The sequence below is a fragment of the Ovis aries genome, chromosome 1, assembly GCF_016772045.2.
Source record: "Ovis aries strain OAR_USU_Benz2616 breed Rambouillet chromosome 1, ARS-UI_Ramb_v3.0, whole genome shotgun sequence".
In the NCBI taxonomy this organism is placed as follows: Eukaryota; Metazoa; Chordata; class Mammalia; order Artiodactyla; family Bovidae; genus Ovis; species Ovis aries.
In genome coordinates this window covers 260,257,236-260,401,414 of record NC_056054.1, presented here as the reverse complement: position 1 = coordinate 260,401,414, position 144,179 = coordinate 260,257,236, and the positions used below count along the sequence as shown (strand labels likewise).

The 144,179-nt window shown below is 41.4% G+C and overlaps 1 protein-coding gene across 2 annotated transcripts; it reads right to left on the bottom strand.

The window, feature by feature from the left end:
- Nucleotides 1-62,885: 62,885 nt before the first annotated feature.
- On the bottom strand, nt 62,886-131,549 carry SH3BGR (SH3 domain binding glutamate rich protein). 2 transcript variants are annotated; one of them, XM_015092659.3, is made up of 8 exons: nt 131,418-131,549; nt 122,971-123,156; nt 111,310-111,390; nt 87,509-87,583; nt 86,776-86,868; nt 72,362-72,391; nt 67,023-67,169; nt 62,886-63,310 (listed from the first exon to the last, which is right to left on the bottom strand). In XM_015092659.3, exons 1-7 carry the CDS (start codon nt 131,460-131,462, stop codon nt 67,056-67,058), a joined length of 624 nt encoding a protein of 207 aa, XP_014948145.2. In that variant the 5' UTR covers nt 131,463-131,549; the 3' UTR covers nt 62,886-63,310; nt 67,023-67,055. The 2 variants fall into 2 exon arrangements, with proteins under 2 accessions (XP_014948145.2, XP_014948146.2); XM_015092660.3 differs by lacking the exon at nt 111,310-111,390.
- Nucleotides 131,550-144,179: the final 12,630 nt, after the last annotated feature.

Sequence of the window (144,179 nt, the reverse complement as noted above, 5' to 3'; positions counted from 1 at the left end):
ATTTTAATACTGTTTCCCCAAATTCAGGCCCCAAATTTAGAAACATGAAGCTATTAAGACATCCTTGACCCCTAAAATATCTTTTGAGTTTCCTGGACAGCCACTAAGTAAACATGAATGTTGACCCTTTCACCTTGTGAAACAAGAAATAACAAAAATAAATGAGTTTGTTTGGTGTCCTCCAGATTTTAATTCATTCCAAACTCTCATGAGAACTGTTTATTAAACCTGGTACATAAGAAAAACCTATAAAATTAAAAGAAATATTTGGCTTCCCAAGCTTGTTTTTTTGAATGCTGAGTTTTAAGCCAGCTTTTTCACTCTCCTCTTTCACTTTCATCAAGAGGCTCGTTAGTTCCTCTTCACTTTCTCTCATAAGGGTGGTGTCATCTGCATATTGAGGTTATTGATATTTCTCCCTGCAGTCTTGATTCCACTTTGTATTTCATCCAGCCTGCCATTTCACATGATGTACTCTGTATATAAGTTAAATAAGCAGGGTGACAATATACAGCCTTGACGTACTCCTTTCCCAATTTACAACCAGTCTGTTGTTCCATGTCTAGTTCTAACTGTTGTTTCTTGAGCTGCATACAGATTTCTCAGGAGACAGGGTCAGGTGGTCTGGTATTTCCATCTCTTTAAGAATTTTCCAGTTTATTGTGATCCATACAGTCAAAGGCTTTGGCGTAGTCAATAAAGCAGAAGTAGATGTTTTTCTGGAATTCTCTTGCTTTTTCGACAATCCAACAGATGTTGGCAATTTAATCTATGGTTCTTCTGAATTTTCTAAATCCAGCCTGAACATCTGGAAGTTCACGGTTCACATACTGTTGAGGCTTCACTTGGAGAGTTTTGAGTATTACTTTGCTAGCCTGTAAATGAGTGTAATGGGCAGCAGTTTAAACATTCTTTGGCATTGCCTTTCTTTGGGATTGAAATGAAAACTGACCTTTTCCAGCCCTGTGGACAAATTTGCTGGCATATTGAGTGCAGCACTTTCACAGCATCATCTTTTAGTATTTGAAATAGCTCAACTGGAATTCCATCACCTCTACTAGCTTTGTTTGTAGTGATGCTTCCTAAGGCCCACTTGACTTCACATTCCAGGATGTCTGGCTCTAGGTGAGTGATCACACCATCGTGGTTATCTTGGTCTTGAAGATCTTTTTTGTACAGTTCTTCTGTGTATTCTTGCCACCTCTTCTTAATATCTTCTGCTTCTGTTAGGTGCATACCATTTCTGTCCTTTTTGTGCCCATCTTTACATGAACATTCCCTTGGTATCTTTAATTTCTTGAAGAGATCTCTAGTCTTTCCCATTCCATTGTTTTCCTTTATTTCTTTTCATTGATCACTGAGGAGGGCTTCCTTATCTCACCTTGCTATTCTTTGGAACTCTGCATTCAAATGGGTATATCTTTCCTTTTCCCCTTTACCTTTCACTTTTCTTTTCTCAGCTATTTGTAAGGCTTCCTCAGACAAACATTTTGCATTTTTGCATTTCTTTTTCCTGGGGGTGGTCTTGATCACTGCCTCTTCAACCAATGTCACAAACCTCCATCCATGGTTCTTCAGGCACTCTATCCATCAGATCTAATCCCTTGAATCTATTTGTCACTTCCACTGTAGAATCATAAGGGATTTGATTTAGATCACACCTGAATAGTCCAGTGGTTTTCCCTAATTTCTTCAATTTAAGTCTGAATTTGGCAATAAGGAGTTCATGATCTGAGCCTCAGTTAGCTCCCAGTCTTGTTTTTGCCAACTGGAAAAACAGCCCTAATATTTATTGATTTATAAGGAAATCAACCCTAAATATTGGAAGGACTGATGCTGAAGCTAAATTTTCAGTACTTTGGCCACCTGATGCAAAGAGCTGACTCATTGGAAAAGAACATGATGCTGGCAAGGATTGAAGGCAGGAGGAGAAGGGGGCAACAGAAGGTGAAATGGTTGGATGGCATCACCAATTCAATGGACATGAGTGTGAGCAAGTTCCGGGAGACAGTGAAGGACAGAGAGGCCTGGCGTGCTGCAGTCCATGGGGTCACAAAGAGTTGGACACAATTGAGCAAGTGACCAACAGCAAAAGCTTGTTTTTATAGAAGTAATTTGTTGTTAATATGAGCCGTGTCTTAGTGATTACATATTTTTCAGATTGAGAAGTAGGATATTCATGTTTGTGTATAAAAACTGACATAACTGTCTACCAGTTGATTTATTTTAGAAAATATTTTGTTTCTACCTACATTTTAATAACCTTTTCAATTGTAGACAATCATAATATGTTTTCTGTTTTAGAATAAAGTGCTGGAAGTCTGTCAATACCCTCACTATCTATAATATGTTCCTACCCTAAGGTAATTATTGAAAATACTCTTATAAACTTATACAGATATATATTATGCCTTAAAGAATAGTATCTTCTTTTGCTCTGATATTATTATTATGAGGTGGTGAGGTGAGGTGAAGTCGCTCAGTCGTGTCTGACTCTTTGCGATCCCGTGGACTGTAGCCCACCAAGCTCCTCTGTCCATGGGATTCTCCAGGCAAGAGTACTGGAGTGGGTTGCCATTTCCTTCTCCAGGGGATTTCCCCAACCCAGGGATCGAACCCAGGTCTCCCACATTGCGGGCAGACACTTTAACCTCTGAGCCACCAGGGAAGCAAATAGACATGACTTACATTTAATTTGTTCACCTAGTTATGAAGTTTTCCTTTCTAACTTTTCTGACCACTCCCCCTCAATCTATGACAAACTGAAATCAAGATGGTAATGTAGATGAAAAAGTGTGGTAATTTGCCTTCCCTTATGTGGTCTTCCTATCATCTCAGAAAGAGCACCAGAAGGAGGGATTATGAAGGATCCATCCCATTTGTAGCCTCTCTTGTCTAGTAATTGTCAAAATCAGCTCTTGTTTCCTAACCTTCTTCTGACCCACTGGGTACACACTCATGGGCTCATCTCATCCTATCTAGAGGGTAACTTTCACACTTAACTATGAACTGAACTCCTTTTTAGTAGTTACAAATTTCTCACTTTCTCACCTGCAAAGAGTAGACTCTGTTTTGTAACATTTTACTGTGGTGGTTTATTTATTTATTATGGGTCAGGAAGATCCCTTGGAGAAGGGCATGGCAATGCACTCCAGTATTCTGGCCTGGAAAATCCCATGGACAGAGGAGCCAGGTGGGCCACAGTCCAGGGGGTCGCAAAGAGTCAGACATGACTGAGTGACTAACGCTTCACTTCTTCACTCTCTGATATGTATGTTTCCCATTTAGCTCACATAAAAACTGTGGACTAGAGAAAATATTACCCTCATGCAGACCTAACTCACGACATTGTCCCGGGGAGCCCTCCAGCTTGCGCATAAGGACCCCATTCATCCATTAACAGGTCTTATAGGGACCTTGGCCAACTGGCTAATACAGTAAGAGACCAGCAGGGGCAGTAGCATCAAACATCTCCTCTAGCACCTTCCAAGAGGTGGGTCCCAATCCCTAGGCCCACCTGCCCGTTTGCTTTCAAGCTGTCATTGAAAAGAAAGGTCAGAACGAAAGGCAGAGCTTATTGCTGATGGTGGTTTAGTCACTGAGTCATGTCCGACTCTTGTGACCCCATGGACTGTAGTCCACCAGGCTCCTTTGTCCATGGGATTTCATCCCCAGTGGCCCAGTCAGTAAAGAATCTGCCTGTAATGCAGGAGACTGCCTGCAATATTGGAGACAGGGCTTCAATCGCTGGGTCGGGAAGATCCACTGGAGAAGGAAATGGTAACCCACTCCAGTATTCTTGCCTAGGAAATCCCATGGACAGAGTTTATTGCTGGTCATCTTTCAAATTCTACTGTATTATAGAGCATGCAGATGCTCCATTAGACAGGACATTGAGACAACAGGCAAAAATCATAGCTGAATTAATAAAACTAGGACATTTGGACCCCACTTCCAGGCCTTGTCACCCAGTGGATGGCTGTCACGTCTGAAGCTAAAACTTCTATTCTGATTCAGGTTCCATTCAGCTGCCTCTCTCAGACTCAGCCTTCAGACTGCCCAGTGGCTGAGCCTAGTTATCTTTCCAGACCTGGCATGACCCTCTGTCCTCAAGGACTTCCTTACAGCTATGTCTTGCCAGGGCTAGAAGCCAGCCTGAGCTCACCATCCCCCCACATTGGTGGGGTCTGAGCACCCCACCTGCTGCCAGCCCTGACTGACTTAATCCACATAGTGCTCAGCCAGAAACAGAGCGGATCACGTTGCCTCTGGGGGAAAAAAGTTACAGAAAAGCAAATTATGCCACTCCTCTGATAAAGTACAGGAAACACTGGACAAGCAGCAGTTTAGATAAAGATTTGTCAAGTAAAGAAAGGAGATTAAATAGAAATATGTACAAATAAAATGAGACTGCCCTATATAATGAAGATAAAGGCAAGGTCCTTCCCTATAAAGTTCATAACTTTGGGTGAGTCACTTACACATTGTCAGACCTCAGGGCTTCTTTCTTCTTTAGAAAGAAGGGGGCCTGGAACCCAGTGACCCCCAGCAAGTGATGGATGAATAAGTGAGTAAGTGAATGAATGATTGAGTGTAGGACAGGCTGAGATTCAGAGCAAAAAGTGTTTTTAAAAATAGGTAAACTTTTATTTAATTGCTTCCCACGTGGTTCAGTGGTAAAAAATCCACCTGCCAATGCAGGAGATGCAGGTTTGATCTCTGGGTCAGGAAGATCCCCAGGAGAAGGAAATGGCAACCCACTCCAGTATTCTTGCCTGAGAAGTCCCATGGACAGAGGAGCCTGGCAGGCTACCATCTATGGGATCACAAAAGAGTCGGACACAGTTGAACAACTAAACACAACAAATTTTTGTTTAAATCTTTTATTGGTAACAAAAATCATGTGAAGTTTGGCCATGGTCTGTAGTTGTCATTGTTTAGTAACTCAATCATGTCTGACTCTCTGCAATCCCATGGACCGCAACTTGCCAGGCTTCCCTGTCCTTCAGTGTCTCCTGGAGTTTGCTCAAACTCATGTCCATTGAGTCGTTGATGCTATCCAACCATCTCAACCTCTGTCACCCCCTTAACCTCCTGCCCTCAATCTTTCCCAGCATCAGGGACTTTTCCAATGAGTCAGTTCTTTGTATCAGGTGGCCAAAGTATGGGAGTTTCAGCTTTAGCATCAATCCTTCCAGTGAATATTCAGGGTTCATTTCCTTTAGGATTGACTGGTTTGATCTTCTTGCAGTCCAAGGGACTCTCAAGAGTATTCTCCAGCCCCACAGTTTGAAAGCATAAATTCTTCAGTACTCAGCCTTCTTTATGGTCCAACTACAATCACAGAAAACTAACCAAAATGGCCTGCAGAGATAAACCAGAGGGAGAACATGTTTTTCTGGCAGGAAAGCAGTGAAGTCTCCACATCCCTGAGAGCAAGATCAACATGGATGTGAAATGCTCCCATTATGGTGCAGTGTGCTGAGGTCTTGGTATATCTTGCATAGAAAGCTGAGTTTAGAGATTCTCACATATTTAGTAAGAGAACTGTATGCTTCTCTTTTTTTTTTTTTCTTCTTCTGTTTTCTTTTCCTTCTTGACATAGAAAAAATGATATCCTGTGTTCCACCCGGACTTCTTCTATTGCAGAAGGTAAACACTGTTGAAAAAGCCTCATAAATTTTCAGACTTTGTTCCTTCTATTTCACAAGTGCCTCTACACATATTTGAACAACTGAGAACACACAGGAGCAAAACTCTTTATCCCAGCCATGCATGATGCTAAGGGTATACACACAGGCTGAACACTGCTTTACAAAGCTCTCTGTTCCTCAGGAGTTTGGAAACCCTAATAAGGGTAAAATATCCTGGCCTCTGCATCACAGTGATGTGTTTAAAGTTATATTGCTGTTATTTAGTAGCTCAGTTGCATCTGATTCTATGCAATGCCATAGACTGTAATCCATTAGGCTCCTCTGTCCATGGGATTTCTGGAATACTAGAGTGGGTTGCCATTTAATTCAAGGGAATCTTTCCAATCCAGGGATCAAACCTGAATCATCTGCATTGGCAGGCGGACTCTTTACCACTGAGCCACTTGGGAAGCCCTCTTTAAAATTATATCCTGCCTTAAAAAGCTGTGTGATCATGAGCATGTTACAAAAATGCTATGAGTATCTGGAAATGGGGGATAATACTCATCCCCTTGTAGGTATCCTTTTACAATGAACTCAAACAACGTAAGGCAAATAGCTAGCATACAGCAGGCACTCAACAATGGTCTGTGTCCTTTCTCTCAACAAGGGAGTCACCTTTAAACTCACATTCAATAACAAAACCCCAGGAGAAGAGGATCAACTTGCTTTTGGATATTTTGTATCAAAGTAGTTATTTGATGAATTTTTTGTGTATACACTTGGAAGTTATGCTTTCCCTTTCTATTCTTTGGGTGTATGGCTGTGTGTGTGCATCCTAAGTCACTTCAGTCATGTCCGACTCTGCAACCCCATGGACTGTAGCCAGGCTCCTCGGTCCATGGGATTCTCCAGGCAAGAATACTAGGGTGGGTTGCCATGCCCTCCTCCAGGGGATCTGCCTGGCCCATGGATTGAACCTACACCTCTTGCGTCTCCTGTATTTGGATTCTTTACCACTTTCCTGCTGCTGTTGAGAAGATGATGATGTCTCATTTTTGTTCTGTTTTTAGGCAGCTAGGACTTTGCTCCCTGTTTCCATACAGGATCTTTGTTTTAGGTATTTTGCAATTTTGTTCCCGTGTATCTAGCTGTTGATTATTTTTATTTATTTAGGCCTCACCGAACTTCCTGAATCTAAGAACTTGTTTTCTTCCTTGAGATTGGGAAATTCTCAGCCATTATTTCTTTGAATGTTGCCTCTATCTCTTACAAGTTCAGTCTTGCGCTTGGAAGGATCTTTTTTTATGTCATCCAGTTTCCTAGAGTTTTACTTATTAGTAGTGAATGCGGACCTCCCCACTGACAGAAATAAAAGTCCTAATCTGTGCATTTTTAAAGTTCTCTGAATTTAGCATTAAATTCGAATGTAATACCAAAGAACTCTTTAGAGCCCCAAATTACTTATTTAAATCACAAAATTTGAATATGCTGCATACAATGATATTATTCTTATAACACTGTTAAGCTGAACAATGAAAGCAGGGGAATGTTTGAACTTTAATTTCCTCACTGACACTAAGAGGATGCTCTAAAACCTTACTGAGTCAACATCCTTCCTCCCAAAACTTGCCTGCCTGCAGACACCCCTTGCCATGGCCAACAAGTGCAAGAAGCTACACCATGTGTTTCATTTTTAAAATCACCAAACTGCCCATCATTATTCTCTTGTCTGTGAGCTAATTAAGCATCATGATTTCATTCCATTAAATATATTAACACTAAATTTGCCATTGTCATTTAGTGGCTAGGTCATGTCTGACTCTTTGGGACCCCATGGACTGTAGCCCACCAGGCAGACTCCTCTGTCCATAGGTTTCCCAGGCAAGATTACTGGAGTGGGTTGCCAATTCCTTCTCAACACTAAGTTGTTTATATTTTTTCAGAATACTTGATAGCGTTTTACATACTTGCCAACTTTTTTTTTCCTTTTTGCCTAAATTCACCCTCAAAATCCAAAATCCCTCTTTCTTTTCTGTGTTCTTCAAACACAACAACTGTTTGCAGGGACCCTGCACTCTCACAGGCACATCTGCTAAGTTTTCACTTGTATGACTGACAACAAAGGCCACCCGAGGGCAGAGAACTCTAGACCATGTCCTCAGTCAACACTATTTGAACACAGTCGTTCATCAGGGCAGAATCCACCTCCTGGAACTTCCACCCACATTTCCTCATTTCTTCGCCGTGTCCAAGAACATTTCTATGAGAAACTTCATGAAGTATTTTTAATGAGATGAAAACATTCAGACAGTATTCCTAAGTCCACTAATTAAAAACAAGAAGAAATGCAGCTGATTGGTGATGGATTTGTTCGTCAGGAACCTCAGCTGGCACCCAGTGTTCGTTATTTCCTCTTGTAAATGTTCCGACACCATCTGTTTCATGGGGCATTCCCGAGGCTACCAGGAACTGACTTGAAGTTCATCAGTTCTGAGTCTTCATTTTTCCCCTTTTTCTGAAAGGAACTCACACAAGTCCAGTGTCTATTGTCCCTCCCCAGGATTCCTCAAAAGTGGCAGGCAGGAGCTCTGAGAAATACTCTGGAATGTGACTGATCTGGAGCTGAAGGGTCCACTTGCCAAATGCTTGACCAGTTTTCTGACTCTCCTTTCACCTCTCCTGAGTCTTTGTTGTTGTTCAATCACTAAGTTGTATCCGACTCTTTGTGACCCCATGGACTGCAGCACACCAGGCTCCTCTGTCCTCCGCTATCTCCTGGAGTTTGCTCAAATTCATGTCCATTGAGCAGGTGAAGCTGAAGGAGGAAACAGAATAGGCTCCATCTTAAAAGCAGGACTCCATCTTGGGCCAGACTGTGGACTTTGAGCTATATGCCCGGTATCTATGGAAATGATATACCAGCTGGAAAACCAGGCCCCCGAGAAGGAAGAGCCCCAGGGCTCATACCTAGACTCTCCATCGCCTAACAGGATACCCTAATTATCTGTGAAACCGAATAGAATCATAAATTCTACTATGCTTATTGGGGTATGACCACAGGCCTGTTAATAGCTGTCCACTGTTAACTACCTAGGCTTAAGGCATACGAATCACAGGTTAACTTTGATTGTATATTTCTTTTCCTTCGTTCAGACTAGTTTCAGAGAATTTGGGGAGGTGGGTTTGAGCACGTACACTTAGGGTATATAAGTTTTCACAAAAACTAGTCGGGTCCTTGGCTAAGAGGAGACTCTGCCTTGGGACAGCCAGTGTAATAAACTGTACTCCACTATCTGCATTGTCCTTCTGAGTGAGTTTGTTTCCTGGAACGCATGGCTACAACAATGCCATCTAATCTTCTCATCCTTTGTTGTCCCCTTCTCCTGCCTCCAATCTTTCCCAGCATCAGGGTCTTTTCCAATGAGCTGGCTCTTCACATCAGGCCTTCAGTCTACCCCTCTTTTTATATTATTTTAATTTTTCAAACCAGAAGACCCTCTTTGGAGGACCATAATGAGTCTGTTGGCTTCCTTCTATCTCAGGCACAAAAGCATCTTCCTCAGGGAAAGGTTCTTACATTTCTCAGTCACCTGATCCTCTTCTTACAGGTCACTATCAAAGAATTTTATTCTATTTACATAGAGCCCCTCCCTCTCTGTCTTTTTACATTATTTCATAAAGCTGAGCTCAAAGACCTTTTTATACAGCTTTCCGTCTTCTCTAGATGCCTTTTCCTTTAGTATTATTTGTGAATTCTAAGTCAACTTATTTTTCCAAAGCTTCTATTCTCATGGGTAAATATCCCTTTTAAGATTCTATATCAGATCATTGATGCAAAGATCACAGCATCCAGTCCCATCACTTCATGGTAAATAGATGGAGAAACGTGGAAGCAGTGACAGATTTTTATTTTCTTGGGCTCCAAAATCACTGTAGGCAGTGAGTGCAACCATGGGATTAAAAGATGCTTGCTTCTTGGAAGGAAAGCTGTGACAAATCTAGACAGCATATTAAAAATCTAAGACATCATTTTGCCAACAAAGATCTAAATAGTCAAAACTATGGCTTTTCCAGTAGTACAGATGTGAGAGTTGGATCATACAGAAGGCTGAGCACTGAAGAATTGGTGCTTTTCAATTGTGGTGCTGGAGGAGACTCTTGAGGTCCCTTGGACAGCATGGAGATCAAACCTGTCAAACCTAAAGGAAATCAACCCTTTAGGGGTTGAATATTCATTGGAAGGACTGATGCTGAAGTTGAAGCTCCAATACTTTGGCAACCTGATACATAAAATCGACTCATCTGAAAAGACCCTGATGCTGGGAAAGATTGAAGGCAAAAGGAGAAGAGGGTGGAAGAAGACGAGATGGTTAGATAGCTAACATCAATGACTCAATGGACATGAGTTTGAGCAAACCCCAGGAGATAGTGAAGGACAGGGAAGCCTGGCATGCCGCAGTCCATGGGGTTGCAAAAAGTTGAACATGACTTAGCCACTGAACAACATCAGACTGCTAAACTTAAACATCTTTTTAAAATAAAAAGAATAGAAAAATTCAGGAAATAGGGGAAGTTGTGTAGAAGCAAGAGATTAAGTACAGAAGATGCCAAGAAAATAATTAGAGAAGTTTGTAGCCAATGAAACGAGATTACTTTCAAATTTTCTAATACAGGAATGTCAAAAGTAGAAAGGCACTTCCATTATAGAAACATAAAGGGGATACTTGGGAATGGAAGCAAAGAAGCACGTGACTTTTCCCATACTTACACTACAAATGTCAAGAGTACACGCACTTGCCATGGAGGAATCCAAACATTCCAGAGCTTCCTCAAGTTCGACGAAGGCCATGACCACTGCCCAAAGACAAACCACAGTGAACAATGCTGTATGTCTCTTCCTAAAGTGTGGGGATTTCTTTGAGACAGGCTTTATTGAATCTGAAGATTCAAATGGAGTTTCATGGCACAGAGATCAGAAGCATCAGACTTGGTAATGTTGGCAAACAGGATGTTCTAAACCAAACTTGACAGAATCCTTTCTAAGTAAGTCATTCAGCCTTCAGGGCACCCACCCAAGGTGAAGTTCTAAAGCAGCCGCTCCTAACCTTGCCTTAGAACTCCCCCTCTCTGGAGGACAGAGGCTGGAGCTGAGCCCCCAGCCAAATACACCTACTGAGAGACTTGCATATTTTACCATTTAAAAGGATGCTCCATTCCTCATATATAAGTAAAATGAGACTATATATATGTCTGCATACCTATTGCTGTTGTTGTTTAGTTGCTTTACTCAGGCTCTTTGCCCGCCAGGCTCCTCTGTCCATGGGATTTCCCAGGCAAGAATACTGGAGTGGGTTGTCATTTCTTTCTCCAGGGGATCTTCCCAAACCAGGGATTGAACTCCTGTCTCCTGCATTGTCAGGCAGATTCTTTACGAGTGATAGATATGTATATATACATATACATATTTTATACATATAAATGGGCTTCCCAGGTGACTCTAGTGGTAAAGAACCTACCTGCTAATGCAGGAGCCACAGGAGATATGGGTTCAGTCCCCGGGTTGGGAAGATCCCCTGGAGGAGGGCATGACAACCCATTCCAGTATTCTTGCATGAAGAATCCCATGAACAGAGGAGCCTGGCAGGCTACAGTCCATAGGTCACAGAGTCAGACACGACTGAAGTGACTTAGCACAGCACATATACATACATAAATGAAAGTATGAAAGTGTTAGGCAAGAATACTGCAGTGGGTTGCCATTCCTTTCTCCCACGGATCTTCCTGACCCAGGGATCAAACTCAGGTTTCCTGCATTTCAAGTGAATTGTTTATGTCTGTTTATGTATACATACATACACATCTCTATTTCTTGCCACCATACTTGTTTTGACCATGAGGTTTCCTCACTAGTCTGGAACCTATCAGTCCCCCTGTTTCAATGTACTTGGGCTGCTGTAACAAGGTATCCCAGACTGGGTGGCTTATCCAACAGAAATGCGTTGTCACGTTCCTGGAGACAAGGGATATGAAATCAAGGTGTTTGCTGGCAAGGCTGTTTCCCTCTGAGAGCTGTGAGGAAAAAATCTGTTCCAGGCCCCCTCCTTGGCTTGTCCACAGATCTGTTCATGCTTTCATGGTCCTATCCCCATGTGCAAGTCTGTCTCCAAATTTCCCCCTTTTATAAGGATTCCAGTCATATTAGATTCAGTTCAGTTCAGTCGCTCAGTCGTGTCCGACTCTGCGACCCCATGAATCACAGCACACCAGGCCTCCCTGTCCATCACCAACTCCTGCAGTTCACTCAGACTCACGTCCATCGAGTCCGTGATGCCATCCAGCCATCTCATCCTCTGTCATCCCCTTCTCCTCCTGCCCCCAATCCCTCCCAGCATCAGAGTCTTTTCCAGTGAGTCAACTCTTCGCATGAGGTGGCCAAATAGGGGCCACCATAATAACCTCATTTTAACTTGGTAAAAACTCATCTCCAAAAACAGCCTCTCTGAGGGACTGGGGATCAGGATATCACCATATGACTTGGGGGATTACATAATTCACTCCATAATGCACCCCCACCTCCAGCCTCTGCCCCATAAGTCACATTATTCTGAAAGAAGCAGCTCTTTAGCATCAAACAACAAAATCAGCTGAGAAGAACCAAGGCTCCAAAGTCTATGTCCAGTTCTTGTAGAAATCTGTGTTCCAGCTAGTTGAGTATCTATGGAGAAACAGCCTTTTCCAGGAGAGTAAGAAACACAGGAAGGGACTTTCCTGGTGGTCCAGTATTTAAGAATCTGCCTTGCAATGCAGGGGACAATTCCTTGTCTGGGAACTAAGATCCTACAATGCATAACTACTGAGCCCCATACACCACAACTGGAGAGTCCCTGCACCACAATGAAAGATCCCACCTGATGCAAGGAGGATTTCCACATATGCCACAACTAAGATTCAATGCAGCCAAATAAATAAATATTTGAAAGAAAAAAAAAAAGAAACAAACAAACACAGGAGTTATAAGATGGAAAAAAATAATAAAAAGAAAGGAAAAGCACAGCAAAGTCCCCTAAGCCGGGTGAAAGTTGCAGAGGGAGCTGTTGAGTGTCTGTCTGTTTAGCCCATCCACACAGTTCCACTCTGGGAAACAAAGTCAGTCATGCCCATGCCCATGGTTGGAAGCCCAGGGCCCTTACAGCAGACAAGAGGGAGTCTGAACATGGGCCAACAAGATTTGTCCAGGCACCCAGGATGTTTAGACTCCACGTTTCACACCTGCAAGGTCACCAATGTAACTTACCTACTAGATTGCTGTGTAGGTCATTCACTGTCACTGAGATCCCTTCCACACTATAGGTGTGGGTGAGGGTGGTCCCAGGACATAGGAATGAGGCTACATGGAACCCAAGGTTTGCCCACTGTGTGCTACTATATATTTACTGAGCTCCTACTCTGGGCAGGGCACTGTGCTAAATATTGTACTTCAGTGTAGCTGAGAGTCTAAGTGGAGATCGAGTGCATGTGGGGTGTAGGACTGTGGTTCCTTCCATTCTACTCAGGCATCCATTTTCATAAGCTTATAGTGAAGAAGGAATTCATAGGGCCTGGACTCCATCTTAGGCCTGTTCATGTTGATCATGCTCGGCCACCTTTCCAATGGACTCTGAACTCTGTTTAGTGACTATGAAAACAACAACAGAAGGATAAGACCCCCTCAAGACAGGGGAACCTTGAAGATTGTATCTAGGTTACTCATCGCCTAAGAGAAAACATACACTAATCACCCCTTCCCCCAGACAGGCCATAAATGTTTCTGTATCTATCGGAGTATAACCTCGGGTTTATTGATTATTGGCTAATTGTTTGACTGTTTGAGCACATGAGCACATAGCACGTGAATGATGGGGTTATTGGGATTGTATTTTCCTTGGTTTATGTAAGTCTCAAGGAATTTGGGGTGGTGGGTTCAGACACGTACACATAGGATATAAAAGATTTTCACAAATGCTGGTCAGAGTCCTTGGCTAAGAGGAGACTCTGCCTTGGGCCCGCCAGTGTAATAAACTGCACTCCACTATCTACATTGTCCTTCTCAGTGAGTTTGTTTCCCGGAATGTGTGGCTACAACAATAGGGATGAGTGGGAAGTAGCATTGGAGTTAAAGGAGGAAATGGGAGATGGTAGTTGGGGACTGGGGAAGAGGGTTGGAGGGAATCAAGTAACTTTGTAGGAGGATGTGAGGGACCCAGTCCCTCCCCAGAGACTCCCTTGGTTGTAAGGCAAAGGCAAAGGGAATGTTTTGATTAAGACTTTCTGACTTTGGGCTCAGGAACAAGTTTTTCCTGGTTCCTGTGTGGACCCTGTAGCCTTGTCCAGTGGTGGCTTTAGAAGGTCAGCAGATCAGCCCTGCTCTTCCCTTCAGTTCAGTTCAGTTCAGTTCAGCCACACAGTCGTGTCCAACTCTTTGTGACCCCATGAATCACAGCACGCCAGGCCTCCCTGTCCATCACCAACTCCCGGAGTTTATCCAAACTCATGTCCATTGAGTCAGTGATGCCTCTCATCCTCTGTCGTCCCCTTCTCCTCCTGCCCCAATCCCTCCCAGCATCAGGGTCTTTTCCAATGAGTCAAATCTTCGCATGAGGAGGCCAAAGTATTGGAGTTTCAGCTTCAGCCTCAGTCCTTCCAATGTACACCCTGGACTGATCTCCTTCAGAATGGACTGGTTGGATCTCCTTGCAGTCAGGGAATCTCAAGAGTCTTCTCCAACACCACAGTTCAAAAGCATCAATTCTTTGGCTCTCAGCTTTCTTCACAGTCCAACTCTCATCCATACATGACCACTGGAAAAACCATAGCCTTGACTAGACGGACCTTAGTCAGCAAAGTAATGTCTCTGCTTTTCAATATGCTATCTAGGTTGGTCATAATTTTTCTTCCAAGGAGTAAGTGTCTGTTAATTTCATGGCTGCAGTCACCATCTGCAGTGATTTTGGAGCCCCAAAAATAAAGTCTGACACTGTTTCTACTGTTTCCCCATCTATTTCCCATGAAGTGATGGGACCAGATGCCATGATCTTCATTTTCTGAATGTTGAGCTTTAAGCCAACTTTTTCACTCTCCTCTTTCACTTTCATCAAGAAGCTTTTTTGTTCCTCTTCACTTTCTGCCATAAGGGTGGTATCATCTGCATATCGCTCTTCCCTTAGGATCTTCTAAAATTGCAAATGCTCCCAGACTTGAGTCAGTGATTTATTTTGCAGTGTTTTCTGAACTAGTTTTTCTTTTCTATCCCCAAAGTATTTTGTTTCTGAGAACAGAGTTCTGAGACTTGTAAATAACTGCACATGTTTTGATTTAACAAACCGTGAATTATTGAATCACATCATTCCTAAGTTACTGAGGTAGCCATTAACAAAAGAAGCACCTCCATGCTGAGTCAGGCCACTGGGAGAGTTTTTCAGCGACGCCATTAGAAAGTGTATAACAATGGCACCCTACTCCAGTACTCTTGCCTGGCAAATCCCGTGGACGGAGGAAGCTGGTAGGCTGCAGTCCATGGGATCGCTAAGAGTCGGACACAGCTGAGCAACTTCATTTTCACTTTTCACTTTTCACTTTCATGCATTGGAGAAGGACATGGCAACTCACTCCAGTGATCTTGCCTGGAGAATCCCAGGGACAGAGGAGCCTGGTAGGAGGCAGTCTATAGGGTTGCACAGAGTCGGACATGACTGAAGCGACTTAGCAGCAGCAGTAGCAGCAACCACATCTCTTTAGGAAAAAACCACTAAATTATAAAAGAAAGCATATTAAATGCTGTTTGGTATTAATATTCACAATAATGTTTTAGAGTTTGCCTCACCACATTTTAAAAATCCATTTCCATCCCACTTGAATAGTCATGATCGACTCTGAGCTTGCAATCTGCAAGGGTATTTCAGATTTAAAAACACCCTATTGTCTTCTGTGCATTATTCCAATAAGGTTACTAATTGTTTAATTTTGCTTTTTTCTCCAAGAAAAAGGCTATTTCACAAAGTATAATTTCTTAAACATATGGTTCTCTTTATTCTGCCAGCATATAAAAGCTTCTGTTGTGATTTGTATAAACTTGCCAAGTGAATTAAATCAATATACAAAATGCATATGTCACCATGCAAATGTAGAAACCTGTCTGAGTGTGAGGGAAACCCACCCACCCTCATGCCAACAAGAGCCAGGGAGCTGCCCAAATATAGAGAAGTTTGGCTCAGGGCATAAAACAGTCATTTTATAATTCACTTACTGGGTTCCAGAACTGTTCATAATTTAATTTCCTGTAGTTTCAACTCAGGGCTTTCTTTGTTAGCGGACTGATGCTCTGTGCAGATGGGCCAGCCACTCGCCCAAGGACTATTTCCATGTGCTTTCAGCTAAGAACCCTGGAGAGTTCTTCTGACCTTCCACCCAGAAATTAAAATAAACATGGCCATCAGTTGGTTTTAAAACCTGTGTAGCAGGACTTCCCTGGTGGTCCAGTGGTTTAAGAATCCACCTGTCAATGCAGGGACACCGGTTCAACCTCTAGTCCAGAAGATTCCACATGCTGTGGGGTAACTAAGCCCATGCACCAGAACTACTGAAGCCCAGGTGCCCTAGAGCCCATGCTCCACAACAAGAGAAGCCCACACCACAAATAGAGAGTAACCCCACTGCTTGTTGCAACTAGGGAAAACCCACTCATAGTTTAAAAGACCCAGCAGAGTCAAAAATAAATAAATATGTGTCATTGTTGTTGTTCAGTTGCCAAGTCATGTCTGACCCTTTGAGACTCCATGGGCTGCAGCACACCAGTCTTTCCTGTCCTTCACTATCTCCAGGAATTTGCTCAAACTCATGTCCATTGAGTCAGTGATGCCATCCAACCATCTAATCCTTTGCCACCCCTTTCTCCTCTTGCCCTCAATCTTTCCCAGCATCAGTCTTTTCCTTTTTTATATTTATAACTATATACAGGGCTTCACTGATAGCTCAGTTGGTAAAGAATCCACCTGCAATGCAGAAGACCCCTGTTTGATTCCTGGGTCAGGAAGATCCGCTGGAAAAGGGATAGGCTACCCACTCCAGTATTCTTGAGCTTCCCTTGTGACTCAGCTGGTAAAGAATCCGCCTGCAATGTGGGAGACCTGAGTTTTATCCCTGGGTTGGGAAAATCCCCTGGAGAAAGGAAAAGCTAGTATTCTGAAGTGAAGGGACAGTATTCTGGCCTGGATAATTCCAAGGACTGTATAGTCCATGGGGTCGCAAAGAGCCGGATGCAAATTTCACTCACTTTCACTCACTCATTCATAACTATATAAATAAATATAATTGTTTTTTAAGCCTGTACATATTTTTAGGGTATACTTAGAAACAGAAATATAAACCATACTTCAAACAATTGTAAATTTAGCCGAAGTCACCATTCCTTCATTTTTCACAATATTTAGGTTTCTTCTCCCCATCTGCTTCTCTCTCACTCCACCCTGCACCTCTCCATCCTCTCCACCTGGCCTGCAGCATTTCCAGGATAGAAATAGAGAGCAAAGAAGTGGTGCTAGAAGGAGAGGTAAGTTATCTGCTTTAGCTCCTCTCCCTACAGAGTGTGCACCTATGGTACCCAGCTTTGGAGGGGCTCTGAAAGAATGAAATTGATTGAAAGGAAATTGGAGCAATGCACTCAAAGAGCATTTTCCCCACTTATCTTCATCTTTTGTCAAATTCTGAGTGCACTCTTTTTCTCTGAATCCCTAATTAGAGCTGTCAGATGTTCTTTGTAAGGAGAACGCATTTGTTCTTTCTATGGCTTCCTTAGTGTTTTTTTTCTCTTCCAGCTTTATGGAGATATAACTTACATACAGCACTGTATAAATTTAAGGTGTATAACATAATGATTTGACATACATACATCATGAAATGATGATCACAGTAAGTTTAGTGAAGATTTATCCTCTCATATGGATGCAAAATTAAAGAAACAGAATTTTTCTCCTTGTGTGAGAACTCTTGGGATTTAATCTCTAAACAACTTTTGTTTGTAACGTGCAGCAGTGTTGGTCATATTTCTCATGTTGGAAATTACGCCTCTAGTTCCTGCTGCTGCTGCTAAGTCACTTCAGTCGTGTCCGACTCTGTGCAACCCCATAGATGGCAGCCCACCAGGCTCCCCTGTCCCTGCGATTCTCCCGGCAAGAACACTGGAGTGGGTTGCCATTTCCTTCTCCAATGCATGAAAGTAAAAAGTGAAAGTGAAGTCGCTCAGTCATGTCCGACTCTAAGCGACCCCATGGACTGCAGCCCACCAGGCTCCTCCGTCCATGGGATTTTCCAGGCAAGAGTATTGGAGTGGGGTGCCATTGCCTTCTCCGTCTCTTAACCATAAGTTATAAGAAAAACTTCAACAAGAGTATTTTAGGAAAAATCATTCCCAGGAACACATAAACTATGAGCTATTTATTTCTAATTATGAGATGAGAGACTAAGGAAAATTTAAGTGAAATGCAGATCAGGAGACCAGAAGGAGAAAATAGCAGGAGGTTCCCACTACCTTAAACTTTAACCATTCCTTTAAGTATACTTTAAATCTAGCTGGAAGATGAACACTGCTAAGCTGTCTTTATGGGATAACAGGGGACAAAAACAAGAAAAGAGGGACTGCTTTGGTGGTCCAGTGGTTGGGAGTCGACCTCCCAGTGCAGGGGACATGGGTTCAAGCCCTAATCAGGGAACTAGGTTCCTACATGCCACAGGGCAACTAAGTCTGCACACCACAACTACAGAGCCCAGGCACCACAACTAAGACCCAATTTCACCAAAAATAAAGAAATTAACTAAATTTTAAAAATAAGAAGAAAAGAAATTTTGTAATTTAATTTATACTACTCCCCTGATTTCTCAGAGAAGTAAGCCAAGGTCTATTGTTAGGCTGCCATCTGTCTACTCTAAGGAGGTACTGAAGAGAGAAGTGTTTATCAGGGATTCACCAAATTTGTTCAGCTGCAGGCCTGAGACCAGCTAAGCTTGTCTGTTCATAGGCTCATTCACTGAACTGGCAGCCACATCTCCCTTCTCTTCACAGATGGTCTATGCTTTGCTCCATGATTCACAAATGCCACATACTTAGGGTTATTTATACTGTTGCGTCTCTAGATATTTTAAATATTCAGCTACCTATTCCTAGCACTCAAGTTTCTAAACATCTAGTCAGACTACTTTAGGAGAATGTGGAGCCTGAGTACTCATTCTTCAAATGTAGAAACGAGTAAAGAGAACTTAAGCCACTGGGAAGTTCAATGGAAGACTTTCACTGAGTTTATACTCATGAACAAGAGAAAGAAAGAAAGAGAAAGCAAAGTAGATGACACAACTGTACCTGATACAAGGGAAATCTAAAGTAGACAATAAATACAGATTATGAAGAATTACAAAGGAAAAAGACTAAAACATCAAAACTAGCTTTACTGTATAAAATGAATGACAATCATAGTTTATTACCTGAAATGCTTGCAGTTATTTATATGTAGTTCATCAGTCAGTTCAGTCGCTCAGTCGTGTCCGACTCTGCGACCCCATGAATCACAGCACGCCAGGCCTCCCTGTCCATCACCAACTCCCAGAGTTCACTCAAACTCACGCCCATCGAGTCAGTGATGCCATCCAGCCATCTCATCCTCTGTCATCCCTTTCTCCTCATGCCCCCAAACCCTCTCAGCATCAAAGTCTTTTCCAATGAGTCAACTCTTCGCATCAGGTGGCCAAAGTCCTGGAGTTTCAGCTTTAGCATCATTCCTTCCAAAGAACACCCAGGGCTGATCTCCTTCAGAATGGACTGGTTGGATCTCCTTGCAGTACAAGGGATTCTCAAGAGTCTTCTCCAACATCAGAGTTCAAAAGCATCAATTCTTCAGTTCTCAGCCTTCTTCACAGTCCAACTCTCACATCCATGCATGACTACTGGAAAAACCATAACCTTGACTAGACAGACCTTAGTCGGCAAAGTAATGTCTCTGTTTTTCAATATGCTATCTAGGTTGGTCATAACTTTTCTTCCAAGGAATAAGGGTCTTTTAATTTCATGGCTGCAGTCACCATCTGCAATGATTTGGGAACCCCCCAAAAAAAGTCTGACACTGTTTCCACTGTTTCCCCATCTATTTCCCATGAAGTGATGGGACTGGATGCCATGATCTTCGTTTTCTGAATGTTGAGCTTTAAGTCAACTTTTTCACTCTCCTCTTTCACTTTCATCAAGAGGCTCTTTAGTTCCTCTTCACTTTCTGCCATAGGGTGGTGTCATCTGCATATCTGAGGTTATTGATATCTCTCCCGGCAATCCTGATTCCAGCTTGTGTTTCTTCCAGCCCAGCGTTTCCCATGATGTACTCTGCATAGAAGTTAAATAAGTAGGGTGACAATATACAGCCTTGACGTACTCCTTTTCCTATTTGGAACCAGTCTGTTGTTCCATGTCCAGTTCTAACTGTTGCTTCCTGACCTGCATACAGATTTCTCAAGAGGCAGGTCAGGTGGTCTGTATTCCCATCTCTCTCAGAATTGTCCACAGTTTCTTGTGATCCACACAGTCGAAGGCTTTGGCATAGTCAATAAAGCAGAAATAAATGTTTTTTTGGAATTCTCTTGCTTTTCCCATGATCCAGCAGATGTTGGCAATTTGATTTCTGGTTCCTCTGCCTTTTCTAAAACCAGCTTGAACATCAGGAAATTCACAGTTCACATATTGCTGAAGCCTGATCTCTGTTCGTCTCCACGGCAAACCATTCAATATCACAGTTATCCAAGTCTATGCCCCAACCAGTAACGCTGAAGAAACTGAAGTTGAATGGTTCTAGGAAGACCTACAAGACCTTTTAGAACTAACACCCAAAAAAGATGTCCTTTTCATTTATAGGGGACTAGAATGCAAAAGTAGGAAGTCAAGAAACACCTGGAGTAACAGGCAAATTTGGCCTTGGAATGCAGAATGAAGCAGGGCAAAGACTATTAGAGTTTTGCCAAGAAAATGCACTGGTCATAGCAAACACCCTCTTCCAACAACACAAGAGAAGACTCTACACATGGACAACACCAGATGGTCAACACCAAAATCAGATTGATTATATTCTTTGCAGCCAAAGATGGAGAAGCTCTATACAGTCAACAAAAACAAGACCAGGAGCTGACTGTGGCTCAGATCATGAACTCCTTATTACCAAATTCAGACTCAAATTGAAGAAAGTGGGGAAAACCGTTAATCCATTCAGGTATGACCTAAATCAAATCCCTTATGATTATACAGTGGAAGTGAGGAATAGATTTAAGGGCCTAGATCTGATAGATAGAGTGCCTGATGAACTATGGAATGAGGTTCGTGACATTGTACAGGAGACAGGGATCAAGACCATCCCCATGGAAAAGAAATGCAAAAAAGCAAAATGGCTGTCTGGGGAGGCCTTACAAATAGCTGTGAAAAGAAGAGAGGTGAAAAGCAAAGGAGAAAAGGAAACATATAAGCATCTGAATGTAGAGTTCCAAAGAATAGCAAGAAGAGATAAGAAAGCCTTCTTCAGGGATCAATGCCAAGAAATAGAGGAAAACAACAGAATGGGCATGACAAGGGTGTCTCAGGTCAAACCTCTCTGCTGGCAGACTAGCTTGTGTGATAGGATTATCCACACTCCTGCCACTACGCACATGGTTGTTTACTACCTCTCAACCATAAACAGCACAGAGAGTTTGCAGTATTTTGAAAATCTTAATTAGCATAGGGCTTTTCTCATTGTTGAGTCAATGATTGCCGCCAGGCCTCCATATCCTTAGGCACCTGGGAATATATTAATGTATTTGGAATACAGAAAAGGAAATATAGTAGTTTTTGATGTTATTGATACTAGACTTTTTGAGTTAATGAATTTTCTCTTTTGTTATAGATCACTGTACTTTGTTATAAATCACTGTGTCCTTGCTGTATAAAGATGTAACTTTATCACTATCTTAAGACTAAATAGATCTTAAGGGGAACATTGGTGAAGGGTTTTCATTTGTTGGGCTGATGTTTATGCTAAATCTCCATATTCCCTGTCCTTATAATGAATATAACTAGCATATAGGAGAAATAAGTATTAACCTTTAAGATTAATCATGTTAACCTTAGGTTAAATAAATTCCTTTCTTAGTTGTAACCCACTACACCCTCACCCTATAGGAATGCAACTTTATCTGGTACCTTCAGAGGGTGGCGCCTAGTTTAAGAAAAAACACCCTTGGAAAAAATAAGTTTTCTGGTTAACTGACCATTATCAGAAAGAAAGGGTCATAAAATGTCAGCAGGCCTCATGGCCAGAAGATGATGTAAAACCCCTAAGACCTTTTTTTATGCATTTATGTGAAGCACTTGGTTTTGATAAAGGTCAGGACTGCTGACCCCCGTGTGACTTTAAAATTTCCATTTGTCTCTATGTGTAACAAAAGGCATATAAGCAAACCTAAAAAACAAAGAAATCAGATCAGTTTCTGGAAAGACTGATTCCCCCATGTTGTTCTTTCTTGTTCCCCGTTTTTCTGGCGGAATTCCCATCTGGAGCATGGGTGCTCGCCAAGCCTGCTAATTTTGCCCTGGCATTTAAGTTCCACACGACAGGGAGCCCAAGGTGGGGCACCCTCCGATATTCAAGTGGGCGCCAGTGGCCTACGTAGGTGGTACAAGCTTCTTGTCTCGAAGCTTTATTGGTATCCCACGTAAACCAAGTTATTCAGCCTCTTTTTCTCCACTAATATTTCCTACTACACTATCCGTTTCTAATCTCTCTCTATATCTGTAATTAAATAAGTTTTTTCCTAGGACGCCAATTCCGTCTCCCCTTCAAATAACCCTGGATCCACCGGGGCTGGACCCCAGCAAGGAACTAAAGCAAACCAGGTGTAAAAATTTAAAGGAAATTATGACAATGAATCAACAAGTGGATATTTTCAATAAGAAGTAGAAATTATAAATAAAAATCAACAAAGAAGTTCTGGAGGTGAAAAATCCGATAACCGAAATGAAACTTTCACCGAGAGAACTCAATAACAGATTTTAAAAGAAAGAAAATGTTTCTGTGGACTTGAAGATAGAGGAATAGAAATTTCCAATCTGAAGAATAGAGAGAAAAAAGATTAAGTAAAAATTAACAGAGCCCATCAAGCATAACATCTACACTCAATGAGAATCGCAGAAAGGGTTAAAAAAAGGGTTGGGGGAGAAGCAGAAAAAAATTGAAGGAACAATGACCAAAATTTTCCAGAATTTATGAGAAAAGCATTAATCTACCATCTTAATTCAGTGTGCTGAAGCAATTACTGAACTGGGCAACTTATTATCATGTATTTATTTTTCACAATTCTGGAACATGGCATCCAAATCAGGGTGCCAGCACCACTGGGTTCTGATGAGATAAAACTTCCTGTTGTATCCCCAGGTGGCAGAAAAAGGGAAAGCTAGTGCTCTGGCCTCTTCTAATGAAGGCACCAATCACCTAATTACCTCCCAAAAGCCCCACCTCCAAATACCATCACATAGGAAATTAAATTTCAATATATGAATTCCGTCAATATTCAACAAATATTCAGTCAATAACATCTACATATCCAAGAAGTCTGATGAATACTAAGTAGGATAAATTCAAATACTGCATAGTCGAATTGTAGAAAGGCAAAGAGAAAATCTTGAAAGTATCAAGAGAGGACATCTATGGTAGTGCAGTGGGTAGAAATCCACCTGCCAATGCAGGGGACATGGATTCGATCCCAGGTCTGGGAAGAATCTACATGCCACAGAGCAATTAAGTCCGTGTGCCACAACCACTGAGCCTGTATGCCACGACTACTGAAGCCCATATATCCTAGAGCCGCACAGCAAAACTACTGAGTTCCTAGGCTGCAATTTCTGAAGCCAGAGCACCTAGGAGCTGTACTCAGTAACAAGAGAAGCCCATGCACCACAGCGAAGAGTGACTCCTGCATGCTGCAACTAGAGAAAGCCCCAGCATGGCAAGGAAGACCCAGTGCAAGAATAAATTTAAAAAAGAAAATAATTTTTAAAAGAGAAAAATAATTCGTGAACAGAAGAGCATCAACATGATTGATGGGCATCTTCATCTAACAAGAGAAAGCCAGAAAGCTGGAGAATGACATATGCAATGTGCTTAAAACCGAAAAAAAAAAAAAACTATCAATCAAGAATTCTAACTATTGGGGTAACCATTTTGTAATATATATATATATATATACATCAAATCAGCATGCCCACCTAAAACTAATACAACTGTTAGATGTGAACTGTATCTCAGTAAAACTGGTGGGAAGGAAAAGAATTCTATATCCAACAAATCCCTTCTTTGAAAATGAAAGTAAAATAAAGATATTTCCAGATGAACAAAGAATAAAAGAATCCATTGATAGCAGACTACATTACAGGAAATACTAAAGGAAGTTCTTCAGGCTGAAAGAAAATGGCACCAGCTGGTAAACAATCCAGGGAAAGAAATTAATAGCTCACAAAATGGTAAATATGGAGCTTAAAGTCTATAAACATATTTTTTCTCATTTAGCCTCTTAACTTCTTCAATAGACACAGATTCTACAAAATCATCACTCTAACATTGTATTGTTGGATTTCTAACATCTATAAATTTAGTATATAAGACAACAACAGTACAATTGGAAGTGAAAGTAGTCACTCAGTTGTGTCCAACTCTTTGTGACCCCATGGACCGTAGCCCTCCAGGCTCCTCTGTGCGTGGGATTTCCCAGACAAGAATACTGGAGTGGGTTGCCATTTTCTTCTCCAGGGTATCTTCCCAACCAAGGAATTAAACCCACATCTCCTGCAGCACCTGCATTGGCAGGCAGATTCTTTACCACTGAGCCACCTAGGAAGCTGCTACAAAGATCAAAGTCCCACTTGCTACAATTAAGGCCCAGTACAGACAGAAAAAAAATTTTTTTAAGGAGAAGGGGACAAATTTCTACATGTTACCAGAATTAAGTTAATATTAGTCTGAAGTGGCTTATGATAAATTAAGTCATATTATGATCCCTAATTCAACCAAAGAAAAAACTCAAAAGCAATACATCTTTTTAAATCAGCAGGAATGTATGTTTAAAAATACTTACCATAAAAGAAGTCAGCTTTTAAAAGGAATAGAACATTTACATTCATTATATGATTCTAAGCATTGTAAACAGCATTTACTGTTTTCAGAGTTTGTTTTTTTTGTTTGTTTTTTGGTTTTGTTTTGTTTTTTTCTCATATCGGGCAGGACCGGTTTGGTTGGAAGGAACATCAGATCCAGTGAAAAAATGGATTGGGAACGTGACTGGGCATCCCAAGAGCTGAGGAGTTGTCAGGAGCCACTCCCTTTCTGCGGCCCCAGGGATTCTGGCCTATGCTCCTTTCCTCACTTCGCTCCCCAGCCTCAGTGTTGGTTTACCACCACACACTGAGCTCCCAACAGTTACCAGCCCTGGGGCTACTCGACCTTACAGATATGGCCTCACCTCTGTCTGACCAGGTACATTCTTTTTCTTCAGTCTCAAGAGTGGATGCTGGTAGCCTGGCAGGCACCTGTCATCTCTCCTGATCACCTTTCCCTTCTGGTGTTGGGAGAGGCTGAGCAGAAGAACCTCAGCAAGGGCTGGGAAGGGGCAAGCAAAGTGACTCAGGTGACTGCGCTACTTTCTTTACTGGAAAAGGAACATCACTTTGCTTTTTTCCCTATACACTGGCATGTCTGGTGGACACGTTTAGTACTGTACATTCATTTTTAGTCAGAACTCTTGACAAGCGCCCTGAAACTAAAGAGAGTTTTTTAGTCTCAGCAGTGGTCAGGGACCAGAACAGGGGCCTTCTCTGGGAGCAGTGGTTGAAGGAACTGGGAACTGGGAGGAGGGGAGACTCTGGCCTGAGTTGCACAGCAGAAGCACCACGGGAGGTGTTAGTACCAGGAGATGCCGGGGCTGCAGCCAAGAAGGACTGACTGGAAATCTCTGTGGCCGGGGCCGGGGGGGGGGGGGGGGGTCCCAGGGGACTGAAATGTGGTCCTGACACTGAGAATCACTTATATAAAGGAAAATTTTGGCAAAAGAGTGACATCCAGAAATTTTAAATAATCTCAGAAAAACAGGTGTTATGGGGAGGAGTGTGTGAAAATAAAGCCAAGGAAATAAACTCCAAAGGATTGTGTGTCAGGACTTCCCTAGTGGTCCAGTGGTTGAGAGTGTACCTTGCAGACAGACATGAGTTCAGTCCTCAGTTAGAGAACTAATAGTGCATCTAAGCCCATGCACCAGAGCTATTGAACCCAAGCACCTCAACTAGAGAGTCTATGAGCTGCAATGAAAGATCCTGCATGATGCAAGGAGGACCAGGCTTGCCTCAATTAAGACCTGATGCAGCCGAATAAATAAATAGTAAAAACAAACAAAGGACTGTGTATGATATCCTGGACATTGTTAGCCTTGTATTTTAGAGACTGAGTCCTCTGATGGATGTGGATGGCTGTCTGTGGAGTAGGTAATTCATGTCTTTGGACTGCACTCTGTCTCCAGCAAGTGCTGGTTTCCTCAGCTGATGTCTTTTCCCTTAGCTGGGCTCTATCCCTCTCTGCTCGGTTCAGGGATCAGGCAGGATGGTGAAGCTTCCGCTGAGAACTCTGATCCCTTCCTTCCCAAGATCACCCATCACTCTCCAGTGCCTGTGGTTTCACCTGCTTCTGTCCTCTGATGATTCAGGAAAGAAAGAATCAAGGTTTTGACAGGAGTTTTGTCTTTTCCATGGTGCCAGGCTCAAGGCCACGGAAACAGCTAACTCTTTCCAGGCTATTCTCATTTCTCAAGGGTCATTGCTGAATCACCTGCTTTTCCTCATTCTCCTGTGTTGTTTGTGTGTTTTTTGGTCCAGAGTTTTCCTTGTCTTCTGTAGGGTGCTTGGAATGAGGGAGACAGGAATGACTTGGGGTTCCAAGGCACCGGGAAGTGCCTGACATCAATGAACTGAGAGACACATGGAGATGAGTCTCAGGGAACACAAGCCGGTGTGTGCTGAGGCTGAGGGTGTTGGAGGTGAAAGAGAAACAGGATCCAAGTCCCCTCCACCTGAAACCAAGCAGGGTCCTGTGCGGCTCCCAGGCACGTAGGTCTCTTTTTTGTTCTTCATTTCCTTTGGCAAGACTCAAGCCTCCATGACCTTCCCTGAGTTCCAAAGGGCAGATTTAAACAGTTGAGGCTCCAATACTTTGGCTACCTGATGTGAAGAGCTGACTCACTGGAAAAGCCCCTGAGGCTGGGAAAGATTAAGGGCAGGAGGAGAAAGGGGCAACAGAAGATGAGATGGTTGGATAGCGTCACTGACTCATTGGACATGAATGTGAGCAAACTCCAGGAGGTAGTGAAGGACAGGGGAGCATGGCTTGCTGCAGTCCATGGAGTTTCAGAGTTGGACATGACATAGTGACTGAACAGCAACAACAATCAAGGGAGAAGCAGCCAAGAAACCATCTGAGATGAGATTAAAGGAACCACAGAACTCATCAAGATTAGGAGACCAGTCACCTGAGACCCTGTTCATACTCTAATCTTAGTGACCCCACATTTGAATCTTTGTTATAAAACCCTTCATCAGATACTCCCAGGTTGGGACACATAGTTATTTGAGGCAGAAGCCCACTGTTTCTCTCTTGGTCTGCCAAAGTAATCAGTTCAGTTCAGTTCAGTTGCTCAGTGGTGTCCAAGCATTAGGGTCTTTTCTAATGAGTCATCTTTTCATATCAGATGGCCAAAGTATTGGAGCTTCAGCTTCAGCATTAGTCCTTCCAGTGAATATTCAGGACTGATCTCCTTCAGGATTGACTGAGTCCAAGGGACTCTCAAGAGTCTTCTCCAATACCACAGTTCAAAAGCATTAATTCATTGGCGCTCAGTTTTCTTTATGATCCAACACTCACATCTACACACAACTACTGGAAAAACTGTAGCTTTGACTAGACAGAACTTGGTCAGCGCAGTAATGTCTCTGTTTTTTAATATGCTATCTAGAAACTCCTTTTCTACTACACCCAAAAGTCTGTCTCCAAGAATTTGATTTAACACTAATGTACAGAGAAGCCAAGCTTTCTGTAACATACCTCCAACCCCCACCTCCCTCAGATAGAGGCAGGGATCCTGGGAGAAAACAGCATCCAAATTTCCCTTTGGGCCTCTGGAAACCCATTCTGATGGGTTATTCAGACCAAGAGGGCCATGCTCCCTTCTGGGGCAGCAATGCCCTCGGGCTTCACTCTCTACCTTATCACTGGGTGTGAAGGGGTCAAGAAGCCATGAAAGATAACTCAGACAGGAAAACACTGGGGCGGGGGGCAGGGGGAGGGGGAGGATGTCTTTCTCCTTGCCTTAACCTGTAAATGCCGTGCAAAGTGAATGAAAAACTCCAGTCAGGTGGAATCTCAACAACCGTTTGAAGATTTATATGGAGGAAGAAAGGCTTGTAAATGCTAAGTCAACTTTGAAAAAGCCAGTAAAATAGTGGGCTTGGCCAAGTAGATACAAAGACATACCTCAAAGTTAGAACAACAAAAAAGTGTGCCATAGGCACCCAAGATGGACAGGTCATGGTGGAGAGTTCTGACAAAATGTGGTCGGTCCACTGGAGAAGGGAATGGCAAACCTCTTCAGTATTCTTGCCTTGAGAATCCCATGAACAATATGAAAACGCAAAAAGATAAGACACTGAAAGATGAACTCCTCAGGTCAGTAGGTGCCCAATAAGCTACTGGAGATCAGTGGAGAAATAACTCCAGAAAGAATGAAGAGGTGGAGTCAAAGCAAAAGCAACACCCAGTTGTGGATATGACTGGTGATAGAAGTAAAGTCTGATGCTGTAAAGAATAATATTGCATAGGAACCTGGAATGTTAGCTCCATGAATCAAGGTAAATTGGAAATGGTCAAACAGGAGAGGACAAGAGTGAAATCCACATTCTAGGAATCAGTGAACTAAAATGGACTGGAGTGGGTAAATTTAACTCAGATGACCATTATATCTACTAGTGTGGGCAAGAATCCTTTAGAAGCAATGGAGTAGCCATCATAGTCAATGAAAGAGTCTGAAATTCAGTACTTGGGTGCAGTCTCAAAAATGACAGAATGATCTCTGTTTGTTTCCAAGGCAAGCCATTTGATATCACAGTAATCCAAGTTTATGCCCCAGCCACAAATGCCAAAGAAGCTGAAGTTGAATGGTTCTATGATGACCTACAAGAACTTCTAGAACTAACACCATCATAGGGGACCAGAATGCAAAAGCAGGAAGTCAAGAGATACCTGGAGTAACAGGCAAGTTTGGTCTTGGAGTACAAAGTAGTTTTACCAAGAGAACACACTGGTCATAGCAAACACCCTCTCCCAACAACACAAGAGACAACTCTACGCATGGATGTCACCAGATAGGCAATACCAAAAGCAGATTGATTACGTTCTTTGCAGCCAAAGATGGAGAAGATCCATACAGTCAGCAAAAACAAGACCAGGAGCTAACTGTGGCTCAGATAATGAACTCCTTATTGCCAAATTCAGACTTAAATTGAAAAAATTAGGGGAAACCACTATACCATTCAGGTATGACCTAAATCAAATCCCTTACATCATAAAGAGGAAGTGACAAAAAGATTCAAAGGGTTAGATCTGATACAGTGCCTTAAGAACTATGGCTTAAGGTTCATGACTTTGAACAGGAGGCAGTGATCTCCAAGAAAAAGAAATGCAAAAAGGCAAAATGGTTGTCTCAGGAGGCCTTACAAATAGCTGAGAAAAGAAGAGAAATGAAAGGCAAAGGAGAAAAGGAAAGATATACCCATCTGAATGCAGAGTGCCAAAGAATAGCAAGGAGAGATTTCATGCAAAGATGAGCACAATAATAGACAGAAATAATATAGACCTAACAGAAGCAGAAGATATTAAGAAGAGGTGGCAAGAATACACAGAAGAACTGTACAAAAAAGATCTTAATGACCCAAATAACCACAATGGTGTGACCACTCACCTAGAGCCAGACATCCTGGAATGGGAAGTCAACTGGGCCTTAGGAAGCATCATTATGAACAAAGCTAGTGGAGGTGATAGAATTCCAGTTGCAATTTTTTAAATCTTAAAAGATGATGCTTTGAAAGCGCTGCACCCAATATGCCAGCAAATTTGGAAAACTCAGTAGTGGCCACAGGACTGGAAAAGGTCAGTTTTCATTCCAATCCCAAAGAAAGACAATGCAAAGAATGTTCAGACTACTACAAATTGCATTCATCTCACACACTAGCAAACTAATGCTTAAAATTCTTCAAGTAAGGCTTCAACAGTACATGAATCAAGAAATTCCAGATGTTCAAGCTGGATTTAGAAAAGGCAGAGGAACAAGAGATCAAATTGCCAACATCTGCTGGATCATAGAAAAAGCAAGAGAGTTCCAGAAAAACATTGACTTCTGCTTTATTGACCATGCCAAAGCTGTTTGGATCACAACAAACTGTGGAAAATTCTTCAAGAGATGAGAATACCAGACCACCTGACCTGCCTCTTGAGAAATCTGTATGCAGGTCAAGAACGAACAGTTAGAACTGGACATGGATCAACAGACTGGTTCCAAATTGGGAAGGGAGTATGTCAAGGCTGTGTATTGTCACCCTGCTTATTTAACTTATATGCAGAGTATATCATAAGAAACTCTGGGCTGGAAGAAGCACAAGCTGGAATCAAGATTGCCGGGAGAAATATCAATAACCTCAGATATGCAGATGACACCACCCTTATGGCAGAAAGCAAAGAGGAACTAAAGAGCCTCTTAATGAAAGTGAAAGAGGAGAGTGAAAAAGTTGGCTTAAAACTCAATATTCAAAAAAACTGAGATCATGGCATCTGGTCCCATCACTTCGTGGCAAATAAATGGGGAAACAATGGAAACAGTGGCAGACTTTATTTTCCTGGTCTCCAAAATCACTGCAGTTGGTGACTGCAGCCATGAAGTTAAAGGACGCTTATCTCTTTAGAAAAGCTATGACCAAAAAGCAAAGATACCACTTTGCTGATGTCAAAGCTAATGTTTTTCCAGTAGTCATGTATGGATGTGAGTGTTGGAACCTAAAGAAAATTGAGTGCCAAAGAACTGATGCTTTTGAACTATGGTGCTGGAGAAGACTCTTGAGAGTCCCTTGGATTGCAAGGAAATCAAATCAGTCAATCCTAAAGGAAATCAGTCCTGAATATATTCATTGGAAGAACTGATGCTGAAGCTGAAGCTCCAATACTTTGGCCACCTGATGTGAAGAGCTGACATCCTTTTCTAGGAAATACTGAGGGCAGGAGGAGAAGGGAACGGCAGAGGATGGGATGGTTGGATGGCATCACCAACTTGATGGACATGAGTTTAAACAAGCTCCAGGAGTTGGTGATGGACAGGCAAGCCTGTGGCAGTCCATGGGGTTGCAAAGAGTTAGACACAACTGAGTGACTGAACTGAACTGAACTGAAGCACAAAAATAGAAAATGACTCAAAACGGACAGAATAGAAAGCCCCGAGTAAAACCTGAGGTCTATATGGGAATCCTTTTTTATTTCCTTTCGCTGTGTGTGCTCAGTCCCAGTGGTAGAGAAAACCAATTAGGAAAGAGCAGATTGTTTAGTTGATAGTACTATGGAAATTGTTAAGTGTATCAAGCGAAATAAAATTGAATTTCTATCTAATATACAAATAATGGTGAGGTCTAGATTGATTTAACACTGACATGAGAAAGGTAAAACTATAAAGTTAGTAGAGAAAGATAAGAGAATATCTTAATGACTGACCCATAAGGTAGGACTTGAGCAGAACCTCAGGTGTACAGAAAAGCTGGTAAGTTTGATGACATAAAAATGAAGGACTTTGGGGACTTCCCTGTTGGTCTAGTGGTTAGGACTTTGTATTTCCACTGCAGGGGGCATGAATTTGATCCCTGGTCAGAGAGTTAAGATCCCATAACCCAAATGTCATGGCCAAAAATGAATAAAGAAAATGAAGGACTTTTGCTCAAGAAAGATCATCACAGACTAAGATAATAGGTAACAAAGTGAGAGAAGATTTTGAAAGAAATAAATCAACAATCAAAAATGTGGAACAAGAAATGTCTGCAAGCAAAAGAAAAATCTTAACAACCCTGATAGAAAAAGGGTTAAAAACAACTTACAGACAGGAAGCTGTGGAAGTCCCCTGCACTTACAGGCAGGAAGCTGTGGAAGTCCCCTGTGGAAGAAGGGGTGCTCAAAACACTTACTAGACAGAGAAATGCAAATTAATAACCACTGAAAATCACTTTACACCTCTCAGCCTGGAATTAGTTCAAAGGCTGACTGATCCCAAGAACTGGCAAGGGTGTGGGGCTCCCTGGACCTTGCGCTGGCTTTGCTGGTGGGAGTAATGGCAGGGGCACTTTCTGGGGCACAGGCTGTTCCTGGTTTAGGCAAATTAAGCCAAATCACTCCATTGTTGTTATTTAGATCCTAAGCTGTGTCAGACTCTGCCACCCCATGGACTAGTCCGCCAGGCTCCTCTGTCTGTGGGATTCTCCAGGCAAGAATAGTGGAGTAGGTTGCCATTTCCTCCTCCAGAGGATCTTCCTGACCCAGGGATCAAACCCAGGCCTCCTGTGTCTTATGCACTGCAGGTGAATTCTTGAATCACCCCAATGACCCAGCGATTCTGACCCCAGGTGTGGGAATTCTTACCCAGTCCATGGTGGAGAGGTGTTTTAAAATGTTTACTGCAATAAGCAGCTCACAAAAGGATAAATACTGCTTGATCCCACTTCTATATGGTACCTATTGCTGCTGCTAAGTCGCTTCAGTCGTGTCCGACTCTGTGCGACCCCATGGACTGTAGCCCACCAGGCTCCTCCATCCATGGGATTTTCCAGGCAAGAGAACTGGAGTGGGGTGCCATTGCCCTCTCCGATATGGTACCTAGAGCAGGCAAATTCATCTAGACAGGAAGTAGAAGGGCAGTTGCCAGAGGCTGGGTAGGGGAAATGGAGAGTTAGTATTTAATGCGGACAGAGTTTCACCTGGGGAAGTTCTGGAGACAGATGATGGTGAACAAGTGGGTATGGTTGTGTGCACCTGAGCAGGTATGCTTGTGATGGAGGATTGTCACTTGAATATCCAGGCTCAAGGAGAAAGTCTGTGTTGGTCCAGAGTGAGAGATAAATCAGGGGCACAGGTTGGGACTAGATTGAGAGCTTGAACTTGATCTCTGAAGCCAGGTCAGTAAGGTTTTAGAACAATACAGGACAGGGTTGCTAGAAGTGTGCAGAGGGGGATGGAGGGAGCCAGATGTGATCAAGGTAGAGGGCCCCTAACACTGTGGACCAGATCAAGGGAGCAGATGAACACCAAGCTCACAACCTGCACCCCTTCCCTTCTCCTTGTAGCTCCACCCATTTTCAGTCCCCAGGTTCTAGCATCGCAGGTGAATTTGAGGTTCTTCTTCATTGAAAAAGAATTTGGAGACGAAGCAAAGAGGTTGAGAAAGTAAAGTGAAAGCTTATTTGAGCAAAGATACACTCTCAGGGCTTCTTTAGATGGCTCAGTGGGAAAGAACCCGCCTGCCAATGCAGGAGACTCAGGAGACATGGGTTTGATCCCTGGGTTGGGAAGATCCCCTGGAGAAGGGAATGGAAACCCACTCCTGTATTCTCACCTGGAGAATTCCATGGACAGAGAAGCCTGGCAGGCTACAGTCCATGGCGCTGCAAAGAGTCAGACATGACTTAGAGACTGAGCATGCAAATCTTACTATAATGAGAGCACAGTGAGCAACAGGTTACATTTAGACACAGAAGATTCCTGCCCTTCCCCTGCCTTTCCTTTTTTGCCACTTGGACCCTTATCACCCAAAATATGCAGCTTCCTGTCAGTCTGAAGGTTCCTGCTTTCCTCTCTCTGCCCATGGACCCTCACTGTTTACAAATTGTGTGATTTCCTGCTGCCTGGCCCCAGTCCCCTTTTCTCTGCTCAGACCTACCTGCCTGCCTGCAGTAACACCAGCAGCCTTCCAGCCCCTTAGGGTCTAAGGTGGACACACTGGAGGTGCAGTCTACCTTCAAAGGAATGGACCCATGGAACTGCCCTGGTGGTCCAGCGGTTAAGACTCCATACTTCCACTTCAGGGGGCATGGGTTCAATCCCTGGTCAGGGAACTAAGATTCAGTGTGTCCCATGCTGCAACACCCCCACCCCATAAAAAGAGAGCACTGGGAAAAAGAATCTAGAAAGGAGTGTGTGTGTGTGTGTGTTTTAGTCGCTCAGTCATGACCAACTCTTTGCTACCCATGGACTGTAGCCCACCAGGCTCCTCTGCCCATGGGATTCTCAGGCAAGAATACTGGAGTGGGGTTGCCATTCCCTTCTCCAGGGGATCTTCCTGACCCAGGGATTGAACCTGGATATCCTGTATTGCAGGAAGATTCTTTAGCATCTGAGTCACCCAGGAAGCCCTAGAAAGGGGTGGATATATCTATATGTGTAACTGATTCACTTTTCTGTGCAGCACAAGCTAACACAACATTGTAAATCATCTGTACTCCAATAAAAATATTTTCAAAAAGAGGATGAATCAAGGAGGAGTTCACACTGAAGCTAGAAGTGGCCTGGATCACTTCCAGGGGTTGAGGAGCACTCAGTGGTGACATCCCAAACTTCCACAACTCAAGATGTTGAACTTGAATCACTCACCAGCTACCCTGCTTTGCAGAGAGTTCTTGCTGAGCCACCACACCTTCTGAAACACTTGAATAAAGAAATGGGTGGGAATATTGACACTAAACTTACACAGAAAAGAATCAGTCAGTCAGTCAGTTCGGTCGCTCAGTCGTATATGACTCTCTGCGACCCCATGAATAGCAGCACACCAGGCCTCCCTGTCCATCACCAAATCCTAGAGTTCACTCAAACTCACGTCCCTTGAGTCGGTGATGCCATCCAGCCATCTCATCCTCTGTCATCCCCTTCTCCTCCTGCCTCCAGTGCCTCCCAGCATCAGGGTCTTTTCCAGTGAGTCAACTCTTCGCATGAGGTGGCCAAAGTACTGGAGTTTCAGCTTTAGCATCAGTCCTTCCATGAACACCCAAGACTGATCTCCTTCAGAATGGACTGGTTGGATCTCCTTGCAGTCCAAGGGACTCTCAAGAGTCTTCTCCAACACCACACTTCAAAAGCATCAATTCTTCAGTGCTCAGCTTTCTTCACAATCCAACTCTTGCATCCATACATGACCACCGGAAAAACCAGAGCCTTGACTAGACGGACCTTTGTTGGCAAAGTAATGTTTCTGCTTTTCAATATGCTATCTAGGTTGGTCATAACTTTTCTTCCAAGGAGTAAGCGTCTTTTAATTTCATGGCTGAAGTCACCATCTACAGTGATTTTGGAGCCCCCCAAAATAAAGTCTGACACTGTTTCCACTGTTTCCCCATCTATTTCCCATGAAGTGATGGGACTGGATGCCATGATCTTCATTTTCTGAATGTTGGGCTTTAAGCCAACTTTTTCACTTTCCTCTTTCACTTTCATTAAGAGGCTCTTTAGTTCTTCACTTTCTGCCATAAGGGTGGTGTCATCTGAGATTACTGATATTTTCCCCAGCAAACTTGATTCCAATTTGTGTTCATCCAGTCCAGTGTTTCTCATGATGTACTCTGCATATATGTTAAATAAGCAGGATAACAATAAACAGCCTTGATTTACTCCTCTTCCTATTTGGAACCAGTCTGTTGTTCCATGTCCAGTTCTAACTGTTGTTTCCTGACCTGCATATAGGTTTCTCAAGAGGCAGGTCAGGTCATCTGGTATTCCCATCTCTTTCAGAATTTTCCACAGTTTATTGTGATCCACACAGTCAAAGGCTTTGGCATAGTCAATAAAGCAGAAATAGATGTTTTTCTGAAACTCTTGCTTTTTCGATGATCCAGCAGATGTTGGCAATTTGATCTCTGGTTCCTCTGCCTTTTCTAAAACCAGTTTGAATGTCAGGGAGTTCATGGTTCACGTATTGCTGAAGCCTGGCTTTTAGAATTTTGAGCATTACTTTACTAGTATGTGAGATGAGCGCAATTGTGCAGTAGTTTGAGCATTCTTTGGCATTGCCTTTCTTTGGGATTGGAATGAAAACTGACATTTACCAGTCCTGTGGCCACTGCTGAGTTTTCCAAATTTGCTGGCATATTGAGTGCAGCACTTTCACAGCATCATCTTTCAGGATTTGAAACAGCTCAACCAGAATGCCATCACCTCCACTAGCTTTGTTTGTAGTGATGCTTTATAAGGCCCACTTGACTTCACATTCCAAGATGTCTGGTCCTAGATTAGTGATCACATCATCATGACTATCTGGGTCCTGAAGATCTTTTTGTACAGTTCTTCCATGTATTCTTGCCACCTCTTCTTAATATCTTCTGCTTCTGTTAGGTCCATACCATTTCTGTCCTTTATCGAGCACATCTTTGCATGAAATGTTCCCTTGGTATCTCTAATTTTCTTGAAGAGACCTCTAGTCTTTCCCAATCTGTTGTTTTCCTCTATTTCTTTGCATTGATTTGCTGAAGACGGCTTTCTTATCTCTTCTTGCTATTCTTTGGAACTCTGCATTTAGATGCCTATATCTTTCCTTTTCTCCTTTGCTTTTCACCTCTCTTCTCTTCACAGCTATTTGTAAGGCCTCCCCAGACAGCCATTTTGCTTTTTTACATTTCTTTTCCATGGGGATGGTCTTGATCCCTGTCTCCTGCACAATGTCACAAACTTTTCTGGGAAATATTGAAGGTAGGTGGAGAAGAGGGCAACAGGATGAGATGGTTGGATGGTATCACCAACTCAATAAACATGAGTTTGAGCAAACTTCAGGAGATGGTGAAGGTCAGAAAAGCCTGGAATGCTGCAATCCATGAGGTCACAAAGAGTAGGATCCGACTGAGCAACTGAACAACAACAGAAATACTTCATAAACAAACAATCTGAATGAATCATACAAAATAATACAAGATTGGAAAACTTTGGAGATTATGGTTGGTTAGCCCATCATTTCATATCTGGCAAGAGAGAGTCTGAGTCACTAATTGGGACAATGTTTCTGGATTTGTCTCCATTGGCATCCTTTGGGTTGTCCCCAGAGCTTACAGGGGAAAAGGAAGACATTTTCAGTGCCACACCCTCTACACCTATTCTTTGCGATTTTCACCCAAGCAGCTATCTCAGCAGAAAACTCAGAAGCTGGGTCAAGCAGAGCTTGCCCTGTTAATTGGGACCAAAGGCCCATATCCCATGACATTCAGTAAGTCAAGCAGAGCAAGATGTCGTTCCCAAAAGAGATACCTACATGGGTGTGCTCCTGCAGTGAGCTGACAACCACAGACCCAGAAGCATTTCTAGGGGGGGGAAAAAAATGGTGGAGATATTTTGGTTAGACTTCCTAAAATTTCCCTAGAGTCATAAGGTAAGGAAAGAAGTCATTCTTCTATAATAACTCAGCCACAAGACTCTGTACCCCCACCACCAAAGCACAAGGTCAACCTCAAGAAAGGGTCCTCCCTGACTGAGCCCAGCAGCCATAAAACATCCTGGTAATTTAACTCTGTGACCCTTTCCAACTTCTGTGTGAGGAAAAAGAAAAAAAATTTCCTAACTAAAGTCAGATGATAAATGACAAATGATTAAGTTATTCTCCATAAGCATGCTGTATGTACCATTCTAATGGCAGGAAATGAAGAGGAACTAAACAGCCTCTTGATGAGAGTGAAAGAGGACAGTGAAAAGGCTGGCTTAGAACTCACCATTCAAACAAGTAAGACCATGGCATCCAGTCCCATCACTTCATGGCAAATACATGGGGGATAAAGTAGAAACAGTGGCAGGTTTTGTTTTCCTGGGCTCCAAAATCACTGCGGATGGTGACTGCAGCCATGAAATTAAAAGATACTTGCTCCTTGGAAGAAAAGCTATGGCACACCTAGACACAATATTAAAAAGCAAAGATATCACTTTGCTGATGTCAAAGCTATGGTTTTTCCAGTAGTCATGTTTGGATGTGAGACTATAAAGAAGGCTGAGCACCAAAGAATTGATGGTTTCCAATTGTTGTGCTGGAGAAGACTCTTGAGAGTTCCTTGGACAGAAAGATCAAACTATTCAATCCTAAAGAAAATCTACCCTGAATATGCATTGGAAGGATGGATGCTGAAGATGAAGCTCCAATGAAGCTTTGGCCACCTGATGGGAAGAGCCAACTCATTGGAAAAGACCCTGATGCTGAGAAAGATTGAAGGCCAAAGGAGAAAGGGGCAGCAGAGGATGAGATGGTTGGATGGCATCACCAACTCAATGGACATGAGTTTGAGCAAACTCTGAGATATGGTGAAGGACAAGGAAGCCTGGCGTGCTACAGTTCATGGGGTCACAAAGTCAAACATGACTTGGCGACTGAACAACAATGTACACAAGAGCTTATACTTCACTATGAAAAGAGCTCTTAAAAATCAGTAAGGAGCCACCCAATAGTTGGGGGAAAAAACAGGATTTAAATAGGTAGTTGACATGAAAGCATAGGAAAACAGTCTCAAGCTGGCTCATAATTACAGAAACTAAGATAAAAATAATAAAAATGCTTTCTTTTCAATGTTGGCAAAAATTTAAAGTTTAGGTATAAGAAACAAGCATTCTCATACAGTGTGGGCTGCAGTGTAAGTACAATATCTGTGGGGAAATTTGGCAACATATATTTAAAATGTACAAACTAGCACAGTTTAAATTCTTAACAAATTCCTTGAGAATTTATTCTATGCAAAGAAGACATACAGATGGCCAATGGGCACATAAAAAGATGCTCAACATTACTAGTCATTAGGGAAATGTAAATCAAAACTTCAATGAGGTACCGTCTCACACCAATCAGAATGGCCACCACCAAAAAGTCTACAAATATATTGCTGGAGGGGGTGTGGAGAAAAGGGAACCCTCCTACACTATTGGTGGGAATGTAAGCAGGTACAGTCATTGTGAAAAGCAGTATGGAGTTTCCTTAAAAGGCTAAAAATGGAGGACTCCCTGGAAGTCCAGTGATTAAGACTCCTTGCTTCCAATTCAGAGAGCACAGGTTTGATCCCTGGTTGGGAAATTAAGATCTCACACACCAGGCAGTGCAGCCAAAAATTAAAAATAAAAAAAAGTTAAAAGTAGAGTTACCATGTGATCCAGCAGCCCAACTCCTGGGCGTATATATGGAGAAAAACATGCTACATGAACTCTGATGTTCATTTCAGCACTATTTACAATAGCCAAGACATGGAAGCAATCTAAATGTCCATTGACAGATAAATGGATAAACATACAACAGAATATTATTCAACCATAAAAGAATAAAATAATGCCATTTGCAGCAACCATGGATGGACCTAGAGACCATCATACTAAATGAAGTAAGTCAGACAGAAAGATAAGTATCATATCACTTACATGTGGAATCTTAAAAAACAACAACAACCAAAAAAACAAGTATAAATGAACTCATTTACAAAACAGAAATAAAGTCACAGATGTAGAAAACAAGTGTATGATTACCAGGGGGAAAGAGAAGGAAAGGAGGGATAAATTGGGAAATAGGGATTGACATATACACAACTAGACAACTAGTAAAGACCGACTGTATAGTAGGGAACTCTACTCAATATTCTGCATTGATCTATATGGAAAAATAATATTTAAACAAAAAAGAGTGGATATATGAATACATATGGACTTCCTTGGTGGCTCAGTGGTAAAGAAACTGCCTGACAATGTAGGAGACACAGGTTTGATCTCTAGGTCTGGAAGATCCTTTGGAGAAGGAAATGATAACCCACTCCAGTATGCTTGCTTGGGAAATCCTATGGACAAAGGAGCCTGGTGGGCTACAATCCATGGTGTCCCAAAAGAGTGGGACATGACTTAGCATCTAAACAACAACAATGTATATATATAACTGATTCACTTTGCTGTACACCTGAAACTAACAAAACATTGTAAACCAAATATATTCCAATCAAAATTAAAACATAGTATAAAATACATAAACAATAAGGTCCTTCTGTATAGCAGAGGGAACTATATTTAATATCCCATAATAAACCATAATAGAAAAGAATATGTGTGTGTGTATATGTATATATATATATATATAACTGAATCATGGTGCTGTTCACTAGAAACTAGCAGAACATTGTAAATCAACTATACATCAATCAAAAGTTTTTAATGTAAAAAAATTTTTAATTTAGCATATAGATATTTGCATAAATATATAAAATGCTCAAAAATGTTTATAGTAGCAATATTTATTATAGCAAATAAGTAGAAACTGCCTCCAAAGTCTACAGATTAAGCCTGGTTAAGTCAACATAGTAATGATACAATACTATTTTTTTCCCCAAAAATCCGAAAGATTTATATGTGCTGATAAGGAAAGATTGCTTGGATATTTTAAGTAGAAAGAAAAAAGAGTAGAAAATAAAGTCCACATTATACTATATTTACTGCACTATACATAGTCTTCTTAAACATTTTACAATTTGATTTTTCATTTATACACTATATATGTGAATTCCAGAAGAATATACAAAAACTATTTTAATAGTTTTTATTAATTATGAATAAATTACTAATATTAGCCATTATTAAATGATTACTTCTAAAGACTTGGGAAAGAATTGGCAAGAGAAAGTGAAATTTGACTCATCTGTTTGAATCTTTTGTTTTACCATGAACATGTATTATATTGATCATTTCTTTAGAGTGGCTCTAATGTTGAAGCAGAGACATTACTTTGCCAACTAAGGTCCATCTAGTCAAGGCTATGGTTTTTCCTGTGGTCATGTATGGATGTGAGAGTTGGACTATGAAGAAGGCTGAGTGCCGAAGAATTGATGCTTTTGAACAGCGGTCTTGGAGAAGACTCTTGAGAGCCCCTTGGACGGCAAGGAGATCCAACCAGTCCATTTTGAAGGAGATCAGCCCTAGGTGTTCTTTGGAAGGAATGATGCTAAACCTGAAGCTCCAGTACTTTGGCCACCTCATGCGAAGAGTTGACTCATTGGAAAGGACTCTGATGCTGGGAGGGACTGGGGGCAGGAAGAGAAGGGGACGACAGATGATGAGATGGCTGGATGGCATCGCTGACTCAATGGATCTGAGTCTGAGTGAACTCCAGGAGATGGTGATGGACAGAGAGGCCTGGCGTGCTGTGATTCATGGGGTCACAAAGAGTCGGACACGACTGAGCGACTGAACTGAACTGAATGTTGAAGGGACTCCAGTGGTGGAGGGCCCACGTAATAGCTCAAGGGCACTTGGTGCAAACTTACAGGCTTTGTTCATGTGAGTCCTTGTTTATTGATATTCCAACATAATTTACACCCACACTTTACGGGGACTTTAACCCTTCAAGAAAGTTCTTGACTTTCCATGGATTGATATTATGCATGTGCACACTTAATTGGGTTTTCTGCAGGGTGGTACGGTTTGCCACTGCCCCCTGGCTTCTATTGCTGCATTACTAAGAGAGGCAGAAACAGATGGAGACAGAGACAACTAAAAGCATCTCTTTATTCCCAGGTAACATTCGTTGATCATGGAGAAAGCAAAGGAATTCCAGAAAAACATTTACTGCTGCTTTTTTGACTATGCTAAAGCCTTTGGCTGTGTGAAACACAACAAACTGGAAAATTCTAAGCGAGATGGAAGTATCAGACAACCTTACCTATCTGCTAAGAAACCTATGTGCAGGTCAAGAAGCAACAGTTAGAACTGAACATGGAACAATGGACTGTTTCAAAATTGGGAAAGAGTATGACAAGGCTGTATATTGTTACCCTGTTTATTTAACTTATGTGCAGAGTACATCATGCAAAATGCTGGGCTGAAGGAATCACAAGCTGGAATCAAGATCAAAACCTCAGATATGCAGATGATACCACTCTAATGGCAGACACTGAAGAGGAACTAAAGAGCCTCTTGATGACGGTGTAAGAGGAGAGTGAAAAGGCTGTCTTAAAATGCAACATCTAAAATACTAAGATCATGCCATCTGGTCCCATCACTTCATGACAAATAGAATGGGGAAAAGTGAAAGCAGTGACACATTTTATTTTCTTTGGCTCCAAAATCACTGTGGACAGTGACTGCAGCTATGAAATTAAAAGACACTTGCTCCTTGGAAGGAAAGCTATGACAAACCTAGACAGCATATTCAAAAGCAGAGGCATCACTTTACCAACAAAGGTCTGTATAGTCAAAACTGCGGTTGTTCCAGTAGTCATGTACAGATGTGAAAATTGGACTATAAAAAAGGCCGAGAACTGAAGAATTGATGACTTCAAACTGTGGAGCTGGAAAAGACTCTTGAGAGACCCTTGGACAGCAAGGAGATTAAACCAGTCAGTCCTAAAGGAAATCAACCCTGAATATTCATTGGAAGGACTGACGCTGAAGCTCCAATACTTTGGTCACCTGATGAAAAGAGCTGACTCATTGGAAAAGACCCTGATGCTGGGAAAGATTGAAGGCCAAAGAAGAAGGGAGCAGCAGAGAATGAGATGGTTGGAAGGCATCACCAATTCCATGGACATGAATCTGAGCAAATTCCAGGAGATAATGGAGGACAACAGAGGAGCCACACAACCACAAAGCAGAAGAGCCAGGAAGCCTGCCCTTTCTATCCCAGAGCCAGTCATGACCTCACACAGGGGCCCCTAGCAGATCCTAATGATCTCATGACTTGAGGAACCGAAACTCAAGCCATCTCCTGGAAGACACAGTCAGACTTCTGTTTTCATGCTTGAATTTAAAAGCCACAGGGTACTCTGCCATCAGGGATTTGTACTTGCAACTCAAGACTCCAGAGGTGCAGATGGGCCTGGACCCTGGTCTGTGATCCCCTGTCCTTGGAATTCTTCTTTGTGTTGCAGGTAAGAGCCAACTCTGACTCCATGATGGAGCTGTTTCTTTGACTTTAACCTTTGTTTTTCATTGCTTTTGTTACTCCTTTTGCCTTCAGTCTTTCCCACCATCAGGGTCTTTTCCAATGAGTTGACACTATGCATCAGGTGGCCAAAATATTGGAACTTTTAACTTCAGCATCAGTCCTTCCAGTGAATATTCAGGGTTGATTTCCTTGAGGATTGACTAGTTGGATCTCCTTGCTGTCCAAGGGACTCGCAAGAGTCCTTCCAGCACTACAATTCAAAAGCATCAGTTCTTCAGCATTCAGTCTTCTTTATGGTCCAACTCTCATATCCATACATGACTACTGGAAAAACCATAGCTTTGACTATATGGACCTTTGTCAGCAAAATGATGTCTCTGCTTTTTAATATGTTGTCTAGGTTTGTCACAGCTTTTCTTCCAAGGAGCAAGCATCTTTTAATTTCATGGCTGCAGTCCCATGACTGCAGTGATTCTGGAACCCAAGAAAATAAAGTCTGTTACTGTTTCCACTTTTCCCCCTTCTATTTGCCATAAAGTGATGGGATTGGATGCCATGATCTTAGTTCTCTGAATGTTGAGTTTCAAGTCAGCTTTTTCACTCTCCTCTTTCACCTTCATCAAGAGATTCTTTAGTTCCTCTTCACTTTCTGCCATTAAAGAGGTATCATCTGCATATCTGAGATTGTTGATATTTCTCCTGGCAATCTTGATTCCAGCTTGTGAGTCATCAAGCCAGGCATTTCACATGATGTACTTTTTATAAGTTATATAAACAGGGTGAAAATATACAGCCTTGTCATACTCCTTTCCCAATTTTGAACCAGTCAGTTTTCCCATGTAAGGTTCTAACTGTTGCTTCTTGACCCTGCCTCTCTACCTGAAGATATTAACACAATCCCTCCCTTAGGTTGGCCATGCCAGGAGATATTTGTAAGGTAATGATCTTTACTTCCTCATCTCTGTCCTATAAAAGAACCTGGCATCCAAACCCTGCCAAGATGGTTATTTTGAGACATTAGTCTGCCATCTTCTCAGTCAGCTGGCTTTCCAAAGAAAGTCATATTCCTTGCCTCAACACTTCATCTCTCTGTTAACTGGCCTGTTATTTGGTAAGCAGACCAAGCTTAGACTCAGTAACATTTGTGTCCCCTTTTCCTTGCTCTAGACTCCAGGTAGGCAGTTGCCCAAGGAGCACCATGTGTTGCTGATTCTCCTCTGTTGGAAAAAGAGCTTCCTTCCCATTGCCAGGGCAGGATGCTCTGTAAGGAACAGAAATGGTTTTCCAATTCCATAGTGAATCCAATGGTAAGCTGTCAAGTCCAGAAGTGGAAGCTAACATCTTGACTAACTTCTGACCCAAACCACCATGCGTGCATGCTCAGTCACTCAGTCGTGTCTGACTCTTTGCATGAGGCTCCATGGACTGTATCCAGCCCCAATTCTCTGTCCATAGAATCTTCCAGGCAAGAATGCTGGAGTGGGTTGCCATTTCCTTTCTGCAGGCGATCTTCCCAACCCAGGGATTGAGCCTGCATCTCCAGCTTCTTTTGCATTGGCAGGCAGATTCTTTACCACTGCATTACCTGGGAACACAAGCCAAGAGATAGGCTAACTTTTACCCTTCCACCACCACATTCTCTACTACATAATAGTTTCAAAGAAATGTACATATGATCTGGTGAATGTAGCCACAACTGATCCATTAAGCATGTACCAATTTTATAAAGCAGTATTGAACCCTTACTGTCACAGAGCTAAACACATCACATAGACTATTTAATGCAATTTAAATTTGACCTCACTTAATGCTCACAATATGCTGAAGAGTGGTATCCCCCATTGTTTTTATCCCCAGTTAAGAACTCAAGAGTCTAAGGTATATCAAGAACTCATACAATCCAAAAACCATAAAACCAAACAACACAATTTAGAAATGGCCAAAGGATCTGAATAGACATTTTTCCAAAGAAGACATACAAATGGTCAATAGGCACATGAAAAGGTACCCAACACCACCGATGATTAGACAAATGCATATCAGAACCAAAACGTAGTGTCACCTCACATCCAGTCACAGTAATTATCATCAAAAAGACAACAAATAACAAGTGTTGGTGAAGATGTGGATAAAAGGGAACCCTGCGCTGTTGCTTGGAATGTAAATCAGTGCAGCCACTATGGAAGCCATTAGGAAGATTACTCAAAAAATTAGGAATTGAAGTGTCTGTTCCTCTTCTGGCAGTATACTCAAAGAAAACAAAAACAGTAATTTGAAAAAAACATATGCACCCCTATGTTCATTGTAGCATTATTTACAGTAACCAAGATCTGGAAGCAATCTAAGGGTTGACTGATGGATGAATGGGTAAAGAGGATGTGGTATGTATAACAAAAAACTATACAGCCATAAAAAGGAATTAAATCTTGCCATCTGTCACAACATAGATGGACCTTGAGGGTATTACACTAAGTGAAATATGTGAGCTGGAGAAAGACACCATATAATTTTACTCATACATACCATCTTAAGAAAAAAATGAGTCTCTAATGAAACCTGTTTAGAGAAGGACATGCACTCCCCTACTCTTGTGAGAGCACCAAAATCACAACTATCTGTTGAACAACCAGAGGACACAGGAATCCACTAAAAAAAGATACCCAACATCCAAAGACAAACGAAAAGCAGAAACAAGATGGCAGGAGGGGCACAATCACAATAAAATCAAATCCCATACCTGCTGGTGGGCGACCCACAAGCTGGAGAACAATAATGCCTAAGTTCTCCCCACTGTTGTGAAGGTTCTGAGCCCCATGTCAGGCTTCCAGCCTGGGGCTCCAGCAACGGGACTGGGAATCTCCAGGGAATTTTACTTTGAAGGCCAGCAGGATTTGATTAAGGACTTCCACAGGACAAGGGGAAACCGAGACTCCACTCTTGAAGGGCATGCACAAAATTTTGTGCACACCAAGACCCAAGGGAAAGGAGAAGTGACCACACAGAAGACAACCTCTTTCTTTAAAATCCAAATTTGAACCTCTTTTCAGGTTTAATACTTCCCATCCCAATCATTTTACTGGGGTCTACTTTCTCTTGAATTTGATTGATTATCTGTAAGTTGACAATAAACTCCCTAAACAATGGGGCTGAAATAGAAAATTCTGGAAATTAGACTTCATGAAAAAGGCGATACTTTTAATCCTATTACACTTTTGAGTGAGGAACTGGTGGCAACACCACTGAAGCAGCATCTAATGGAAGCATAATATTCTAATAGCGGGGGTTCTTCTAAAACAAACTCTGTAGAGAAGGTGGCTTTTCCAATCCCTTCTAAACATTTGAGATGGCTTTGGCTACTGTGAAATTTGGACATAAAATGAGAAATCCTTAAAGACCATGTCCAGACTCTGTGGACCATCCAGTGCACTCATGTGGTAACATTTCGAACAAAGCAAAGACACTTTTTAGGAGAGAAGCCCAAATCGTATGGGGACCTTCATCGGGTTTGCTGGCATTTTCATTCATCTTTTCATGAAATAGTTAACAGTGAACAATTAAAACTCATATATTTCACTCAGGGGTCCTTGGGTTTGTGGCCACTGTTCCAGCCCACAGCTTCCCTGGGTCCACTTGAACACAGAAAAGACTTTGTTGCAGGAATTAGCCTAGCAGCCGGAGGACCATGAGCTCTGAGTGCCAGCTGTTGCCATAGTTACCAGACCCTTCCAGGGTGCTTTCCAGATTACAGATATTGTTTGAAAACAAACCAGCTCTTTGGCTTCCATTCACACTGTTTCCACTGTTTTATTCTTGAGTTAAAAATCAACATGAGCCTCTGATACTGAAGAATACTTCTCAATTCTGGTATTCAAGAGCCCTGTGAGCATGGCATGGTCTTTCCAACCATATTGCACACCAGTTGGCTTGACAAACGGATTTTATACCATTACATCAATGTCTTTGCATTATGTCTAATTTCAGGTCTGGGTGGGACTTCCTGTCAGGGAATCCTGTGATGAATTGCTTCAATAAGCAAAAATATAAGAGAAAAATACTCCTCTTGAAATATATGTTACTGATATAATAAAGTAAAAATTGCAGTGACCAACTAAAAACCACAGCTGATGTCTTGCCAATGATGAATTCTTTCCCAGTGATCAGAATTACTCAAGGTGAAGCACAGATCGGTCATCAGGGCCCTAGAGGAAATCAAAGATCTCAGGGGGGTTGTCAGCATCACTTCAGCAGCCCCAGCTTCAGGAGAGGTCTCTCAGAGAACCTGCCAGAAGGCAGCGCCCCACATCAACCAAGGTGAGGGTAGCACACATCTATGTGGGTACCCAACCCCCACTGTCATCATGAAGTTAAGTCAATGCAAAATACAAGTATAAAACAACAACACCAGGGGTGTCACTACTGACCAAGGAATTTTACAAAACCTACAAGAAGGCCTGAGCACTGTTGAACCCATGCCAAAAGAGAAAGCTATATGGTTTTTGAGGGGGTATTTTGCACAGTTAAGATTTACAGATAAGTAGATATCAAGGCTCCATGCTCCATGATAGTTCAGAGAACCAGCTTTGAAATCAAGCCAGTCTGAGGTCAAAGCCCAACCCCTTGCTAGCCCTGAAAACTTAGGTGAGCCACACAATGATTCTGGGTGTCAATTTCCTCGTGGCAGAATGAGAATGATGACACCAGTTGTACAAAATAACGATGAAATACTGTAAGTTTTCCCCTGTGGCTCAGACGGTAAAGAATCTGCCTGTAATGCAGGAGCCATAGGAGATGTGGGTCAGGAAGATCCCCTAGAGGAGGGCATGGCAACCCACTCCAATATTCTTGCTTGAAAAATCCCATGGGCAGAAGAGCCTGGCAGGCTACAGTTCATGGGGCCACAAAGAATCTGACTTGACTGAAGTGACTTAGAATCCATGCACAATGCTTGACACAACACTCAAGACACAGCATAGTCAATATCTGATAAGTGGTGGCTATAATAATAATCATGAGAAGAAAGTGGAGGAGATGTGGAAAGGGAGCAGGAGGGGACAGTGGCAGGAGGAGCCCTGAGCAGGAAGAAGAGAGAAAGAGGAAGAAGATTCAGAAAAGGAGTATTTACAATATTTACAAGATGTCATGTATAATGTCAAACCATCCAGTCTTCTTGCCTGGAGATTCCCACGGACAGAGGAGCCTGGCGGGCTACAGTTCATAGGGTCCCAAAGAGTCGGGCACAACGGAACCGACTTAGCACCCACACATGCATGTATAAACTGGGATGGAAATGGTAAGGCATGGCCTTGAACTACAGAGAGACCTGGGTTCAAATTTTGACTCTGACATGTAGGTATTCATGACCTTTGAACATCATTATTTTCACTTTCCCTTCAGACCATGTAAGTTCACTTTTCTGCTTATAGTTTAACTAAAGGAAAAAATCCACCCAACCACTCCCACCTTAAATAGGAATATTATTTAGAAGATAAAACAAGGATTTGGTTTTAAGAAACTCTCAGTTTCACCCACTTTCTCTGCAGACCATTCGCTCTGTCCCAGTGTCCATTCTCCAGAGCATGGCTAAGGAGGAGGCCTCAGAGACTTAGTCGTGACTCAGAATTCACTAGGGCCACTTCAGAACCACCATCATAAAACTGGCCCCTCGAAGAGCCACCACGCAACAAGAGGCAGTAAAATCAAGTATTGGCTGGACTTCAAGGAGCAGGAAACATGAGGTCATCTGCTGCTCTCTGCAACATTTATTGGCTTCAGAACTGGGCCTGGGAGGGAAGGAGTAAAGATTACTAAAGAAACAAGGCTTAGGGGAAAAATGCTGACCTGATTTTCATCCTTTCCTATGAAATTTCCCCTGCATATTTCCCCCTAATATTCTTCTGGTTCCAAGAGCAGGGTAGCTGAGCCATTTTAGGAATCTGGAGTAGCAGATACAATAGGTTGGTCATAACTTTTCTTCCAAGGAGTAAGTATCTTTTAATTTCATGGCTGCAGTCACCATCTTCAGTGATTTTGGAGCCCCCAAAAATAAAGTCTGTCACTGTTTCTACTGTTTCCCCATCTATTTCCCATGAAGTGATGGGAGCAGATGCCATGATCTTCGTTTTCTGAATGTTGAGCTTTAAGCCAACATTTTCCACTCTTCTCTTTCACTTTCATCAAGAGGCTTTTTAGCTCCTCTTCACTTTCTGCCATAAGGGTGGTGTCATCGGCATATCTGAGGTTATTAAGTCATAAGTCCGTACTGACATTTTCAACCCAAACCCAGTAACCTAACAGAAAAGTGTCTCCATATTCATTCTCTTTTCCTTTTCTGAGCAACTATCTTTTATTTATTTTTTTTTTTTTTGAGAAGATATCCTTGTGCCAGCTTCAGTGTATAGACAGTGGACCCTCAAATAACACAGGTTGAAACTGCGGGGTCCACTTATACTTGGGTTTCTTGCTCCCTTTTTTTTGGTTGCACCACACAAGTTGTGGGATCTTAGTTCCCCAACAGGGGATCAAACCCATGCCCCCTGCAGTGGAAGCACAGAGTCCTAACCGCTGGACCACCAGGGAAGTCCCACGTGAATATTTTTTCAACAGTAAATACTACAGTATTACTCGACCTGGGGTGGTTGAATCTGCAGATATGGAACCCCAGATACAGAGGACAACTATAAGTTACAGTCAGATTCTCAACTGCGTGGAGGTCATCATCCCAACCTCCACATTGTTCAAGGGTCTACTGTATGGTCACATTTATTCAATCAATTAGATAACACAGATTTACTGGGCATGTAGTATGCACTGTTTGGGCTCACAGGACATAACTGTGAACAATACAGCAAAAAACCTCTAATTACATGGAGCTTATAACCTAGTGAAGTAAGACAGACTGTACACAGAATAAATGGCAGATAGTAGAATGGGACTAGGGTTTCCCAGGTGCCTCAGTGGGTATAAAAAAATCTGTCTGCAATGCAGGAGACATGGGTTTCATTCCTGGGTTGGGAAGATCCCCTGGAGGAGGGCGTGGCAACCCACTTCAGTATTCTTGCCTGGAGAATCCCACGGACAAGAGGAGCCTGGTGGGCTACAGTCCATGGGCTCACAAAGAGTCAAACTCAACTGAAGCAACTGGGCATGCCCGCACGCAGGTTGGAATCAGTAGGAAAATAAAGCAGGAAAGGGAGATAATGAGTACTAGCCACACAGGGAGTTCACATTATTTTATAACAGTTTTATTGGGGTATCAGTTCAATTCAGTTCAGTCTCTCAGCCATGTCTGACTCTTTGCAACCTCATGGACAGCAGCATATCAGGCTTCCCTGTCCATCACCAACTCCCAGAGCTTGCTCAAACTCATGTCCATTGAGTCAGTGATGCCATCCAACTATCTCATCCCCTGTTGTCCCTTTCTCTTCCTGTCCTCAATCTTTACCAGCATCAGAGTCTTTTCCAATGAGTCAGTTCATCTCATCAGGTGGCCAAATGATTGGAGTTTCAGCTTCAGCATCAGTCCTTCCAAAGCCTATTCAGTACTGATTGCCACTAGGAGTGACCGGTTTGATCTCCTTGCAGTCCAAGGGACTCTCAAGAGTCTTCTCCAACACCACAGTTCAAAAGCATCAGTTCTTTGGCACTCAGCTTTCTTTATAGTCCAACTCTCACATCCATACATGACTACCAGAAAAAACATAGCTTTGACTAGATGGACCTTTGTTGTCAGAGTAATAATACCTCTGCTTTTTAATATGCTGTCTAGGTTGGTCATAGCTTTTCTCCAAAGGAGCAAGCGTCTTTTAATTTCAAGGCCGCAGTCACCGTGTGCAGTGATTTTGGAGCCCCTAAAAATAAAGTCTCTCATGGTTTCCATTGTTTCCTATTCTATTTGTCATGAACTGATGGGACCGGATGCCATGATCTTAGTTTTTTGAACATTAGGTTTTAAGCCAACTTTTTCACCCTCCTCTTTCACTTTCATCAAGAGGCTCTTTTGTTCTTCTTCACTTCCAGGAGGCATAGGTGTGAAGATGAACGTGGGCCTGTACTGGTAGTTACACCAGTGCGCAGGGGAAGTGAGAGAACATGCAGGTCCTGGTGGGGCCGGTAGGGAAAACCTAGCGAACCAGATGGGAGGTGGTAGATGTCTGCACTCGAGGCAGAAATGCCTGCCAGGGTGGACTACCCAACTAACATGATATTTCACTTGCCTGACCACAGCTCTCAATCCTACTGGAGTGAGGCAAGATTTACCCAGAAGCCCTCTGTCTCCCACTCCTTACTCAGGCACACACACACACAGCTCCCTGTTCCACACACCCCTCACCTGATTATGACATCTAATAGCTTCCCATTCTCGCCAAACTGTCTGTCTTCATCAAGAGGTTCTTCAGTTCCTCTTCACTTTCTGCTGTAAGGGTGGTGTCATCTGCATATCTGAGGTTATTGATATTTCTCCCGGCAACCTTGATTCCAGCTTGTGTTTCATCCAGCCTGGCACTTCACATGATGTACTCTGCATGTAAGTTAAATAAACAGTGTGACAATATATAGCCTTGATGTACTCCTTTCCCAATTTGGAACTAGTCCGTTGTTCCATGTCTGGTTCTAACTGTTGCTTTTTGACCTGCATACAGATTTCTCAGGAAGCAAGTTAAGAGGTCTGATATTGTCATCTCTTGAAGAATTTTCGACAGTTTGTTATGATGCACACAGTCAAAGGTGTTAGCATAGTCAATGAAACAGGAGTCAATGTTTTTCTGGAATTCTCTTGCTTTTTCTATGATCCAACATAGAAATTTGATCTCTGGTTCCTCTGCTTTTCCTAAATCCAGCTTGAACATCTGGAAGTTCTCATTTCATATACTGTTGGAGCCTAGCTTGTAGAATTTTGAGCATTACTTTGCTAGCATGTGAAATGAGTGCAACTGTGCAGTTTGAACATTCTTTGGCATTGCCTTTCTTCAGGATTGGAATGAAGAGTGACATTTTCTAGTTCTGTGGCCACTGCTGAGTTTTCCAAAGTTGCTGGCATATTGAGTGCAGCATAGCATCATCTTTTAGGATTTGAAATAGCTCACTGGAATTCCATAACCTTCACTAGCTTTGTTCCTAGTGATGCTTCCTAAGGCCCACTTGACTTCAGGTCCACAGGACTCCAGGATGTCTGGCACTAGGTGGCAATCACACCATCATGGTTATCTGGGTCATTAAGATCTTTTTTGTATAGTTCTTCTGTGTATTCTTGCCACCTCTTCTTAATATCTTCTGCTTCTTTTAAGTCCATACTGTTTCTGTCCTTTATTGTACCCATCTTTGTATGAAATGTTCCCTTGGTTATTGGGATATAGGTCACCCTTTAAAACTGCCCAGTTCTATGATTTCTAGTGTATTCACAGCTATGCAACCAAATCCACTACCTACTTTCAGGACATTTTCATCACCCAGCACTGACCCCCTGCCAAAAAAAACATACCCAGTAGCAGCCATTCCCCATTGCTTCCTCTCCTCAGCCCATGGTAATCACAGATCTCCTTCCTGTATACACACTTGCCTGTTCTGGACAATTCATATAAATGGAGTCCTACAATATGTGTCCTTCTCTGTCTGACTTCTTTCTTTTTTTTTTAATTAAATTTTTATTTTTAGTTTATTTTACTTTACAATACTGTATTGGTTTTGCCATACATTGACATGAATTCACCACGAGTGTACATGCATTCCCAAACATGAACCCCCCTCCCACCTCCCTCCCCATAACATCTCTCTGGGTCATCCCCATGCACCAGCCCCAAGCATCCTGCACCCTGCATCAGACATAGACTGGCAATTCGATTCTTACATGATAGTATATATGTTTCAATGCCATTCTCCCAAATCATCCCACCCTCTCCCTCTCCCTCTCCCTCTCCCTCTGAGTCCAAAAGTCTGCTATACACATCTGTGTCTTTTTTGCTGTCTTGCATACAGGGTCATCACTGCCATCTTTCTAAATTGCATATATATGTGTTAGTATACTGTATTGGTGTTTTTCTTTCTGGCTTACTTCACTCTGTATAATCGGCTCCAGTTTCATCCATCCCATCAGAACTGATTCAAATGTATTCTTTTTAATGGCTGAGTAATACTCCATTGTGTATATGTACCACAGCTTTCTTATCCATTCATCTGCTGATGGACATCTAGGTTGTTTCCATATCCTGGCTATTATAAACAGTACTGCGATTCCTCGGTGTGTATGCCCAGCAGTGGGATTGCTGGGTCACAACAAGTGGTGCTGGGAAAACTGGTCAACCACTTGTAAAAGAATGAAACTAGATCACTTTCTAACACTGCACACAAAAATAAACTCAAAATGGGTTAAAGATCTAAATGTAAGACCGGAAACTATACAACTCCTAGAGGAGAACATAGGCAAAACACTCTCGACATAAATCACAGCAGGATCCTCTATGATCCACCTCCCAGAATTCTGGAAATAAAAGCAAAAATAAACAAATGGGATCTAATTAAATTAAAAGCTTCTGCACAACAAAGGAAAATATAAGCAAGGTGAAAAGACAGCCTTCTGAATGGGAGAAAATAATAGCAAATGAAGCAACTGACAAACAACTAATCTCAAAAATATACAAGCAACTTATGCAGCTCAATTCCAGAAAAATAAATGACCCAATCAAAAAATGGGCCAAAGAACTAAATAGACATTTCTCCAAAGAAGACATACGGACAGCTAACAAACACATGAAAAGATGCTCAACATCACTCATTATTAGAGAAATGCAAATCAAAACCACAATGAGGTACCACTTCACACAAGTCAGAATGTCTGAGATCCAAAAATCTGCAATCAATAAATGCTGGAGAGGGTGTGGAAAAAAGGGAACCCTCCTACACTGTTGGTGGGAATGCAAACTAGTACAGCCACTATGGAGAACAGTGTGGAGATTCCTTAAAAAATTGCAAATAGAACTGCCTCTGTTTGACTTCTTTCAATCACATAATGTCTTTAAGATTCATCCATGTTGCTGTCTGTGTCAGCATTCCGTTCCTTGTTGTGGATGAGTAACATTCCACTGTATGGAGAGACCACTGTCTGCTTATTTATTCACCAGTTTATTGAACATCTGGGCTGTTTCCACTTTGTGGTTATTGTGGATAATGTTGCTATGAATATTCATGTACATGTTCTTGAGTGGACATATGTTTTCCTGTCTCTTGGGTATAGACCTATGAGTGGAATTGCTGGGTCATACTTTGAATTGTGGTGTTGAAGAAGATTCTTGAGAGTCCCTTTGACAGCAAGGAGATCAAACCAGTCAATTCTAAAAGAAATCAATCCTGAATATTCATTGGAAGGACTAATGCTGAAGCTGAAGTTCCAGTACTTTGGCTATGTGATGTGAAGAGCTGACTCATTAGAAAAGACCCTGATGCTGGGAAAGACTGAACGCAGGATGAGAAGGGGATAGCAGAAGATGAGATGGTTGGATGGCATCACCAATTCAGTGGACATGAGTTTGAGCAAGTTCCCAGAGATCGTGAAGGACAGGGAATCCTGGTGTGCTGCAGTCCATGGGGTTGAAAAGAGTCAGACACAACTGAGTGACTGAACGACAACAATGGTAACTCTATGTTTAATTTAGGGGGAGAGAGTTTCATTTTCAGTGGAGTGGCCACAGGAGGCCTTGTTGATAAGAACACTGAGCAGACAGCTGAAGACATCAAACCTGGTACATTTTTTTAAAAAAACTTAAAAATTAAAAGAAAAATTAGGTTCCCCAAGCTTGTTTGTTGAATGTTGAGTTTTAAGCCAGCTTTCTCACTCTCATCTTTCACTTTCATCAAGAGGCTCTTTAGTTCCTCTTTGCTTTCTGCCATAAGGATGGTGTCATCTGCATATGTGAGGTTATTGATATCTCTCCCTGCAATCTTGATTCCAGCTTGTGTTTCATCCAGCCCAGCATTTCTCATGATGTACTCTGCATATATGTTAAATAAGCAGGGTGATAATACACAGCCTTGACGTACTCCTTTCCCAATTTGGAACCAGTCTGTTGTTCCATGTTTAGTTTTAAGTGTTGCTTCTTGACCTGTATACAGATTTCACAGGAAGCAAGTAAGGTGGTCTGGTATTCCAATCTCTTGAAGAATTTTCCAGTTTGTTGTGATGCACAGAGTCAAAGGCTTTAGCATAGCCAATGAAGCAGAAGTAGATGTTTATGGGGAAACAATGGAAATAGTGACAGATTTTATTTTCTTGGGCTCCAAAATCACTGCAGAACAGTTCTGCACTGAAAAACAACCTAACCTCAATGAGGTTAACTTTTAAAATCTACAACCAAGCAAAGAGTCTCCAAACTGTACTCTGAATTGAGTACCCATGGGGGTCAAAGTCCCTGTAGCTATACTCAGAGCAGCTCTTCATCCATCTGGTTTTTATATGGAGATCCATTTAAACAAAGAGTTCTATGGCTTAAAACAAAGTATTTGAAAACAACTGGATCCTTTGGAAAATTCCATCAGTAGTGATCAACTTTATTGTCCCATACAGGTGTGTACATGCGTGCTAAGTAGATTCAGTCATTCCCGATTCTTTGTGACCCTACGGACTATAACCCACCAGACTCCTCTGTCCATGGGATTCTCCAGGCAAGAACACTAGAGCGGGTTGCCATTCTCTCCTCTAGGGGATCTTCCTGACCCAGGGATTGAATCTGCATCTCTTGTATCTCCTGCATTGGCAGGTAGATTCTTTACCACTAGTGCCACCTGGGAAACTCCCCTTTAGGGAGAACAAATTGGATGTTTTCCAGGGTCTAAATTCCTCCTGGCCAGCAATTCTTTTTTTAATTGAAGGATAATTACAATATTGTGTTGATTTCTGCCATACAACAACATGAATCCGCCACATGTGTCTCCTCCCTCCTGAAACTCCCTCCCACCCCATCCCACCCCTGTGAATGGTCACAGAGCACTGGATTGAGCTTCCTGTGTCGCATAGGGTTTCTTAAACCTAGTTTCACAGCTCAATTATCTGAGGAGCTTCTGAAAATACTTTGGCTTATGAGCCATCAAGAAGTTCATAGTGAGTCAAAGGTGACATCATGGTTGTAAAACTATTCCAGAAATTCAAGCCAGGAGAAGAACCATCAACAGGTGTATTCAGGAACCATGCAAAACTCCCATTCTCTACCTAGATATTTTGCCATCTCGACATATCAAGCAAATCCCCTGTAGCCACTCTGAAACACCATCAAGGTGCACTTTTTTTAGTGAATTTGACCTACCAACATTTCCGTTTAAAATCTATGAACCTAGTCAAAGGCTGGAGGAAGTTATCTATTATTGTTGTTGTTCAGCTGTTAAGCAGTGTCCAGCTCTTTGCAACCTCATGGACTGTAACCTGCCAGGCTCCTCTGTCCATGGAACTCTCCAAGCGAAAATACTGGAGTGCATAGCCATTCCCTTTTCTAGGGGAATTTTCCCGACCCAGGAATCAAACCTGCATCTCTTATGTCTCCTGGAATGGCAGGCAGGTTCTTTACTGTCTGACCCACCAGGGAAGTCCAAAGTTATTTATAGGGAAATCTGTTAATATCTAGACAGTGGTCTCTAGAGAAAAATCAAGCCAGGCTGCATTTCTCTGCTTTATTTGACACTGATTAGTCTATGAGTGCGATGTTTTCTTGTGGGAGTTTTATTTGCATCCCTATTAACTTCTGTTTCTTTCAAGGGATGGACAAAACAAACAAACATTATATGAAACAGACCACAGAGAAAAGTGACCTGGTACAAAACAAGCAAATTAAAATTCTTGTCCTGGGACTAAGGCATAGTTTACCTCGGTTTCACAACTTATTTTTTTTTCCTACTTACCTGAAAGTCTTTCCAAAACAAATCATCAAAACACTGAGCAGCTCAGGCACCTGTGAAAAGAAGGCTTCTGCGAGGACAATGAGTCTGTTTCCAAACATTTGGAAAACACGTCATACTAGGCTAAAAGGCTTGAAACAAGGGCAATCAGCCACTTGGCCCATGGGAGTTCTGTTTACACTTCCATGAGGTGCTATTTACAAGGTAAAAGAAGATTCTGTATCTTGATCAAAATTGTAGTAGGCTATCCGTTGCTGACAACTTTAGACTCCTATCAACCCCATAGACTATACAGTCCATGGAATTCTCCAGGACAAAATACTGGAGTTAGTAGTCTTTCCCTTCTTCAGTGGATCTTCCCAGCCCAGGGATTGAACCCATATTACAGGCGGATTCTGTACCAGCTGAGCCACCACAGAAGCCCAAGAATATTGGAGTGGGTAGCCTATCCCTTCTCCAGAAGATCTTCTGCCTGAAAGGAATCAAACCAGGGTCTCCTGCATTGCACATGAATTCTTTACCAGCTGAGCTACCAGGGAAACCCCGCTATATAACCCAGCATTTGAAATTCAGTCAATGACTGGTTTTCACGTCTTTTAAGAATGCACCACATTTTACCCAAAATTAATTGTCCTGGATAAAAGCATTGATATAAAATTACAAAAATCCAAGATGGCGGAGTAGAAGGATGCGCACCTATCTTCTACAAGAACTCCAAAATTACAAATTGCTGCTGAGCAACCAGCAACAGCAGAATGTTGGATCCCACGAAAAAAAGATACCCCACAACCAAGGGCAAAGGAGAAGCCCCAGCAAGATGGTAGGAGGAGCAAAGTCACATTTAGAACCGAACACCCTACCTGTCAGAGATACTCGGAGAGCTCAAACGTTGCACACACCAGGACCCAGAGACCCCCACAGAGACTGAGCCAGAACTGTGTTCAGTGTTTCCTGTGGAGGTACAGGTTAGCAGTGGCCTGCCACAGAGGCAGGGGTTCTGGGTGCAACAGTCCTGGGATAGCATAAGCCCCCTTAAAGGAGGTCACCATTAACCCCACCATAGAGCTACCAGAACTTACACAGGAGTGGGGAAGCAGACTCTTGGAGGGCCCAAATAAAACCTTGTGCACACCAGGACCCAGGAGAAAGGAGCAGTGACCCCACAAAAGACTGACCAACTTCCCCGTGAGTGTCCAGGAGTCTCCAGCAGAGGCATGGGTCGGCAGTGGCCTGCTGCAGAGCCACGGGCACTGAGTGCAGCAGTGCACCACACTTTTTGAAGAGGTCAGGGTTATCTTCATTACCTCCACCAGAGTCTGGACTCAGGTCAAACAACAGGGATGGAACACAGCCCAGCCCATCAACAGAAAATTGGATTAAAGATTTTCTGAGCATGGCCTCACCCATCAGAACAAGACCCAGTTTCCCCCTCAGTCAGCCTCTCCATCAGGAAGCTTCCATAAGCCTCTTATCTTTATCCATCAGAGGGCAGACAGACTGAAAAAACACAGTTGTAGAAAACTAACCACACTGATCACATTGACCACAGCTTTGTCTAACTCAATGAAACTATGAGCCATGACATGTAGGGCCACCCAAGACAGATGGGTCATGGTGGAGAGTTCTGACAAAATGTGGTCCCCTGGAGAACGGAACAGCAAACCACCTCAGTATTCTTGCCTTGAGAACCCCATGAACCGTATGAAAAAGGGAAAAGATATGACACTGAAAGATGAACTCCCCAGGTCAGTAGGTGCCCAGTAAGCTACTGGACATCAGTGGAGAAACAACTCCAGAAAGAATGAGGAGGTGGAGCCAAAGAAAAAACAACACCCAGTTGTGGATATGACTGGTGATAGAAGTAAAGTCTGATGCTGTAAAAAGCAATATTGCATAGGAACCTGGAATGTTAGGTCCATGAATTAAGGCAAATTAGGACATGGCAAGAGTGAACATTGACATTTTAGGAATCAGTGAACTAAAATGGACTGGAATGGGTGGGTTTAACTCAGATGACCATTATATCCACTACTGTGAGCAAGAATCCCTTAGAAGAAATGGAGTAGCCCTCATAGTCAACAAAAGATTCTGAAATGCAGTATCTGGATACAATCTCAAAAATGACAGAATGATCTCTGTTCATTTCCAAGGGTAACTATTCATTATCATAGTAATCCCAGGGTATGCGCCAACAAATAATGCTGAAGAAACTGAAGTTGAACGGTTCATGAAGACCTACAAGACCTTCTAGAACTAAGACCTAAAACAGATTTCCTTTTCATATAGGGGACTAGAATGTAAAAAAGTAGAAAGTCAAGACATACTTTGAGTAACAGGCAAATTTGGCCTTGAAGTACAAAATGAAGCAGGTCAAAAGCTAACAGAGTTTTGCCAAGAGAACACACTGCTCATAGCAAACACCCTCTTCCAACAACACAAGAGAAGACTCTGCACATGGGCATCACCAGACGGTCAATAGCAAAAGCAGATTGATTACATTCTTTGCAGCCAAAGATGGAAAAGCTCTATACAGTCAGCAAAAATAAGACTGGGAGATGACTATGGCACAGATCATGAACTCCTTACTGCCAAATTCAGACTTAAATTGAAGAAAGTGGGAAAACCACTAGACCATTCAGGCATGCCCTAAATCAAATCCCTTATGATTATACAGTGGAAGTGACAAATAGGTTCAAGGGATTAGATCTGATAGGCAGAGTGCCTGAAGAACTATGGACAGAGATCATGACATTGTACAGGAGACAGTGATCAATACCATCCCCAAGAAAAAGAAATGCTAAAAGGCAAAATGGTTGTCTGAGGAGGCCTTACAAATAGCTGAGAAGAGAAGCTAAAGGCAAAGGAGAAAAGGAAAGCTATACTCATTTGAATGCAGAGTTCCAAAGACTAGCAAGATGAGATAAGAAAGCCTTCCTCAGGGATCAATGCAAAGAAATAGAGGAAAACAATGGAATAGGAAAGACTAGAGATCTCTTCAAGAAAATTAGAGATACCAAGGGAACATTTCATGCAAAGATAGACACAATAAAGGACAGTAATGGTATGAACCTAACAGAAGCAGAAGATATTCACAAGAGGTGGCAAGGATACACAGAAAAACTATATTAAAAAGATCTTAATGACCAGATAACCATCATGGTGTGATCACTCACCTAGAGCCAGACATCCTGGAATGCAAAGTCAAGTAGGCCTTAGGAAGCATCACTACGAACAAAGCTGGTGGAGGTGATGGAATTCCAGCTGAGCTATTTCAAATCCTAAAAGATGATGCTGTGAAAGTGCTGTACTCAATATGCCAGCAAATTTAGAAAACTCAGCAGTGGCCACAGGACTGGTAAATGTCAGTCTCCATTCCAATCCCAAAGAAGGGGACGACAGAGGGTGAGATGGTTGGATGGAATCACCAACTCAATGGACATGAGTTTGAGTAAGCTCTGGCAGTTGGTGATGGACAGGGAGGCTGGCGAGCTGCAGTCCATGGGGTCGCAGAGAGTCGGACACCACTTAGCGACTGAACTTAACTGAACTGACAAGCATTATAAACAATATACTAATTAATTGACCACTGGATGTAGAAGAGGGGTTGTTTGTTTTTCCTCTGTTTGGTGGACAAATGCTTTATGCTCACCTTCTGAACTCCACAGTACCCGCACACATAGCCAGGAGGGCTCCGGGGACAGCGATGCTGTTATCAACAAGCTTGTGTTTTATCGCCATCTAGTGGCTCTTCTCTATTACTACACCTCACCGGCTCTCAATGGCCCAGCGGTAACGAATCCACCAGCAATGTAGGAGATCTTGGTTCCATCCCTGGGTAGGGAAGATCCCCCGGAGAAGGAAATGGCAACCCGCTCCAGTATTCTTGCCTGGAGAATCCCAATCCACAGGGTGTCAAAAGAGTCGGACAGGACAGCAAAACGGTCACCCTACACTCACTACCTTTGCACAGGTTTGACACTGTTTTTTAAAGCAGCATTTCTAAAATCCCTCAAGGAACTTTGTAGGCAATACAGTCCATTCCCTTTCTACACGTCTTGCATTTAATCTAGAAAACTTGATGACAAAAATAAACCCTCTTTATCTCTTATCTTGGATCCTTGCACCAGAGGAAGATTTCAAACCAAAGAAATGCAAAAAAAAACCCAAAAGTAAAAAGTGCAAGAAAAAGCATTTACTATTCTGTGGTTAGAAAAATGCACTTGAATTTTTGTGTACCTGCTTTTCAAGTTAAAAAATATAAGAGGAGGACTTCCCTGGCAGTCCAGTGGTTAAGAACCTGCCTGCCAACCTGCAGGGGACACAGGTTCGATCCCTGGTCCAGGAAGATTCCGCATGCTGCAGGGTAACTAAGCCCATGCACCACAACTACTGAGCCTGTGCCCTAGGGCCTGTGCTCCACAAGACAGCCCACTGCAGTGAGAAGCCTGCCCACCACCACTAGAGGGTAGCCCTGACTCCCTGCAACTTAGAAAGAGACTGCAGCAACAAAGACCCAGTGTAGCCTAAAACTCAACTTAAAAAAAAAAAAAATTAAAAGGAACATTTATTTTGAATGTTCAGGCTCTGTATGAACTAATCAAAATCAACTATTTGAACCTCTGTTAGTTGAGATCATCATAGAATTATTCCATGTCTCTGGTCTCTTCTCTCTCTCTCTCTCTCTCTTTTTTTTTTTTTTTTTGCAGGATTTTGCTTATTAACCTGGGCGTTTCTTTTGAGTTTCTTTTTTTTACGTATTTGTAATGCTGTCTAGTTTCTAGAAACTTCATATAGTGACAAAGCATGTGGATTTTTAAACTATATTTTGATATCTTATAATCTACATTTGTCATTGCACCCCTGGAGCCACTAACCATTGGGGGTTAGACTGATGGGTGAAGTCAAATCTGGATGAGAACTTATACTAGTTACATGGTATTATTGATCAAAATGATTTTTGCATTTTAATAATACCTTGTGCAAAGTGAAATGTGAGTGAATTAACAATATATATTAAAATATTAATTTCTTGACTACAAAAGACAACATAATAAAAAATAATTAAATTAAGTGATTTATTAATTAATTTAAATAAGTTATTTACTCTGCTTATTATTAGCACAAATATTTATTCCCATTCAAAAATACAAAAAAAAAATAGGAGGAAAATTGGCATTTAGACGAATAAATCTGTCTCCAGCCTGCTCTACCACAAGAGCTATAAGTCAACCCCAGCAACAGCAAATGCTTAAGGCCTATTTGGGTGTGGAGCAGCTATAAAATTGTGACGCTTTTTACATAGGACATAATCTAATGAAAGAGAGTACAAAGTAGAAACTAAATTTTAAGCATACGGATTTCCATCCCACTGCAGTCTCTCACCTTATTTTTAACAAGGAGAGAAATTTCCCCAGAGGAGTCTACTTCAACATTTTGGAACAAAATAATGTTCATTCTCTTCAAAATGCCTCTTTTTGTTACCAGGGTAACCAGAAAAGAGCTGTCTGCCAGAGTTCCCATGAGCCACCAGAGACTGCATTCCCCAGTGACACCAACAGGCTTAGCCGCGAAATCAATAGGCAGACTTAGGCGGAGGAAAAGTTAAGGCTACTCCAAGCTGACAGCCAGCATTGTCCTTAATTAAGAAAACAGCACAGAGAAGGGCCCTTCTGGTGGCACAGGAGCAATACTGGCTGCAAGGAAAGCACACAGAGAAGCACACACACACAGAGGGGCGAGACGCCAGCCAAACCTTACGAGGAAGGGAAAAAAATTGCTATCAGACACTGAGATGGGGCAGGTGAGCAGAGAAACACTTCAGACCTACCTGGTGAACACGTCAAGGGGCTGGACCAGCTCTTGGAGAACAGACACTCAGCATCAGGAGGCAAGATTACAGTCACAGGCTTTGCACGTAGCAGTCATGGCTGCGAATCAATCAGTACAGGAGAAGCAGAGGCAGCCACTCCCTCCAGCGTGGAAATGTGCAGAGGGCACTGGGGTGGCGAATTTATTTGTCTGCCTCGAGATCCCTACACACGTGGACAGCAGTGACATTTAAACAAGGCTTGGGAGACAAGGTACACACAGTGGTGCGAATAATACAAAATAGGACATAACGAGGCAGTCAGTGTCACTGGAAAACATGGACCAAAACAATCGATGTAACAAAAAGCATCCATCCCGGCGGACACAGAAAAGTTCTGCGGAGGCTCCAGGACTACACCCCGCCCCCGCTACAGACAGACTGAGCCAGCCTATACATGGAGAGACTAGAAACGAAGAAATCCACTCCTTGGGACAAGATATTTCTTATTCAGCTTTATTTGTATGGTTGTTCTCTGGAAAGTTCTTCATCTTCAAAGCGAATTCTGAGAAAAGTAGTGTAAGGCATTTTTGTCTTATCACAAAGAGAAGTTCTAGGTTTTGTAATTTTTTTTTTCAGGGTATTGGTGAGAAGGACTATTCATGCAAAGCAAAAAAAAAAAAAAAATTAAGCAAAGGCCACAAATGTCAGGCCCGTGAAGGTATGTGAGTGCTGTCTTCACATTTGATTTCATGTCGATATGATTAAGTAAATACATGTGTGGAGATCTAATCGCATCATGTCATACAATTCCCCAGTGAACCCTGGACATCCTGACAGAGGTGTGCTAGCTTCAGGCCAAAGCATTTCATTGAATTCAGTTTGTGGGGAGACAGATGAAATGGTGCTTCGTGGTTTGGGTTTCCTAAAAGAAAGGGAAGATATTAGGGAGATGAAAATGAAAGAGAGACAGAGAATGTTTACCACAAACTTAATTATTTATCAAGAGAAGTGAAGTGAAAGTCGCTCAGTCATGTCTAACTCTTTGCAACCCCATGGACTGCAGCCTGCCAGGCTCCTCTCTGTCCATGGAATTCTCCAGGCCAGAATACTGGAATGAGTTGCCATTTCCTTCTCCAGTCAAGAGTTGAACTGCCTTTTATTCTAGAAACTACTACTCATCAAGGGCAAAGAAAGGAAATTAAATTTTTCTTGTGGAAAACTGGCCGAGGTTTATATCCTTTCTCTGTACTAACCTATCAAACATCAGAAGGAAGCTGGCATCTGCCATTACAGTTTCCCCATTGCATTTTCATGAAAAACGGAGAGACTGAATTTACAGCTTAGTCCTGGGGGTGGGGGAAAAGCAGGGGAAGAGCAAGCAGGGGTCATTGAAATGATCCACAGCTAGACTAGAGACAGTATGAAGCAGCACCCCGTTAGGAGACAGAACTCAGTCTCAGACTACAGACTGTTTCTCCTGGGCCTCAATTTAGCATCAATTTCAAATATAAGAAATGAGAAATCTTTCGTAGTTCCATTCACGGCCATATTCTCCCTAGGACCATTTCTTCAAGCAAAATGCCTGGCATATCCATGAGCTATGAGATGGTGTGCTTTTAGACGCCGAATGGTTTGCCCATTTCATGTTGCATTTTCAAGGACATAGGATCTCTCTGGGGGTCAGGGATGCAATTTAGGAAAGCGATTCATGCCTTCGCTGCCAGGCATTTTGACCTCACGACAAACTTCCATGAATTAAATTCCAAACTAGAAGTTATCGGTTGCTGTTGTTCAGTCACTAAGTCATGTCCAGCTGTTTGCAACTCCATGGACTGCAGCACGCCAGGCTTCCCTGTCCTTCACCAACTCCCAAAGCTTGCTCAGACTCATGTGCATTGAGTCGGTGATGCCATCCAACCATCTCATCATCAGAGAAACAGGTAAAATGGCCTTGCCATAGGTTTTCTTTTTTAAATCAGTCTATAGAGCCATCTGGCTACTGAAGGATTCTCTCTCAGCTGTGTCATTTCATATTCAATATTTTTTATAATTATCACATTAAATTGCATAATTTTAAAAGACTTTACAATCAGAGTGAATAGAAATGAACTTAACTGTATTTATGAGTCTTTTACTGTTGGGGGGAAGGTTGCTATAAATATCAGCATATTTTCCTTTCCTATCATTCTTCAGATAGAATTCTAAAAGTAAACTTGTCAGTCTTCATTTTTTTCAAAATTGAGTCCCAATCCATTCCTAAGGGAATTAGGACATGGGATTGGGGACATTAATCAGACTGACAACAGACTTCTCAATTGTAAATTTTTTCTTCTATTTAGAAGAAAATTAAAAATAAAGAAATGAGATCGCTTCCTAATTGATCATCATTTGGCCCTAAAGTAGAGGTCTGTGTGGTCAAAAATGAAAGAAAGCCCCTGGGAAAGCATCAGATGATGGGCTAGATTGGCTTCCCTGAGGCTCAGACAGTAAAGAATCTGTCTGCAATGTGGGAAACCTGGATTCAATCCCTGGGTCAGGAATATCCCCTGGAGAAGGGAATGGCAACCCACTCCATATTCTTGTCTGGATAATCCCATGGACAGAGGAGCCTGGAGGGCTACAGTCTATGGGGTTGCAAAGAGTTGGACAATACTTTGGCTACCTGATGCGAAGAGCTGACTCATTGGAAAAGACCCTGATGCTGGTAAAGATTGAGGGCAGGAGGAGAAGGGGACGACAGAGGATGAGATGGTTGGATGGCATCACCAACTCAATGGACATGGCTTTGGGTAGACTCCGTGAGTTGGTGATGGACAGGGAGGCCTGGTGTGCTGCGGTTCATGGGGTCACAAAGAGTCGGACACAACTGAGCGACTGAACTGAACTGAACTGAACTGAGTGACTAACACTTTCATTTTCAGATTTGCTTTCTAATTTGAATAAAGGAGTAATGAAACTTCCATAGTCCCAATAATACAGTGTGATGGCTGCTCCCACCAGCTCCAAGATTTCTTAAAAATACATCCATTTTTTTAAAATCGGCATTTTATGTTTAAGTGTAAGTATATTAAAAGGGGAGATATATACTATTCAAATCGGTCTTTGGTGCACAGAGCGGAGCCTCCTGTTAGCTGCTATTTATAAGCACTGGATTTTCTTTTCCTGTCTACAGTGTCTTTTGTCTGCCCTTCACTAGACAGGCTCCAAGAGTGACTGCAGACCTTAACTGAAGACTTGTTGTGTGTCCAGCGCTCACTCTCTCATCCTCTATTTCTTCCTGCTCCCCTGATATCAGTTCAGTTCAGTTCAGTCGCTCAGTCGTGTCCGACTCTTTGCGATCCCATGAATTGCAGCACGCCCTGATATCAATAGCCACCAAATTGGTCTTACTTGCTTCAGTGGAGACATGGTACAGAAAGGAGACTACAATTTTTTTTTTAATGAACAAGAACCCTTAGGGTACCAGAGCAAATTGTGAGCCTCACTGCCCTAGAGAATAAATAGTTACCCTCAAATCTGCTGGCAAGGTCAAATCATGTCAATAGAAACATAATGTTCATATAGGTATTTGCTAAAAGTCTGGTATACCAGATACTTTTATAGCTCTTAATGACCTTATCATCTTTTCTGTATAGCCCACAACATTTGAGTATTTTTTCTGTGTCCTCAATACCCACTTTCAGTATCTTACTAATATAATACGTTTAGGGTTATCTGCTGAAGCCAAAGCTCCAATACTTTAACCACCTGATACCAAGAGTCAACTCATTGGAAAAGACCCTGATGCTGGGAAAGATTGAGGGCAGGAGGAGAAGGGGACGACAGAGGATGAGATGGTTGGATGGCATCACTGACTTGATGGAGATGAGTTTGAGCAAGCTCTGGGCGTTGGTGATGGACACGGAGGCCTGGCGTGCTGCAGTCCATGGTGTCGCAAACAGTCAGACACAACTGAGCGACTGAACAACAACAAAAGGGTTAACTTACCGAACTATTAAGAACCACATAACTCTTTTTCATTGTCAATAGAAGTTTAAAATTACAAGGGAGTAAGCATACTTGTCAAAGATACCTAAAGTGACTTCACCATATTCCAAACTTTCTACATGAGTGCTCTGGCTAATATTGTATTAATGGATGTTTTGATATAAATCAATGAATAGTAATATCAAGTACTTATCATTGAATCTGGCAATTTTTTTTTCATGAGCAGCCAGCTTTGGGGGTTTTTTAGGCTGTATTGATAATTTATCATCATTGTTATGAACATCAATTGTAAATTCCCCCACAGATGTGTAAAGGAGTTCATGTGATAGATGCTGAGAACAGAATACTCCCTGTGCTTTCACTTAAATACAGAGGAAGAAGGAGCAACAGGTGCAACACAAACTTCCTCACCTGAAAGTCACACTTTTTACTAGAAATCGTATCAACCACAGCCTTCCTTGCCCTGGTGCCCAAGAAATGGGTCCAGGAGAATTAACCAGCCTGGCAGCTCCAAGAAGGGGCAGCCCAGGGCCTTGAGAAGACAGACACACCGATCGAATTGGAATCCACCTCCATCACTAGGTGAAATGTGGTCTAGATGGCAGACAGTAATAAACAGGCCTTCAACCCCAGAATGATGTGGCTACCTGGACAAGTGGAAAAGCAGAGCATGAACAGGCTTAAGACTCTTCTTCCTCGTCTCCTTCTCCTTCTTCTTCTCCTGGTTCCTCTTCTTCTTCAGCTTCATCTCCCTCTGCTTCCCCTTCTGCTCCCTCTGCAGCTGCTTCTTTTGTCTTTAACAAAAATCACACCGTTATGGAGAAGTGTAAGGGTCAACAGATACAGTGAGGAAGAGTGTAAAACATCAGACTAGAGGTCAGGGCCTCCCCAACCCCATCCAACACACACACACACAACACACCCACACCACACACACAACACACACACCTGCCACACATACACACCCCACATATACACCCACCACACACAACACACACAAACACCCGCCACACATACACACCCCACATACACACCCACCACACACAACACACACAAACACCCGCCACACATACACACCCCACATACACACCCTCCACACACGCAACACAGACACCCACCACACATACACACCCCACATACACACCCTCCACACACACAACACAGACACCCGCCACACACACACACCACATATACACCCACCACACACATATACAAGCCCAACACATACACACACCACATACATACCCCACACACACCACATACATATTCTCCCACACACTCCCTGCACATACACCTACCCCACACGCATACACACCCAACACACACACAGAACACACATACCCCACACATACACACCTCACACACACACTCACCACACACATACACCCACCACACACACACCCAACATACACAAACCACCACACACTCAACACACAACACACACACCTTCCCAACACACCCTACACATACACCCAACACACACACACACCCCACACATACATCCACCACATACATACACACAAGACATCATCTTCCTCAACAGAGACCCTTCACCCTGGGATGGTTCTGCTGGCAATACATTAATTCTAATGAGTTTCATGATTCCTCTTAAGCATATAGTCTTTACTTGTATTAACAGATTGTTCTAAGACAATTACCTTTAAAAATTCAGAAAGCAGTTGGAAGAATAAAATACAAAAAGAATCTCAGCAAATAGAATTTTGTCAGAATTTTTTTTTAATTTTTATTTTTACTTTATTTTGCTTTACAATACTGTTTTGGTTTTGCCATACATTGACATGAATCCGCCATGGGTGTACATGAGTTCCCAATCCTGAACCCCCCTCCCACCTCCCATCCCATATCATCTCTCTGGATCTTCCCCGTGCACCAGCCCCAAGCATCCTGTATCCTGTATCGAACATAGACTGGCGATTCGTTTCTTACATGATAGTATACATGTCAGAATTTTGATGAAGGTTTTAAACATGGAAGCTGGCTATATTTTGTTATACTAAGTAATTTATTGAATCCAAAGTTATCAGCAACTTACATATATAATCTGAAACTATTTGGAAATTAATAATCTTTTTGTCTTTTTTTCCTACATAAAAATGGGATTTTTTTAAATGGAAGCTTGCCTAGCAAGACAGAAATGAAAATTTATTATTGGAAAGATATAATATACGGGTAATAAAAAGTCACTGTATAGAATAGGCTAAAAATAACTTTTAGGTCTAATAATAGGGATGAGTTTGATAAAATAATATTAACATAATGAAACAGATCTATATTTACCATCCCCATAAAATATATAGCTTAATTACATGAATAAAAGTAGATTACAAAAAAAAAACCATCCCCATAAAATATATAGCTTAATTACATGAATAAAAGTAGATTACAAAAAATATATATATAGCTTAATTACATGAATAAAAGTAGATTACAAAAAAATATAGCTTAATTACATGAATAAAAGTAGATTACAAAAAAAAAACCATCCCCATAAAATATATAGCTTAATTACATGAATAAAAGTAGATTACAAAAAATATATATAGCTTAATTACATGAATAAAAGTAGATTACAAAAAAAAGTAGATTACAGAAGAGTGTCCATGAAGGTTTAATAAAAAAAAAAAAAACCATCCCCATAAAATATATAGCTTAATTACATGAATAAAAGTAGATTACAAAAAAAAAAAGTAGATTACAGAAGAGTATCCACGAAGGTTTGATAAATATGTGTGTGCATGTGTATGAGTGTGTAACTAGTGGGTCTCTTGGGGTAATGGGTTTATAAACTTATTAGTTTCTGTTTTTCTCTGTATTATCTAAACTTTCTATAAATGTCATGAATTATTTGCAATTTTAAATATCAGCAAAAGTTTTAAGGAGGAGTTTCTTATGACAGGGGACCTTCTTTAATGTGAATGACCTTCCACTGAAATACCTAGACAATACATGTGACTTTTGGTAAATATTCTATCTTTCCTTGAGTTTTCCATTTTAATTTAGCTCTCTGATTAGCATTTGTACTTGTTAATTAATTTTTATTGGAATATAGCTGCTATTTCTTTTCCTTTCCCGTGGTTGGTATTTTCCTTCACGGGTACAGGAAGGATGGCAGAGAGAAAGGCTCTGCCGCAAACAGTTGGAGGCTCTGATCAGCTGTTTTTACCTCTGTGTGATCCCTCATTCCTTTCAATCCTGAAGCCCCACAATGCAGATGCATTATCAACTCAATAGACATGAGTCTGAGCAAACTCTGGGAGATAATGAAGGACAGGAAAGCCTGGCTTGCTACAGTCCCTGGGGTTGAAAACAGCTGGACACAACAAAGCAACTGAGCAACAAAAGCAATTACGAGCACCAAAACAGTAGGAGTTGTTGCCCTTGACCTCCACTTGGCAACCCTTGGGTCACTTAGAACCTATGTTCTCACCCTTGACAGAGCATCAGAATCACCTGAAGAGCATCTCAAAACAATCTACTGGGCTCCAACTCAAGGCTTCTGAGCTTATAGATCTGGGGCCAGGCCTGAAAACGTGTATTTGTAGTGGTTCCCAGGTGAGGCAGCTGCTTCTGCTCTGGAAACCCTCTTTGAGAACCTCTGCTGAAGCCTGGACTTCCCTGGTGGCTCAGACGGTAAAGAGTCTGCCTGCAACGCAGAAGCCTGTGTTCTCTCTCAAATAACACTGGCTGATGAAGGCATGGTGAGTGCTTACAAGTAGGTTTGGTATCACCACCCGCCAAAGTCTTCATTTACCAGACTGGGTTATGTTTGTTCCCATGCTGGTATATCCAAGTCAGTCTTATTGTAATTATACAACTTGAATAAATATCATAGGGACTTCCCTGGGGTGCAGTGGTTAAGACTTTGCCTTCCAGTTCTGGGGGTACAGGTTCAATTCCTAGTCGAGAAGCTAAGATCACACGTGCCTTGAGGCCAAAAAAACAGAACATAAGACAAAAGCAATGTTGTAAAAAATTCAATAAAGACTTTAAAAATGGTACACATCAAAAAAATCTTTAAAAAAAAAAATAAGCACCATGGAATCCAATGAAATATGAACATGAAAAGAACTTTTTTCCCATGTAAAGTTAATGGAATACTTTGAAAAGACCAACATATGTCTGTCATCAAATGAAGTGTCGAAAAGCTTGGGTGGTAAGGAGGACTCATGAAACCCAAAGGGAAAGAAACAAAAGCTGGAATTTCTAGACAGACTACTGATTATGTTAGAAAGACAGTGGGTAAATCTAGTCATTGGACTATTTTTTAAAGAAGCAATTTTTGTCCTGCATCCAAAAGCTTGGCACATTTGTATATTTGTATGTGTATATAAATACACATGTTCAAGTTAAAATAAATGTTTAAGGTCTCTACATTTTTGTGATTTAACATTTTAATTAAATTCTTCATTTGTTCAAATAACTCCCAGCTCCAAAAGTGAGATATGAGGTCTCCCTAGGAATGTTGGTTATTATTTGAGCATAGATCCTGTAAACAAACATGTTGGCCAGCCCAATAATAGTTTAAATTATATGTTACAGAGGATATATTTTATTCCTTTAAATTTTATCCTTAATATCACTAATATTGTTTTATAACTTCTTTCATTGTTTTAAATGTACTTGTATCCTCAGTACTCAATTATTTTCTTAATTTGTGCAACTCTTTTTTATTATTATTATTATTTTATTTGCCTGGCTCTTAGTTGTGGTGCCCCTGGTCAGTAATTATTGCATAGCATAGGGAATTCTACTCAATATATTATAACAACATGTAAGGGAAAAGAATCACATATGAATCACTTTGTTACACATCTGAAACTAACATAACACCGTAAATCAATTACATTCCCCCCCAAAAAAAAACACATACACACAAATAGTAATGCTCCCCCTGGATAGATTCACACTAGGAATCCTGGAACCACGTGGTTACTTACCTATGTCACAGGTCTTCCAGACACTAAATGATGAGTTGCATGTTTAAACCTCCTGGTATCTAAGGTACATACCATGGTGCAAGACTACAATTAAGACTCAGTATTATCCACTGCCTTAACATTGGTAAAATTGGGAAGACTTACAATGGCCTGACCACTGGCTCCCCTCCCCCTCTGCTCCCACAAATTAGGTCTCTCACCCAAGCAGCCCTCAGTATCAAGGGACCAGATGCAGTGCCTGCTTTCACCCCAGAATTACTCAATCAGGCCAACCTTGCCCCCCATGTGGACTTGGGGACACCCACCCTCTTGATTCTACACAACCTGCCCCCCAGAGCCCTGGTTGTTCACACTGTTCCCAAGTGACCCTACCCCGTGTGGCCCTGCACTGTGTGAATGACCTCATCCCCTGGGCTTGGAGAACATGCGAATAATAAACCCTGTCCATACCTGTGGCTATTTCATGTCAATGTATGGCAAACATCACCACAATATTGTAAAGTCATTATCCTCCAGTTAAAATTAATTAATTAATTAAGAAAATAAAATAAGCCCTGTCCATCTCATTTGTCCAGTGAGTGTGTCCAGTTGTGTGTCTGCCATTCCCATAACCAGAAGGAGGGAATTCCTCACTGACCAACAAGGTAAATAGGAGGCAGTAACACCAGTAAGAACCACACAAGCGGCATAAATGGTGCGCTATTTAATGGGGTGGGAAGGAAGAAGGGAGAAGACATCACCACTGAAGGATTAGGTCCAGCCTGGCCTGACTTCATTGATGACACCTTCACCACAAGAGGAGAAGGGTTCAGAGCCCCTATTTCTTCATTCACCTCCATATCTATCTCCAACTTATTTTATTTCTTTTCTTGGCAGGCTAAAGGAGACCTACATTCACTTTCTGGGAATGCGGGTCGAGTCAGCTTCTCTGTATCATGAACATGGTGAAATATTGGGAAAGCTGCAATTCTCTCACCTAAAAGCTGCTTCTGTTAAGCACAACACAACTGTGAAATATGCTACTGTACCTCTTCCGCTGCTGTCTCTCCCTCTTCTTCCTTAAATCCACAAACAGAAATTAAATAAAAACATAAATTCACATCAGTTTTAAGTTGAATCTAAAAATTAAGCAAACTATATAGCCAATACTTGGTAATAACTGTAAATGGGAAGCAACTTGTAAAATTGCATAAAAATTTAAAACTATAAAAAATTTTAGTTAAAAAAATAAATAGAAATTAAGCAAGCTATAATAAATGCATGTTTACCAAAATGAAGAATATCAATTTATTGAGAAACATCAATAGCAAAGATATGATAACTGAGCAATGCCTACTTATTTCATGCATTTTATTTTGAGTCCTTGGAATATTATAAAATCAAAGACATATTTTCATCATTCTTACTCCTAAGAAAATACAACTAATTAGGAATACTGCTTAATTATAAGTTTAATACTATTCTATATCCAAAGCATATTGCAGACCTATAGAGCTATCAAGGAAAATTCAGACTATATATGTAAGCAACTAGAAAATTTGAACAAAATTATGTCTTTTCTGCTTTTATGGCCTATTAAGTATGCCTTACTTCAGTTCTGAACCAATTAATAAAAGTAGACCAAAAATTTATCCTCCATCAGAACAAATAACATTTCTAAACCATTTAAACACTGAATCCTGGCTAAAGAAAGAAACTTAAAGTTAAGAAATGATAAAGCCATTTCCAGGCTCAAACAGGTCTCCACTCTACCAATGCATGGAAGTTTCTATTTCCCTGGGATCAAAGTAGGAAAACCAGGCAATACTTCCTAAAATTGCAAAGAAATAAGAACCTTGACATCCTTTCCCAGAATGGCCCTCTGATGAGCCTTTCTGGGGCCAGAGTATTACAATGGCTTTAATTGGGCAGGAAGATCTGGTTCTAAAGAGTAATCCCTAAACATTCCTGCTGCTGCTGCTGCTGCTGCTAAGTCACTTCAGTCATGTCCTACTCTGTGTGACCCCATAGACGGCAGCCCGCCAGGCTCCCCCATCCTTGGGATTCTCTAGGCAAGAACACTGGAGTGGGTTGCCATTTCCTTCTCCAATGCATGAAAGTGAAAAGTGAAAGTGAAGTCGCTCAGTTGTGTCTGACTCTTAGCGACCCCATGGAATGCAGCCTACCAGGCTCCTCCATCCACAGTATTTTCCAGACAAGAGTACTGGAGTGGGTGCCATTGCCTTCTCTGCTAAACATTCCCAATGCCTTTCAAAGCAGACAGTGAGCTCATGGAATTCTGGACCAAAGGAGTTGAAAGCAACCTCATAATTACCTAAATCCTCTTACTCATTCTCTTCTTTGGACAAATGAGGACACAAAGACCACAGAGTTAAGTAATTAGACAAAAATCAGAAGCCAAGTAACACAATCAGGACTTACTCTGAGACTCTTGGTTGTTGTTGTTGTTCAGTCACTAAGCGTGTCCAACTCTCTGTGGCCCAGTGGACTGCAGCACACCAGGCTTCCCTGTCCTTCGCTATCTCCCAGAGTTTGCTCAAACTCATGTCCATTGAGTTGGTGATGCCTTCCAACCATCTCATCCTTTGTCGCCCCCTTCTCCTGTTTCCTAACTTAATGTTCTTCCTACTCCACCAGGCTACCTCTCAAGATTATCACAGAAGATAAGGCATGGAGGGCCTTCCATATGGCCACCTCCTCTGGCCCAACCTCAAGTTCTTGGCCAGCTCCAGAACAATATTCTCAGATTTCTGATGCTGGCAAAGAAAATACAGAAAGCCTGATCCAGCTGGCTTAAGCTGAGTCAACCCAAGAGTTGTCCCAGTATGGGGAATCTCTAAACTGAAGCTGGCAACACAGCAAGTCTTATAAAGTTCAGGAAAAGAGAGTCCTGCACTTGTTGCAGAATCCGAGTGTTGGTTTTTCAGCAATGTGTTGAATATTAAATATCTTTGATATTGTCTACCTCTTCCAATGCCTTGTCTTTCCTTCACCATGACTGCCATCTTCTCTCACCAAGATTACATCACCTCTAGGCTTCCTTATCTCCAAGTAACTCTCTACACTATAGCCAGAGATATCTTTCTAAAAGACATCCCAGGGACTTCCCTGGTGGTCCAATTGTTGGGAATATGCCTGCTAAAGCAGGGGACACAGCTTCCATCCCTGGTTCTGGAAGCTCCCACATGCTTCAGGGCAACTAAACCTGTGCACCACAATTGCTGAGCCTGAGCTCTAGAGCCTGTGCTGACCAACAAGAGAAGTCACTATGATGAGAACCCTGTGCACTGCAATTAGAGAGTAGCCCCTGCTAACTAGAACTAGAGAGAGCCCACACCCAGCAAGAAGACGTAGTGCAGTCAAAAAATGATTAATTAATTTTAAAAAGACAATCCACCTCGTGTCTAAAACCCTCGATCTTCTCATGATAAATCCATAATCTTTAGAATGGTTGAGAGGCCGTCATGATCTGGCTTCTGCTCACCTTTCTAGTCACATCATGTTTTACTTCAGCTAATGATCAGCTACACTGATCATTCCAGGACACTGCGTACAATGATACTTTCAAGGAAGACATTCCTGACCCCTAGGGGCTTCCAGGAGAAATATCAATAACCTCAGATATGCAGATGACACCACCCTTATGGCAGAAAGTCAAGAGGAACTAAAAGCCTCTTGATGAAAGTGAAAGAGGAGAGTGAAAAAGTTGGCTTAAAGCTTAACATTCAGAAAACGAAGATCATGGCATCCAGCCCCATCATTTCATGGGAAATAGATGAGGAAACAGTGTCAGACTTTATCTTTTTGGGCTCCAAAATCACTGCAGATAGTGACTGCAGCCATGAAATTAAAAGACACTTACTCCTTGGAAGAAAAGTTATGACCAACCTAGACAGCATACTCAAAAGCAGATTCATTACTTTGCCAACAAAAGTCTGTTTAGTCAAGGCTATGGTTTTCCAGTGGTCATGTATGGACGCAAGAGTTGGACTGTGAAGAAAGATGAGCACCAAAGAATTGATGCTTTTGAAGTGTGGTGTTGGAGAAGACTCTTGAGAGTCCCTTGGACCACAAGGAGATCCAACCAGTCCATTCTAAAGGAGATCAGTCCTGGGTGTTCATGGAAGGACTGATGCTAAAGCTGAAACTCCAGTACTTTGGCCACCTCATGCGAAGAGTTGACTCATTGGAAAAGACTTTGATGCTGGGAGGGATTGGGGGCAGTAGGAGAAGGGGATGACAGAGGATGAGATGGCTGGATGGCATCACCAACTCAATGGATGTGAGTTTGAGTGAACTCTGGGAGATGGTGATGGACAGGGAGGCCTGGTGTGCTGTGATTCATGGGGTCACAAAGAGTCGGACACGACTGAGCGACTGAACTGAACTGAACTGAAGGGGCTTCCCTGGTGGCTCCGTAGTGAAGAATTTGCCTGCCAAGGCAGCAGAATCAAGTTTGATCCCTAGGTGGGGAAGATCCCCTGGAGAAGGAAATGGCAGCCCATTCCAGTTTTCTTGCCTGGGAAATCCCATGGACAGAGGAGCCTGGCAGGTTACAGTTCATGGGGTGGCAGAGTCAAGCTCAACTTAGCGACTAACCAACAACAACAAGGGCTGAGTTAAAGAATCTCCTTATTTGCTCCCACAATCATCATTTATTGGCCTCCCTGACTAGTCTGTGTGCTCTTGGGAGCACAACATGTATCCTTGTTCATTTTTAGATTTCCAGGACCCAGCTACTGTCTGGAATAAATTCAATAAATGTGTTAAGTGACTAAATAAATGAACCTGTAACTCTTTTAGATCTATTAACTCTTTAGATCTCAAAGAACATTCATTTTCTTCTTATCTACATACAATCAAATTAGAATTCACTATGGGAGACAGAACTATCAGCTATGTAGAGCTTTATACTTTTCTAAATCCAATTATTTTCATTAATTGTGTACAGTTGAAGCAAATGAATTTTAAAAAACACACTATTAAAAATGGACTTATCCTTAGAGCTAGGCTGGAGGACACTGAGTTCTTATAGGAATTAGTGGTCATCTCAACTTTTAGAGGTTAGCTAGCAGCAACTACCGGGAGAAGGCAATGGCACCCCACTCCAGTACTCTTGTCTGGAAAATACCATGGATGGAGGAGCCTGGTGGGCTGCAGTCCATGGGGTCGCTAAGAGTCAGACACGACTGACCGACTTCACTTTCACTTTTCACTTTCATGCATTGGAGAAGGAAATGGCAACCCACTCCAGTGTTCTTGCCTGGAGAATCCCAGGGACAGGGGAGCCTGGTGGGCTGCAGTCCATGGGGTAGCTAAGAGACGGACACGACTGAAGTGACTTAGCAGCAGCAGCAATTACCAAGGAACCTAGGGCTTTTATCAATATCTGAATTGACCTTGATTTCTTGAAAGAAACATTAAATAGAAAAAAGTGATTGCTCAGAGAATTTCTAGAGATTCTTAGCCTCAAAAGGTCAAGTAAAGAAAAACAAATACTGTATATTAACACATATATGTGGGATGTAGACAAATGGTACAGGTGAATCTATCTGCAAAGTAGAGACATTGACATAGAGAACAAACGTATGGAGACCAAGAGAGAAAGGAGCGGTTGGGTGAATTGGGAGACAGGAATTGACGTATATACACTTCTGTGTATAAAATAGGTGACTAATTAAAACCTATTGTATAGTACAAGGAACTCTACTCCGTGCTCTGTGGTGACCTGCATGGGAAGGAAGTCCAGAAGGGAGGGGATATATGTACACAAATAGCTGATTTACTTTGCTGTAATGTAGCAACTAACACATATTGTAAAGTAACTATACTCAAATTAAAAAAAGTTTTAAAGGTCACATAAGCTTTGAAGAAACTTGGCTAAGACCATCATCAGCTCTACCAGAACAGAAGCTCATTTTCATAGCTCCATCCCCAGTCCCTGGACTGCCTGGCATGAGGCAGCATTCAATCTGTCAATAAAATGTTGAATTAAGGTATTTATGTATGCCATTCCTGCCTCAAATCTTTCTTAGGAGGAGATGGGATAGTTATTAAATAAAAACTTCAATACCCATCCTACAGTTCAGTTGCCCTTTCATGTCCAACTCTTTGCAACCCCAAGGAGTGCAGCATGCCAGGCTTCCCTGTCCATCACCAACTCCCAGAGCATACTCAAACTCATGTCCATCGTGTCAGTGATGCCATCCAACCATTTCATCCACTGTCATCCTCTTCTCCTCCCGCCTTCAGTCTTTTCCAGGATCAGGGTGTTTCCCAATGAGTCTGTTCTTTGTATCAGGTGGCCAAGAATTGAAGTTTCAGCTTCAGCATCAGTCCTTTCAATGAATATTCAGGACTGATTTCCTTTAGGTTTGACTAGGTTGATCTCCTTGCAGTCCAAGGGACTCTCAAGAGTCTTCTCCAACACCATAGTTCAAAAGCATCAATTCTTCAACACTCAGCTTTCTTTATGATCCAACTCTCACATCCACACATGAATACTGGAAAAACCATAGCTTTCATTAGACGGACCTTTGTTGGAAGAGTAATGTCTCTGTTTTTAATATGCTCTCTAGGTTGGTCGTAGCTTTTCTTCCAAGGAGCAAGCGTCTTTTCATTTCATGGCTGCAGTCACCATCTGCAGTGATTTTGGAGCCCCCCAAAATAAAGTCTGTCACTGTTTCCATTGTTTCCCCATCTATTTGCCTTGAAGTGATGGGACTGGATGCCATGATATTGGTTTTTTTGAATGTTGAGTTTTAAGCCAGATTTTTCACTCTCGTCTTTCACTTTCATCAAGAAGCTCTTCAGTTCCTCTTCGCTTTCTACCATAAGGATGGTGTCATCTGCATGTCTTCGATGACATTGATATTTCTCACAGCAATCTTGATTCCAGCGTGTGCTTCATCCAGCCCGGCATTTCACATAATGTACTCTGTATATAAGTTAAATAAGCAGGGTGACAGTATATAGCCTGACAAACTCCTTTTCCTATTTAGAACCAGTCTGTTGTTCCATGTCCAGTTCTAACTGTTGCTTCTTGACCTGCATACAGATTTCTCAGGAGGTATCCTCATCTCTTTAAGAATTTTCCACAGTTTATTGTGATCCACATAGTTGAAGGCTTTGGCAGTCAATAAAGTAGAAGTTGATGTTTTTGTGGAACTCTCTTGCTCTTTCTATGATCCAACAGATGTTGGCCATTTGATCTCTGGTTCCTCTGCCTTTTCTAAATCCAGCTTGAACATCTGGACGTTCTTGGTTCATATACTTTTGAAGCCTCATTTGGAGAATTTTGAGCATTACTTTGTTAGCATGTGAGATTAGTGCAATTGTGTAGTAGTTTGAACATTCTTTGGCATTGTCCTTCTTTGGGATTGGAATGAAAACTGACCTTTTCCAGTCCTGTGGCCACTGCTGAATTTTCCAAACTTGCTGACATATTGAGTGCAGCACTTTCACAGCATTATCTTTTAGGACTTGAAATAGCTCAGCTGAATTCCATTACCTCCACTAGCTTTGTTCATAGTGATGCTTCCTGAGGTCCACTTGACCTCTCATTCCCGGATGTCTGGCTCTAGGTGAGTAATCACACCATTGTGGTTATCTGGGTCATGAAGATCTTTTTTGTATAGTTCTTCTGTGTATTTTCGCCACCTCTTCTGAATATCTTCTGATTCTGTTAAGTCCATACCATTTCTGTCCTTTATTGTGCCCATCTTTGCAAGAAATGTTCCCTTGGTATTTCTAATTTTCTTGAAGAGATCTCTAGTCTTTCCCATTCCATTGTTTTCCTCTGTTTCTTTGCATCAATCACTAAGAAAGGCTTTCTAATCTCACCTTGCTATTCTTTGGAACTCTGCATTCAGATGGGTATCTTTCCTTTTCTCCTTTGCCTTTTGCTTCTCTTCTTTTCTCAGCTATATGTAAAGCCTCCTCAGACAACCATTTTACCTTTGTGCATTTCTTTTTCTTGGGGATGGTCTTGATCACTGCCTCCTGAACAATGTCATGAACCTCCATCCATAGTTCTTCAGGCACTCTGTCTATTAGATCTAATCCCTTGAGTCTATTTGTCACTTCTACTGTATAATCGTAAGAGATTTGATTTAGGTCATACCTAGTGGTTTAGTGGTTTTCCCTACTTTCTTCAATTTGTCTGAATTTTGCAATAAAGAGTTCATTATCTGAGCCACAGTCAGCACCTGGTCTTTTTTTTTTTTTTTGCTGACTGTATAGAGCTTCTCCATTTTCTTCTGTGAAGAATATAACCAATCTGATTTCGGTATTGACCATCTGGTGATGTCCACATGTAGAGTCTTCTCTTGTGTTGTTGGAAGAAGGTGTTTGCTAAGACCAATGTGTAATCTTGGCAAAACTCTGTTAGCCTTTGTCCTGTTTCATTTTGTACTCCAAGGCCAAACTTGCCTGTTACTCTAGGTATCTCTTGATTTCCTACTTTTGCATTCTAGTCCCCTATAATGAAAAGGACATCTTTTTTGGGTGTTAGTTCTAGAAAGTCTTGTAGGTCTTCACAGAACCGTTCAATTTCAGCTTCTTCTGCATTACTGGTCGGGGCATAGACTTGGATTATTGTGATACTGAATGGTTTGCCTTGGAAACGAACAGAGATCATTCTGTCATTTTTGAGATTGCATCCAAGTACTGCATTTTGGACTCTTTTGTTGACTATGAGGGTACTCCATTTCTTCTAAGGGATTCTTGCCCACAGTATTAGATACAACGGTCATTTGCTACTGCTACTGCTAAGTCACTTCAGTCGTGTCCGACTCTGTGCGACCCCATAGATGGCAGCCCATCAGGCTCCCTGTCCCTGGGATTCTCCAGCAAGAACACTGGAGTGGGTTGCCATTTCCTTCTCCAGTGCATGAAAGTGAAAAGTGAAAGTGAAGTCGCTCAGTCATGTCCGACTCTTTTTTTTTTTAATTTTTATTTTACTTTATTTTACTTTACAATACTGTATTGGTTTTGCCATACATTGACATGAATCCACCACGGGTGTACATGCATTCCCAAACATGAACCCCCCTCCCACCACCCTCATGTCCAACTCTTGGCGACCCCATGGACTGCAGCCTACCAGGCTCCTCTGCCCATGGGATTTTCCAGGCAAGAGTACTGGAGTGGGGTGCCATTGCCTTCTCCAAATGGTCACTTAGCTCATGAAATTTTAAAGCATCAGAATTATGCAGATCCTTAAATATCCTCTGGAGGCTCAGATGGTAAAGAATCTGCCTGCAATGCAGGAAACATGGGTTCAATCCCTGAGTCAGGAACATCCCCTGGAGGAGGAAATGGCTACATCTCCAGTATTCTTGCCTAGGAAATCCCATGGATAGAAGAGCCTGGTGGACTACAGTCCATGGAGTCACAAAGAGTCAGACACGACTGAGCAAGTAAACAACAACAACAGGATAGGTTTGAATCCTGCACTGGACTAAGCTACAACTTAAAATTGTTTTACCTTCTTGTTCTTCTAAGAAAGCTAGTCCATCAGTGGAGACACAGACATAGAGAATACACTTAAGAAAAGATGGGTGGGGAAGAAGGAGAGGGTGGAATGCATGAAGAAGGTAACATAGAAACATACACTACCATATGTAAAATAGATAGCCAATAGGAATTTGCTGTGTGACTTAGGGTACTCAAACCAGGGCTCTGTAACAACCTAGCAGGATGGGATGGGGAGGGAGGAGGGAGGGAGGTTCAAGAGGGAGGGGACATGGGCAAACATATGGTGATTCATGTCGATATTTAGCAGAAACCAACAAAATATTGTAGAGCAGTTATCCTTCAATTAAAAATAAGTAAATAAACTTTTTAAAAAAGAAATCTAGTCAGAGGAAGCCTCCAAAGTGAGAAGCCTTAGAATTTCATAGCAGCTGTTTCTCTTGGGAAGTTGGCCAGGGAGGCAGGCTGCTGACATGGCATGTGGCCAGGACTAAGGACAGGTGTCAGCCATGGTGAGTGTCAGGCAGTGGCTGGTTAAGACAAGTGGTCAGTATGGAAGGAAGGCAGGGGCCAGCCCAGAGGGATCTGAAAAGAGTGACCAGGCTGGAGGTCAGGAATAAGAGCAGGGTTCTCTCCATCATCAGACAGTATGGGGGCTCAGCCTTAGACTCACCAGTTCATGGTGGACCTAAACCAACACCTGCCCCTTGATGTAGAAACTATCCTCAAGACTAATTTTAGAGGAAGCAGAGTGGGGAATATGTATAGACCATAATCATGTAGTCAGTCAAGCCAAGGTGTCAGAAGGTTCTGGAGAGGATCACTGAAATGGCAAAGAACACAATGTAAAATATTTTGGCCTCAATGAAAACCAAACACAAAGATGAACAAATTGCACCTTTTACTTCCAAGGTTTCGTAAAGTTCTCATGACACCCCCAGTCTGCAGTTCCCTTCTCAGCATTCCCAGAAGCTGAGGTGACCTGCTTGCCTTCTTTCCCCCTCTGGTAGTATTCACAAACCTCCCCTCTCCTCCTTAGCCCCTCATCCCTCCCTGGTCATCAGGGAAGGGAACCATGAAGTTCCCTCTCTGTAGATCTGAAGCTGCAGGTGATTTCATCTTAGACAGGAATGAAAGCCCTTTTCATGGTGCACCATTTTGCCTCCCAAACACTGCCCCGACCTGTCAGCAAGTAGGTAACATACGCTTCAGCATCTTATGTGTAAGAACCCCCAAGGTTTGGATTGGTGGTCAGGAAAAGTCCACATCATTAGAGGAAATAATTATGATTTTTTAAATCAATCTGATATTCTTCGATAAATATCTTCCCCATGAAACTGGCATCATCTGAGCACTTAGAAGTGTGTACTGAATAAGCATGTGCAGTAGTTGAAATCAGGTGAGCTTAGACACTCAGCTGGTCTATCACTGGTTTTAACACTCCCAGCCACTGGAGGGAGCTATTACCACTGCCCACTTGGAAATGGTTCTGAACACACAGTTCTGTTCAGTTGCTCAGTCATGTCTGACTCTTTGTGATTCCATGGACTGCAGCACACCAGGCCTCCCTGTTCTTCACCATCTCCTGGAGTTTGGTCAAACTCATGTCCATTGAGTCAGTGATGCCATCCAACCATCTCATCCCCTGTTGTCCCCTTCACCTTCTGCCTTCAATCTTTCCCAGCATCAGGGTCTTTTCCAATGAGTCAGTTATTCGAATCAGGTGGCCAAAGTATTAGAGTTTCAGCTTCAACATCAGCCCTTTCAGTGAATAGTCAGGACTGATTTCCTTTAGTCCTGAATGGACTGGTTGGATCTCCTTTCAGTCCAAGGGACTCTCAAGAGTCTTCTCCAACACCACAGTTCAAAAGCATCAATTCTTCTGCACTCAGCTTTCTTTATAGTCCAACTCTCACATCCATACATGACTACTGGACACACAAGAATGGTGTTTAACACACAAATGAAAGCTTTTGGGAAAATGGTCAACCCTGAATATGGTCTATAAGTCTACTTAACAGAGATGCACCAGGGTCATACTCTTGGTTTCTACCTCCTACTGCAGCCAGCTGAGATGTCATCACTAGGGGAAGCCAGGAGAAGAGCACACAGGACTCAGTACTAGATCCCTGTGAGTCTGTAATTCTTTCAGAATAACAGGTTAAACTATGTTTGTATGCCTTGTCATGAACATGCGGCTGTATACATGTGCTCAGTCGCTCAGTCATGTCCAACTCTTTCCAACACCATGGACTGTAGCCCGCGAGGCTCCTCTGTCTATGGAGTTTTCCATGCAAGAATACTGGAGTGGGTCGCCATTTCCTTCTCCAGGGATCTTCCCCACCCCAGGCTCAAATCCTCGTCTCCTGGATTACAGGTGGATTCTTTACCACTGCGCTACCTGGGAAGCAATGGTATATACCAGGATACAAATTCTCATTTTGTTCTCCCTGCTACCCAAAATAAGAGTTACTGTCTTCCCCACACACAAACTCCAAGGAGACAGCCACATACTTGTTCCGGTCCCCCGCCTGCTGGGAAGAAGTTACTGACTGTGCTTTTCAAAACCCTGGGCTGAGAGAGGTGAGGAGGCTAGATGATCAATGCAAAAAAAGTCCTTGGAGTTTAGGGCTTGGAGCTGAGAAGATAGAAGCAGCCAGATTCAAAAGAGAGAAGGAGGTGGATGTTCCAGGTGGTGCCTGATGCAAAAGCTGAGCCAGGGACCCCTGGGGCATCAGGGCAGCACCTGGACACGATGCTCAGGGAAGCATCAACTGCGGTCAGAGGGCTGGTCACTGTGAGAGGCATGGCCACATCCAGCCAGGGCAGAGGGCCTAACCCATGCTGAGGGACCAGCATTAAGAGTTTCCAATGGGCATCAGGAAACCCACATCACAGAGGACCACCATAAAGAACCAGGGCCCTCTGGCCTCCCGTCACCCCTGAAGACCCCAAGATGACTCTTAAGTCCCTGGAGAGGAGTGGGTCTCTGAAATGCTTCACCTAGATTGAATTTCCTGCCTGCCAGAAGTGGAGACATGAAGCAGATAAACGATGTCTAGAGAAATCAGTGAAGCTGATGGTCCACAACCACAAGTTTTGAAAACTAAACCTAGATTTAGCAGCAGCAGCCCACAAATCCAATGTTATTTAAATCCCTCATGGAGTGTTGGTTAGAAAAGGAAGTGCAGGGAGCCACTGTTTAGTTACAACAGACTGGAGCAGCGAAAGCTAAGAATCCATGAGATTGCCCCAAGATGGTTTCGACAGAGCCAGGGTTTGTAGCTAAAAGCCTTGGATTTATCTGAATTGTGATATCTAGAAGAACCTACTACATGTGACTGGTACTTTAAAAATCCATGTTACAAAGGTAGAACACAGTGATCTAATTGGCCTTTCTGCTCATCACAGATAAGCCTGTGTAAGCCTGGGTGCACAGCTGGCAGAGACGTGATGACAAAGAGCTGAGACAGCCATCTCAACCTTGAAAAACAACCCCAAACCAGAAAAGCAGACAGAAGGTTCTTGAAGCACAAAATGCAATCATTCTAAATATCAGATGGCTTTTGTCTCTGTTTAAAATTTTAATCAAGTTTTCTATGTATTCAATCCCAAAGCTAATCATGTTATTATGTCATTTTTAATGTTCTCTGACAGATCATGGTTTTCTCCCTTATTTAACTGAATTACAGTAAGTCATAGGGCATGCATCGCTTGTTAAATGAGAAAAAGTCAAAATCTTTCTTTATGTAGAATGAAAAATTGTTAGTCACTCAATCACATCCAACTCTTTGTGACCCCATGGACTGAAGCCCACCAGGCTCCTCCATCCATGGGATTTTCCAGGCAAGAGTACTGGAGTGGGGTGCCATTGCCTTCTCCAATCTGAGCCACTAGGGTAGAATAAATATTATTAAAGAATTGATAATTAACATTGATGTTAATTAATTATTAACATTAATTCATCTAAAATAAAAATGTCTTCTAAACTTAGTCATTCCTTCACCACAGCCCATGCAAAAATACCAAAACAATGTTTTTAATTCCTATGAGGATCCACAGGATTGTAATTTATCTTGCAAAGTGCTCACAATTTTAGAAAATATTAACAAGAGAATCCCCAGGCTGAATGGCTTATCACTTCACTGAACTAACCAGCCCAGCAACTGAGAAGCTGGGAAGCTGAAGCCAGCAGGCTCTGGCCTCAAGATGCTGTCTTCCTCTCAAGTCTCATGAGAGAAAGGGGGTGGGGCGTAACGTTTCTTTCCTTTGTTTCTCTGCCTTAAAAAGAGCAAACTGAATTTCAATGTATAAATCAATAATTCTGTACCAGTGTTTTAGGCAATCCATGCAAAGTCAGATTATAAAATACTTTTAAAGATTTTTATAATCTCCAAGATAATTAAATGGTCACTCCATTTCATGTTAAGTTGATTATTTCTGAATTATACAGGCAGCCATGAAACCCCACCTAACTTCTAAGCAAAGACTGAAGAAGATTTGGTCTTTCTTCAAAACAGAAATGTCAAAAGGTCTTAAATTAGCAACACTGAAATAGCAGTGTTCAAACATAAGGGAATTTACTGCCCTGGTTCCTCCCAAATTTAAATTCCTTGAGATAAAGATAAACTGATGCCATCTCACATTTTCCATAGCAAGGCGTCAGTCTTGGCCCCTTTCCCAGTCACAGTCTCTCTGCTGGGAACAAGGGTCCAATGATCAAGAGCTGTTCACACCTCTCCTGGAATCAATAAATAGGGACAAATGCAAACCACTGGGCTTTGGTAAATAATCTTTTCTACAATTGGCCCAAAGCAGAAACCCACTGAAATCCTCCTGATTTCTACCCTGCCCATTCAGGCTCCCTTGGTGCCAGGGTCTCTCCTTTGTCTGGCTTCCCAGCCACATTTTCAGAATTTCTTGACTAAGTAGCCCAACTGATCCCCCATTATCTTAGCTTGGTGCTTCCAGAACCACAGTCTCCACTTGGCCCTTTACCCTGCAGCCCCTGCAATGGAATCTTTTAGAAGTAGCCTTGCATCAGCTGGGTCCTGCAGTTCCTCTGATTGGCCTCAAATTGGAGGCCTCAAATCCCTCCCCCACAGCCCCTCTTATCCTCAGCTCCTGTTGGCTTCCCACAAATCCTCTTGGTAGAGTATGTCAACTACAAATTGTCACTTGCTCAGGATTAAACCATGAGCCACTGCAGCTGCTGACCTTCAACACCCCCAGAAAGGAGTTCAGGGTGGAGATCAGGAACAAAGCCCTCTGTGCCCTGGGAGGAATTGGCAGAATAAGTCCTCAGATAGATATTTTCGGGACTAGACTTTATGAGCCCAGTTCTTGCACCTCCTCATATCTAGAAAAGCACCAAAATCCTTCATGGTGATGACTGCTCCTCAAGACTACCAGAAACCTTCTGCCAAATATATAAGCTTGATTGCATGTACCCCTCCTTCACAAAGACCATATATACTGACCTTCCCCCTGCCTCTTTGAAGCAGTTTCTCAGAGCTAACTGAAATGCTGTCTCCCAGGCTATAGTCCTCATTTTGCCCAAATAAAGCTTAATTCACAACTCTCACATTGTGCTTTTTTTTTCTAAGTCAACAAGTATGATAGAAGTTCATCAATACTTGTAAACAAGATGTAATGTCCCTTGTTTCTGAAAGAACATGAAGTCAACCTGACCCTAACAACACAATGACAAGCCTTGTGTAGCCTGTCACTCCAGGCCTGAGTCAGGCCCTTCTTCTAGCTTCCTTTCAGCCCTCACCCACCTCACACACAGCAGTTAACATGTTAAGTGAAAATTACCTGCTGCCTCCTGGCTAATTCCTCAGTTCATCACTTTTGAGCTCACTACTGTGTGCCCCGAAAGATTCCCAGCATCTGGTCAGAGCTCAATAAATGGTTATTGAATAGAACTGGATCCAGTGAAACTACAGTGAGAAAAGCGAACACTCACATCCTTCTCCTGGGATCCAGCAGGGTCGCCCGCATCTTCATCACCCTCTTCTTGTGTCTCGTGTTCTCCACTTTCTTCAGCCTTCTCTGTTCCCTGGTCACAAAGGAAACCCATGGTATCACCAACCTTGGATAAACTTCCAAGACAACACCAGGCCATAACTGCTACGGTTTCCTTATTTAGATACAGTATATAACTGAAGCAAAGGTAGACCCCTATTTACTAGTCACTTAACTCCTAGAGTATAGGATCACCAACCCTCAGCATTGCTAATTGGATCCATCAGTGTCAGTGAACAGACCCGACTCACAGGCATGGTAGAGTCATAAAGACCCTAATAGGAGTTAATTCATCCACTTAAGGCTTGTGAAGAGAACTTCAAAGGATTCCATATTTAGGGGGTATTTGTTTTCTATTGCTTATGCGGAGAGAGGCATTATAATTTTAGAGATTAAAAAAGATGATAGAGATAAATGATGAATGATTGACAGATACATAGAGAAATGATAGATGTGATGGATGGATGGATAGATAGTTGGATGGGTAGCTAAATAGGTGTGATGGATGGATGGATAAATAGACAGATGTGATGGATGGATGGATAGATAGATGGATGGATGGATGGATGGATGGAAGAGCTAGACAGACAAACAGATACGGAAAAACTAGAACCCAGTAGACATGCTATGTAAAACAGGTTTCCCGGAAGATGGTTCAAGACACCAACTCTTACCTCTGTGGTGCTCTGAGCCTCTCCTGCCACTTCACCATCAGGAAGGGAAGACGCTTCCTCAGGCGACTTTGTCACCTGTATCACAGAAATTGAGAATGTTTGAGAGTTTTCTTGAGGATAATGGCTTGCATTTCAACACCTTTTAAGTCTCCAAACTATGTTTGTCTTCACCCTTCATTTTATCTTCACTATGATGCTGTAACCTAAGTCAGTAGATAGTCACCACCACTCACACCTAAGAAACAAGAAAATAAGGCAAAATTTGTCACACTGCAAGTTAGGGGCAGGGCTAGGATACACCTTCTACTTTATGTTTTCCTGATCTATCCAGTGGTTTCCAGACTTTTAAAGTGCTAGTTTATTTTCCTCATCAGAAGTGAATTGTAACTATGTGAGGTAACAGATGTTAAATAAACTTACTGTGGTGATTATTTCACATATCTACATATATCAAATCATTGTGTTGCACTCCTTAAATTCATACAATGTTATATTTCAATTATATCTTAGTAAAGTGGGGTGAGGGTAGAATTCGGTGATTTTTTTAAACTTTTTAGTTTACATTGGAGTATAGCCAATTAACAATGTTGGCAGAGTTTCCGGTGCACAGCAGAGTGACTCAGCCATACGTGTACAGTATCCATTCTCTCCCAAACTCCCCTCCCATCCAGGCTGCCACATAGCATTGAGCAGAGTTCCCTGTGCTATACAGTAGGTTCTCATTGTGCACGTCTGAGTGTGTGTTAGTCACTCAGTCATGTCTGACTCTTTATGATCCCATGGACTGTAGCCTGCCCCCAGGATTCTCTGTCCATGGAATTCTCCAGGCGAGAATACTGGAGTGGGTAGCCATTCCCTTCTCCAGGGGATCTTCCCAACCTAGAGACTGAACCCAGGTCTCCTGCTTTGCAGGCAGATTCTTTACCATCTGAGCCCCCAGGGAAGCCCAGGTTCTCATTAGCTATCTATTTTACAAGCCTGCGTGTGTATGTGTCAATTCCAATCTCCCAATTCATTCCACTCCCCTTTCTCCTTTGGTGTCCATGTATTTCTCTACATCTGTCTCTAGTTCTGCTTCGCAAATAGGTTCTTCTATACCGTTTTCCTAGATTCCACATCCACATGTGAGATGTGGATGGACCTAGAGACCGACATACAGAGTAACATAAGTCAGAAAGAGAGAAACAAATATATAATAATGCATAAAGATTTGGTGATTTTTATTCCAAAGGCACTTCAAGTTCATGGGAACAAATTGGGCCATAAACACAGCCTCCAATCCCACGCTCCTACAATACTCAATATTAAAATCTTTATATGTATTCAACTCTATGTTAACATATACATAGGCTATTTTTGTTTCATTTTTGTGTTTTTTAAAAACAATAAATAGGTACATACTACACACAACTTGATTCTTTTGCTTAGTATATCATGGGCATTTGTCCAGATTAATTCATATGGTTGTAACTCATTCCTATTAACATTTGCTTAATGTTAAAAATATAATAACTTATTCATGTATTTCCCAACTGATGGCTATTCAGAAAGTCCACATGTTTGTGTGTCTACAAACAACACTATACTAAACTAAATAAATGCATAATAAATCACTTTTTTAAAAGAGAAATTTTTTGTTTTCTAGCCTTTTATATACACAAATTTATCTAACTTTTGGGGCTTCCTAGGTGGCACTAGTCAGAGAAGGCAATGGCACCCCACTCCAGTACTCTTGCCTGGAAAATCCCATGGAAGGAGGAGCCTGGAAGGCTGCAAGTCCATGGGGTCGCTAAGAGTCGGGCATGACTGAGCAACTTCACTTTCACTTTTCACTTGCATGGGTTGGAGAAGGAAATGGCAACCCACTCCAGTGTTCTTGCCTGGAGAATCCCAGGGACAGAGAAGCCTGGTGGGCTGCCGTCTGTGGGGTCGCACAGAGTCAGACACGACTGAAGAGACTTAGCAGCAGCAGCAGCAGGTGGCACTAGTGGTAAAGAGAGAGAGAGTGAAGTCACTCAGTCATATCCAACTCTTTGCAACCCCATGGACTGTGGCCTACTAGGCTCCTCCATCCATGGAATTTTCCAAGTAAGAGTACGGGAGTGGGTTGCCATTTCCTTCTCCAGGAGAGTGGTAAAGAACCTGCCTGCAAATACAGGAGACCTAAGAGACGGGATTTGATCCCTGGGTCAGGAAGATCCCCTGGAGAAGGGCATGGCAACTAACTCCAGTATTCTTGCCTGGAGTATCCTATGGACAGAGGAGCCTGGCAGGCTATAGACCATGGGGTTGCAAAGAGTCAGAAACGATTGAAGCAACTTAACACGCACACATCTAACTTTTATTTTCTGACATGTAGTTATTTTATATTAATTATTAACATCTAGTGATTTAATCCGTGTGAAATCTAATTTTGTGTATAGTATAAAGTAGGGCTCTGTTTTCTTCCAGATAGATGACAAAGTATGCCTGTAACATTTATATACCACCATTGTCCTTTCAATTAAGATGTTATTTTTGTCATTTATAAAATTCTATATATACATTTGGATCTGTTAACACACTGATCTATATATAAATATATAAACATATCCATGGATGTATTTATTTTTTTCCTTGGATGTATTTATATGTTCCCAAGCCAATATATAGCTTTTATCACTGTAGTTTTAACATGAATTTTAATATTCAGAAAGGCAAGCTGCTACAAAGTTTCCTTTTTCAAAAACTTTTGGCTCTTCTCAGACCTGTATTATTCCAGTACATTTTAAGATCATTTTTCCCAGTGTCAACAATTTTTAAATAGGCTTTTCTTGGAAATACCACTAAACATATTTCTTAGTTTAGAAATTTTCACTTCTTATTGTTAAGTCATCTCACCTAGGGCATCATACTCTCCCATAACTTTAGTACTTGTTGGTGTCCTTCAGATAAATTTACTCCTAAAAATTTTAAAGATTTTTATCAACATTGTGAACTGGATTTGTTTTTTACATTTTAACTTCTCATCCATTATAGTTGATACAAGTAAAAGCTACTAATTTTTCCATTCTTTAATCCAGAAACTCTATGTTATTAATTCTAATGAATTTTACTGGAGTCTGTTGAAATTTATAAGTATACATTTACATCATACACAAATGAAGATATTTTTTATATATCATACATTACGTATATATGAGATATTTCATTTTCTTACTTTATTGTAATAACTACAGCTTCTAAAACAATGTTTAATAATATGTCCATGGCTCCTCTGTCCATGTGATTCTCCAGGCAAGAATACTAGAGTGGGTATCTGTTCCCTTCTCCAGGGGATCTTCCCAACCAAGGGATCAAACCCAGGTCTCCCACAGTGCAGGCGGAATCTTTAGCATCTGAGCCACCAGTGAAACCCAAGAATACTGGAGTGAGTAGCCTATCCTTCCTCCAGGGGATCTTACCAACCCAGGAATTAAAACCAGGGTCTCCTGCATTACAAGCAGATTCTTTACCATCTGAGCTACCAGGGAAGCCCAATAGCCACCATTTCTAAAACAATGTTTAATAATATGGTGATGATGGGCATGCCTATTGTCGCTTGATTTTAATAGAAATGCTTCAGTATTTCATGGTTCATTATGATAGTTTCCTCTTGACAACTGGTTTTTATCACATTTAATCAGTTTCCTTCTGCTTATATTTTAATCCATGTTTATTTTTAACCAGGAATAGCTGATTAATTATATCAAATATCTTATTGGTACTTATAGACAGAATCTTATAGTTTTTCTCCATTAATAAGTTCATGTAATGAACTATGTCAATAGAAAAAATTCTGCTTTAATTAGTTACCTGTAACCCACTACTAGATACAGTTTGCTAATACATTATTTAGACTTTTCCAATCCAAATTCATAACAGAAATTGATCTAGGTATAACTGAAAGTTTTCTAAGTTATACCTCAATTGATCAGGAATTTTATCTATTTTATTTGTCTGTTCAAATTATATGCAGCCAAATTACATATAAACAGGAGACTTCCCTAGTGGTCCAATGGTTAAGAATCTGCCTTGCAATGCTGGGAATGCAAGTTTGATCCCTGGTCGAGGAACTAAGATCCCACATGCTGTGGAGCAACTAAGCCTGGGTGCACTGCAACTACTGAGCCCACGTACCACAGAGCCCACGCTCCACAGCTAGAGTCCACGCACCAGAGCAAAAGATCCTGTATGATGAAACTAAGACCCCAAGCAGCCAAGTAAACAATAATAAAACAAATAAATATTTTTAATTCATATAAATGTATTCAAGTTCAGTCACTCAGTTGTGTCCGACTCTGCAACACTGTGGACTGCAGCATGCCAGGCTTCCCTATCCATCACCAACTCCCAGAGCTTGCTCAAACTCATGCCTATGGTGTTGGTCATGAGTCCAACTCCATCACATCCTCTGTCCTCCCTTTCTCCTCCTGCCTTCAATCTTTCCCAGCATCAGGGTCTTTTCCAGATTCTCAGTTCTTCACATTAGGTGGCCAAAGGATTGGAGCTTCAGCTTTAGCATCAATCCTTCCAATGAATATTCAGGACTAATTTCCTTTAGGATTGACTAGTTTGATTTCCTTGCAGTCCAAGGGACTCTCAAGAGTCTTCTCCAACATCACAGTTCAAAAGCATAAATTCTTTGACACTCAACTTTCTTTATGGTCCAACTCTCACATCCATGCATGACTACTGGAAAAACCAAAGCTTTGACTCGACAGACCTTTGTCAGCAAAGTAATGTCTTTGCTTTTTAATATGCTGTCTAGATTGGTCATAGCTTTTCTCTGAAGGAGCAAGCATCTTTTAAATTCATGGCTGCAGTCACCACCTGTAGTGATTTGGGAGCCCAAGAAAATAAAGTCTCTCACTGTTTCTATTGTTTCCCCATTGATTTGCATTCAAATGATATATAAATTGAATATATATATACACACATAAACATACACAGATACACACTTTCTATTTTGTATTAATCTTGGTTTTTCCTTTTATTCATTCACTGCATGTGAATTACTCTGTTTTTCTATTTTCCTAAATTTAAAAGTTGAGTATTCATTTTACTAGGTTTTAATTTTTCTGTTATTTTTTGTTATTTAGTCACTAAGTTGTGTCTGGCTCTTTGCAACCTCTGGACTCATAGCCCACAAGGCTCTTCTGTCCATGAGATTTCCCAGGGAAAGATGCTGGAGTGGGTTCCAGGGGATCTTCCTGGACCAGGGATCAAACCCACATCTCCTGCATTCACAGGTGAATTCCCTACCACATGAGGGAAGCCCCAAAATATTTAAAGCTAACAATTTTCCTCTGTACAGAAATTTGGCCATATATTGTGATTTGTATATGCAATAATATCTTTTGCTTATTATTTTATGATTTGTAATATCAGTTTTGTTTTCCTTTGGATATGGAGTTATTTGAAATATATTTATTTCTTAATTTTTTGTTATTTCTCTTTCATATGGTAATTCTACACTTGGAATAAAAATGTATCCTATAAAATCATCCCTTTTTTAAGTTTGTGAAGGTTTCCTTTGTGACCAAGAATATAATAGATTTAGAAATTGTGTAATACGTATATAAGAAAAATACATTCCATTTCTATCCAATATATTCTTATTCTTGTATTTGCACACATGTGTCTATTAAATTGCTGTCACAGAAGACCCCAAGGTACCAAAATAATCTTAAGAAAGATAAAACTGGAGGTATTATGTCCCCTGATTTCAAATTATGCTACAAAGCTACAAAATGAAAACAGTATGGTATTGGCACAAAAACAGACATACAGATTGATGGAACAGAATAGGGAGCCCAGAAATAAACCCATACATTTATGGACATTTAATTTATGACAAAGTAGGCAAGAATATATAATGAGGAGAAGACAATCTCTTCAATAAATGGAGCTGGGGAAACTGGACAGCTACATGCTAAAGAATCAAACTGGACTACTTTCTCTTACCACATACAAAAATGAATTCAAAATAGATTAAACATTTAAATGTAAGACCTGAAACCATAAAACTTCTAGAAGAAAGCCATAAGCAGTACACTGTTTAACATCAGTCTTAGCAATGTATTTTTGGATGTCTCCACAGAGAAGAGAAACAAAAGCAAAAATAAGTAAACTGAACTACATCAAACTAAAAGGCTTTTGCACAGTGAAAGAAAATATCAAAAAACAAAAAGACTGTCTACTGATTGGAAGAAGATATTTGTATATAATACATTTCAGGAGGGATTAATATCCAAAATATACAAAGAACTCATATAACTCAACACATACAAAAATTTTAATGTTCAGAGGACCTAAACAGACACTTTGCCAAGGAAAATATACAGATGGCCAACAGGCACACGAAAGATGCTCAACATCACTAATCATCAGGAAAATGAAAATCAAAACACAATGAGATATCACCTCACACCTGTCAGAATAGCCATTATCTAAAAGACAATATAGAGGGCGGTCCTAAGATGGCAAAGAATAGGACGGGGAGACCACTTTCTCCCCAACAAATTCATCAAAAGATCATTTGAACACTGAACAAATTTCACAAAACAACTTCTGGACGCTGGCAGAGGACACCAGGCACCCAGAAAGACAGCCCATTCTCTTCAAAAGGAGATAGAACAAAATATAAAAGATAAAAGAGAGACAAAAGAGTTAGGGACAGAGACCCATCCAGGAGGGAGCCCTGAGGGAGGAGAAGTTTCCAAACACCAGGAAACCCACTCACTGGCAGGTCTGTGGGGAGTTTTGGAATCTCAGAGGGCAACATAACTCGGAGGAAAAAAAAAAGATTATGCGCCTAACCACAACTCCCAGCAGAGTAGCAGTCCAGATGCTCTCCGTCTGCCAGCAGTGAATGGGGGCTGAACAGGGAGGCCTGGGCTGCATGCTTAGGGCAAGGACCAGGCCTGAATGCCCTGAGGACCATCTGAGGAAGCTAACATGAGATAGCAACCCAAACTGTGGGATAGTCAGAGAGAGGGAAAAAAAGAGAGAGAGAGAACTTCCCCTCGAAAAGCTCTAAGTCACAACCTGGCCCACTCACAGAACAAAGGATTGAGTGAATACCAGACGAGAGCTAGCTGGCTGTGGACTGGGCCCTCCACCCACTGGAGGCGGAGAGGCAGGCGGGCGACAGCCAGAGCCAGGAGGCGAGAGGCAACCTCGGCCCCAGAGACGGCATCCTCCACCAAACTGTGAGCAGGCTCCCAGTTGCTAACCAAGACTTCCTGGGATCCTGGATGGTTAACATCCACCAGGAGGGTCGCAGTAAGAGATCAGCTCCCCTAAAAGAGATACACGGCACACCTGAGGCGGTGCTCTTGTGGTGCACCCAGGAAACTGAGCAGCTGGGACTGAGGAGGTAATATGACACACCACCCACCTGGGGAGAGTGCGCTTGCCAAGCACCTGGTCACCTGAGCTGCTTGGACCTAGGAAGGGCACAAAATACAGGCCCAACTGAGTCTGTGCCTTTGTGGAGTACCCGAGAACCTGAACCTGAGCAGCGTAGATCTGGGAAGTGCACACAACCCAGGGCCAGCTTTAGACAGTTCCCCTGCAGAGCAACCTGGAGCCTGAGCAGTATAGACAGGGAAAGCACACACGCCGTGAACGGGGGCAAACCTAGTGTGGCCCAAACACTGCGAGCACTCCCCACATATGCCAGTGATGTTTGTTTGCAGCGTTCCTCCCTCCTCACAGCACAATTGAACAAGTGAGCCTAAATAAATGACCACCTTCGCCTCCTGTGTCAGAGTGGAAATTAGGCACTGAAGAGACTAGCAAACAGAGGAAGTCAAAATAAACAAAGAAGAGGGAACTGCTTTGGAAGTGACAGGTGCATCAGATTAAAACCCTGTAGTTAGCATTGGCTACATTGGAAGGGGCCTATAGACCTTGAGAAGAAGTATAAGCTGGAACAAAGAACTATCTGAAACTGAACTGACCCCACACTTCCCTCAACAGCTCCAGAGAAATTCCTAGATATATTTTATTATTATCATTTTTTAACATTTTTAATATTTTTAAGTTCTTTATTACTCCTTTAATTTTCATTTTAAAAACCTACTATTACCTTGCAAAAAAATACCCTATTTTTAAAGCAAATTTCATATTTATATTTTTTATAATTTGTGATTTTGTTTTGTTTTTCTAATATTGTATTTTTGAGAGTGTAACCTCTACTCTAGATTTTTAACCTGTGCTTTTTGGTATTTGTTATCAATTTTGTACCTTTAAGAATCCAATCTTCAGTACCTATTCTTACTTAGGAGTGTGATTACTGGCCTGATTTCTCTCTCCCCTTTTGACTCTCCTTTTCCTCCCCCAGGTCGCCTCTATCTCCTCCCTCCCCCTTGTCTTCTCTACTTAACTCTGTGAATCTCTTTGGGGGTTCTGGGCTGTGGAGAACACTTAGGGAACTGATTACTGGCTAGACTGGTCTCTCTCCTTTTGACTGCCCCTCCTCTTCTCCTGGTCACCTCTAGCTTCCCCCTCCCTCTTCTCTTCTCCATGTAACTGTGAAACTCTCTGAGTGGCCCTCACTGTGGAGAATCTTTTCACCATTAACCTAGATGTTTATCATCAGTGCTGTATGGATGGAGAAGTCTTGAGGCTACTGTAAGAATAAAGTTGAAAGCCAGAGGCAGAAGGCGTAATCCAAAACTTAAGAACACCAGAAAACTCCTTACTCCAGGGAACATTAATCAGACAACAGCTCATCCAAAAGCCTCTATACCCACACTGAAACCAAGCTCCACCCAAGAGCCAACAAGTTTCAAAGCAAGATATACCAAGCTAATTCTCCAAAAATGCAAAACACACCCTGAGCATTCAAATACAAGAGGCCAAAAGTCACACCAAACTCATAGACACCTCAAAACTCTACTGGACACTTCATTGCACTCCAGAGAGAAGAGATCCAGCTCCACCCACCAGAACACCAACGAAAGCTTCCCTAACCAGGAAACCTTGACAAGCCACTCGTCCAACCCCATCCACAGTGAGGAACCTCTGCAATAAAAGGAACCACAAACTTCCAGCATACAGAAAGTCCACCCCAAACACAGCAATCTAAGCAAGATGAAAAGGCAGAGAAATATTCAGCAGGTAAAGGAACATGATAAATGCCCACCAAACCAAACAAAAGAGGAATAGATAGGGAGTCTACCTGAAAAAGAATTCAGAATAATGATAGTAAAAATGATCCAAAATCTTGAAAACAAAATGGAGTTACAGATAAATAGTCTGGAGACAAGGATTGAGAAGATGCAAGAAAAGTTTAACAAGGACCTAGAAGAAATAAAAAAGTTAATCAATAATAAATAATGCAATAAATGAAATCAAAAGCACTCTGGAGGGAACCAACAGTAGAATAACTGAGGCAGAAGATGGGATAAGTGAGGTGGAAGATAGAATGGTGGAAATAAATGAAGCAGAGAGGGGAAAAAAAGAATTACAAGAAATGAGGACAACCTCAGAGACCTCTGGGACAATGTTAAATGCCTCAAACTTCAAATCATAGGAGTCCCAGAAGACAAAAAGAAAGACCATGAGAAAGTACTTGAGGAGATAACAGTTGAAAACTTCCCTAAAATGGGGAAGGAAATAGTCACCCAAGTCCAAGAAACCCAGAGAGTCCCAAACAGGGTAAACCCAAGGCAAAACACCCCAAGACACATATTAATCAAATTAACAAAGATCAAACACAAAGAACAAATATTAAAAGCAGCAAGGGAAAAACAACAAATAACACACAAGGGGATTCCCATAAGGATAATAGCTGATCTTTCAATAGAACCTCTTCAGGCCAAAAGGGAATGGCAGGACATACTTAAACTGATGAAAGAGAAAAACCTACAACCCAGATTACTGTACCCAGCAAGGATCTCATTCAAATATGAAGGAGAAATCAAAAGCTTTACAGACAAGCAAAAGCTGAGAGAATTCAGCACCACAAAACCAGCTCTTCAACAAATGCTAAAGGATCTTCTCTAGACAGGAAACACAGAAAAGGTTTATAAACTCAAACCCAAAACAACAAAGTAAATGGCAATGGGATCATACTTATCAATAATTACCTTAACTGTAAATGGGTTGAATGCCCCAACCAAAAGACAAAGACTGGCTGAATGGATACAAAAACAAGACCCCTATCCATGCTGTCTACAAGAGACCCACCTCAAAACAAGGGACATATACAGACTGAAAGTGAAGGGCTGGAAAAGATATTTCATGCAAATGGAGACCAAAAGAAAGCAGGAATAGCAATACTCATATCAGATAAAATAGACTTTGAAATAAAGGCCATAAAAAGAGACAAAGAAGGACACTACATAATGATCAAAGGATCAATCCAAGAAGAAGATATAACAATTATAAATATATATGCACCCAACACAGGAGCACTGCAATGTAAGGCAAATGTTAACACATATGAAAGGGGAAATTTACAGTAACACAATAATAGTGGGAGACTTTAATACTCCCCTTACACCTATGGATAGATCAACTAAACAGAAAATTAGCAATGAAACACAAACTTTAAATGATACCATGGACCAGTTTAACCTAATTGATATTTATAGGACATTTCACCCCAAAACAATGAATTTCACCTTTTTCTCAAATGCACACAGAACCTTCTCCAGGATAGATCATATCCTGGGCCATAAATCTAGCCTTGATAAATTTTTAAAAATTGAAATCATCTCAAGTATCTTTTCTGATCACAATGTGGTAAGATTAGATGTCAACTACCCGAAAGAAAGAAAAAAAACACTATTACAAATACAAACATATGGAGACTAAAAAACACATTTCTGAATAACCAACAAATCACAGAAGGAATCAAAAAGAAATCAAAATATGCATAGAAACGAATGAAAATGAAAACACAACAACCCAAAACCTATGGGATTCAGTAAAAGCAGTGCTAAGGGGAAGGTTCATAGCAATACAAGCTTACCTCAAGAAACAGGAGAAAAATCAATAAATAATCTAACTCTACACCTAAAGAAACTAGAAAAAGAAGAAATGAAGAACCCCAAGGTTAGTAGAAGGAAAGAAATCATAAAAAAAAAAATTAGGGCAGAAATAAATGAAAAAGAAACAAAGGAGACCATAGCAAAAATCAACAAAGCTAAAAGCTGGTTCTTTGAGAAGATAAATAGAAAAACCATTAGCTAGACTCATCAAGGAAAAAAGGGAGAAGAATCAAATCAACAAAATTAGAAATGAAAACGGAGAAATCACGACAGACAACACAGAAATACAAAGGATCATAAGAAACTACTATCAGCAACTACATGCCAATAAAATGGACAACTTGGAAGAAATGGACAAACTCTTAGAAAAGTATAACTTTCCAAAACTGAACCAGCAAAAAATAGAAAATTTTAACAGACCCATCACAAGCTCAGAAATTGAAACTGTAATCAGAAATCTTCCAACAAACAAAAACCCAGGACCAGATGGCTTCACAGCTGAATTCTAAAATTTAGAGAAGAGCTAACACTTATCCTACTCAAACTCCACCAGAAAACTTCAGAGGAAGGTAAACTTCCAAACTCATTCTATGAGGCCACCATCACCCTAACACCAAAATCAGACAAGTTCAGTTCAGTTCAGTTCAGTTCCTCAGTCGTGTCCGACTCTTTGCGACCCCATGAATCGCAGCATGCCAGGCCTCCCTGTCCATCACCAACTCCCGGGGTTCACTCAGACTCACATCCATCAAGTCAGTGATGCCATCCAGCCATCTCATCCTCTGTCGTCCCCTTCTCCTCCTGCCCACAATCTCTCCTAGCATCAGAGTCTTTTCCAATGAGTCAACTCTTCGCATGAGGTGGCCAAAGTACTGGAGTTTCAGCTTCAGCATCATTCCTTCCAAAAGAAATCCCAGGGCTGATCTCCTTCACAATGGACTGGTTGGATCTCCTTGCAGTCCAAGGGACTCTCAAGAGTCTTCTCCAACACCACACTTCAAAAGCATCAATTCTTCGGCACTCGGCTTTCTTCACAATCCAACTCTCACATCCATACATGACCGCTGGAAAAACCATAGCCTTGACTAGACGGACCTTTGTTGGCAAAGTAATGTCTCTGCTTTTCAATATGCTATCTAGGTTGGTCATAACTTTTCTTCCAAGAAGTAAGCATCTTTTAATTTCATGGCTGCAGTCACCATCTGCAGTGATTCTGGAGCCCCTCAAAAATTAAGTCTGACACTGTTTTCACTGTTTCCCCATCTATATCCCATGAAGTGATGGGACCAGATACCATGATCTTCATTTTCTGAATGTTGGGCTTTAAGCCAACTTTTTCACTCTCCTCTTTCACTTTTATCATGAGGCTCTTTAGTTCCTCTTCACTTTCTGCCATAAGGGTGGTATGCATATCTGAGGTTATTGATATTTCTCCCGGCAATCTTGATTCTAGCTTGTGCTTCTTCCAGCCCAGTGTTTCTCATGATGTACTCTGCATAGAAGTTAAATAAGCAGGGTGACAGTATACAGCCTTGACGTACTCCTTTTCCTATTTGGAACCAGTCTGTTGTTCCATGTCCAGTTCGAACTGTTGCTTCCTGACCTGCATACGGATTTCTCAAGAGGCAGGTCAGGTGGTCTGGTATTCCCATCTCTTTCAGAATTTTCCACAGTTCCTTGTGATCCACACAGTCAAAGGCTTTGGCATAGGCAATAAAGCAGAAATAGATGTTTTTCTGGAACTCTCTTGCTTTTTCCATGATCCAGCAGATGTTGGCAGTTTGATATCTGGTTCCTCTGCCTTTTCTAAACCCTGCTTGAAGATCTGGAAGTTCACGGTTCACCTATTGCTGAAGCCTGGCTTGGAGAATTTTGAGCATTACTTTACTAGCGTGTGAGATGAATGCAATTGTGTGGTAGTTTGAGCATTCTTTGGCATTGCCTTTCTTTGGGATTGGAATGAAAACTGACCTTTTCCAGTCCTGTGGCCACTGCTGAGTTTTCCAAATTTGCCTGCATATTGACTCCAGCACTTTCACAGCATCATCTTTTAGGATTTGAAATAGCTCTACTGGAATTCTATCACCTCCACTAGCTTTGTTCATAGTGATGCTTTATAAGGCCCACTTGACTTCACTTTCCAGAATGTCTGGCTCTAGGTGAGTGATCACACCATTGTGTACCCAGTTGTGGATGTGACTGGTGATAGAAGCAAGGTCTGATGCTGTAAAGAGCAATATTGATAGGAACCTGGAATGTCAGGTCCATGAATCAAAAAAACAGACAAAGATGCCACAAAAAAATAAAACTACAGGCCAATATCACTGATGAACATAGATGCAAAAATCCTTAACAAAATTCTAGCAAACAGAATCCAACAACACACTGAAAAGATCATACATCATGACCAGGTGGGCTTTATCCCAGGGATGCATGGATTCTTCAATATTTGCAAATCAATCAATGTGATACACCACATTAACAAATTGAAAAATAAAAACCATATGATTATCTCAATAGATGCAGAGAAAGCCTTTGACAAAATTTAACATCCAATTATGATTTTTTAAAACCCTCCGGAAAGCAGACACAGAAGGAACATACCTCAACATAATAAAAGCCATATATGATAAACCCACAGAAAACATTATCCTCAGTGGTGAAAAAAAATAGTGAAAAATTGAAAGCATTTCCCCTAAAGTCAGGAACAAGACAAGGGTGCCCATTCTCACCACTACTATTCAACATAGTTTTGGAAGTTTTAGCCACAGCAATCAGAGAAGAAAAAGAATAAAAGGAATCCAGATTGGAAAATAAGAAGTAAAACTCTCACTTTTTGCAGATGACATGATCCTCTACATAGAAAACCCTAAAGACTCCACCAGAAAATTACTAGAGCTAATCAATGAATATAGTAAAGTTGCAGGATATAAAATTAACACACAGAAATCCCTTGCATTCTTGTACACTAACAATAAGTAAACAGAGAGAGAAATTAAGGAAACAATTCCATTCACCACTGCAACAAAAAGAATAAAATACTTAGCAATAAATCTACCTAAAGAAACAAAATACCTATATATAGAAAAATATAAAACACTGATGAAAGAAATCAAAGGGGACACAAATAGATGGAGAAATACACCATGTTCACGGATTGGAAGAATCAATATAGTGAAAATGAGTATACTACCCAAAGCAATCTACAGACTGAATACAATCCTTATCAAGCTACCAGTGGTATTTTTCACAGAACTAGAACAAATAATTTCACAATTTGTATGAAAATACAAAAAAAAAAAAAAACTCGAATAGCCAAAGCAATCTTGAGAAAGAAGAATGGAACTGGAGGAATCAACCTGCCTGACTTCAGACTATACTACAAAGCTACAGTCATCAGGACAGTATGGTACTGGCACAAAGACAGAAATATAGATCAATGGAACAAAATAGAAAGCCATGCACCTATGGACACCTTTTCTTCGACAAAGGAGGCAAGCATATACAATGGAGAAAAGACAATCTCTTTAACAAATCGTGCTGGGAAAACTGATCAACGACTTTTAAAAAAATGAAACTAGAACACTTTCTAACACTGTACACAAAATAAAGTCAAAATGGATTAAAGATCAAAATTAAGACCAGAAACTATAAAACTCCTAAAGGAAAACATAGGCAAAACACTCTGACATAAATCATAGCAGGATCCTCTATAACCCACCTCCCCAGAATATTGGAAATAAAAGCAAAAATAAGCAAATAGGACCTAATTAAGCTTAAAAGTTTTTGTACAATGAAGGAAACTATAAGCAAGGTGAAAGACAGCCTTCAGAATGGGAGAAAATAATAGCAAATGAAGCAACTGACAAAGAATCCTGCAGCTCAATTCCAGAAAAATAAACAACCCAATCAAAAAGTGGGCCAAAGGACTAAACAGACATTTCTCCAAAGAAGACATACAGATGCTAACAAACACATGATAAGATGCTCAACATCACTCATTATCAGAGAAATGCAAATCAAAACCACAGTGAGGTACCATCTCACACTGGTCAGAATGGCTGCTATCAAAAAGTCTACAAACAATAAATGCTGGAGAGGGTGCAGAGAAAAACGAACCCTCTAACACTGTTGGTGGGAATGCAAATTAGTACACCCACTATGGAGAACAGTGTGGAGATTCCTTCAAAAACTGGAAATAGAACTGCCATACAACCCAGCAATCCCACTGCTGGACATACACATGTGGAAACCAGAATTGAAACAGACACATGTACCCCAATGTTCATCGCAGCACTGTTTACAATAGCTAGGACATGGAAGCACCTAGATGTCCATCAGCAGATGAATGGATACATATACATGATGGTACATATACACAATGGAATATTACTCAGCTATTAAAAAGAATGCATTTGAATCAGTTCTAATGAGATGGATGAAACTGGAGCCTATTATACATAGTGAAGTAGGTCAGAAAGAAAAACACCAATACAATATAGTAACACATATATATGGAATTTAGAAAGATGGTAACAATGACCGTATATGTGAGACAGCAAAAGAGACACAGATGTAAAGAACACTTTTGGACTCTGTGGGAGAAAGTGAGGGTGGAATGATTTGGGAGAATAACATTGAAACATGTATATTATCATACGTGCAATAGGTGCCAGTCCAGGTTTGATGCATGAAACAGAGTGCTCAGGGCTGGTGCACTGGGATAACCCTGAGGAATGGGATGGGGAGGGAGGTGGGAGGGAGGTTCAGGATGGGGAACACATGTACACCCATGGCTGATTCATGTGAATGTATGGCAAAAACACCACAAAATTCCAAAGTAAAAAAAAAAAAAAAAAGACAACACATAACAAGTATTGGTGAAAATATGGAGAAAAGAGAAGCCTCATGCACCATTGATAAAAAATGCAAATTGTTACAGCTACTAAGGAAGAAACTATGGAAAGTCCTCAAAAAATTAAAGCTAGAACTGCCATACTATCCATCAGTGGTACCCCTGAGTATTTATCTGAAGAACGTGAAAACACTAATCTGAAAAAGAATATATGCACTTCAATGTTCATTGCAGCATTATTTACAATAGCCAAGATATAAAAGCAACCTAAGTGTCCTTAAATAGATGAGTAAATAAAGAAGATATTATATATCTATATTCCATATATATGTGGAATATTACACAGTCATATAAAAAGAATTAGGACTTCCCTGTAGCCCAAATGGTAAAGAATTTGTCTTCTATGCAGGAGACCAGGCTTGATCCCTGGGTCAGGAAGATCCTCTGGAGAAGGGAATGGTGATTCACTCCAGTATTCTTGCCTGGAGAATCCCATGGACACAGAAGCCTGGCGGGCTACAGTCCATGGGGTCGCAAAGAGTTGGACATGACTGAGCAACTAACACACAACACACACATATAAAAGAATGGAATTTGCAAGTACATGGATGGACCTAGAGGGTATTATGCTAACTGAAATAAGTCAGACAGAAAAAGACAAGTACTGTATGGTATCATTCATATATGGAATCTAAAAAGCAAAACAAATGAACAAACATAACCAAACAGAAACAGAATCATAAATACATAGTGTTTGCCAGAGTGGAGAAGGATGGAGGGAGGAAATAAATAACTGAGGGAGATTACAAGATAAATGAATCACTGTTATGAAACATACAATATAGGGAATACAGTCAACAATTATGTAATATCTTTGTACAGTAACTAGCTTTATTATGGTGATCATTTTGAAACATCCTGAAATAATGAATCACTATGCTGTACAATGGGAACTAATGTAGTGTTGTTGGTTAATTATATTTCAAAAACAAATAAACAAACTCATAGGGAAAAAATATGTGTTTACCAGAGGCAGGGGGTGGGGAGAAGTGAACTGGATGATGATGGACAAAACATACAAATTTCTAGTGACAAGATAAATAAGAACTATAGATGTACTATACAGCATGATAATATAATTAACATAGATTTATGTTATATATGAAAAATGCTAAAAGAGTAAATTCTAAGAATTCTCACACAAGGAAAGCAATTTCTTTTCTAGTTCTTCAATTTGGTATCTATACAAGATAATGGATGTTCACTAAACTTACTGTGGTTCATTTCATGATGCATGTAAATGATTATGCTGTATACATTAAATTCTAGGGCTATATGTCAATTATATCCCAATGAAACTGGAAGAAATTTTTTTTAATTTTAAGATTTTTGAAAATTAATTTTGCTAATTATATTTGTTTGTATGCTTAAAAGAGTACCCAATATGTAAGAAATGCAATGTATGTATTGAAAGGTATGTTTTTAACAAGCTTTCTCTAGGGGTTTCTGGTTTATGTATTTGACTGCCATGTACTATGATCCACAAAAATCCATGACTACTATATTTTCTTCATATATTTTTACCATTTTTCTTTATATACCTCTTTTACTTCATTATCGCTTTTGGTCTTTAATTCCTCTGAAAGCCAATATTCCAGCTTTCTTTTTGTTTATGCCCTTCATTTCAAGTTTTCTTTGAATTATTATTTTATTCTTATGAATAACATATCTCAATATTCACTAAAATCTAATTTCACTGACAACTCTAATTCTGGTATAGGAAAGTAATCTTCTACAGACACTCAAACAGACAATGATTATAAACTCTAGGTGAAATTTTAAAAATAAATTTTCTATAAGACATAAGTAAAGGAAAAATAAGAGAATGAACCAACGCTAGATGATTCAAGAGGAAGTTGACATTTGAAAGATGAGAATGATTTGTACCCTCAAGCTCACAGCCACATTATTAACAAAAGCTAAGAACTGGAGACAATCCAAATACCATCAATGGGTGAATGGAATATATAATGGAATGTTATTCAACCTTAAAAAAAAAGAGAGAAGGAAAGGAAATTCTGACACAAGCCTGTCACAAAAAGACAACTGCCATTTGATTTCACTCATATGAGGAATCTAAAAGGGAAAAATTCAGAGAAACAAAAAGAAAAATAGTGGTTACTAGGGACTGAGAATAAGGAGAAATGGGGAGTATTATGAATATAAGACTTTCAGTCTTACAAAATGAAAAGTTCTGGAGATCTTTTGCACTGCAATGTAAATATAGTTAACACTACTGAGCAGTAATTTTTTAAGAAAGTAGGAATAGCACCGAGTAAGTTGCCATTCTCAGGGCTTAAACCTGAAAGTAAGCAAATCTTGTGAAAAACATAAAACCACAACAGCAAATTCACAGATTTTTTTTTTCTTGTCTGAAAAATTAATCAAAAAACCTGAATTTGGGGCAACCACAGCCCCTGGAAAATCAAGAGAGAATCTTGGACAGGAGAGAGGCAAATGGAGAGAGTGCCAAATTCTGTTTATAAACTCTGCCAAAATCTTCAACTGAGCCCAGAACAATGTTTGCATATGACTGGTTTCAGCTAAAGAAAAAATAACTCAGATTTGCTACTAGAAACATAGTGTTTGCAGTCTGAGCACAACAAAGTAAATGCCCAACTGAACCAAAAAAAAAATCAACATTTTTCAGAGGAATGTAACAAAATACAGTCTGCACAACACAATATTCACTATGCCCAAGTATCCAAAACCCTTGAAGTATAAAAAACAAGGAAAATGCGACCCATCCCCAAAAAGACAAAAGAATAGAGACTGAATCCAGAAAGAAGCCAGATGTTGGAATTAGCAGACAAGAAATTTTAAAAGCAGCTAATAAGACTATATTCAAATATGTAAAGAAAAATATTCCTACAATGATGACACAATTGGAAATATCAGCAGAGAAATAAAAACTGTAAACAGCAAACAAATGGGACATTCTAGAATGTAAAAAAAAAGTACAATATCTGAAATTTAAGTGTCACTAGACTGAATGCAAAATAAAGATGACAGAGGAAAAAGTAAGTAAACTTAAAGATAGACAAACAAATTATACAATTTGAAGACTAGAGAGAAACAAGGTTTAAAAAAAAAAGCTTCAGGGAAATAAAGGAAATATAGGATAATGACAAAAGACAACATATATGGAGTTAGACTGTCAGAAGGGGAGATGAGAAAAAATGAGGCAGAAACTATAATGGCTAAAAACTTTCTAAGGAAGTAAGGAAGTAAAGTAGCTCAGTCGTGTCTGACTCTTTGTGACCCCATGGACTATAGCCCGCCAGGCTCCTCTGTCCATGGAATTCTCCAGGCAAGAATACTAGAGTGGGTTGCCATTTCCTTCTCCAAGGGATCTTCCCAACCCAGGGATCGAACCCGGGTCTCCTGCATTGCAGGCAGACACTTTATCCTCTGAGCCAGCAGGGAAGCACCAAAAAAAACAAAAAAAATTCCTAAATTGGGTCAAAAAAATAATTTATAGATTCCATATTAATTCTTCCAATCCATGAACACAGAATATCTTTCCATTTATTTGTATCTTATTCAATTTCTTCCAACAATGTTTTACTGTTCTCAGTACATAGGTATTTCACCTCTTTGGTCAAATGTATTCTTGGGTATTTTACTTTTTGCTGTAATTGCAATGGAATTATTTTCTTAATTTCTTTTTCTGCTTAGCTCTTTGTTAGCATATATAACCAAATTTCTTGCCAGGTGCATTATTATTGTCATAATTGTCATCAAGTCTTTCAAATTTGAAAATTAACAGTAATGAAATAACCACAGTCATTTTAAGCCTTTTGTCACACACAGATATTTTCCTTAGCTTCCCTGAAAGCCTTTGTAATCAGCTACAAGCCATCGTCCTTAATCTACTATGTAGAATGACTGCTCAGAGTGCCACAGAAAAGGATTATATGTCGAGTGCTGTGGAGTATAGGCTTCTGATAGCATCAGTTAGAAACCATATGATTGGACTGAGTCAGAATTTCCAAAATTCTAGTTGAGATGTAGATGGATTCCTGAGACTTCTAAACTCAGATCCAGTGGATTAAGAGCTAATTACATTGAACAGAATGAATCAATGAGGTATGACTGTAGTTTTTGTTTGGAATATTGTTGATTTTTTTAATGTTTTATTTTCTGGATATGTAAGGAAGCCCTGTTTTTCCTCTTAAGTATTTTATAAATTTTGACATGGTAGTAGATGCTACTTTTATACACTGAAATCAAACATTTGTAAATAACATTCTCTCTGATTCCTCCAGAATTCAAAAATTCTAATTGAATCTTTTTACTTTTTATGACAATACAGTTATTTGCCTAGGTTCAGTAAGAATGTATATTCCTTGTTACTAAGGCATAATTGGAAACTGGTTATGCAACCAAAGCCTTGCGTCTGTGTTATTAAGAATGAGGCTCACTGAGCATAGGCAAAACATTCTCTGACATAAATCATATAAATGTCTTAGGTTGGTCTCCCAAGGCAATAGAAATAAAAACAAATGGAACCTAACCAAACTTACAAGCTTTTTCTCAGGAAAGGAAATACATTAAAAAAAAAAAAAAGACAACCTACCAAATGGGAGAAAATATTTGCACATGATACAGTTGACAAGGGCTTAATCTCCAAAATATACAGACAGCTTAATTGAAAAATGGGTAGAAGACCTTAATAGACACTCTCAAAAGAAGATGTACAGATGACCAGAAGGCACATGAAAAGATGCTCAACATTACTAAGTATCAGAGAGATGCAAATCAAAACTGCAAGGTACCACCTCACAAGGGTCAAAATGGCCACCACTAAAAAGTCTACAAATTACAAATGCTGGAGATGGTCTGGAGAAAGGGGAACTCTCCTACACTGTTGGTGGGAATGCAAGTTAGTGTGGCCACTATAGAAAACAGTATGGAGGTTCCTCAGAAAAGTAAAAATAGAATTATCACATGATCCCACTTCTGGGCATATACCCGGACAAAACTACAATTCAAAAAGATATATGCACCCCTATGTTTATAACAGCACTGTTCACAATAGTCAAGACATGGAGACAACGTAAATGTCCCTCAATAGATGAATGGATAATGATGTGGTGCATATATACAGTGGAATACTACTCGGCCATGAAAAAGAATGAACCTACCTACAAAACAGAAATAGACTCACAGACCTAGAGATCAGGGTTTTGGTTGCCAAGGCAGAGAGAGGGGTGGGGGGGAAAGGGATGGACTGGGAGTTTGGGGCTGGTTAATGCAAACTATTACATTTAGAATGGAGAAGCAACAAGGTCCTACTGTATAACACAGGGAACTATATCCAATCTATGGGGATAAACCATAATGGAAAGGAACATTTTAAAAGAATGTAGATATGTATATATCTAGGTCACTTTGCAGCAGAGATTAGCACAACATTGTAAATCAACTATACTTCAATTAAAAATAGAAGAATGATGTTCATTGAATCAGATATGAACAGATGCCTGTGAAGAACTAAGGTTGACTTTACAGAGACAGTGCTTACTCACAAAGCCCTCTTAGGAAAACCAGCCCGGTACTTGGCCTGGAATAGCCTGCCTTAGACAAAAAAACCAGTTCTGCTTATAATGCTGAATATCATTTTATAAGTATACATTTTCTCCACAATAGTCAAGAATATCTATTTTTAGCTTGAGCAAGATTGATTTCCTTGCTGACACTTCTTCACGATGTTGTTTACTACAAAATGATACTGTGACAAATAATATCGTTTCCATAAATCACCAAGTGTCTGTCTTCCCAAAGGAGACTTGAAGGACTTTGCCATGCACACACATAAACACTGAGCAATAATGACAGCAACGAAGGTTCTAGCCCAGACTGCACTGCAAATAGTGGGGTCCCTTTGTGGTGGCTCAGATGGTAACAAATCTGCCTGCAATACATCTCTTTGCTGTCCAACATGCTCATCGCTGATTCAGTCCATCAGCAATTCTTACCAGCATTCTTCCTTCAGAACAGGCACTACAGTCATCCACTTCTGTACCATCCTATCCCCACCAGCCTAATCCAAGCCACCATAACATCTATAGTCATTCATCCCACTTCAATCCATTCATCCTATTGTAGTCAAAAGAATTCTAAGAAGGAAATAAGATCACTTTATTCCTCTGCTTAAAAACTCTTATGTCTTCACACACCTAAGATAGATTCCAGAGCACCCCAGTAAGCCACAGGCTGCCCACATGCCACCCCTGCATCCCATGTATCTGTTCCCCTCACTCCAGGGACTCAGGCCTCATGGCCATCAAGCAGGTCTTCTCCAAGCTCTATGCTGCCTCAGGGCCTTTGCTCTTACCTTTCCCTGAAACACTCTTCCCTCCACCCTTCCTTTCCTTTTCAAGATCCCAGGGACCTGAGTGTCCCTACCAAGAAATATATCCTAACACTAAGGCACCATCTCTTAAACATACTAGCTAAGCTAATGTGACTCAGTTAACAAACTCTTTCATGAAATAAAAATGATTGAATTGTGTGTAATAACTTTTAGGACTTTTTAAAGCTGTTAATAAAATGTACGAAATATGTTGCATTTAATTTGACCAAAGCCAGAAAGGTGTTTCATTATCTTAATAGGAGGCTTTATCCTCCTATAGAACCATTAGTCACCTGGGAAATCTACATTACCATTTGGAGACAGAATCTGTTAAACTTCATAAAAGAGACCTCAGGCATTATTACCTGAAGAATGTAGACACGTGGAAGACAGCACACCACATGCCTCTGAGACACACCCATCTCTGTAAGGTAAGCCTTTGGGGGGAACTCAGAATTTAATTGTGTGAGAATTAACTTTCACAAAAATCTCTTTTGAAATGAAGCAGGGCACAAACAAATTAACTAAGAAATAAATGAATTAGATAAATGTGTGCTTGTCTCTATGGAGAATCAGGTATGAGATGCTTGGTAGAGGTAAGGATTTCAATGAAAGTAAAGAATAAAGCCCAATGATCTCCAGCAAACACTAAAATTCATGTACTTGTGTTATTAGCATAATTCTTTATTTCAATGATATATAATACATAATTAAAGATGAAACAACACCAGAGGGGGGAAAAAAACCTTATGAAATTTATTTATGAGTCTAGATCATACTTTTTCCCTCCATACCAGATGCGAAAAGGCAAAATTCAATTTATTTTAAACAGAAATAATAGAGGAGTATATATCACTATTAAATTAACTAACATAAGCTGTTATAAAAAATTCATAACAAAATAATTTCATAGATATAACCTGAGAATTTATATTTTTACATATTCAATTAACACACTTAAAATTATTGAATGCAGTATTTCTTAACTTAGGTATGTAAAATGTATTATGCTGCTGCTGCTGCTGCTAAGTCGCTTCAGTCGTGTCCGACTCTGTGCGACCCCAGAGACAGAAGCCCTCCAAGCTCCCCCATCCCTGGGATTCTCCAGGCAAGAACACTGGAGTGTGTTGCCATTTCCTTCTCCAATGCATGAAAGTGAAAAGTGAAAGTGAAGTCGCTCAGTCGTGTCTGACTCTGTGCAACCCCATAGACAGCAGCCCACCAGGCTCCTCCATCCACGCGATTTTCCAGGCAAGAGTACTGGAGTGGGGTGCCATTGCCTTCTCTGAAAACTTATTATAACAGGGTGTAAACCTCAAAAACAATAAAAGTATAGTTCTGAAATATGTTTTAGTAGAACCCATGCATGATATCTCTGCATAAGAAAAAGAAGTATATTACAATCATGTTAATTTAAAGATCATTATTTATTTAACAGTCTCGGATGCTGATCTTATCCTCACTTATGACCTATATCAAACCCCATGGGGGTGCTCAAGCTTACCTTTGAGCCTGGAGGGGGAGCCAAGCCAAGGAAGGAATAAATAATATTCTCTTCTTTTGCAGAAAAGAAAGAGTCAAAATCCTTGAAGCAAAGAAAAAGAAAGATTAAACCCAATGCACACGTGTGAGCCAGTACATTGACCTAAGTTAATCTTTCTTATTTATTAGTCATAAAGTGAGGAGCTAACACAAAAGTTTATTCGCTTTGCCAAAGATGATAAATTCCCAAATTTGGGAAATTGAACCATGAAGTTTACATTTGTTTTTACACACCTTCATTGTGCCTGTTATAGTATAGTGAGAACACACACACACACAGTATTCCGGCTCAGGAATTACTGACAAGACTCAAACATACATAGGGAAAATCTTCTCTAAAAGTTTCACATCTTTAGCTGGTTTCCTTATAATTTGGTCCTATGGGTTCAGACCCTGATTAGGGTCCAAACAACGCAGGACTAAAACAAGATTTCTGTGCTGTTATTATAGTAGCTTCTAGTCAGTAAAGAAGCCACCTGCAATGAAAGAGATCCAGGTTCTATCCCTGGGTCAGGAAGATCCCCTGGACGAGGAAATGGTGACTCACTCCAGTATCCCTGCCTGGGAAATCCCAACAACAGAGGAGCCTGGTGGGCTACAGTACATAGAGTTGCAAAGAGTCAGATACAACTTAGTGACTAAATCACCATCAAGGGACTAGACTTGTCTCAGGCTCTTCCAATACCAGGAGCTGCAAGATTATAGAGGGTTTAGAAGCATGCTCATTTTGCCCAAAGGGGCAAAACTGTAGAATGATTAGAAACCTAGCAGCAGATGGAAATTAGAAGCTCCATAAAGATCCGCCTTTCCCCCCACCCCCACCCAGGCCAGGCCACACTCAAGTCAGTCCTTCACCAGGTGGGTCCTGCCCTAAGCCAACTCTCCAGCAGTGTGTTAGTCAATAGCTCGGAAGAGTTTCACTTTTTATCATTAAAACATAAAAGATCTTCCTCCAGTCCACTTTCCTGTTGCCAGTCTTTATCACTGGGGCCATAACGCAGTTTCAACAGTGTTGCCATAGGCTCAACCAGTACAGGGTTAGTCTGGCCTGAACTGAACAGAACTCGCAAACATGTGGTCTTGCTACTGCCTACCCTCCTTTGACATGTGTTAAGAGCTTAAAACCAAAGACAGGCCACCTATGTTAAGAAGAAAATCTTATGTAATTCCTGTGTGTTCATCTTATCCAAAGCTTTGCTTTTTTCCTACCTGTCACCCTGATTCTCTGTAATTATTTTCTTCTTTGGTACTGAATGAATTTTTGTAAGCTGCCTCATATCTTAAGGGAGATATCACATACTGTGAGTGAATCTTTGGTATTAGAAATACTCATTGATTCCCAGAATACACACTTACTAGTTGTTGCTAAAGATTACATGATAGGATGCATTAGTAGTAGTAGTAAGTTGTTGTTGTTCAGTCACTAAGTCATGTCTGCCTGTTTGTGACCCCATGGACTGCAGCACACCAGGCTCCTCTGTCCCACACTATCTCCTAGAATTTGCTCAAATTCATGTCCATTGAGTCAGTGATGCTATTCAACCATCTCATCCTCTGCCAACCCCCTTTTCCTTTTGCCTTCAATCATTCCCAGCATCAGGGTCTTTTCCAATGAGTCAGCTCTTCAAATCAGGAGGCCAAAGTATTGCAGCTTCAGCTTCAGCATCAGTCCTACCAATGAATATCCAGGACTGATTTCCTTTAAGATGGACTGGTTTGATCTCCTTGCAGTCCAAGGGACTTTCCAAAGTCTTCTCCTACACCACAGTTCAAAAACATGAATTTTTCAGCACTCAGCTTTCTTTATGGTCCAGCTTTCATACCTGTACATGACTACTGGAAAAAGCATAGCTTTGACTAGGTGGACCTTTGTTGCAAAGTAATGTCTCTGCTTTTTAATACTCTGTCTAGGTTTGTCAAATCTTTTCTTCCAAGGAGCAAGCGTCTTTTAATTTCATGGCTGCAGTCACTATTCACAGTGATTTTGGAGCCCGAGAAAATAAAGTCTCTCACTAACATGCAAATTTTCTCCAGACATCTCTTGCTAAATTTTGGATGGATTTCACAATTTTTTGCTCTTCTTAACAACACATATATATATAAAACATGTATATATATAACTATAATATATTTATATATATTAAACTAATGTATAATACTAGTATATATATTATGCTTTTCCCTCTTCCATCATAAGGAAAAGGCAAAAACTCAATAGAAGAATATTCAAAAGATATACAGAAGAAGACATACAAACATAAAGAGCTAGACAATCTCTTTACTAATGGCCACAGTCGAAGAATGCCTTCTGTGTGTCTTCATGGAACTGCCACAGGGAGTCAGGGTGCATGGTTTAGAACAACTTTTAAGTACCAGAGGGGTTGATACAGAGTTGGTGGTTTATTTTGTTACATAGGAAAAAATTTTTAATTGTCTGCTGTGGTCATTTTTTTTTCATAAAATTTAAAAATACATGTTACCAATATAAAAGTGAAAAGAGTTTATAACTCACAAAGGTTCCATTTCACTTGACCCCAGCCCTGACTCCCAGGCCCTTGAGGGAGGTCAGATAAAAACAAATATTAAAACCTTCTTAGAGGGACCAGAGATATGGGGGTGATGTCACCCAGTGCTTCAAATATCCATGATGCCATCTTCTCTCAGGCTTCCCTGGTGACACAGTGGTTAAGAATTCCCCTGCAGTTCGATCCCTCAGTTGGGATGATCCCCTGGAGAAGGGAATAGCAACCCACTCCAGTATTCTTGCCTGGAGAATCTCATGGGCAGAGGACCCTGGTGGGCTACAGTCCATAGGGTCACAAAGAACTGGAGATGACGAGTAACTAACAAGTAGTCAAGTAGTAGTTATAGCACAGGGAACTATATTCAATATCCTGTGATAAACCATAATGGAAAGGAATATGAAAACAAATACATGTATAACTGAGTCACTTTGTTATATACCAGACACTAACACAACATTGTAACTCAACTACACTTCAATAAAATTTTTTTAAAAAAAAGGACTTCCCTGGTTGTCCAGTATTTGAAAATCTGCCTGCCAATCAGGGAACACCAGTTGGATCCCTGTTCCTAGTTGGGAAGATCCCACATGCCGCAGAGCCACTAAGCCCATGTGCCACCAACTGCTGAAGCCCACATGCCTAGAGTCTGTGCTCAGAAATGAGAGAAGCTACCGCAGTGAGAAGCCCATGAACCACAACTAGATGGTAGCCCCTGATTGCCGCAACTAGAGAAAGCCCGTGCACAGCTATGAAGACTGAGCTTGGACAAAAATAGACAAATTAATTAATTTAAAAAGCAAAGAACTTGACCATAATGGCAAAACAAAAGATAACTTTTATTATGTTGATAGGTACACTATCAAAGTTATATGTAAGATATAATAAAATTGCCATCATATTGAAAAAAATTAAAAAGTAAAACAGCATGTTCAGTAACATCAGTGTGTTGAAAACACCCTCCCCCTGCCCTAATCAGGCAGGCATCCTGTCCCCTCTTCTTGCCCTGAGTCCCCAGACATATTTGCCTTTATGCTGCATGGTCGAAGACCCTTTTAGCTGTGCTCAGGACCAGGCAGGCACCCCAGCGCTCACATTGGTGAAAATGCACAGACTCCAACTTGGCATCAGCAAACAAGTCTGCTACTTCCTGTTAGTATTTTTCTGCCAGGCGGGTGACCTGGCCTCCACTGGGCCTGGCTTCCTGGTGGTGTCCCCTTTCTGTAGCTAGAGGTTGTCTGCCATGCCCTCGAGATAACATCTTCATCTGTTCTGCCCAGAGCAGCAGGAATTCAGGCTGGCAGGGACACGATGGTACACAGAACCACCCACGACACCAGCCTTGCTCTGACCTGGTGCAGAGAAAGCCACTGCTTGCCCTTGAGGTCCCCTCCAGCTGCTGCCATCATCATTTGAGAATTCACAGAGGCCATTGAGTCAGCTTAAATGATAGCCTTATTCTGATGGTCCACATTTCTATCATGTGGAAAGATATGTTAACCATTCATATTTATGCCATTTTATTTTTTAAAGCAAGTTTATTACTTTATTTTTTAATTTTCATTTTATATTGGGGGATAATTGATTCACAGTGCTGTGTTAGTTTTAGGTGCATAGCAAAGGGATTCAGTTATACATAGACATATATCCATTCTTTTTCAGATTCTTTTTTCATATAGGCTATTACAGAATACTGAGTAGATTTATGCTGGCATCCTTGACACAAGGGACATGAGTCTGAGCAAATTCTGGGAGATAGTGAAGGACAGGGAAGCTTGGTGTGCTGCAGTCCTTGGGGTTGCATGCAAAGAGTTGGAGATGACTTAGCAACTGAACAACTATGCCATTTTAAACCTGACACGTCCTTCAGAACTTTGAGTCTCTTTTTAAAATTGGAATCTGCAATACAAATAGTCATTTTACCTTCTTTCTGAAAACAAAGTCCTCTGCCGCATTTGTTGGGAGTATCCACAGATTGCAGAAAAGCAAGTTTAGCAAAGCTGCTAGTAAGAAAAACTACTAATACCTCTCTGAATGCAGAAAGAATTCAAAACAGCTAAACATAAAATCATTTGTATGCTTATCTCATTAGAGCCGTATTTATAACAGGAAAACACATCTTAAAAATAGAAGTCTTTTTTCTTAGTTGGGAAATCTTTTCTTCTTCCACAGTTAATACAGAAAGCATTGCTAGATGACAGTAAAATGAAACAAGAAATGCCTCTGAAGTTCTATTTCTACAGCAGAAAGTAACTACAGAATTTTTATTCTGAGATAAACATAGGTTGAAAGAAAAGACTTCAGTATCGTCTCCATTGTAACTAGTCTTAACTGAAAAGGACAGTGAAAATAAGAAAAAGTAAGAGATTTAAAATTCTACTTTCACTAGAAAAGTACTAGAAGAAAATGAGATGATTCCTTTAATGATATTAAAATGCTAAATGATTTTCTAAACAAGACATAGAGTGCAGGAACTATAAAATATATTAATAAACTGTCTACAGAAAATAAATGTTAAGCCCTGCATTCCAAAAAAAAACCACTTCAAAAAGTCAAAAGACAAATAAGAAACATAGGGAAATATTTGCAACATCTATGGTAGTGAAAGGGCTACTTTCCATCACAAGTAAAGATTCTCACAAGCCAATGAATATTACCTGGAACCAAAGAGAAAAAGTAGAAAGTCAAAAAAAAAAAACATACACACACACAGAAAGCTTATAAACAGGAAAAGATATTCAGCCTCTGCAATAAAGACAGAAATCCAAGTCAAAGCAGTGAGAACACATTTTTCATCTAACAAATTAAGTTTGCATATAGAGTATTGTCGAAGTCACAGGAAACCAGCCACACCCAAATATAAACTGGTGCAACTACAGTCCAGATTTAATATCTATTGAAATGTGAGATGCATATATGCTGTAACTCAGCGCATCTTCTAGGAATTTATCCTATATATATACCCAGAATGAACACAAAGTTCTGTACGTGTAAAGAGACTTCTGCAGCATCGTCTGTAGCTTAGAAGAGAAGTCACTTTGTCGTATCCGATTCTTGGCAATCCCACAAACTGTAGCCTGCCAGGTTCCTCTATCCATGGGATTTTCCAGGCAAGTATAGTGGAGTGGGTTACCATTTCCTTCTCCAGGGGATCTTCTCAACCCAGGAGTCGAATGCAGGTCTCCTCCATTGCAGGCTGAGCCAGAGGGAAACTGAAAACAACCTGAATGTTTCCCGTTAGAGAACTGTGCCAATTAATTATGTCATATCCAATGGGACGTTTTGCAACCATTGAAATAAAGAATATGTGACCCACCAATCCCCTCCTGAGCTTCCATGGTGGCTCAGTGGTTTAAAAAAAAAAAATCTGCCTGCAAAGCGGGAGACATGGGCTCAATTCCTGGGTCAGGCAGATCCCCTGGAGAAGGAAATGGCAACCCGCTCTAGTATCCTTGCCTGGAGAACCCCATGGACAAAGGAGCCTGGCTGGCTACAGGCCATGAGGTCGCAAAGAGTCAGGCACAACTGAGCAACTAACACACTATATACTCCAATATAAAATTTTAAAAACCTTTTTAAAAAGAATATGTGCAGCTCTGCAATACAGTTATTATATACAGCTCTGAGATAGTTATTAAGTGAAAAGAACAAAGTGTATAGAGTTTATTCCCATTTTTTAAGTGATTAACAATGGTTAATACACATACAAAATTCATGGAAGGCCATACAAGAAATTGCCAACATTGGTGGGTCAAAGCAGGACAGCTACATAATTTGCAGGGCCCAGTGCAAATAAAGTGATAAAAATAAACTGACAAAAACAAGGCAATCCTTTTTCAAAAATCATTATGAATTTCAAGACAGCAACAGTAGTGTGTTAAAACAAGCAGAGTGCTCTCTTGAGTGGGGCCAGGTGTAACTTCCCAGGTGGTGGGCTCATAAAGTTGGCCCACCTCAGAAAAAGGAACTAGAGGGGTCTAAAATGGGAGGAAGAATCATCTCCACTGTGGACAACTCTGGAACCATTTTAATTTTTCTGTGTGCACAGACTCATTTTTCAATTATTAAAAAAATTTTATACGAACTTTTCTGGTGGCCCAGTAGTTGAGAATCCACCTTGCAATGCAGGAACTGTGGGTTGGACCCCTGGTTGGGGAATTAAGATCCCACATGCCACGAGGTAACTGAGCCCACACACTTCAACCACTCAGTCCTCACACCACAACTAGAGAGCCCATGCACCACAATGAAAGAGCCCTCATGACTCAACAAAGGTCCCCCATGCTGCAACTAAGACCCAGTGCAGACAAATAAATAAATAAAATTTTAATTTCTAAAAAAATAAAAATTGACCATCACCATTGCCCCCCACCCCAAGAAGACTTTTTCTCCCTTTCCTTATCTAATAAAAGCCACAATTCTTAGAAATTCAGGTCAGGTTGGAGAGATGTCCGGAAGCCAAGCAGTCTGGAGGGTATGGGGAGAGGAGTGTGGTGTACAGGGGAGGGACCCTCCCTTACCAAGGAAATACTTTCCTCACTCTGGGAAGCCCCAGCTTCAATCACAAGAGAGTTGGACTGGACCCTTGTTCCTTGTTTAGTCACCAAATCATGTCCAACTCCTTGTGACCACATGAACTGCAGCACACCAGGCTCCTCTGTCCTCCACTATCTCCTGGAGTTTGCTCAAATTCATGTCCACAGGGTCATTGATGCTATCTAACCTCTCATCCTCTGCCACCCCCTACTCCTATTGCCTTCAGTCTCTCCCAGCATTAGGGTCTTTTCCAGTGAGTCAGCTCTTTGTATCAGGTGGCCAAAGTATTGGAGCTTCAGCATCAGTCTTTCCAATGAATATTTAGGGTTAATTTCCTTTAGGATTGACAGGTTTGATCTCCTTGCAGTCCAAGGGACTGGCCATAAGTTCCACTAAATAATTGTTCAACACGTTAAACCTGTTTGAAAACACTCTCACATCCACAGGACTTTAAGTTAAGCCTCTGAAGAAGCCTAACACAGCCATGTAAATTCACACAGCCTGTACTTCCCCATCAAAAGCCATGTCCACCCAGAATCTCAGAAAATGACCTTATTTGGAAATTGGGATATTGGCTTCCGTGGTGGCTCAGATGGTAAAGAACCCACTTGCAATGCAGGAGACCTGGGTTCAATCCCTGGGTCAGGAAGATCCCACGGAGAAGGGAATGACTACCCACTCCATATTCTTGCCTGGAGAATCCCATGGACAGAGAAGCCTGGTGGGCTATAATCCCTAGGGTCGAAAAGAGTCAGGCATGACTGAGCAGCTAACACTTTCTCTTTTTACATTCACAGATGTAGTTTTTTATGATGAGGCCATGCTGGACTAGGGTGGACCCTATTCCAATGACTTTTGTCCCTATACGAAAACCATGTGAAGACAAAGAGAGACCCCAAGAAGAAGGCCATGTAAAGATGGAGGCAGAGATGGACAGGATGTGTCAACAAGTGGAGGAATGTCAGAGACGGCCGGCGGCCACCAGAAGCCAGGAGAGACGCACCGAACAGATTTTTGCTTAGAGCCTGCAGCACAAACCAACCCTACTGACACCTTGATTTAAAACTTCTAGCCTCTAGAACTGTGAAAGAATAAATTTCTGTTGTTTTAAAGCACTGTAGCCATCAGCTGGGGATGCCATAACAAAATACCATATGCTGGGTGGCTTGCTAACAGAAATGTATTCTGGGTGCAGCGTCATTGAGTATTGCTCTCTTCCTGGCTCATAGACAGTTGCCTCTGGCTGTGTGATCACATGGTGAAGAGAAAGGGGTCTCTTCCTCTTCCTCCTCCCATAAGGGAACTAATCCCACCATGAAGGCCCCACCCACAGGACTTCATCTGATCCTAGTCACCTCCCAAAGATCCCTTCTTCAAATACCATCACCCTGGGCCTTAGAACTTCAACACACAAATTTAGGGGGACACAAACATACAGTCCATAAGAATCACCAGGTTTGTGGTATTTTGTTATATCAGCCCTAAGAAAGTAATATGAACCCCGAACAGCAGAACAATTCATGCTTCACATGAGAAGTCTGAAAGCCTTTCTGTAAATGTCACGTCATGTCATCTAGTCGCTCAGTCGTGTCTGACTCTGAGACCACATGGACTATAGCCCTCCAGGCTCCTCTGTCCATGGGATTCTCCAGGCAAGAATACTGTAGTGGGTTGCCAGTTACTTCTCCAGGGGACCTTCCTGACTCAGGGATCAAACCTGGAACTCCTACTTTGCAGGCAGATTCTTTACCATCTGAATCACCAGAGAAGATAGCAAATCTCAATGTTTCTGGCTTTGCGGGTCAGATGGGCTCTGTTGCAACTGCTCAGCTCTCAGTTCAGTTCAGTTCAGTTCAGTCTCTCAGTCGTGTCCGACTCTTTGAATCCATGAATCACAGCACGCCAGGCCTCCCTGTCCATCACCAACTCCCAGAGTTCACCCAGATTCACGTCCATCGAGTCGGTGATGCCATCCAGCCATCTCATCCTCTGTCGTCCCCTTCTCCTCCTGCCCCCAGTGCCTCCCAGCAACAGAGTCTTTTCCAATGAGTCAACTCTTCGCATGAGGTGGCCAAAGTATTGGAGTTACAGCTTCAGCATCAGTCCTTCCAATGAACACCCAGGACTGATCTCCTTTAGGATGGACTGGTTGGATCTCCTTGCAGTCCAAGGGACTCTCAAGAGTCTTCTCCAACACCACAGTTCAAAAGCATCAGTTCTTCGGCACTCGGTTTTCCTCACAGTCCAACTCTCACATCCATACATGACCACTGGAAAAACCATAGCCTTGACTAGATGGACCTTTGTTAGCAAAGTAATATCTCTGATTTTCAATATGCTATCTATGTTGGTCATAACTTTCCTTCCAAGGAGTAAGAGTCTTTTAATTTCATGGCTGCAGTCATCATCTGCAGTGATTTTGGAGCCCAAAAATAAAGTCTGACACTGTTTCACTGTTTCCCCAACTATTTCCCATGAAGTGATGGGACCAGATGCCATGATCTTCGTTTTCTGAATGTTGAGCTTTAAGCCAACTTTTCACTCTCCTCTTTCACTTTCATCAAGAGGCTTTTTAGTTCCTCTTCACTTTCTGCCATAAGGGTGGTGTCATCTGCATATCTGAGGTTATTGAGATTTCTCCCGGCAATCTTGATTCCAGCTTGTGCTTCTTCCAGCCCAGCATTTCTCATGATGTACTCTGCATAGAAGTTAAATAAGCAGGGTGACAGTATACAGCCTTGACAGACTCCTTTTCCTATTTGGAACCAGTCTGTTGTTCCATGTCCAGTTCGAACTGTTGTTTCCTGACCTGCATATAGGTTTCTCAAGAGGCAGTTCAGGTCGTCTGGTATTCCCATCTCTTTCAGAATTTTCCACAGTTTATTGTGATCCACACAGTCAAAGGCTTTGGCATAGTCAATAAAGCAGAAATAGATCTTTTCTGGAACTCTCTTGCTTTTTCGATGATCCAGGGAATGTTGGCAGTTTGATCTCTGGTTCCTCTGCCTTTTCTAAAACCAGCTTGAACATCTGGAAGTTCATGGTTCACGTATTGCTGAAGCCTGGCTTGGAGAATTTTGAGCATTACTTTACTATCTGCCATCATGCAAAATTAGCCACAGGCACTAGGTGGTGAATTAGTGCAGACATGTCCAGTAAATTTTCACCAAAACAGATAGCTGCAGGCCGTGGCACTCGGGCTGTAGTTTGATGACACTTGCTTTAGGTGAGAAACATAATAACAAAGAGAAGCTGAGCTAAAGGGCCAGCAGTTTTGTATAGCAAGGAGAAAGGTGGTGACTTCCCTGGCAGTCAAGTGGTTAAGACTCCATGCTTCCAAGACAAAGGGCAAAGGTTTGATTCCTGGTCGAGGAATTATGATCCCACATGCCATGTGGTGAAGCAAAACAAAATAAAAATTGCTTATAATTTTTAAGAAATAATTAGTTTTTTATAAAAGAAGTGAGTGAAAAAATCCTATGCCAGGCTCCAACCTCCAGAAACAGCACAGCTCTGGGTAATCAGTTCCCTCTGCCTTCCAGAAGCATGATGGCCAAGTCTGAAAAATGGCCTGGAAGACTTAGATGATCCCCCAAAGCTAACTCCGGTTCTCGTGCTCCAAAGTCCTTTGAGCTTTTAAATGTTTCTTTTCAACAATTTGATTTATTAAGCAGAATCTACAAACCCCGAGGAAAAAATGATTTTGTGATAAAATGAATGACTAAATGTACAAAATAAAATTGCTATTATAATTAAATACCAGAAGAGCTTTTGTTGGTTTTGTTTTGTTTTTGGTGGTTTACAAATAACAGACATTTATTTCTCACAGATCTGGAGGCTGGAAGTCCAAGATGAAGGTGTCAGCAGATTCATTGTCTAGTGAGTAAGCCCCTCTCTGGTTCATAAATGGCCATCTTCTTATTGTGTCCTCACAAGGAGGAAGGGTGTCCAGAACAGTTTTTTAGCTATTTAGATGCATTTACACAAAACTTTCTGCCTGTAACACAGGAGACCCAGGTTCGATCTTAGGTTGGGAAGACCCCCTGGAGAAGGAAAGGGAAACCCACTCCGGTATTCTTGCCTGGAGAATTCCATGGACAAAGGAGCCTGGCAGGCTACAGGCCACAGGATCACAAAGAGTTGAATATGACTGAGGGACTAACGCTTTCACTTTCACACAAAACTTGACTTCTGCAAATCATTCTTTACAAAGGTGAACGTGTGCCCGTGGATGCAGGTGTGTGTACCCTACCAGGTTGAACAGAATGTCTTTTCAACTCAACGCTTATTTTGCCTGAACAAGTGGCCTCCTCTCTTCAAAATAAAATAAAAAACCTAAAGGAATCCCAAGAACTTCTGAATCATCATTTTATTGTTTCTATCACTTTTTAAATCTTAACTATTTATTCTTCACCATGGATCTAACCATCCAGGTATCAAATGGTAGAAATGGATCACAAGCTGAAAAATGTCAACAAATGTAAACGCTACCTCAAAGCTTATCTGCTTAAACAATCTCTGATAAACACACTTGCAGAAGAATTTTCAGAGAAACTAAATCTCACCCCACAATACTGCTCCTCGTTAAAGATCTGAGGAGGCAGCGGAATCCCATTCTGAGGTTTCTTCTCTCCGGGAACATTTTCTCTCATCCACTTCCTGTTGTCTTCATCTCCAGCAATATCGAACTCCTTAAAATCAATTTTATTAGCTTCCAAAAAGCCCACAACTTCTTGCTGTTTCTTCCTAATCTAGTCATGAGAAGAAAAAGATTACCGTTAGACTGCTTTGTAAAAACCCGTTCTCCAACTATACCATACAATACCAATAACTTTGCTAAGTATTCAAACAAGAAAAATCATACAACCACACTTCTTCATTCCATAGGATCAACAGAAAAATCATTTAAATTCTGAAATTTTAATCTCATCAATGTTTAAATCATGATATAGTCAACCGAATAGGAATAGAGACGCAATCATCATAGCTTTTATTTGAGGTCTTCAAAATACGTTTAATTCTCTGCTAAGCTTTAAATCCAAAAATTAAATAGGGATTGGTTACAAAGGACAAGATGATAGAAAGAAGGAAAAAAAAACACAATTTACTATGAAACTTAAATACCAAGTATACTCAACTAAAAGGCACTATTCACAGTTATGAAAATGGGAACATGAGTCATGCTGAACAAAAGTAGCTTTAGAAATAACACAGGAAACTGAGAAGTCCACATGGAGATTATTGGAAAAGGAAGAGCAGGAAAAAAACTAGAAGAGCTGGTGGATATTTCTCCTGGCACGTAGAAGAGTAATGCAGTAAAATAATTGTTTTTTACTCACATCCAACTCTTTAAGTAGAATCAAAGTGCAGCCACACCTAAGAGAAAACCCAGATGCCCTTTTCTCTACATGTGGTTCACAAGCAGGGACTGTATTCTACCAATGTCATTTCTTTGTGAATGCGGCCATCTTAGCACTCCTTCCCCAGAAACAATTACAATTTTCTCTCTTCAGTCATAGTTTTTCTCTCTTCAGTCAAGGAATTCACTCCCAGAATGCATGATGCCTTTTTTTTTTTTTCTTGACTTGAGGGCATGTGGGATCTTAGTTCCCTGACCAGGGATCAAACCTGCACCTGCTGCCTTGGAAGCATGGAGTCTTACCCACTGGACCACCAGTCTTTTTTATAAACACTGGTAAACAACTTACAGCAGACTGTGGACCACATTGTAAGAACTCTGGGAGAAACTTCAGAATGGTCAATAGGATAAACCAATCAATACTCACTTATTGATTCCCTACTCTGCACAAGACATGGTGCCAAGCTCGTCACATGAATAGATTCATAAGATGCTATTTGGGTAAAAAAAAAATTTGTACAGATGATAAAGAGGTACAATATGGTCCTTTCTTAAAACTGAAAGTTTACATTAGTATCTTCTTTGACATAAAAATATCCAATGTCTTAATTTTAAGTCCTCTGACTGGAATATTGCCTCACAATGAAAATAGTCATTAAGAATGTTTTCTAGGATGAGTCCCCTTGTCATATTCATGTAACTTGTTTATCAGCAGAAGGACTAGATGCTGAGGATTCCAAATGCTGAAAAGGTACATGCCAATCCTAAAACCAACATCTAGATTCAAATCCTCTTTTGTTTAAACCCAATTCATTCGATATAAATCTTTATCGATTTAGAAAAGTCACTGAAAGTCACTCAGTCGTGTCCAACTTTTTGCAAGCCCATGGACTGTATAGTCCATGGAATTCTCTAGGCCAGAATACTGGAATAGGTAGCCTTTCCCTTCTCCAGGGGATCTTCCCAACCCAGGAATCGAACCAGGGTCTCCTGCACTGCAGGCGGATTCTTTACCAACTGAGCTTTCAGAGATTTATACACCTCCCCAAAATTCTTATTTTATTCATTTTTGCCAAAATGATTGATTATAGCAATGACTTTTGTGTAGAGGTTCTTTCCTAAGGTAAGGTAAAGAAAGATACACATGGACGCTTATGCCCTGGAATCAAATCACCACCAAAAACAAACCCTATGTAATTTGGTTTGGGTGGTGACTTGATTATATATAGATATAAGCTCAGACAGTAAAGCGTCTATCTACAATGTGGGAGACCCGGGTTCGATCCCTGGGTCAAGAAGATCCCCTGGAAAAGGAAATGGCAACCCACTCCACTATTCTTGCGTGGAAAATCCCATGGACTGAGGAGCCTGGCAGGCTGGAGTCCATGGGGTCGCAAAGAGTCGGACATGACTGAGCGACTTCACTCACTCACATAGCATATTAATTATAAGTATAATGTTACTGTTTAATAATTTAATTAATATAAATTACTGTTTTATAATTTTAATTAATGCACAGTGAATATAAATTATGGGCTTCCCTAGTGGCTTAGATGGTAAAGAATCTGACTGCAATGCAGGAGACCTGGGTTACATCCCTGGGTCAGGAAGGTCCTCTGGAGAAGGGAATGGTGACCCACTCTAGTATTCTTGCCCGGAGAATCCCAAGGGCAGAGGAGCCTGACAGGCTACAGTCCATGGAGTTACAAAGAGCTGGACATGACTGAGCATGTAATACTTACCTAAATATAAATTATATATAAATTTTTGTATATAAATTACATATACCCATATATAAATGTTAATCATACATTTTCTTAATTAACATTTGCACCATCAACATAACAAAGATAAAGCAACTAAAAGCATTAGGTCAATAAATTAAAGGCTGCTCTTAGCTACAATACAACATTTAATCCATAAGACTCAGGCCAAGGGATCTATTTCAGTTTGGGGCAAGCACAGACAAAAAATAAAAACAGAAGTCATACAGAAAGGAATAGAAGGATGGAAGGTCCCTTAAGAATCTGGCATAAGCACTTGGGCACATTCCTGAGAGTCACATCTCTCAGAACCAATGGACAGACTGCTTACCTCCCCACCAGGGTGAGCTTCCCCAAGGCTACGCTAGGGGAATCCCAAACCTCCTGGTCTTTCTACTGGACTCCGTATTCCCGGGCTTCATGGCAGAGTTTCTGAATATCAGAAAATCCCACCAGACATGACAACAGGTTGTTGGACTAAATTACTTTAATTAATCATGTTTTCTCTACATACTCTCCAACCTGTTCATAATTACTTATGTCACTTTATAAATTACTTACTCCTTTAGTTATTTTCAGAGATAACTTTGCTGTTTCAAAGAGTAGAGACATCCTTACTTCAGGTAGCTTTCCTTTTAGTTCAATACTCAGAAGGCAACATTCTCTGTTCTGTTCAAACCCTTCTTCCTTGCTCCTCAAAAACCTTCAGCCTGGCTGAAGTCCACTTCCCCACGGACGAGAGTCCCATCTCTATTAATAATGCCTCAGGACTTAACTGAATCACTATACAACACACTTGAAACTAACACAACATTGTAAATCAGCTACATGTCAATTATAAAAAAGAAGAACTTAAAAAATCATGCCTCAGGACTTGAGGTGGGATGGAAAAGGATTTCATTTTATTCCACAATTTCTAAATAGATGGAGAACATTTTCCCAAGTCCTGACTTATTTTTTCTCTTCTGGAAAGTCAAACAAAAATGGAGAAAACAGGAGGGGACGATCTGTTAACTATTATCCCTCTCAAGACAAGCAATAACATCTACAGAAAGTTGACTGACTGTTGGGAGCATGATATTGCGTTAAAGTTTCTCTCTCAGCACCTCATTCAAAAAAAGAGAAGAAAAATAAAATCTGCCATCCTGGACTTCCCAAACACCAATCACTTAAAATGGGTCAAAAGAAAAAAGAAAAAAAAAAATGGGTCAAAAGCATTGCTCTCCTAGCTGTCTGGAGCACTTGACTTCTGCTGGGGGCTGGAGAAGGGTCTTAGGATGAGCCCAGAGGGAGGGGTGAGCACGTGACTTCACCTAGCTGGCATGTGGCCTTTGCCCACACTCTGATACTCATTTGAGTGTGGGTGCACTCTCCTACAACACCCCCTTGGTGGACCCTTGTTCAAGGAACCCCACTACACACTCCCTACTCCTTGCAGTCAATGTACAGCTTTTCTCCACATGGCCTCCCAAGCTGACCCCAGGGACACAACATCAGCCCCCAGAGGAGACCTCCCCTTCATGGCTTCAAGGGGAGGGGTGGTGCAGAGCCCCTCAACAGTCCTCACCACAGACACACTTCTCCTTGCATGCCTCACACTTTCTCCCCTCTCCAGGGTGCCACGGCCAAGGCTGCCTCACCCTTCTGAGCAGCCCCTCTGGAGGGTCTGGGGTCCTCAGGTCTGTGTCACTTGGAGCCTTCGGGACCTCGGTGCAAGCTCAGAAAGCTCTGTTTTCTTATCCTGTTACATTGACTCATAAGAAAGCGTCATTCTCAAAGAGAACAGTTTTGTGGTTGCCAAAGGGGAGAAGGGTGTGGGAGAGATGGAGTGGGAATTTGGGATTAGCAGATGCAAATGATTGTATATAGAGTGGATAAACAAGAAAACCATAGTCAATATCCTGTGATAAATCATAATGGAAACGGATCTGAAAAAGAACGTATATGAATATATAACTGAATCACTTTGCTATACAGCAAAAATTAACACAACATGGTAAATCAACTATACCTCAATAAAATAAATCAAAAAATAAAAAGAAAGTGTCATTCAGGGTCCTGAAGTCACCGGCCACTGTTGGCGACTATGATGCATCAGAGGGATCTTTGGGTCACTCGCTTGGCACCTCCCACTTATTGTCCTGTACAGTTAGAAACCTCTCCAAAAGAGGTGACTGGAGAAGGCAGTGCCCCACTCCAGTACTCTTGCCTAGAAAATCCCATGGATGGAGGAGCCTGGTGGTCTGCAGTCCATGGGGTTGCTGAGAGTGGGACACAACTCAGCGACTTCACTTTCACTTTTCATGCATTGGAGAAGGAAATGGCAACCCACTCCAGTGTTCTTGCCTGGAGAATCCCAGGGATGGCGGAGCCTTGTGGGCTGCTGTCTATGGAGTCGCACAGAGTCGGACACGGCTGAAGAGACTTAGCAGCAGCAGCAGCACTGTAATATACAGCATGCCGCATCTAAATGACAGGTGACCTGCGAGTTCATCCTGGCCAGGAAGGTTGTCATCTGAGCAGAAGCTCTGCTTGTCCATCACCCCATCTGCAAAATGGATAGAATGCTGCCTTTCTCCCAGGGCTGGTGAGAACTGAGGAATGCATGGAAAAGCATTTTGCACCACAATTCAAGTAACTGCACAGTCAGGCACGCAGCACACTGTTACCTCATTGTCTCGTCCTGACTGCCACACCAGGCAAGAGTTCTGATCACCATCTTAAGATAACAAAACTGAGGTGCAGTGAATTAAAGAATTTTCCAAGAGTCACACCCAGAGTCATCAATTCAAGAGCTATGTTTTTCCCTCTATGAAGTGATAAGTTTAGTCACTCAACTGTCTCTCTTTTGCGACCCCGTGGACTGTAGCCCACCAGGCTCCTCTGTCCATGAAATTCTCCAGGCAAGAAGACTAGAATGGATAGCCATTCCCTTCTCCAGGGGATCTTCCAACCCAGGGAGAGAATCTGGGTCTCCTGCATTGTGGGCAGATTCTTTACTATCTGAGCTACCAGGAAAGCCCAAGACTGGAAAAAGGACTAAAGAAATCCAGGAGCCACCATTCGTTTGTCCTTAATGATGGTGGCTCAGGGGCTGTGCATCTTGAAAACAAGGAGGACTGCTCTCTCTCCTTTTGTCTTCAGACCCTTGCAGCAATGGCCTTCAGGATGAAGGGATGGTTAGACACGAAGACACAACATTTTCCTGCTCCCAGGGTCTCTTCACCCACATCTATCTCTAAAGTAGTAAAACATGGAACCACAGTTTGGCACCAACTGTTAAAACAGAGATGTAATATACAACTGCATATGTAATCTTCATCAAGAGATTACAATCAGTATTTTCCTTTTTCATTTATTTCATTCATCCAACAGAAGTCATAATGCTCTTTCTGATGATGTCACAGGCAAGAACCTATTTTTAAAGCATATAGACTGAAGAAATTAGGAGTAAAAGTTTTGTAGACCAACCACCATCCACACAGCATAAGTGCTGGCAGCTGCTCTGAGTTGTCCTGCAAAGAAACTTCCGGGTGAAATTCCCTCAACCAGGAAAAATCATTAGCACAGACACCATAGGAATAATCTGTTCTTATTCTTTATGATAAGACAGAAATTCTTCAATTTATGTGGCTTGAGATAATTATTCTGAACATCATCATAGATGAAGACCTTCTAATATTAACTAATAATTATAACAGACAATAATATTAACAATTACTAATAACAGTATTAACATTTAACATTAATAACTATAATATCCAATAGCTATAACAATTATAATATTAATAGTTGATAATTATAGCATGAATTAATAATGATAATATTTATTAAGCACTTGACACCATGCTGGGCACTCTTGGCTTACTGACCCTTACTTACTGACCCTTGCTTGCTGACCCTCACTCTTAACTTACTTCCTAAGCAAGTTGAGTTGAGTTCTATTCTTATCCTCATTTTACAGACAAGGAAATTGAGGCTTAGCAAGGTGAAATAACTTTCTCAAGGTCACATCGACCCACGTGGCACCAAAACATTTGCTTACAGCAGCAAAATGAACTTGGATTTCTCAAGATCTTGGAATAAACAGTACCCCTCCAGATCCTCCCAGGCTAATTAAATCACGTTCCCAAATTTCAAGAACATAGGAAATCAGAAAATCCTAAGAAAGGACCTGTTTGTTCATTGTCTTTGTTAAGGATGTCTGCTGCTGCTAAGTCACTTCAGTCATGTCCGACTCTGTGCGACCCCATAGACGGCCTCCTACCAGGCTCCCCCATCCCTGGGATTCTCCAGGCAAGAACACTGGAGTGGGTTGCCATTTTCTTCTCCAATGCATGATAGTGAAAAGTGAAAGGGAAGTCACTCAGTCGTGTCCGACTCTTAGTGACCCCATGGACTGCAGCCCACCAGGCTCCTCCGTCCATGGGATTTTCCAGGCAAGAGTACTGGAGTGGGCTGCTATTGCCTTCTCCGTAAGGATGTCTAGGTCACTCAGACCTGATCTATGGAATATATAGAAGATTGACAGGTTAGCAGTAAAAGTTTCCAGCAATGAGTGTGTCAATAGCTTATGTGAAGCCCACGATGAAAGCCATTTTTCCATGATAAAAGCCATTTTCTTTAAAAAAAAAATAATTTTTTTTAATCTAAGCAATCCAAAAATGTGCTTTTTGTAGATCAAAGTTTATGAGGTCATCAACAGTCATAAAAGACTTTACAGTTTTACATTTGGAATTTTTTCATAAAATTAGAACATCATGAAAGATGCTCAGCAGATCATTGAACAGTTGTGTCAGAAGGAAGGACCAGGCTCTTTTCTCAGGTTTTCCTCTTGTCCTCTCTGGAAACGGTGTGAACTTTCAGGGCTGGAGGTGAGTGGTAGGGGAGGGGGGAAGGCAATCAGTAGCTGCTGTTAGGATTGTTCCCTGGGCCAGTCACTCACCTAGGGTGTCATGTTGGCTGATGGACCACTGAAATCCAAGCTGTAACCTGAGAAGTTCCAGGAATCAGATATAAAAGGAAACAGCCCCTGTGCTGCTCTTCACCTCTCAGGACTAATAAAACTGTTTTCTCTCCACAGCCTCGCAGATGCTAAAATGCTGGTCCAAATATCAGTCCCAGACAGACACTGCAGGTTCAAGTCTAATATCAAAGCCTGAATCATTTCCAAGGATAAAATGAGTCCCTCCCTTACCCCTATTTCTTAAGGCACAAAACGAAGGCTGGACTTAAAGAGATGGCTGGGTGACTCCCAGCCTTGTCCCAAGGAAATCAGATAAAGCACCTATTTTTGGTCTGTTTGGATTCCTAGAGCATTTAAATCTGTAGCCTCAGAGATGTTTGTTTTTTTCACTGTGACATCATTACCCTCAAATAATAGTATTACACATGCTAAATTTACACTTTCCTTAGGATTACACCACATACGCAAGTCACTGCAGCCAGGGGTCATTTTAGTAATCTGGCCCATCATACGCTAAAAATGTTGTTACATAAAGTGTCATTTACTTGCAATATTAGATTTGTCTAAGTCTCACAGGATGAATGGCAGAAACATTCCACACACACACAAAAAAACCACGCCTCTGATTCTATCAAAGATGCGACACAATAGACACAAATCACACATTAAAAGTCTTAGCATCCAGCACACCCCCTTTCCTCGAATCCCCTTCCACACACAGCTGCCCCAGATCACACATTTTACACACTTCTACACCATTCAGATCAAGGCAGAGAGCAAAGGGCTCGCAGGCTTACTCACACACGCCTCAAAAAGAAATGTAAGTCCAGCGCTGGGCCATACCCGCTGCTTCTACTTCCAAGTCTGAGTTTTTCAGAAAAGAGGACGAGAAGAAAGCCCCCCCGAATTCCATCAGACACCTACCGCTATGGACCCAGATGATGTGGCAACAAACACTTTGATAACCATTTTGAGAGTCGGAATGAGGACTCCCCCCAACACACCCCTCCGAGGGAACGCGGAGCTAGACAGATTCTGACAGCGACACAGACAAGTGCCAGATGGGGGCTGGCGGGGCCCCAGGGCTGTCTGAGCGCCTGCCTCTCGGCTCAACTTAAGCCCGGCCTCTCCCGGGCATCCTGGGCTCTCCCCTCCATTGGCCCGGGAATATTTGGGGATCTGGCAAGAAAACAGTTGATTGGTTGATAAAAGCAGTCACTGCACCCTTTCCCTTACCACTTTAAAAGCCCGACAACTGTCCCTAAAAGGCAAGGCTGCGCTCTGCACCAATCAGAGGCCTGCGCGGAGATGCCCGGGGCGGAGGAAGGCGGGGCCCGGGGCGGAGGGTGGCGAAGAGAAGGGAAGGAGCTGGAAAAGCCCAGATAACCACCTCTGTCCCAGAGGAGGCTTTGTTTACAGGGCTTTTGGCAAACGCACAAGGAAGGGTCAGAACAGCCACAGAAGCCTTTAAATAAATAAAGACGGGCTTCCTTAATTTAAAATTTTATGACAGATTAAAAAATTAAATGACCTTCAACTGGAGTCCGCTTTAATGAATCTCCACTTTAATTCTGCATTACATAGGTCTTGCTTTATTATATTTTTGCTTCAGATAAATTTCGCTGAGTGAAAAAAAAAAAGAAACAAGTGATGAAAGTTTACTCAAGAAAGTACGTTTGTCATTAATAAGAAAGAGTATCCCTTCTGGATCAGCAGTAGCGGTTGGTTATTAAATAATGTTTTTAAAGGGTGCGTGATTTTTATTATTAAGCCATTCAGTAGTGGCACCTAGTGTACAAAGTATGTTTGGTGTTTTTTTAATCTTTTGACCACACCGCATGGCACGTGTGATCTTGATTCCCCGACCAGGGCTGGAACCAGCGCTCCCAGCGTTAGCAGAGAGGTATTTCAATCACTGCAGTGCCAGCTGCTACTGCTAAATCGCTTCAGTTGTGTCGGACTCTGTGCAATCCCATAGACGGTAGTCACCAGGCTCCCCCGTCCCTGGGATTCTCCAGGCAAAAACACTGGAATGGGTTGCCATTTCCTTCTCCAGTGCATGAAAGTGAAAAGTGAAACTGAAGTCACTCAGTCATGTCATACTCTTAGCGACCCGATGGACTGCAGTCCACCAGGCTCCTCCATCCATGGGATTTTCCAGGCAAGAGTACTGGAATGGGGTGCCACTGCCTTTTCCTAAATTATTCCTGCTGCTGCTGCTGCTGCTGCTGCTGCTGCTGTTGCTGCTGCTGCTGCTAAGTGCTTCAGTTGTGTCCGACTCTGTGCGACCCCATAGACGGCAGCCCATCAAGCTCCACCGTCCCTGGGATTCTCCAGGCAAGAACACTGGAGTGGGTTGCCAGAGAAGTCCCTGAAACATGTATTTGCTAATTAATACTTAGTCGTTGTTCATTATCATTTATGAATACTCATCCTTCCCACATTCAAGTCTACTCTGAGGAATACCTTAATGAAACCTTCCAATACAATTCCAATGGATACAGTTAAAAAGTAAAACTAATGATGTTTTTTTTTCATTGAGGAAAAAAAAAATGCAGTGAGCTGCCACACAATAGATTCCTTTAGGAGTGGCCTGTCTCCAGTTTTCTCCCTTTACCACCTGTTTCTCCTAAAGAACAGAAGCTGACAAGCCGAGGTCCGTGTCAGGTTTCACTGACACCCTAGAGCAGGCAGGGAGGTGGCGGCCTGCTTGTCAGCACCAGTGACATCAACAAGCAAATTGTCTCCACTATTTTGGAGCCGTTGGGGGGAGGGGGATCTGTTTGTAACAGGCTCTCTCTCTGTGTCTTATTTGTATAGATAATTTGAATTCTGTTAAACATTAGCATTAAAATTCTAGTAAGAAGCCCATATAGTAGCCACCCAACTCTCCTGATGGGTTTCAAAGTCAAGATCAAGGGCGTTGGGGCAAAGATGGAAGGCTATATTTAGTCTTCTTAATAGTCTTAGGACTTCCCTGGTGGTTCAGTGGTTAAGGCTCTGTGTTCACTCCCACTGCAGGGAATGAGGGTTAAATCCCACACGCCCTATGGCATGGCCAAAATATGAAAATATAGTGATGAAGCATTTATGTAAACAAAGTTCTCCTCTTTTTTCAAAAAAAATGAGAGAAATAACAAGTCACTCTCTGATTTTCAATCCCTTGCTACTCATGGGGAACATGGCTGTGGGATCCCAGAAAAGGGAGGAACCTGTCAGGTTTTTGCATCCAACCCCTTCACCAGAGCCAGGAGGTCCAGAAGCCTCCTCTCCTCCCCCTCACGTAAGTTCCTTACAAGAGAAGGCTACCCTGAGCCCAGAATATAGTTCAGTTCATTTACAGCAGAATGAATGGTCAAGATGAACCCACCATAATTTAACTTACAGCCTCAACATGCAAAGTTTACTCCCCAAACTAGGTGAAGATGATTAATGCTTCCCCAAATTTAAGTCACAAGCTTTTCGTTTTAAACCCCACCAACTCATTGTACCTGGTGGTTCAGATGGTATAGAGTCTGCCTGCAATGCAGGAGACCAGGGTTCAATCCCTGGATCAGGAAGATCCCCTGAGAAGGGAATGGCAACTCACTCCAGTAGTCTTGCTTAGAGAATTCCATGGACAGAGAAGCCTGGCAGGCTACAGTCCATGGTGTTGCAAAGAGTCAGACATGACTGAGCAACTAACACTAACTGAAGATTATAAGTCGTTTTGGCTTTTCTTCTTTTCTGTATTTTCAAAATTCCTACAGGGAATTCCCTGGTGGTTTGAGTTGGGGTTGAGCCAACCCAAGCCACACAACCAAAATAAATAAACAGATTTTAAAAATTCTACAGTGAGTATATACTATTTTGTCATACAAAACATTTTTTCAACACCTTAGTCCTAAGTCCACCACATAAGCATATTATTTTGCTCCAAATATTAAGAATAATAAGCTCTGAATATTTCTTAATGTCTTTGTAAATCATAATATACACTATGGCTCATGTGCCTAAAAAATATACATTTACTGATAATGTATATATACTGATTCTGCATAGCTACAGCTTCAGTTCAGTTCAGTTCAGTCGCTCAGTCGTGTCTGACTCTTTGCGACCCCATGAATTGCAGCATGCCAGGCCTCTCTGTCCATCACCAACTCCCGGAGTTCACTCAGACTCACGTCCATCAAGTCAGTGATGCCATCCAGCCATCTCATCCTCTGTCATCCCCTTCTCCTCCTGCCCCTAATCCCTCCCAGCATCAAAGTCTTTTCCAATAAGTCAACTCTTCGCATGAGGTGGCCAAAGTATTGGAGTTTCAGCTTTAGCATCGTTCCTTCCAAAGAACACCCAGGGCTGATCTCCTTTAGAATGGACTGGTTGGATCTCCTTGCAGTTCAAGGGACTCTCAAGAGTCTTCTCCAACAGAACAGTTCAAAAGCATCGATTCTTCGGTGCTCAGCTTTCTTCACAGTCCAACTCTCATCCATACATGACTACTGGAAAAACCATAGCCACAGCTTACTCTGTCTTATTAAATTATGAAAGTCTGGCAAGAAACTTCAGACATAAAATTGGGTCAAATTCTAGGAAGGTTAAATATGACTCTATTTTTTCATTATGTATAGGACCTAAGTCTATGGGGTCCCCTATGGGGGAGGGGACCATAGGGAAGGAGAGGCTTCCCCTCCCTCCATATCCTCTGCTTGCCTCTCCTTTGTAGAAAAGCTATAGTCTCCAGGCCTTCCCTGAGTCACAAAAGCCTGGCTCAAGAATTACTGATTGGGTTTCCCTGGTGGCTCAGTGGTAAGAATCTGCCTGCCAATGCAGGAGACATGGGTTCAGTCCGTGGCCTGGGAAAATCCCATATGCCACAAAGCAACTAAGCCTGTATGCCACAACTATTGAGCCTGCGCTCTAGGGCCTGAGAGCTGAAACTACTGAGCCCACACGTCACAACTACTGAAGCCCTCTCGCCCCAGAGCCTGTGCTCTGCAAACGTGAGAAACCACCACAGTGAGAAGCCCATGCACGCCAGCTGCCCCTGCTCACTGCAACTAGAAAAAACCTTAGGAGGCAACACAGCCAAGAATAAAAAATTAAACTATTTCTTTAAAAAGAATTGTTGATGAAGAGTATGTGACCATGTAGTGAGAAAAGTAGCAGTTGAGCCAAGAGAACTGGTAACAATTTAAACAGTAAATCAGCCATGTGGCAGTCACAGAATCTTTAGTTCCTCCCTGAAGTACATGGATAATTTATCTCATGCACATTCCTGAGTTGTTTTACAGATACTAAAGCCCCCACCAGTGGAAGAGGCTAACTGCATGATGTCCATGAGCACATAGCCCTCAGACTGACTGGAGCCTGATGATGTTAACTCCTGTGACACCACCCTGATAACTGGTATCCTCACCATCAACCAATCAAATATTGTGCACAAGCTGATCACCCACCCTGCAGCCTCCCTGTCCCTCACTTTACCCATAAAAACACTTCCCTAAAGCCCATCAGGAAGCCCAGGGTTTTGTGTTTTTTGTGTGTGTGTGTTTTTTTTTTTTTTTTACCGTCAGCTGCCCACACTCCTTGTTTTGGCACCTACAATAAACCCTGCGCTTTCCTTCACAACTCCATGTCAGTAGATTGACATTATTGTGCATAAAGCCAGAGAAACCAAGTTTGGTTTGGTAACAGTAGGGTAAAACTGACTTCAGTCTTGACAGCCCCTTGAGCTGCTTGCCACAGGGATAAATAAATTTCCTACTTAAAATAATAGCTAACAATTTTGAGCAGTGTGCCATGCCAGACCTCATCTAAGGACTTTGCACAAACCACTCCCATGATCCGAACAACAACTCTAAAACCGAGTTCTATTACTATCCATCCTCAGAGATGAGGACTTAGAATGGGAGATGGGGGAATTCTCTGGCTGTCCAGTGGTTAAGACTCAGTATTTTCACTGCCAAGGGCCCAGGATCGATTCTTAATTAGGGAATTAAGATCCCAGAAACTTTGAGGCATGGCAAAAAAAAAAAAAAAGAAAGAAAGAATGGGAGATGATGGGAAAGGTAAACAGTGTATCCAGGAATTGAACTCAGCCGCATTTACATCCATATCACACCAGGAAAACTCCAATTTCCTACCTTGAAATTTCTAGTGCTCCGTTATTTCGCTATGAATTATCCTTCAAAGCTTATCCTTTTAATAATGACCATGCAAAGGTACAAATCAGAAATCTGAAAACTCTAACTGAAAGAATTTTTGTTACAATGACACTCATGAGCTTCCAGATAATTAATACAAATACCAAACATTCCAAATGAGTCTTAAAAGAAAGCTCAATGAATCTCTGACTTTGAAGTTTCACTTCAGAAATAAGTTGCATGATCGAGTGAAGATGCAAGAGCCTAATTATTTCAGATCTGTAGTTCTTGATGTTAAAGTCAAATAACAATAGTTTTAGATCTGACCTAATTTTTAACAGAATTTTCTCTTTTTTCAAGCTTTATTGAGTTACAGTTCACAAATAAAATTGTAAGATATCTAAAGTGTAAATCATGATGATTGATAGATGTATACACTGTGAAAAGACAATTTCATATAATTTTAATTATAGAAGTATGACATATTGGCTCCAAACTTAGCAGAGCTTCCCAGATGATCTTACAATAAATGATACCAGATGCTATGCTTTGTTTAATTATATAACTTTACAGGTAAAATAAAATGAAAAGTAAAAGCTGATTTTTATTATGAGGAATAACAGTGGTGACTATCATGGTAACAGTTTAGTTCAGTTCAGTTCAGTCACTCAATCATGTCTAACTCTTTGCGACCCCATGGACTGCAAAACACCAGGTTTCCCTGTCCTTCACCAACTCCCAGAGCTTACTCAAACTCATTTTCCATCAAGTTGGTGATGCCATCCAACCATCTCATCCTCTGTCGTCCCCTTCTCCTCCTGCTTTCATTCTTTTCCAGCATCAAGGTCTTTTCCAATGAGTCAGTTCTTCACATCAGGTGGCCAAACGATTGGCGTTTCAGCTTTAGCATCAGTTCTTCCAATGAATAGTCAGGACTGATTTCCTTTAGGATGGACTGGTTGGATCTCCTCGCAGTCCAAGGGACTCTCAAGAGTCTTCTCGAACACCACAGTTCAGCATCAATTCTTCGGCGCTCAGCTTTCTTTATGTCCAACTCTCACATCCATACATGACTACTGGAAAAACCATAGTTTGACTAGATGGATCTTTGTTGGCAAATAATGTCTCTGCTTTTTAATATGCTATCTAGGTTGGTAATAGCAAAAGTAGTGGGTGGAATACTGTCCCCACCCCAGAAAAAACAAAATTCATGTTCCCCCAAAACCTCAGAATATGACCTTATTTGGAAGCAGAGTCTTTGCAGATGAAGTTGGCTAAGGACATTTTTTTTAAATAAAAGCTTTATTTATTTATTTACAGCTGTGCTGTAAGAGATGGAAATACCAGACCACCTGACCTGCTTCTTGAGAAATCTGCACGCAGGTCAGGAAGCGACAGTTCGAACTGGACATGGAACAACAGACTGGTTCCAAATAGGAAAAGGAGTATGTCAAGGCTGTATATTGTCACCCTGCTTATTTAACTTCTATGTAGAGTAAATCTTGAGAAACGCTGGACTGGAAGAAACACAAGCTGGAATCAAGATTGCCAGCAGAAATATCAATAACCCCAGATATGCAGATGACACCACCCTTATGGCAGAAAGTGAAGAGGAACTAAAAAGCCTCTTGATGAACGTGAAAGAGGAGAGTGAAAAAGTTGGCTTAAAGCTAACATTCAGAAAACGAAGATCATGGCATCTGGTCCCATCACTTCATGGGAAATAGATGGGGAAACAGTGGAAACAGTGTCAGACTTTATTTTTTTGGGCTCCAAAATCACTGCAGATGGTGACTGCAGCCATGAAATTAAAAGACACTTACTCCTTGGAAGAAAAGTTATGACCAACCTAGATAGCATGTTCAAAAGCAGAGACATTACTTTGCTGACTAAAGTCTGTCTAGTCAAGGCTATGGTTTTCCAGTGGTCATGTATGGATGTGAGAGCTGGACTATGAAGAAGGCTCAGCGCCGAAGAATCAATGCTTTTGAACTGTGATGTTGGAGAAGACTCTTGAGAGTCCCTTGAACTGCAAGGAGATCCAACCAGTCCATTCTAAAGGAGATCAGTCCTGGGATTTCTTTGGAAGGAATGATGCTAAAGCTGAAACTCCAGGACTTTGGACACCTCATGCGAAGAGTTGACTCATTGGAAAAGACTCTGATGCTGGGAGGGATTGGGGGCAGGAGGAGAAGGGGACGACCAAGGATGAGATGGCTGGATGGCATCACTGACTCGATGGACGTGAATCTGAGTGAACTCCGGGAGTTGGTGATAGACAGGGAGGCCTGGCGTGCTGAGATTCATGGGGTCACAAAGAGTCGGACACGACTGAGCGACTGAACTGAACTGAGTCTTCATGCTTTTCTCTAGTTGCAGCAACTGGGGGCTACTCTCTAGCTGTGGTGCACAGGCTTCTCATTGTGGTGACTTCTTTTGTTGCAGAGCACAAGCTCTAGGGCATGTGGGCTTCAGTATTTGTGGCTCCCAGGCTTTAAAGCACAGGCTCGATAGTCGTGGTGCACAGGCTCAGTTGCTGCTTGGCATGCGGGATCTTCCCAGACCAGGAACCTGTGTCTGCTGCACTGGCAGGTGGATTCTTTACCACTGAGCCACCAGGGAAGCCCAGTTAAGGATCTTGAGATGAAATCATCTGCGATTTCAGGTGCCCTAAATCCAATAAATGATGTCCTTATAAGAAGAGGAGAAAACATAGTGAGACACAAAAACAGGGGCAGAGATTGGAGTGATGTGGCCATAGGGAAAGAGCACCAGGAGCCACCAGGTGGAAGAGGCTGGGAGGATTCTCCCCAGACTTCAGAGGGGGCGTGGCCCTGCTTACACCTTGATTTTGTATTCTTGACCTCCGAACCCATGAGAGAAAAAACCTGTGCTGTTTTAAGCTACCAGCTCTGTAGTAATTTGTTAAAGCAACCTTTAGAGCAATGAAGGCCTAGGTTAATAATGATGGAGGTGATCACCATAACTACTAAGGGCTTATCCCACTTCCATAACACACAAACAGAAAAGGAGCACCTCTTTCCAAGGCGGAAGCAAAGACTATGGACTGCAAAGAGCTAGCAAAAAAGAGAGGTAAAGACCATTCAGATGGGAAAGGACATTCTGAGGATCCTCCATCTTTCAGGGTCCTCCAATCCTGAGAAGCAAGTAATTGGAATGTTCCCTTAATAATAAGCAGTCACTTTTGTTGCTGTCTTGGGAGTGCCACCAGCCACAAACCAGCCATCTTTTCATGAACAAGTCTAGGGCAATACTTGTCTAATGTACGTCTGTCTGGAGATGGTGTCCAGCTGAACCATAACAAAAACCACCACCCACTCTATGTGAATAACTCATCATCCAAGATTGTAGAAACACATAGTGACCTACTGTATAGCACAGGGAACTATATTTAATCAGTTTAGGTCAGTTATTCAGTCATGTCTGACTCTTTGCGACCCCATGGACTGCACCATGCCAGGCTTCCCTGTCCGTTTCCAACTCCCAGAACTTGTTCAAATTCATGTCCATTGAGTGAGTTATTCCATCAAACCATCAACTATATTTCAATAAAATTATTGAAGCTGAAACTCCAGTACCTGATGTGGAGAGCTGACTCATTAGAAAAGACCCTGATGCTGGGAAAGACAGGCAGGAGGAGATGATGAGGGCAGGAGGAGAAAGGGGCAACAGAGGACAAGATGGTTGGATAGCATCACTGACTCAATGGACATGAGTTTGATCAAGCTCCAGGACATAGTGAAGGACAGAATCCTGGCCGTACTGCAGTCCTTGATGTCACAGAGTCAGATACGACTTAGCAACTGAACAGTAACAAGAATAAAATTAAAATTTAAAAAAAAGAGTCTGCTTGGAAATGCCCACTGCCCCATTATATAAAACCAAACACCAAAAAAACAAAAGGGAAATGGATAGATTTAAAGTACACAGTATCAATAACCTCAGATGAAAAAAATATCCATATGTCATGTATCAACTGAACTGAGCAGAAAATAACTGAATAGAACACAAATATCAACCGAACTGAACTAAACTATACAAACACAAAATACACTGTAAACAAAACTAAAAGGTAATTGACAAATTAAAGGAGATATTTGCAATATATACTATAATCAAAAGTTCTAACAAATCTATTTTTACAAAGATTAACACCAAGTGAAAAAGTTGGCAAAAGGAAGAAAAAGGAAAATCACAAAATAAGTACAAATAGTCACCAAAAATACAGCAAAAATGCCTATCCTTCCTAGTAAACAAAGTTGTGAATAAAATCAAAGTGTCACTTTAATATATATATATTATATATATAGTAGCTATTGTTTATTTTTATTTATTTGGCTGTTCTGGGTATTGCTTGCTCTGTGGATCTAGTTCCCAGTTCAGTTGCTCTGTCGTGTCTGATATTCGCGACCCCATGGACTGCAGCATGGCAGGCCTCCCTGTCCATCACCAACTCCCGGAACTTACTCAAGCTCATGTCCATTGAGTCAGTGATGCCATCCAACCATCTCATACTCTTGTCAACTCCTTTTCCTCCTGTCTTCAATCCTTTCCAGCATAGGGTCTATTCCAGTGAGTCAGTTCTTCATATCAGGTGGTCAAAGGATTGGAGTTTGAGCTCCAACATCAGTCCTTCCAGTGAATATTCCAGACTAATTTCCTTTAGGACTGACTGGTTTGATCTCCTTGCCATCCAAGGTACTCTCAAGAGTCTTCTCGAACACCACTGCTCAAAAGCATCAATTCTTTAGTGCTCAGCTTTCTTTATAGTCCAACTCTCACATCCATGCATGACTACTAGAAAAACCATAGCTTTGACTAGATGGACCTTTGTTGGCAAAGTAAGGTCTCTGCTTTCTAATATGCTGTCTAGGTTGGTCATAGCTTTTCTTCCAAGGAGCAAGTGTCTTTTCATTTTACTGCTGCTGTCACCAGCTGCAGTAATTCTGGAATACAAAAAGAAAAAAAAATGTCTTTCACTGTTTCCATTGTTTCCCCATCTATTTGTCATGAAGTGATGGGACCAGATGCCATGATCTTAGTTTTCTGAGTATTAAATTTTAAGCCAACTTTACACTGTCCTCTTTCACTTTCATCAAGAGGCTCTTTAGTTCCTCATCTGCATATCTGAGGTTGTTGGTATTTCTCCCGACAATCTTGATTCCAGCCTGTGCTTCATCCAGCCTGGCATTTCACATGATGTACTCTGTATATAAGTTAAATAAGCAGGGTGAAAATATTCAGCCTTGATGGATTCCTTTCAACAATTTGGAACCAATCTGTTGTTCCATGTCCAGTTCTAATTGTTGCTTCTTGACCCATATACAGATGTCTCAGGAGGCAAGTCAGGTAGTCTGGTATTTGCATCTGTTTAAGAATTTTCCAGTTTGTTGTGATCCACACAGTCAAAGGCTTTGGCAGTCAATAAAGCAGAAGTAGATGTTTTTGTGGAACTCTCTTGCTTTTTCAATGATCCAACAGATGTTGGCAATTTGATCTCTGGTTCCTCTGCTTTTTCTAAATCCAACTTGAACATCTGAAAGTTCACGATTCACATATCATTGAAGCCTGGCTTGGAGAATTTTGAGCATTACTTTGCCAATGTGTGAATGAGTGAAATTGTGTGGTAGTTTGAACATTCCTTGGCATTGCCTTTCTTCAGGATTGGCATGAAAATTGACCTTTACCAGTCCTGTGGCCACTGCTGAGTTTTCCAAATTTGCTGGCATTTTGAGTGCAGCAATTTCACAGCATCATCTTTTAGGATTTGAAATAGTTCAACTGGAATTCCATCACCTCCACTAGCTTTCTTCATAGTGATGCTTCCTAAGGCCCACTTGACTTTGCATTCCAGAATGTCTGGCTCTAGGTGAGTGATCACAATGGTGGTTATCTGGGTCATGAAGATCTTTTTTGTATAGTTCTTCTGTGTATTCTTGCCACCTCTTCTGAATATCTTCTGCTTCTGTTAGGTCCATACCATTACTGTCCTTTATTGTCTCTATCTTTGCATGAAATGTTCCCCTGGTATCTCCAATTTTCTTGAAGAGATCTAGTCTTTCCCATTCTACTGTTTCCCTCTATTTCTTTGCACTGATCACTGAGGAAGGCTTTATCATGTCTCGTTATTCTTTGAAACTCTGCATTCAGATGGGTATATCTTCTCTTTTCTCCTTTACCTTTCGCTTCTTTTCCTTTCTCAGCTATTTGTAAGGCCTCCTAAGACAACCATTTTGCCTTCTTGCATTTCTTTTTCTTGGGGAAGCTCTTGGTCACTGCCGCCTATACAATATCATGAACCTCCATCCATAGTTCTTCAGGCACTCTGTCTATCAGATCTAAACCCTTGAATCTGTTTGTCACTCCCAATGTATAATTGTAAGAGATTTGATTTAGGTCATACTTGAATGGTCTAGTGGTTTTCCCTACTTCCTTCAATTTAAGTCTGAATTTTGCAATAAGGAGTTCAGGATCTGTGCCACAGTCAGCTCCCAGTCTCATTTTTGCTGACTGTATAGGCTGTATATTGTCACCCTGCTTATTTCACTTATATGCAGAGTACATCATGAGAAATGCTGGGTTGGATGAAGCACAAACTGGAATCAAGATTGCCAGGAGAAACATCAATAACCTCAGATATGCAGATGACACCACCCTTATGGCAGAAAGCAAAGAAGAACTAAAGAGCCTCTTGATGAAAGTGAAAGAGGAGAGTGAAAAAGTTGGCTTAAAGCTCAACATTCAGAACTAAGATTGTAGCATCCAGTCCCATCACTTCATGGCAAATAGATGGGGAAACAGTGGAAACAATGGCAGATTTATTTGGGGGGGGGGCTCCAAAATCACTGCAGATGGTGATTGCAGACATGAAATTAAAAGACGCTTACTTCTTGAAAGAAAATTTATGACCAACCTAGACAGCATATTAAAAAGCAGAGACATTACTTTGTCAACAAAGGTGTATCTGATCAAGGCTATGGTTTTTCCAGTAGTCATGTATGGATGTGAGAGTTGGACTATAAAGAAAGCTGAGTGCCAAAGAATTGATGCTTTTGAACTGTGGTGTTGGAGAAGACTCTTGAGAGTCCCTTGGATTGCAAGGAGATCTAACCAACCCATCCTAAAGGAAATCAGTCCAGAATATTCATTGGAAGGACTGATGTTGAAGCTGAAACTCTAATACTTTGTCCACCTGATGTGAAGAACTGACTCACTGGAAAAGACCCTGATGCTGGGAAAAACTGAAGGCAGGAAGAGAAGGGGAGGACAGAAGATGAGATGGTTGGATGTCATCACCTACTCAATGGTCACTGAGGAAGGCTTCCTTATCTCACCTTGCTATTCTTTGGAACTCTGCATTCAAATGGGTATATCTTTCCTTTTCTCCTTTACCTTTCACTTCTCTTCTTTTCTTGGCTATTTGTAAGGCCTCCTCAGACAAACATTTTGCATTTTTGCATTTCTTTTTCTTTGGAATGGTCTTGATCACTGCCTCCTGACCAATGTCACAAACCTCCATCTATGGTTCTTCAGGCACTCT

What these genes read in the sequence shown, in the direction of transcription:
- SH3BGR (XM_015092659.3), bottom strand. Translation starts at nt 131,462, where the DNA reads ATGGTTATCAAAGTGTTTGTTGCCACATCATCTGGGTCCATAGCG. An exon ending in CTCCCCCTCCAGGCTCAAAG is followed by an intron (nt 87,584 to 111,309) that starts GTAAGCTTGAGC and finishes TCTGTGATACAG; the next exon opens with GTGACAAAGTCGCCTGAGGA. An exon ending in GAGAGACAGCAGCGGAAGAG is followed by an intron (nt 67,170 to 72,361) that starts GTACAGTAGCAT and finishes TTTTTGTTAAAG; the next exon opens with ACAAAAGAAGCAGCTGCAGA.